Source organism: Lepidochelys olivacea, assembly GCF_965140295.1.
Source record: "Lepidochelys olivacea isolate rLepOli2 genome assembly, chromosome: 13".
NCBI classification, from domain to species: Eukaryota; Metazoa; Chordata; order Testudines; family Cheloniidae; genus Lepidochelys; species Lepidochelys olivacea.
In genome coordinates, this window is record NC_140423.1 from 22,988,336 (window position 1) to 23,132,514 (window position 144,179).

Consider the following 144,179-nt stretch of genomic DNA (forward strand, 5'->3'; position numbering starts at 1 on the left):
GTAGCCATGGAAAGGACCCTAGACTGACTATCCCATTCCCAAATCCCTACATGCACCAATGGTAGGTAAAGCTCATCACTGCCCTAGTGCAGCTCCTGGAGCATTCACTAGTTTCTGGCTCTTCTCCATTCTGAGATAAATTGGAGATAAATTACAAGTTATCACCAAGGTTATATTTACAGCCCCAGAGCCATAACAGCCACATTAAGCAGCTCTAAGGCCAATTTTATGGTTGCAATGTTACAGCAGTCCAATTAAGGGAATATTTGTGCAACCTAGAGCATGTAGCATCTCTTCCACATCCCCAATAGTAAAGCCATTGTTGCTTAGTTAGACATCACAACGTTAGCTGGAATAATGAAATCCTGGAGATTATGTTAATCAGAGATGTCATATTGATGCATCAGAGCTATTTGTCTACATTACGCTGGATTCACACTGCTTTAGTGTAGTAACTAACCACTGTCAACGAAAGCAAGCCCCAAACTATATAATTCCATCGCATTCAAGTGTCTGCTTTCTATTGGCTGGAATGAGATGTAAAGCCCAATACTCCTCTCACTTTCACCAGTGTAATCGGACTTCATTGGAGTCACTTCTGATTTATGGCTGGTGTGAGTGAGAAGGAACAGGCCATGACCTGATATCATCTATCACTGGGAATACAGGTCACAGCTGTTCAAAGCTTAGCATCAGCTGCAACTGATGTGCAGCAGCACCAGGATAATTCTGCTCCAGCAATTCTCATTCCTGTGGGGGTAATGGGAAAAGGACATTCCCTAGTAAAAGGGGAACATCTTCATTCCATGATATCGAGGCTAAAGTTGCTAAGACTGTCTCAGAAAACTTGATGTGTTCCATTCCCTGGAACTCTGGGTAACCATATGACACCACCAGACCTACATACACCCTCCAACCGAGTTAGCTGCACAGGACTCTTCAATTATCTGCTCAACTCCTTTAAGTTGGGAGAATAGGAGCTAAGCTCCCTGATGGCCCAATAAAAAACAAACAAACACCCTCTAAGGTTATCATACAAGTTCAAACAATGCATCAGTGGAATGCCAAGGCAGGCAGGGCATCAGGAAATGGAACAGGAATACCAGGTCAGCCCCTTGAAAATGGGGCAGGAGTGTCAGGCAGGATCCCTGGGATAATGCGGAGGAGTGACTAGGTATGTTATTAAATACATTAGGAAAAGATGCCTTCGCTGTAACAGACCTTCTGAAATCTGACCTGACTTTCTATCCCCTATGCCAAAATTCTCTTCATTTAGGGAGAAAATGGGAAGGAAGGATAAGTGGACTGTCAGAGTCCAAAAGACTAAAGCGTCAGCCTGAGAGGAAGCTCCAACACCTGCCAATACACCCTGGCACCTTCCTTGTGGTAACAGATGCCCATCTCCCCTGCCTGGGGGGTGCAGATACTATAATGTGCAATGTCCTGCCTTCTCCAGCAGAGGGCGAGATGGGCCCAAATCCCTATGCCACTGGATATGGCACTGCAGACACAGGCTCCATGCAAAAAAGTGCGACATCAAATTCAACTCTGAAGTAAACAAAGCAAGGAGTGTGTAAGCCCTCCAGACAACTTGATATGCTGCTTGTACCTAGTGGAGCTCCCTCTTGCTTCCTTTCCCTGATATAAGGATAGTGCAACTCTGGATCCCACCACTGTCAAAAAGCCCCTGTTCATTGTAACACCACACATGTCTCACTAACACACTGCTAATCTCCCTTGTAGAGATGGAACAATGTTTCTAGTTGTGGGATGGCTTCACTAACATGCTGCCTCATCTTTAGGCCAGTGTCTCCTGTTTTCCAAGCCATACACGGTTGAAAGGATAGGTGGGGAGGAGTCAGAGAAGAGAAAAGTACATTTAAAGTCCCTTACCAGAAGGGAATACAGTATTGCTCTCAAATAGCAGCTGAAAAGAGAGGAAGATGCATGGAAGTTCCATGGTCTATGGCAGATGCTTAGCTGGAGCACAGATACAGTGCTGTAAGCAGGATTCTACCCAGTGATGGCTCACGGTGGCAACAGGAACCCAAACAATCCTGCGTTTTTCAAGTTTGGGGCCTACGCTGCACCTATAAGACAAACATTCACAGATGCAGACTGTGTGCAATGGCCCCTTTGTGCAGACAAATATATTGTAGATGCAACTTAAAATATTTTGTGAAGATTTTGCCTGTTTATTCTGGACTGTCGTGTCCAATTCCCTAGAGCTGATGCTCTGCTGATAGGTGCTGTCTCCTTGCTCCTACCATTCAGGTGAGGGTTTTGCTCCCTGAAGGGCAATTGCAGAAAGTGGCCTGCCAATCGCACACCCCTTGTTACACCAAGCCACAGATTCCTCAAATGCAGCCTGGCACACAGTTAACACATGCTGCCGGCTTCCTATCCAACAGCACTTCACTAGACCACTCCAAACTTCATTGCTGCATGCTGGCTTTTGCTCAGTGAAGAAGCCACTTTCTCTCTCATACAAGATAGCTATTTCTGAGCCTTTTGCTGGCAGCTACCGTACTGCTGCTGGTGACCCCAGCATAGGGTCTGGAAAAACACTGGAATGCTGGGAAAAAATGTAAAAAAATTTCCATCCTACTGTGATGCTCAACAACCAAAAGCAACGATTTAGCATTGACACATTTAGATGCTCGAGCAGCTTAGCCCCAAGAACACAGGTTCACACACAAGAGTGTTAAAACCTAGTGAGGCTGGAAATATTTCCATGCCATTTTTACTGGAAGCAGGTATTTCTTTCCCCTTCCTTCCTAATTTAAACAGAGCCCTGCGGTTCTGGCAACCCAAATACAATAGCACTCTGCTAGTGCAGCAGAGACAGAAAGCAACAGAGACCATTCTAGTTTTTAAGCTGAGTGAAGCATAGAGAGTAAAAAGCAGCACCAACAGGGAAGGCGAGATTGTTAAAAATGAATGGATTTCACTAATCTAAGGGTCTTAGTAATACAAGTAATTTGTTCTTATCCCATTACTGACCCTGTCAGTCAGCATTTTATTGCCGGAGTTTATTCTACTGGATTTCCATCAGGAGTTCTGCTTCAAACCCAAATGGCGCTGCACAGCCCCTGCTTTCAATTACAGTAGCCCACAAACTGGTTTGCAGCTTTTGACAGTCGGCTGCCACAATGCAGGCATCACACAACTTCCCGAAGTACACGCACTGGGGATGTGCCCAGCTTCACCTTTGTGTAAGCAAACGAAATACACCGAAGTTTCAAAGTCTGCACTTGCAACTCCTGGGCTGTTTGCACAAAGGCAGGGGTCTGACCACACATTCTTGAGGGATACACCTATCACATCCACGAGTGAGAGGCAGGCCCAGTGTGTCGCATTCCAGAAGCTGGGTGGCTCCCAGCAGGAGGCTCAGAAAGGGAGGACTCTAATTCAGATGGTTTTGTCTTTCAAAGACCCTTCATGATTTAGAGTGGAGAGCCCCCCACTGTCCCTTTCATAACACTGCCGTGAGGCAGAGTGGGATAGCTTTTTTTTACTGCACGTGAGGACGTGTACTTCATTTCTCCACTATGGGCCTCACTCTGCCAGCCTTACTCATTTGATTGCAGTGGGGTTACTGGCCGGGTAAGGTACTATTCAAGATGAATGAGGCTGGCACCATCAGGTCCTATGTAACTAAACTGAGTTCTCCCCATGTGGAGATGGAAACAGCCCATCCACAATAATAAAGCTAACCTGGTCACCCACTTTTAGTCTTCTCTGAGGCGAGATATGGATGACACTAGGAAATCCTGCAGCACCCGTGCACTTTCTCCTCCATTTCATCCATGGGAGCTTTGAATTTCAAGAGAGGGGGATCGCCACTGGATGCTGTGTAATAAACCGATGTCCCATTGGAGCTGTAGGGAGAAGTCCTGGAATCAATCAGGTGCTCCTTGGCCTCGCCCCCATTCTCAACTACCCCACTCACGCTGGTGCCAAAGTGGGTGCTGAGGAAGGGGTGGTTAAGCAGCTTAGCTGCAGCCCGCTGCCGCTTCAGTTCAGAAAGTGTTTGATGACTGCGATCCTTGTAGCCACACCAGATTTGCTGAGAGTCGGGGACACCGGGGCTGCTGTAGGGCAGCGCTTGACTTGTATTACAGTCTGGAGCTGTGTGCATTTTCCAGATGTCCCCGTTGGAAACCGAGTACTGGTAACTACTGGCCGGTGTCCTGAGTCCATTCTGGAGGGAGGACTGAGGGTCACTCTGTGTGCTTTTGGTTGCTAACTCAGGAAGGAGCATAGACTTCTCCAGCTCTGAATTCTGTAATGAGAAAACATTAAAGAGAAGCAGCTCCCAGTGTACAAGCCATCCCTTCCACAGCTTTCGAGTCCAGGCTGGTCTCTTTTAATCCATTCCTGCAGCCAAAGAGTAGCAGCAAAGGGGTGAAATTACCTATCCCCCAGCCCTATTATTTCATTAATGTGTGAACTTCAAATCCTAACTGGGACCAGTTAAATATTAACATAGAAGGACAGTTCCACGTTGGCTTTCCTTTTAAAAAACAAGGCAATTAAATGCAAAAAAAACCAAAACCCCACCTTATGTTAGTTCAACATGATGGTAACTGAATTAAATAAAGATAACCAGAGAGTGCAAGATCAAGTTCTTCTAGAAACATTGGCCCATCCACATTGCAGCTACATAATGTCTATTAAATGCACATAAAAATACACACAATTATATGAGAACATGAGTTTTTGTAATTGCCTGTCTTTTTGGGTCAGATTCTGGCCTCATTTATTTTGTTGTGAATCCCACATCATTCCTTTCACTTCTAGAGCAGTACTCCTGATTTACACCAGTGTAGCTGGAACCAGAATCTGGCCTTATATTTAAATGTGTGCCCTTAACATTGTCTTTAAGATAATCTAGGTTCTCACACAACACCCATCACCATAGTGTCCAAGTACTGATAATCAACATGCCCATTCACATCTCTGGTTTCAGCCTCTTTATGAATTTTGATAGGAAAGTAAAACATGAGTTTGGTTCCTTACTGGATCTGTGTTCTCTTGGTCAGATCGAGCCTCCATGATTTCTCCAGCATAGCCTGAGTTTCTCTGTTCTTCCGTTGCTCCCATTTGCTGCCAGACAATGGCCTCCTTTTCATACTCCTTCCTGTAAAGGTTGGTTCGGTCCGAAAGACTTGCCCTCCTCACCACCTTCCTGAAGGAGAGAAGCAGGGAGCAGAGACTTTAGCAAGATGGGGCAGTGAGGGAGCTCCTTCATATCCTCCTTGCACTTTACAGCATCTTCCATCAGTGTCTAGGAGCACATTACAAACATGAATTAAGCCTCAGAGCACCCATGTAAGGTAGAAAAGGTCCCTAACTCTCACGTTACAGGGAGGAAAGGGAAGCATAGAAATGGTAAAGGAATTTTTCAAAGAGGATTTGGGCTCAGAAGATGAGATCTCACATACAGTTCTGCTAGTGGACAGCTTTCCACCCAGCCTCCCCTGGAGCTTTATCCGTTAGTTTTGTTCTAGGAGAGGACCTGTGGACTGGTCCAGTGGAGTTCTGCAGGCCATAGCTTGAGAACTGCTACTCTAAATTCATACAGAAAAAGAATATTCTAGATAGACTGTGTGTTCAGTCAATTTGCAGAAGAGTATCAGGGTTCTGTCCTTATGTTACCTATTGCTATACCTCCACTTTTCCCCACATCTCCAGTCATTAGAGCTATCATGCAAGAAAAGATCTTTTCAAAGCATTAATCAATGATGGAACAAATACCAGGAATTTAGGAGGTGGGAAACTCCCCTATCACCTGCTACGTTTTCCAGCAGTGTCTGATGCACTGCATCATGGAGCCTACTTTTCTAGAAGCAGCACAATCTCCAAAAAAAAGCTCACTGAACAATTGGCCCAGTTTCAGCCTTTTGGAGAGTCCACTGAACTTTAGAGCAGACAGCTTTGTATCTGATTACGCTGCATACTGGGTAGTCTGCTTTCAGGTTTGGGACTGCAAGGGTGCTCTCCAGTCTAGTGTGTGGCATGATCTGCGGGAAGATCAGTTTCGCACTCACCCTCGGCTTCCCGTGCTGGAGGTTCTCCTGCTGAGGGAGGACTTATGCCTCATCTGAGATTTCATGATCACATCATGCTTATGTTTCAGCTCCAACAGTAACACTTTGAACTCCTCTTCTTCACACAAGTCTAAGGCACACACAAACCAAACCAAGCCATGAGCAGGGCTGTACTAATGTAATACACTCAGCTGAATGGAACAGGGGGTATGGGGGCTAGAGGGAGCACGTATGAGAACTACCATAATTAGACTCTCCTGTGCCACCCACAAAGCTGTGCCTTCTTGGTCTTCACAGTTTGGTAGAGATAATGGAATAGAATTGAGAAGGAAAATTTAAGCAGAACAGGAAAGCCAATCCCTAAGGCAATTAGTGGAAGCAGCATTGTCTGGGGCACCTAAAACAGGACTGGAAAAAAGCGCTGGAGAATATTCTGTGGATTTTAGCTCTGCATTGGCCAGAGAGACTGACTCGATCCCTCTCTTCTGTGCAGTGCATCGTACCTCACATCACAAAGGGGAAGAGATGTTTTGACCATTGCTTTATATTTTGATATTCTAGAAATGTAGGATGACTCTTGGAATCAAATGGAGGTCTATGGGGAAGGGAAGAAGCCTTTTGAGAATTTCTGTATTTAACCAATTCCTGTTCCCGTGGACACACAATGACAGGAGGTCAGCAGCTGGGGATAGGACTCTTAGAAATGGAGATTGGAAATCGAGGTATCAGACTTCCCTATCTCCCCCCTTCCCACTCCACACCAAACTGGCTTGGAATCTGGCCACATCAAACCAGGGTAATAAAAACCACATTCTTTGGGCTGCACAGAGTAGATGCAGAAGACCTGAAAAGCAGCAAACCATTCACAGTTCTGCAGCGGACAGGTGGAGGGGGAGCTGGAGATGGGGAGGCTATGTGGGCAGGGGTGTATGGAGGAGAGGCGGATGCTTCAGGAGCAAAGGTAACATTTTCAAAAGCACTGAAGTGACTGAAAGGCACTTACACTCTTAAGTCCCATTGACTTTCAATGGGACGTATGCTTTTAAGTCACTTGAAAAAAAAATCACACTTTTAAAAATTTCAGCCCTGAACTCCAGCAGGCTCAGAGACTCCCTGGTTGCTTTGTGCTGTTTGGAGAAATCCCAGGGATTTAGCCAAGATTAGAAATACCCTTACAAAGGAGAGAATTTGAACTCACCTATTGGCATCTCATCAAAGGCCGTCCTGGCACTCAGGCTGGCCCCATGGGACACCAGCAACTCTGCCATCTGCATCTGCAGCAAGGGAAATAAAGCAATATTCACAGCCCTGGTTTAGGCAATCAGTAACTGCATGTGATCTAAGGGACCAAGCAAGCTATGGAACAGTGGCGTGCGTGATCCACTGACACCAGGATCTCCAGCTGTGCTGGTGGGTGTATGAGTGTTCTCCACGCAAGAGACTAAGCACAGTTCCTACCAGCTCAACCACTGGGAGATTTCCCACCAGCTCTCCCAGGGAAAGCTGCTCACTTAGAATCACCAGGGTCTTAGGGAGACTCTGAGCTTAGATACTTCCCCCACACCCGCCCAATGCATCCAGCCCATGGGCGGGGACCCCACAATTGGGAGTAAATCCACTCCATGTCTACTTGCCAGGATGGCAGTGTGTCCATCGGCAATGGTCTCTGGCACGCATACCCTAAGGAACGGTACTAGCAGATAGGGATCCATCAGATGTGGGAGTTGGAGGGGAAAATACTAGGAACAAATCAATTCCTTGTATGTACATGTACAGGCAAAGAACACACTCCAACCCTCCAACGCTGGCACAGTGAGATTCCCTGCTTATCAGTGGGACCTGCACTCATTTCTACCCTTGGGAGAGCCTGAGGTATCAGACTTTAAAGCCGTAACATGTGGATGTCTAAAAAGCTATTTTAGGTCTTTTTTAGGGCTTTCTGAGCCCTGCGCAGCTGGTAACTAGGACTCCGGCTTTACAGGTGGAGGGATACAAGAAACAGTGCCAAAGACATTTCATAGCATTCGAAAACCATCCTAAACAGTAGTTTTCCAATACATGCCCTATTCAAAATATTGGATGGTGTAAGTGTGTGGAGGGGAGGGGGAGCAAATCTTGGCATTATTAAGGCTTTATTGGCACTTGTTTGGACTTCTTGTGCCCACACCATACACTTGCTCTGCTTGTACCCACAGAGCACCTGGATTTTGCAGACAAAGGGAGCGTGCACTCTGGCCAGAGCACTTGTCCTCTGCTTTGAAATGCTGCCCCAGCCTTCTTCTGAGGTGAGCCAGTCGCACAAAATAGACTTTCAACAAAAATCTTTACCTGTCCCCAGAAGGCAGCAGCATGGAGAGGTTCCCATCCATCCCAGTCCTGGATGTCTAGCTGTGCTCCATGGTCGAGAAGCATCTCAGCTGCATGCAGGTAGCCATTAGCCCCAGCTATGTGCAGCTAAGAGACCAGGAACAGAGAGTATGAATTGCTGTTTAAGGCTCATGAACTTCCTTCTTCACCAAGTAACCCAGGTGATGCCACTGCAGTGTCTGAGTTTAGACCAAGAAAAAACAGCAGTGCTGTTCAGTGCCCATTGAAGTGAATGACAAGACACTGCACCAACTTCCAGGGGAGTCTGTTTGGACCCTGGAGTGTCATCAATGTGTTTAGGGAAATTTCTGCCACTGAAGGTCTTTGGGCTGATCTAAGAAATGTCCTCCAAGGGTTTTTAACATGTAAGTGCTTTTTCACACATGTCAAAACAAAATGACATCACCATCTGTAACTATTTATGGAGAGAGAAATGTAAGGTACTGTGATGCTAGGTGCAATGTGGCAGGTGTCTGTGGTCAGGAGTTAAACACCTCCCCCCCCAACATTTTGCATTTTTATCTCAAAAGGTTCCGCAGTGCTTCACAAACTATAAGCATGCAGCACCCCCACAATGCAGCCTGCTCTGGGATGGAGGATCACAGCTAAAGGGCACTCTGCACATTCCATGACAATGGGGGAAGAGGACATTCTTTTGAGATGCTTGGGAATGGATCTCTAGGACCAAGTTTTCAGCCTGGCCGTAGCCACGCTTCCATTTTTGTGGCCACAGTTTTGCACATGCTGTTACTTGCGCTCACAATTTAAGTGACTTAGACATCTAAATCCCTGACTGCTTGCAATTCAGGGAATCTGCATTTCAGATTTTGGACTCCAACGTCTGATACAAAGAGCACAAACTGCATCTGAATGTCCTTCAGATGCAACCTTAATCACAGGATCTTTCCTACTCCGTGAGGACATTTAGGTCTCTTTTGGGAGTTTTTCTTCATAGTGTCTGCTGCTGTATCCTTGATCAAAACATACCGTCTTCCTGCTCTGTGCTCTGTTTTGCAATTTACTGTATACAAGTCGGCAGCAGTCCTTCCCCCACAGAGATAATTCCATTTCAAGTGGTGTTGTACGGGGAAAGAGAACTTCTACTCCTTTCTGCACATTCCATAATGGAGAAGGAATGTGGATCATGCCACAGAAATGAAATTATACCAGCTGTCTTCTCTATAGACTTCTTTGTGTTCTCTTGTGTGTAATTTAAGGGACACTCTCAAAGCAGGGAGGTCTGACGCTCAATTTGCCCTTTTGATATCCTATCATCCATGTAAGAGTTATTTTTGTACTAAAATTGAATGCTTTTCTAAAAGAAATGCTAGTTGCCTGCACCACCCTACGAAAACGAGCCATTGTTGTCATGCATCCCAGACTAGAAGTTTGGGCTGTCAGGTAACAAAAGGCAGCTGCAATAGTGTTTCAAAGCTGGTGGTCATTAATATTGAGAGCAGGGCCCCATTGTGCTAGGCACTGTTCTAACACACAGGCAGACAGTCCCTGTCTCAGGGAGGTCACAGTCTAAAACAGCAACATACAAAGGTGGGGGTGAAAGGAATACACAATCGGATATACAAAAACATTTGCATGCCCTCACCCTATTATAAAATATATCGAGTGCCAAATCTCATCTTCCCTTCAAACCATCATGAGCTAGCTCATTTCTTATAGGCTTTGCATCAGTGGTCATATCTTCATGAGGCCAAAAAGGGGCTGCATGTGAGTGAGAAATTCTTGACTTTCACAAGGAATAGCCTGAAAGGTAAAAGCAGGCTTGATCCTCAGGGGGCAAGCTGTCAAAATTATAACAGTTCCACTGTGCTGGTATGATAAGACAGAGATTTTAGAATTGCCCAACAAGCCAGAGTTGGGTGATGCTAATGGAATAGTCAAACAGGATGTTCAAAGAATTGAAAATTAGTTAAAAGGAGAAACCTCAGAATGCCGTGAAAACGTAAGCCCCATGAAAGATTACTGCCACCAGAGTCTTATTTAGAGAGCCTGCCCTCCTCAGATTTTGTAACTAATGATACAGGAAAGATTTCTGAATCCCACTGACAATGTTTTAGAGTTGGAGACTTCATTACACTGCCATGGTTTGGCAACTTGTGTAATGACATCAGGTAACCTAGATACCCAGGCCTGCTGACGGAGAGGGCAGGGCAGGCAAAGGGGACAACTGCCCAGGGGCCTGGGCGATTTAAAAGGAACCGGAGGCCCCCAGCCGCTGCCACGATAATGGCAGACAGGATTCCCAGGGCCCTTTCAAATTGCCTGAGTGGGCCGCAGGGCTCCTAGGCGCGTGTGGGGCAGTACCAGTGGCGGCGAAGGCAGCCAGGTGGGCATGTGGAAGCCCTGGCAGTGCCAGAAGAGCACACCCAGTAGCGCAGCCAGCAGCTCGCTGGGCACCAGCCAGCACAGGTGCAGCACTGCCCAAATGTCAGGTGGACGGTGTCCGTGGCTTGTGCATGTGTGCACCAGCCCGCATGCGGTCCAGCTCTGCACTCACGTGGCAAAGCCAGGACAGGCCAGCAGCAGCGTGGGGCCCGGCTCCAGCCCGCCCTGCATAAATCAAACCTCAGCCATCACTTTCTAAGGGGTCCATTGACTGTTCTGTCCTAGGGCCCAGAATTGCTGTCGGTGGGCCAGTAGGTACCAAAGCCTTCTCAGATACCTCTGAACTCAAATGTCAAGTTACCAAAATCACAGCCACACAGGCTACAATACACTACACTTAAAAAACAATATTACTAGGGCACTCTAGTTTTTTTGGAAAGTTTAAGTGAGAGGCCAAACAGACTCCTTTGGGGCAACCAAAAAGATATGGGGTCAGATCCTTCAGTTGCACCTGATCCCACTAAAGTCAATGAGGATTTTTATTCTCACTTCAGTAGAAGTCAGATCAGATGCTAATGGGATTAGGAGTGATAATAGAACAACTGAATTGTTTTACTCAGCCTGCCCAAAGACTTTTCCAAAATTCATGCTTCCATTGAAGTGTACAGGACTTTCATTGTGGGACTTCTTTTGAAGCAGCTGGTACTGGACTGCTATCAGAGACAGAATACCGGACAAGGTAGGCTAGTGATCTGATCTCTTACGGCAATTCCTACAGATCAGTTGGCCATTAACTCCAGTGGGAGTGAGATCAGGCCCTGAATTGCAAAAAGTCTTTACTCATGGACACCGTTTGTTGCTCAAAGGAGCTGACCTAAAATAGAAACCACTAGCCTTCTACCTCCTCACACTGTACTTGTCTTTGGAGATTAACAAAGGACACAGACCACCGACAGCCTCCTAGAATTCACACAGATTGCAGGGACGGATGAGGGTGGATACTGTAGCAATTCTGCTCACCAATGTAGCACCTTGAATATCTGTCCTGTTCAGGTCTTGTCCTGCTGCAATCAGACCTCGGATGTCAGAGATCATGGCCTGCTCCGGGGCAGCCCGCATCTCATTGATTTTTTCCTGTGTGATGCCTGTAGTTAACAGGGAGAAAAGGAAATGGAAATGTTCTTTTCCTCTCCTGACCCAGTAAATAACAGCAATAATTAGGTTCAAATTCCTTGTCTGATCATTTCTGCATGCTGAACATCAGTCAGAACACTTGGCATACTCTATCCGTTCAGTACCTACAAAGCACAGCCAGGTTAATAGTGCTCCTAATGGCGTGAGAATGATATTCCACCAAAATCCTACCCTGGGGACAAGAGCCAGAGTCTTTAATGCCTGTGCAGAGAAAACAGGAGCTCAATTTTAAGCCCCCCGCACAGAAACTCAGCTTCTGTGCTTCAGAAAGATGAAAGGCTATCAAACCCTCGTGGCTCACAGGCAGCTAGCTGCACAGGTTGAGGACTGATGGTGTAACCACTGTTTCTTTAATCATTTGCATGCTAGAAGCAAGTTTGAGCTGAGGCACTTCTCCTTTCAGAGGTAGCCTCATTCCTGACCCACATTTCCAGCAAGCCTAATGGAAGGGACCATCTTGGCCATCTATACAGAAGGTAATTATGTGCTGCATGGTTGACAGGGGGACTCCCCTCTCTGTGCTCAGGAAGCAGGCCCCCATTCTCAGAGGGAACTTAAGGGCTATTTCATCCACCCTGCTATTTGCCATAGGACAATCACTGCTTATGTGTATGTTACACAGGGAAGGGACTTGGCAAGGGAGAAAAATTGCAGCTCTGGAAGGGTAAGAAATCATAGAAATGTAGGACTGGAAGGGGTCTTGATAGGTCGTCTAGTTCAGTCCCCTGCAGTGAGGCAGGACTAAGTATTATCTAGACCATCCCTAACAGGTGTACGTCTAACCCGTTCTTAAAATCCTTCAGTGATGGAGATTCCACAACTTCTCTCGGTTATTCGTTCCAGTGCTTAACTACCTTTACACTTAGGAATTTTTTCCTAATGTCTAAAATTGCAGCAAGAGAGATTTAGTTAAGCTCATTGCTTCTCATCCTGTCCTCAGTGGTTAAGGAGAACAATATATCACTCTCTTTATAACAACCTTTTATTACCTGAAGACTGTTATAATGTTTCCCCTCAGTCTTTTCTCCAGACTAAACAAATCTAATTTTTTCGATCTTTCCTCGTAGGTCACATTTTCTAGACCTTTAATAATTTTTGTTGCTCTCCTCTGGACTTTCTCCAGTTTCTCCACATCTTTCCCAAAGTGTGGTGCCCAGAACAAGGCACAGTACTTCAATTCAGGCCTTATCAGTGCTGAGTAGAGTGGAAGAACTAATTTTCATGTGTTGCTTACAAGTCTCCTGCTAATACATCCTAGAATGATGTTTGCTTTTATTTGCAACAGTATTACATTGTTGACTGATATTTAGTTTGTGATCCCTTTATAATCCCCCCAGATTCTCTTCTTAAGTACTCCTTCCTAGGCAGTCATGTCCCATTTTGTATTTGTGCAAGTGATTATTTCTTCCTAAGAGTAGTACTTTGCATTTGTCCTTAATGAATTTCATCCTCATTATTTCAGACCATTTCTCCAATTTGTCAAGATCATTTTGAATTCTCATCCTGTCCTCCAAAGCTTGCAATCACGGCCAGCTCAGTATCATGCACAAGCTTTATAATTGTACTGTCAATGCCAGACCCAGGACAGATCCCTGAGGGACCCCACTCAATACGTCCTTCCAGCATGACTGTGAACCATTGACAACTACTCTCTTGAGTACTGTTTTCCGACCAGTTGTGCACCCACCTGATAGTAGGTTTGTCTAGGCTATATATCCCTAGTTTGTTTATGAGAAGGTCACGTGAGATAGAAACAGAAACCTCACTAAAGTCGAGCTATATCACATCTGCTGCTTCCCCCCATCCACAAGGCTTGTTACCCTGTCAAAGAAGGATATTAGGTTGGTTTGACATGCTTTGTTCTTGACAAATCCATGTTGACTGTTACTTATTTATTTCATTTATTATCTTCTAGGTGCTTACAAATTAACTGTTTGATTATTTGTTCCATTATCTTTCTGGGTTCTGAAATTCAGCTGGGCAGTCTATAATTCCCTGGGCTATCCTTATTCCCCCTTTTATAGATAGGAAAATGAGGGAATACATAATCCGTACAGCATATACCCTTCTGACAGACAGGTGAGAACCCCAGCCCAGTTCTGCTCCCTTCAAACTCAGCAACCAGACTCCCACTGACTTCAATGGTAGCAACAGAGGGCTCTGTGTTTAAATGAGTAGGGAATACATGAACAGATGATGCTACAATCTGAGAACCAGCTTATGAAAACTGAAGGGGTAATAGCAGTGGCTCGAGCCAGGCATAGTGAGGACAGAATGCAAGTACTGTACTGAGAGATTCTATAGTGATGGGCGCCAAAACAGACCTTAGTAGATAGGCAGATGCCAAGCAAGTGTTCCTCACCCACAGCTTTAGCAACTAGGATAGGCCAATCATGGTTACCTGGTAAGCTATGCTTAAGACACTTAGTCCCTCTTGAATGCACCCCTCCGGTGACAGTGCACCGCACCTCTCGGGATGGAATCATGCAGCTCAGCATTCTTAGACTGCATCACTGGGCTGCAGCCTCCATTTCCCGAAACCATGATCACGAGTCAGGCCCAGCCATATCTGGCACCTGTAAGTCCTTTTCCACCAGGAGTCTGTGACGAGTAGCTGATTAAAGTGACCCACAGACAGCTTCTTCAAAAGAAAGCATTATTTATTCACCCAAAGGTACAGCGCAAAGGGATAAAACAAAACAAAAGGCCTGTGCACCTGGGTCTTGTCTAAACATTGTTCTCTCCTTGCAAGGTGTGAGTAAGTTCCACTCAATCCAGGCCTGACCCTGGCCTGGGAGAGACAGGCAGTCCCTTTAGTCTTCTCTCTGTCAGAGAGCCCTCTAGCCACTGCTGCTTGTTCATCTTCCTTCTTCTCTAGGCTGGGGTCTTTAATGGTTTAGTGCCCCTCTGAGCCTAAGCTCTGGCTGGGGAAAGGTAAACTAGCTAGCCTGTCCAGAGCGAAGAGCTAAACTCAGATCCAGGTTCAGATTTTAAACTCCCCCAAAGCAGCTCTCTCTCTCTCTCTCTCAAAATCTAAGGTTGTCTTTTCAGATGAGTCCCTTCACAGCATGGGTTCTATGATAATGATCCCCATTAAGGGGGGCTGTATGGATCAGAGGATTGGTAGCTGGATAGAGTCCTTTACCGTGGGTTACTATGCAGGACTTTATAGATTAGGCCCATGAAAGTCTGGCTTCCAACACCTGCCAAGAAGAAATGCAGTGCAGTGACTTCTACTTTCCTCAACAGGAGTACCAAGCGCCGAAGAACACAAAAACATGATTCAATACTTTATTAACCCACTTCCAATGTATTTTGAGTATTCCCACTCTTCCTTACCCTGGTATGCCATGCAGGTCTCAATGACATCGAGGGTCTGCTCATCTTCACAGAGATCATATGGCATATTTCCATCTGCATTTACTGCCAGCAAGTCTGCTCCACTACAAAGAGAAAGTCCATCATGAGGAAGTGGCACCAATATATATAGAAGGGAAGGGAAGCTCAGATGCTGCCCTATAACAGACAATATCCAACAGGTCATGGCAGCTGGGATGAGTCCTCTGAAGACCAAGCTGGGGTTTTAATAGTAATGTCTCATATTTGGTGCCCAAATACCTCCAGGATTGGACAGACACAAAGATATACAAGGCGGTGTCCATGGGACCTATGAAGGATTGACATGGGGAGGTACCTGTCCTGGAGTAGATGTATTCATAGCACACTGAGCCTCCTCTACGGGATTTGGGACTAGTGGATCTGGGCTGTGCATGTCCGCAGCAGCCTCTCCTGCGCTTTTAGGAAGGAACAGGCCAACGACCCATCGGTGCCAGAAGCAACATCTCACAATGAGCCACTGGCACCTCATTCTGGAACACCGCACCAAGCCATTAACAAATCCTTAGTCAGTGGACACTTGGCTGGCTGGTCCTCACTGAAAAGTTCTGAGTGCCAAGAGGGTTACTGGGAATGTAGGTGTGGACTAAACTAGTAAATTCCTCTCTGGGCAGATTTTTGTCTCTTGTCCATTACAGGGTTTCTTGCATCTTCCTCTGAATCTTATAGTGGTTGCTGTCGGAGGCTGAATACCCAAGGAAATGGAATACTATTCTGATCTAACAGGGTAATCCCTGTCGGTGTTCAACCTCTATGAAGTCTGGTTGTGTATTTTATATTATAACATAGCTAAGGCTTGATCTGTGATAGTTACAGCCTTTAAAAGAAGGCAGACAGCATCCACCAGCATTTTTATTCTTGTTCATTTTTCTTTCACATCAGCAGAGCAAATTACAATATAATTTACACTTGCAATGTATTAGAGTTAATTTAAGCAACTAACAAAGCATAGGACTTGACATCCTTTGGAAGCTGCTACCTTTGGTGGTCCCTGGGTTCTCTGTTCAGACACCAAAGCCTTGTGATGCAGTGTCGAAGCAAACCCTTTGATCTGAGACACCTGTTGCAGAAGCTTTCTTTGATCACAAAAACCCCACACTATGCCAACTGCAGAAAACCTGTCATCCCTCATCCTTAGAAAGATACAATTGACAACTCATCTTCTGAACATGGACCATGGTGCAGTGTTACTACGGTATTGGTTTGCCAGTGTCTGAGTCAACAGAGGGCACCCTGCACCCCCCGAATGGGATGGACCAGAACAGATGCTCCCACCTCCCCAGTCCGACCATGCTTGCTTGTTATCCCTCATGCTACATCCTTTCACAAGAAAGGATGTTGCAGGTCTCAGCCGGAGTGCAATATGCATTCCTACGTTTCATTTATTTCTGCACTCCATTTTTAACCTCCCTCCCCAAAACTTTCAGGTTCCCACCAATTTTATCCCTGGGCTTGTCCAAACCTTGAGGCTACATATATAGCTGCCCCAAACATTAGAGCTATGCCTGGCTGAATTCCATTTTAATTTTTTAATTATTTCAAAAGATAATGGGTTTTTTAAAGATTTTTTTTCTATTTTTATCAATTTACATTTTCACAGTTGCGGAAAATTGTGGGGGTCAGACAACAATTATTTAATGAAGCAGATGCTAAGATTCATAAAGTGACAGCTTTCTAACTATTAAAACACAAATTGTCAACAGCACATGTCAAAATACACAGAGTAAATATCCTTAAATCAAACTTTAATAACTTCTCAAGCAGCGTTTTCTCACTTTGCCTATCTATAAATTTCAGTTATTACTGATGGGAAACATCTTTTAGTCAGTGTGTGTGTATGGTGAAACTGACATTTACCAATAAAAATCTAATCTTTCCAAGCCTAATTATAGGCTAAGGAAACTGCAGGAAGCTCCCAGCAATGGATGGGTTTGTTCAAGGTCATGAAGCATTGCTTCATTATCTTCCTTACAGACAGAGTCCTCTGCCCAAGAAAGGGGCCAAAATTTGAACCCAAGTCTCCCACCTGGCAGTGCAGTAGTCTAGGACAACGGGGCCCCCTGGCTAAAACCCAGAGCCCGATTCCCGACGTCCCCTGAGGGGCTGAAGCCAGGAGCGCCAAGCCCTGTGTTCCCTGTGGGGCAGAAGCCCTGAGCCCATGGGCGGAGTTGGGGACATGGAGGGCATCGCCCCCCCTCCCCAACTGCAGCGCAAGAGCATGGCAGTCCCGGGGGTAGCTCCACACTTCCCCCCTGCAATCTCCTCTCCCTTCTCCCTGGCCAGGTTGGAGGTGGGAAGCTGGAGCCGGGCAGTGCAGGGCAGCTGCTGTTGTGGCTGGTGCCATGGAGCAGGCAGCAGCAGGGTTCCCTCATCTCCTGCTGGTGCCTGGGTTGAAGCTGCTCCTCAGCTCCCAGCCCCCTTTGCTCCCGCAGCAGCACAGAGGTAGCCAGTAAGAGCCGCCCAGGTGGGGAGTCATGGCTCCGTGACTGGCAGACCCCTGCGAGAACAGGGACCACAGGGGAGCTCTCTCAGCACACAGCCCCTAATAACTCTCTCCCTACACCCTGAGGCTATGCCCTCCCTGCACCCGGAGCTACCCCCTGCCTGCACACAGCCCCAGCTACTCCTCTCCCTGCAGCCTGAGCTACCCCGCCCCCCGTCTGCACACAGCCCCTAGTTACTCCCCTCCCTGCACCCTGAGCTACCCACCCGACTGCACATAGCCCCTAGTTTACCCCCGCCTGCACCTTGAGCTACCCCCTTGCCTGCACACAGCCCCTAGCTACCCGCCTCCCTGTACCGTCAGCTACCCCCCTGCCTGCACACACACCCCTCCCTGCACCCACAGCCACCCTCTGTGTGCACACAGCCCCAGCTACCCCCTCCCTGTACCCTGAGCTACCCCCCAGCCTGCACACAGCCCCTAGCTACCCCCCTCCCTGCACCCTCAGTTACCCCCATGCCTGCAGACACCCTTGTCCCTGCACCCACAGCCACTCCCTGTGTGCACACAGCCCCAGGTACCCCCTCTCTGCACCCTGAGCTACCCCCCTTCCCACACACAGCCCCTAGCTACCCCCTCCCTGCACCCTGAGCTATCCCCATGCCTGCACACAGTCCATAGCTAACCCTTCCCTGCACCCTGAGCTGTTTTCAAACTTTTTGAGCTAAGCCGCCCACCTTTGAGTTATAATTTTTGGTTGTTCCCCCCACACAACCCAGACAGGCTGGGTGGCCTGCTGAGGTGACTCAGGGGGTGGAGGGGTCACTCCCTCCCTGGACCCCACCATGTGGAAGTGGGTCGAGTCTCACTGGCCCTGGGCCCCCCAAAATAGAAGTTAAACTATGCCTATGACCAAGGCCCCTGCCTTAAGGCCATCCCCACCCCTGCTGGGCCCTGGAGTTTTTATAGTATGTCAAGGGGGGCCTCAGAGAGAAAAAGGTTGAGAACCCCTGGTCTCGGGCGTAGAGAAAGGGGAGACAGACACAGCTTGTGAAGGGCGGCATGTTAGCATACAGGGCTTCTTCTCAGCCTGCCCAACCGCCATCCGAGGCGAGAGACAGCTTTCAGTACAGAAAGTGCAAGGTATTCATGCTACAGACAGCACCTGGGGACACAACTGTATGGTTATTGACACCTCCTCGTTAGCCTCCCTTCAGATAAGTACAATTTAGCGTGATTACCCCTAGGCTGTACTACGCTCCACACTAACCCTGGGCCTCCTGCTCACCCAAGTGCAGAGAGCACGAGGGGCTTAAACATTAGGGCCCTCACCCAAGTGCTTGAGGCAGGGGTGGGTGGGAGGCCCAGTGTTAGTACCCTGTGTGATGCAGCTTGGCTCTCTATAGCATTTGTGCTACGTGAACACCTTGTACTTCCTCTGTCAGTGTTTCTAGCCTTGGCTGAAGGACTGGCATGGTGCGTAGGGCATTGTGGGGACCCTATGCACAGAGATGAGTTTTACCCTTTGTCATTTGTTTTTTCTGGCTATTCCTCTTACTGCTCCTTTGCTCCTGGTCCACCTACTGTGAGCAGAAGCCTGGAAGCATAGAGGAAAGGTGAACTGCACACATCCAGCCAACAGACAACAAGCCACATGTGACAGATTGAAATCCAAATCCAGAGGCTTTGGCCAGACAGGCGCCTGCCCCCTTCAAAGCAAACTGATCCAGGTCACCCTCTGTTTTACTGTTTTCTCCTTGTTTTTTCCTGTTCTTTCCCTACTCTTCCAACCCAAGCATCATTTCCTATCAACGTGCAGCCTTGACCTGGCCAACAAGCACCTTCAGCCTGATCCTTCAAGGTACCAAGTGATTTCAATTCCTACCAACAGCAGTGGAAATTGTGAGCACTCAGTAGCTCAGAGAGAAGCAATCAGCACCTCATGGATTCAGACCCACCGAGAGATACACAAAAAGGAAGCAGGGGCCACCTACTGCTGAATTAGGATCTTCACCAGGTTGATGTGACCACAGGTAGCTGCTGCATGCAGCGGAGTCCACAGCTCATTGTCCTTTGCATTGACATTAGCCCCGTGGTTGAGGAGAAGCTTGACTATCTCTTCGAAGTTGTCTATGCAGCACTGGTGAGGGACAGAAGCAGAGGAGATCATTTTTACTTGTAAGTGATCACAATACCACAAGCTGCATCCTCCATAAGAAACAATTGCTAATGGCACAGTAACTACACATGGCACAATATTTCAATTAGGATTCAAATAATGCCAGTAATGCCATGGTTCTTGCCTTAACCCCAAACTGTGCCCTGACAGTGACTGTCAAGTATCAGAGAGGTAGCCATGTTAGTCTAGATCTGTAAAAGCGGCAAAGAGTCCTGTGGCACCTTATAGACTAACAGACGTATTGGAGCATAAGCGTTCGTGGGTGAATACCCACTTCGTGCTCCAATACGTCTGTTAGTCCATAAGGTGCCACAGGACTCTTTGCCGCTCTAACAATGACTGATCCTTTCATGGGCTTGGTGGAGTTTTCCTGGCATGACTTCAGTTGCTGGCAGTGAAAGTACTGAAACCACCAGTGTCACAAGCAGAAAACATTCCCCTTTGTCTGAAGAACAATGACCCGGTGGAGAGACAGCTTTTCTTAAAGCAAACATCCCTCCAGCACCAAAGTCATTAGTAGACAAACCCCCGTTCCAGCCATAGAGTCAATGAGAGCATTTACAACATGGACTGGGAAAGGCTGAGCTCAGCTGCCCTACTGCTGTTCACTGTCCCCCCTCTCAGCAGCAAGCAGGAGGCTGCCTGCTGACACATCTAGTCACTGCAAATCCTGTGAGCCTAGGAGCAGTTTGATTCTTCTTTTGTTTCTGCGCTAGAGACCAGGACTTACTAGCTGGGGAGGGAATTAAAATCAGTTTGATTTAACAAATTGCAGTTTAGTTCAGCCTAGTCCCCTGTGTGGATGCTTGGAAAATTACTCTAATTGCCTGAGACCCAGTCGTGCCAGCTGGCAGAGGGCACAGGGGTGCTGCATAAGGGCTGTAGGGATACCCCAGGTCTGGGGTCTATATACTGGTATGCCAAAGACTGTCGTGTAAGGTCTCTAATGAAAGCCTGTGTCATGCTGGTCAACACAATCATTGTGAGCGGTATGTATAGAAAACATGGGAGTTTACATATGTATTCTAAAAATTGTGTTCCCTAGGTGTGAGAGATAGGCAGTCACTAAAAGGTGATCCACAGACTTCTGTTGGGCCAGGGGGAAGAGACGCTTCTCCCTCTGGCTGGTCATGTGCAAACTGAGTATTGTCTGGTTCACAATATACACCCATTGACAGTCTGAGCAGAATGCTAATCAATAGGTTGTGGGGGTTACAGAAAAAAACAAAAGCAGCAGGGGTTATCATGTTTAAGATTAAAGACAACAAACTTTTGGAAGTATATCTGGGGCATAGATGAACTCCCAGTTTTCCCTCACTGGGGAAGGCAAAACTGCCGGTGGGCTTGACCTCGTGAAAAAAAGGGTCACAGCCATCCGGTTGAAAAACACGGTGAGAAGGACTTTGGGGTAAGTGGTACCTTATTAGACAAAAGGGCATCTTGTTAGTTGACTTCAGACTCGAGAACGTGTGGTAGGATTTTGTTTAACATGTAACTCTGTGTTTGAATGTAGCCCTGTGTTCCCAATATTTCTGTTTGCCACTGCACGAATCTTAACTTTTTGTTCCATAAACTTTTATTTGTTTTCTCTATAAAAAAAGTGCTGTGTGCTAAGCAGATCGGTGACTACGGTGAACTCATAAGCTGTGCTGTACAGTTCCTTTTAGGGACAGCGAGCCTGGTGATTCTGTGATTGTCTGGTGGATAAGTGTCTGGACATGCCAGGGGATGCTCCAGGGCATCTGTTGCTTACCTGCAGAGGGACAGCAGAGCCCATGTGGGCTGAGAGGGGAGTGCTTGTGCTGCTTGGGGCCGAGGCTGTCAGGGAGCTGACCCAGGCAAGTATAGACAAGGACAAGGTACCTCACAATGCTGGGTACCTTTGAGGAGCATCACAGTGCCTTCAATCAATGTATGAGTCTCCACACAAGAAGGCTGCAGCAATTTACCTAAACAGCTAGTGCACTGATTGAACCAAACCCATTTCAAAACCAGGGAGTAGCTCAGCCTTGTGGGAGAGTCAAGTCAGCTTGCCTTTAAGAGCTGACAGCCTAGCCTCACGGGGAGCTGCAGAGGTGCTGCTTTTTGTATCTGGGCCTCAAGTCCCAAGTTTTGTGTGAGTTCCTCCCTAATGGAAGTTTGGGGCATAGGGAGAGGGGCTCTGAGCTCAGCTTAGCCCCAGAGGACAGGATGCTGCAACATGTGAAGACTTCAGGTGTTTTATGGGAAAACAAGCTAAATACATGTGGGAAGGGAACCCTCCCTTGTCTCTGTGAGGTGCACTCACAGATGGCCTTGCACAGAAACACTGGTACGCCCGCACCATGGAAGATGAACACATGGTAACAAGCAGCCTAGGATGGGGAGGGTAGCTCAAGGCCTCACCTGATGCAGGGCAGTGAGTCCATCTTCATTGCACAGGTCCGGGCTGATATTGTTCTTCAGCAAGTAACACACTGCAAGCGAGAACAACAGGAAGAAAGGAACTTCAGTTTACCAATCCTGGATACATAGTTCACCCTCAGCTCTAACCGACTCCTGGCCACAAAGAAACATGATTGTAGATTGAGACAAAGCCATGGCCACCTACCCATTCCAGGTTGTCACTATGCTGTGCTCTGGCAACTGGGAACATCATGGCAACAGTGGGGCTAGAACTCTGGTCCACGGGCTGCAAAAGCACATGCCCCTGGCACTTGAGCTAAAGGAGAGTTAATACAGCACATATAACATTGTGCTGCCTGATTCTAGCCAGTAGAGGGCACTCGTACACAGACAGTTTTTCACTAACTTTACTCTAAATGGAAGTTTTACGAACACCAACCATATGAACCACCATTATATGGATAATTTTTCCAGACAAAAATGAAATAAAATAATCACATAACAAAACTGATGTCAATGTCAACCCTTCACATGTTGATGCCTTCATTGCCTTGGAAATCTCTTTGCAGCAGTTTTAAGGACAAGACCGTGATGCAGAGCACCAAACTGCGACTTATGCCCCAGACCCACTGTAATTTTCTGATGTTCAGTTTTATGAATTCCTTGATCCAAACTGGTTCATAAAATAGGAGGTCTCCTGTACCTGGGATTGTAAACTGCACAGGTCTGCTTCAGAACAGTTTGGAACTCGCATTCTATTTCACTGCACCATACCTGAGTGCAGGTTTCACTGTGCACTAGGGCCGATTTTTTCCAAAAGATCATTTTTGCTCCCATCTTGATGCAAAAGAGCCTAACTTCCAGACAGTGTGAGCACCCACGCTCTGAAATTCAGGCCTCTGTCAGGAGTCACGGATTTGGGATACAAGAGCTGAGGCACCCAAAATCAATCATCGCTTTGGGAAGTCCTGGCAGGTCTGCAAGATGGAGGTATAGCTTTTGGTACTTCACACAGGTTTGTGTATGCCTGAAAGACATCACAGGATTTTAAGAGGACTACTGATGAGTTTGTTAAAATCCCACCTCTTTCTACAGGTATTGTCAGTTTTTTAAGCAAGGTTCCTTTTGCTAAAGGAAAGCTTCCAAAAATATTTGTAAACCATCTAACCAGGGCAAATTTGCAAAAGGAGAAAAATTTAGGAACTGACCTCACACATGGTAACTGCAGTGGCCACAAAATAAGTACAGAAGGGTCTCATCAAGTATCAGCTGATGGCCAGTATGGGGAACATTTCAAGTCATTTACACTGAAGTTGTGATGTCCTACGCTTGTTTGCTGTGGTTTAGGTTTTTAGCTTCTGTAGCCTTATGCTCTTCCCAGCCACATGTCACTGAGCTAGCAGGTTCATAACAACTTCCTCCCTAGGGGCAGAGTCGCACCAGCTACTTGTATCCCATCATGTTCCTCGGCAGAGGACATGATCATTAAGGGAAACCAGAGCTGTAAAATACAGAACACTCATGAGGCTAATAGGCCAATAACAATCTTTGACCCTGCAGAGAGGAGAGATTGCAACACTGGCTATTCCCAGAGCAACAGTACAAGCAGGAAGGTGCCCAGTTTGGACTAGTCACTTTCCTCCCTGCAACCCCTTTATCAAAAAGGGAGAGATTAGGGAAATAACCCTGCAATGTACACACATGAGCAACAGGACCTCTGTGCTCTGCTCAGAGAACAGCAATGCTTAACACTTCTGTTCAGAGCACTATGCAGACATTGTTTAGGGCTATGCCTACACTATGCACCTTTTAGCGACACATCTGTGCTGATACAGCTGTGCCACTAAAAGGGGCAGTGTAGCCATTCTTTGTCAGCAGGAGAGAGCTCTCCTGATGACAAAACACATCCACCCCCAATGAACGGCAGTAGCTTTGTTGACAGGAGAGCTCTCCCACTGACAAAGCGCTGTTCACACTGGCGAGTGATTTTTTCACACCCCTGAACGACAAACGTTTTACCGACAAAAGTCCAGTGTAGACAACAGCTAGTTCTCATAACTGAGCAGAGAGGCAGGGAATGCCAGGAGGTTCTTATCTTCATTTTAGAAAATACGCATGAAAGGTTCAGACCCCTACTAAAGCCCTCCAGCCTGAGAAGAGGATCACAACATAGTCAAAGTTTGTAGTATAGACAGGACCGTAGGCATGTTCTCTGACCTGCTACAACCTCGGCCATGGCCAAAGCCTTAGTCCAGTTATGTGACCCAGTTAGGTTTTCTCTACACTACAAATCTGAACCAAGGGATAATCAGGAACCTCAACCTGGCTGCTTTTGCGGTCTAGTATTTTTGCAGGGCCTTTCATCTCTCCAGGTCAGTTTCCCCATCTGTAAAATGGGGACAACAGTACCCACATCTCTCCAACTTCAGCCCTTTCTGTCCTCAGGAGTTTTGTAGTCAGGCACTTCAGTGCTTTGCCCAGAGACACAGAAGAAGATGGCATCAGGAGACTAGAACGCCAGAGTTCATTCTCATTCCTGTGGATTAGGCACTAGGCCACCCTCTCTTCCAACACAAATTATCATGATGTAACTGATCCAGTGTGACAACCTGGTGTTGAGATATGGCCTAAAGCTTTGCAGATTCCTCTTTATATTGAAACTCAATGTGATATTTTCTTAGAGTGCCAGTTTGCTACTGACACAGTCTGCCCTCGAGTCACACAAGCAGGTCTCACTGGGATGAAGGGAGATATAATCAGGTATTCAAGCCAGACTCCTGGGTTCTGTTCTATTCCCGATTTTGCCACTCACTGATATTGGCTAAATCTCTTAACTCTTCTGAGCCTCAGTTTCCCCATCAGAGATGGGAACAATGTTCCTTTTGGACCTCACAGAGGTGTTGGAGGATTCACTAATATCTGCAAAGCGCTTGGAGGTCCTGATGCTGTTGAGAGCTTGATGTTGGGAGCTGCACAGAGAAAGTTGTGTGCAGCACACACGTTTTCTTGGCCCTATACAAACCAGGAACCATGTTATATACTCTCGAGCACCACCAACTAGCACCTTATCTATTAACTATTGAGAGAGAGAAACAGAGCACTCCTGTCATATATTTATTCCTGGGAATTAAACACACACCACACAACACCAGGTTTAATGGCCAATCTAGGCAGCTCACACTTTATGCTCAGCACACGGACACCCCACAGTACTCACACACTTCCCAGTTCTGAAACCGTCTGCACCCCTGCCAATACATCTGATTTAATGACTATGCTTCTCCTATTACTGGCTAACCCCATCTTCCTGCTCTGCTAATAGGATTTGACTAATAGACCTGTCACTCACCGGTGGATCTGTTTTTTTGTTATTTACTTTGGATGCGATGCCATTAGGAGGCTTAATTCAATCTGGCTCATTTCAGAGCCATTGTGTACTAATGTCATGTGGCTCTATAATCATGTTTTCTCTGCTTACAATGATTTGGGCAAGTAAATGCTGGCAGATTAACCTTACAAGTGCTGTCCGTCCATGTGGGAGGAGCTGGGGCACTGATCTCAGCTCCGTCAGCATCAGTGGAACTCCAGGGTATATGCTGAAGAGTCCATATAGTCTCTGCTTGTGTGGGCAAAGTTCATAAGGCACTGAAAGGGTTAAGGATGGTTAGCAAAGAACTGACACGAAGCTCATGTATAGCCACGTGAGTTGACCCTTACTACAAGACGTATTATATTCTCCCCTTCCGCAGACTCAGCAAGGTATTATTCATGCTCATGAATGCAAAGAGAGAGACTGCACTGGCTTGTGCATCACATTCCCTCCAGGCCCAGCCCAGCCACTGCACCTTAGTCCTGACAGGAAATGCCTTGCGATGAACTTACTCATAGGCCGGGTGCACCAAAACCAGGGCAGACCTGACATCCAAGGACTCCTGACTTGGCCCCCCAGCTCTGCCACAGACATCGTGTGCCCTCTGTATGGCTCAGCCTCCCACCCCACCCCCCAGTCTGTAAAATGGGGACAGCGGTATTGACTTTCCTCACAGAAGGGGTAAAAGAGGTAGCTAATGCTGCACAGTGCTTTGAAGATAGTGTGCTATGCAAATTCTGAGAGCTAAAGTATGTGGTGACTGCCTAGAGCTTCATTTAATGTGTCAGGCAATGGGGCTGTTGTCATAACAGCACTGGGGCCATTCCATTCACTCAGCAACAGGGCCACTCTTCACCAGCATCCCTCAACCAGAAAGTTTCCGCACCTGGGGAAATACCCTTGGAAATACCCTTCCCTGCTATTTCAGTCCAGGGTTACTTTGGGCAGGGACAGCGGAAGTCTGGTCATGTGGTGGAGACCCTGGGCCTCGGTTCAATTCCCAGCTCAGCCCCGGACTAGATTTTCAGAAGTGCTCAGCGCCCGGAAGCTGCTACTGAACAATCTGAGCTTTTAAAGGCAGGCCTCTGTAGGGCCCGATTTTCCAAGGTGCTGGGCACCTGTCAGACTCAGTGGCTTTAACTAAAGTTATGTTACTCAGTCCCTTTGGTAAAATGAAACCAGCCCTTAATCTGCCATAGACTTTGCTGTGTGACATTGGCAAAGTCGCTTCCCCTCACTCTGCCTCAGTTTCCCATCTGCAAAATAGGAGTATAAAGCACTGAGATTCTTGGCACATATACTAACTTTCAGCCAAGTGTCATGATTTTGCCCCTTAGCTGGATGGGGGATAAGCGAGTCCTCCTGTGCAACATCCCCCTGACTCTGTTAGAGGATATTGAGGCTGGGAGCATCTTCAGGGCTCTATCCAGGACTTGGAGAACCTTCTGGGGACAAGACAGCCCAGAAAGAAGGAAGCAGGGAGTTAGGTAATGGTGAGCCCTGGCCTCCACCTCTGGAGTCTAGGTGCAAAAATTTACTTAGAGCATGATGAAAATGAGTTTGGTGATCTCTGCTTTGTTCTCAGGGATTGTCTGACTGGATTTCCAACCCCCCACTCCATATCTAGGAGCTTTTCCATAGCTCTGTCAAGGTATTTGTATGTCCCCCTCACCTTAGTATCTGGGCACTTCACAAATAATCAATATAGCTTCTCACTTTTGTGCGGTGTGGAAATAGCTCCATCCTACAGATGGGAAACTGAGGCACCACGAGAGAAGTGACTCGCCTAGTGTCCCACAGCAAGTCTATGGCGGAGTTTGGAACAGAACCCTGACTCCCAGGCCCCTGCTCCAGCACAGAGCCATCCCTCCTCTTTGGGCAAAGCAGGGCAAGCCCAGTCCCAGGGGTTCCACCACACTCAGCCACTGATCCCCAGAAGCCTAATTTGGAGGGGTGCCCTTGGGGAGTGAGTTCAGGCTCCATGGCCCTTTCATGGAGTGTGGTGTTCTCTGCCAGGAATGGCAAAGAGGGAACCCACTGTGACACAGACACCTGTCAATTAAGAACTGGGCTAAGAACACCCACCTCATTTCACACAGGCCATGGAACAGCGCTCGGGGCTTTCATTTACTCCCTGCTGGCTCCGTGCTCATTCACTGTTTGTTCCACCCATTGAAATCTTATCTTGCTTTTCTCTTTGGCACAAATCCCTCCATTATTTCCACCGTGTGCTGGGCCCGCGTCCTGCCTCTGCCCCTGTTACACCGGGAGCAAAGGAAGCAGGGTCATTACCCGCTGCGCTGCCTGCCTACAGAAGAACTGCAGAGCAGGTGGCAACACCAGGGATTTCTGCTTTGCTGTTGAGCACAGGGGCAACCTGAAAGAACTGCAAGAGGCACCATGCTGCCAGTTAATAGCGAACAGTGCTGGGGGGAGCCCAATTAAAGATGAACGGGAAAGCTTTAAGGCTGGGAATCTGAACCAGTAAATCCCAGCTGGGGGGCAAGGGAGTGGGAGTGATAGGTGTATGCCGTGGGTCCTTCCTGGGGGTGCACCGTAAGAGGGAGCTGTGCAGATGGGCAGAGGGCAGGAGGCCCGGGGCTTCCCCTACAAATAGCTCTGGCAGATCCCCTGAAATGTGTGAGCCGCCTGGGCCAAAGCTATTGCCACTTCCATGTAGGGAGCAGGAGCAGGCCACACCTTCTGATGGAAGACTTAGGATGAATACAAATGTGTTGACTTTCCCATGGGAAAGAAAGAGGCACTTAGAATATCTTGCAGGAAACCAGTATGCCTAACAATACCGAATAACATTTACTTGCTTAAAATGCTGTGGCATTAGCAATAGACCCACTTACCAGGGATGCATTCAGTCAGTTACACTCTAACTTTTGGAACACGGGATACTAGACTAGATGGACCACGGTACTGATCCAGTAAGGCAATTACTGTCTTTGACAGTGGTCAGCACCAGATGTTTCAGGGGAAGGTGCAAGAAAACCCACAGAGCATTAAACAAGATAAAATATATGTATACAATGTCACCTTCAGACTTTTAACAGAGCAAATGAGAAGTAAATAAGTGGACACCAACAGGTCAGGTTGAGTTCTGCATGAACAGCCTTTTAACACAACCCAGGACCAAACAAAACCTCTTACGATGTTGCAATGGAAACTAACACTTTGAAACAGATCAGTATTTCCCTGCAGCGTTTGCAACCCAGATGTTGCAGCACTGTGCTTGAAGAAGAATCTCAAACTTCCCGTAGTGGGTACCACACCTTAAGGGAGAGAGAATGTTCTCCTGGGCACTTCCTCTCTCACTTCCAGACGACCAGCAAGCCTACCATGGACCACAGTTACTGGGTGGCTGTGTTAGTGGTATGGGCCACTCTTTGCCCAGGGTTTCTCACAAGAACAGCCTTTGTATAGGTTCACTTACAATAAAAGTTTCAGCCTGCTGTTTGGAGCAAGGAACTAGGAGTACATTGTCCTCCACAGAGTAATGGGAAGGGCTACAGTGATGAGAGCTGTAAATCCGTGGATAAACAGAAACTGCTTTTACCATTTACTTAAAAATGAGCTTAGAGCACTCAGAACCACTATGGGTGTTTTCAAGAGAGTTCAGCATCCAGCAAGCAGCTCCCATTTTCACACAATTAATCCTTAAGAGAGCTCAGTGCCCAACGTGCTGAGCTCTGTTACAAAATTTGGCCATAATTATCTGTAATTGATAGACCCATTGATATGCTGTAGGCACCAAGCAGAAAGATGGTGAAAAACAGGGACGCCCTCTCAAATGGAATACAGCAGTCACAATAGGAGCCAGGTGAGCAAATCGTTGTGAATAATTCATTATGAATTCTATTCACAGAATAATAATTCAAATGCATTTTCCATTATTCTATCCACTTTAGCTATAATTAAACCTCTCATGCCTAGGAAGATTTGACATCAGTGCAGTTTCTGCATACATTTACTCATTCAAATCTACACTATATTAAATAAAAGCGCTCCCATGACAACTATGAAAATACATCTCTTAAAAATAAACAGATCCCAACAGCTATCCCCATCACACTAAACTGGAAGCTACATAAACAAAGCACTTACTGAACAACATCAAACCTCCACTTGAGTACCCCCAACCTCCTCCTGCCACATCCCAGCATGACCTATTTCCTCCCCAGACCATGGGAATTGGAGGGAAAGAGATAATAAAGCAGCCTATACTCCAAGAACAGTAACCGCCGTAAAAAAGACACACCAAAATGTAAGAAGCTCACTCACTTGAAGAGGCATTGTCAAGACTGCACTGTAGTTCCTTAGGCCTGAGATGTTAAGATAGGTATTCCACACAAGAAAAGTTTTGCCGGTATAGCTGAACTAGCAAACCTTCTAGTGTAGACACAGCTTATACCAGCAAAAAGAATGCTTTTACCTGTATAACTTGTACTGGTCCCCAGAGCTAAAATAAGATATACCAGAACACTGAGAGAGACAAGGTGGGTGAGCTCAAAACCTGGACTATCCCACCAACAGAAGTTGGTCCAATAAAAGATATTACCTCACCCACCTTCTCTCCTGGAACCAACATAACTCCAGTAACACTGCACACATAGACCAGCAAAAGCACTTGCGGCAATATCAATGCATCTACACTAAGGCTTTTGCCAGTGTAAAAAGTATATATAATAATAATAATCACACCTCGGACTGATGTTACCATCCTGGCAAAAGTTTCTGGTGTAGACCTGGCCACAGGCAACAATCCTGCAGACATATGCACTGGGTTAGCTTTAAGCACACAAGCTGTCCCATTTGAGCGAGCAGAATTAATTATTTATTATTTGTATTACTGGAGCACCTTGCAGCCCTAGTTATGGACAAGGATCCCATTGTGCTAGGTGCTGTACAAAGACAGAACAAGAAGACAGTTCCTACAATCAAAGTATAAGACAGGAGACAACGGATGGAAACAAACACGAAAGAACAAGGAAATAATGAGACAATACTTGTCTGTTGGAAGTTAAGTATATGAGTAAGGATTTGCAGAATCTGTTTTATTGTTAAAATGTAAGTTTTAAAAATCAGGTTTATCTTATGCCATTTGGACTTTATTCTTAGTTTGGATAGTGAAATTTAGACTAGTCAGTTTCACTAGCTGGTTCTCAAGCTCTTGCAAAAAGCCCTGTATGTAGAATAGATGTATTTTTAAAGCTGGTTCCATTGAATAAAACCTGGCAACATTTCTATTCCTCTTAAATTATGAAATTTTACATGATCTAAAATTAGGGAACTGAACTAGTTGGTAGCTTCCACTTAGATTTCTAAATGGAGCTGGTCAGAAAATGTTTCTCCCCCCCAGTTAAAACTTAGTTTTTGGACAACAAACTCTAAAGATTTGAAGGAAGCTGGCGCTTTGCATAAAAAAAATTAGTTTAGTCAAAGATTCAATTTTCTACTGGAAAAAAGTTGATGAAAGTTTTTTTGACCAGCACTATTTCTAATGTTCTAATTCAGTGGTTTTCAACCTTTTTTCATCTGCAGACCCCTACAAATTTTTGAATCGAGGTACAGACCCCTTTGGAAATCTTAGACATAGTCTGCGGACCTCCAGCAGTCCATGGACCACAGTCTGAAAACCACTGTTCTAATTAGCCAGAGTGCCTGGATTGCCATCTTCAGAACAAACTGATGCATTTCTCCCACTGCCTGCAACACACAACTAATTTCCCTTCCCCTACCCATTGATAATTCTGTAGTTATTGTGATGGGTTGGGTCACAGAGACCCGCTTGGCATTGCCACCTGATGTGTTGAGACTACCTCTGAGCCCGTTTTCCCTGGCAGCTTGGGACTTCGGTATACTGTTTTGTTGAGCCAGACACACTAGCCTGCTGCAAACACAGACCCAGGTCTGAACCACGTCCCCCAAAAGCTGCAGGCTTAACTGAAAACAGCTTAAGAAGTGTTCCTGTCTCTAGCACCCAGATACCCAGTTCCCAATGGGATCCAAACCCCAAATAAATCCATTTTACTCTGTATAAAGCTTATACAGGGTGAACTCATAAATTGTTCGCCCTCTATAACACTGATAAAGAAATATGCACAGATGTTTGCTCCCTCAGATATTAATTACTTGCTCTGGGTTAATTAATAAGTAAAAAATGATTTTATTAAATATAAAAAGTAGGATTTAAGTGGTTCCAAGTAATAACAGACAGAACAAAGTAAATTACCAAGCAAAATAAAACAAAAACACTTAAGTCAAAGCCTAATACAGTAGGAAACTAAATGCAAGTAAATCTCACCCTCAGAGATGTTCCAATAAGCTTTTTTCACAGACTAGACTCCTTCCTAGTCTGGGTACAGCAATCACTCACACCCCCGTAGTTACTGTCCTTTGTTCCAGTTTCTTTCAGGCATCTCTCTGGGGTGGAGAGGCTATCTTTTGAGCCAGCTGAAGACCAAATGGAGGGGTTTCCAGGGCCTTTTATACTCTCTCTCTTGTGGGCAGAAACCCCTTTGTTCTCCTGTGCAAAATCACAGTAACAAGATGGAGTCTGTAGCCACCTGGGCAAGTCCCATGTCTATGAATGATTCAGCTTTTTGCAGGCCGATGCCATTGTTTACATGTTAGTTTGAACATTCCCAGGAAAGCTCAGATGTGGTTTGGCATCTCCCAAAGTCCATTGCTAGTTAAGTACTCCCAATTACTTGAATAATCCCTTCACACTAGGTTGATCAAATTTTCCTTATGTGCTTCCTACAGCAAACACTTTAAATACAAGCATAGAGCCAAGGCTCATAACTTCAGATATAAAAATTATACATGCATACAAATAGGATGACTATATTCAGTAGATCATAACCTTTGCAAAGATATGTTACATGGCATATCTAGCATAAAACATATTCCAGTTATGTCATATTTACACTCATAAGCATATTTCTATAAAGCATTATGGGGTGCAACGTGACAGGCTATGTAAAGCCTTTTGCAAGAGAAGGAAGAGACAGCTTTAAACAGTTGCTGTAAAATGTTGACTCCAACATTTATGGCCCAGTTTATCTGCTGAGATAGGAATTCAGTGACCTGCCAAAAGACTGATCACCCCCAGCCTTCTCAAGAAAGCTCAACGCCTACTGAGATCCCTCCCATCTAACTTAGTCACACTATTTCCCTGCTAATATACTTGACACACAATAAAGGAAGTCTGTGAAAGGATTCAGGCCTGCAGGGCCCCATATGTTACTCACTGTACCCACACAGAGAAGAAAATTTCACACCACTGAAATAAGCTAGAAGTTCTCAACCTTTCCAGACTACCGTGACCCTTTCAGGAGTCTAATTTGTCTTGCGTATCCCTAAGTTTCACCTCACTTAAAAACTACTTGCTTGCAAAATCAGACATCAAAATACAAAAGTGTCACTGCCCACTATCACTGAAAAATTGCTCATTTTTACCATAGCATTATAAAATAAATCAAGTGGAATATAAATATTGCACATACATTTCAGTGTATAGTATATAGAGCAATATAAACAAGTAATTGTATGAAATTTTAGTTTGTACTGACTTCGCTAGTGCTTTCTATGCAGTCTGTTGTAAAACTAGCCTAAGGACGAGCCAAGAATGGGGCTCCATTGTCCTGGGTACTGTGCATTCAGTAGTAGATAGTCCCTGCCTCCAAGAGTTTACAATCTAAATGGGCAAGACTGACACAAGGCAGGGGGAAAGGAGTAGAACACGCACTGCACGCTGAGTGATCAATAATGACAGCAAACATTATGTTAGTTCCACAGTGTTTTGGGGAGAGGCTTAGTTAGAAGGGGGGATAAGCTAAATGGAAAGAAAAATGAAGGGAGAGGGGACATTGAAGGGAAAGAGGATGTGAGGGGCGCGGCAGGGTTAGATGAAGGGACAGAGGGGCAGATGTGGAGTGAAGCAGAGAAAGAGACTGAAGAAGGGGAAGGGAGAAGCTTGGAGCAAACAGCCAATCAGCACAAGGCAGAGGAAGTCCAGCCAAAACTGTAGGAAGCTCTGAAAGTCCAAAGATCCCTGCTGTAGCTGCTTCTGCATCTGTTCCCACCAGCCAGAGTCTCTGGCCGGTTCCTGTCTGCATTGTTGTCCAAGGCCACATAGAGAGAGGCACCTTCTCAGAATGGGAGAGTCTCCCCTGCATAGTTTTGTGTCTGGAGCGGTCCCAGCTGGCTCCCATTTTACCCAGTCCCTGCTCTGGCTACTTCTGCCTCTGCTCCTACCAGCACTAGCCCCAAAGAATCAGTTTCCCCAGACGGTAATCACTGCTGAACAAGGCTGTGTGCTCTGGGGTTTGGTCCATATGCAGGCTTTATGTGATTTTATTCTGCCACAAGCAGCTGATACTTGTTTGTTTAGTGACCAATGTGTAATGAGTCCAAGTCCTGCTCTTAGGGAGCAGGTCTCTGCATTACAAACTATCTTGGTTCTCACACCAATTCTTCAAAATCATCGTGGCATCGGAGCACCTCCTAGAACACAATTAGGAAACCGAACAAGGAGACTAATGCCAATCACCAACATTCTCTCCTTTGTGGAGGAGAGGCCACTACTGCTTCCCAGACTGCACTTGCGCTGTGTCTGCAAGACTTCAGTCTCCAGAGGCTGTCAATTTCACATTTTTCACCAGCACTAAGTTTGCTGTTGGGGCCTGAAGGATTCTTCCACTGTCCGGCGCTTCAAACCTTCCCCCTCCTTTGAGGTGGACACCACCCTGCTGGGGCAGATCAGGCTACAGCTATGCTGCAGCTGCAATTTGAGGAGACACACATGCGTTAGCTCTGCTTGAACTAGCGCAGTCAAAATAGCAGTGTGGCCACGGCAGAATCTAGCCGCCCTAGTACAGTCCTGCTTGACCTCCTGAGTACGTGGCTAGCCCGAGCCGCCGTGGCCACACTGCCTTTTTTAGTGCACTACTTGAGCTGGGAATTACACCTCTCAGCCTCAGAGGAGGAGCAGTTTGCAGGATCAGCCACCCCCATCTCAGTGAGCCGTGTTAAAGGGACAATCAACATGAAACCTAGTCAGTTTTTTAAAAAGTGAATTAAAAGGGTCAGATGCTGTATCTGCCAAACTCCCCTTGACGATTTGTAGCATTGTGATCACGTTTTTCTGTGTCTGGTTCCCTTTTTCGCTGTACAAAAGACCCACATGTCTGGGGAACTGCCTAGTCAACTATAGAGAGGAACGGTGAAACTGGACTACACACAAAGCACTATCAAAAGCACAAAGGAAAACGAAAGATACCGAGATTATTTTCACACAAATCTCCTGCTCAGTTCTTGTTACCTGTAACAACAGGCAAACAGGAGCATGATTTTTAAATCGATTGTGCCTCTTTAAGGGATGCATGTTGATTGCAAACTTTGGACCCTAATGACGTCAGTAGGATTTCTGTGGGGAGAGGGCTGGGAAGAACAGATCTACCTAAAGTACTGCAAGAGTAGAAATAGCCCCTGGAATTAAGGTTGCTATATAGTTTCCATGACAAGACTCTGTTTTAAGCCTGCTCATATAAAATATAAATTTGTTGTTATGGAACTGCAGGGTGAAGAACCAGAGTGACTGTTTCCAGGCTCACTTTAACAGATGCTTGGTTGGTGATGAAGCTATGAAAATGTGTGCAAATACATTCAAATGAAATGGTGGCAAACCCTTTGGAGTAGTACAATGGAGCCCACTTAAAAACCTGTTCAAGGAACACTTCCTATGCACTATACCAAAGCCTATCTAAGCAGACATGTAGCAATGTTCATCTAAAAGTCTACACAAAACTTGTTAGAAAATCAATCTCTCAGAGCACTGAAATAACAATATAGCAGGAAACGGACAAGACAAAAAACAGAATCAGTTCACAGACATATCTTGGCATGAGGGAGGAAGGAAATAGTAGTGTCGGGACAGTTATAAAATTTCAACTACCTTTTGAGTGCATGTTCTTCAGGGCAAGGCTTGCACCTTCTTTCATGTTAGTATAGCACCAAGCACATCGTGGATGCTATCAGAAACAACAGTGATGATCATGATGAGTGTTTGAGACTTGGGGAAGTGTAATGATACTCTCCCAAGCTCCATTCACAGCAGACCACGCATTTACCTATATCATGAAACAGTGAAAGTTGCCATTTTAAAATGGAACTAGGTTCCAGAGTTAACACTTCACTGAAATAAATGACGGGCAGGCCAGCCATCTCAGAGCTATTGTTTCAGGCATTCTGACTCGGGTAGTTATCACTGCACTGATGTGCACTTGGTTTAGGTTTTCTAAGATTCTCTACAATTGTAAGGTATCGATTTGGTTTTACAAGAAGATTCTAGTGTACAGGATGACAGGGCTGAGGGGAAAGTACATGCTTGCCATGCTGCCACAAGGCAGCCCATGTTGACCCCCTCATAGTGATCCAAACGACAGGAATAGTCACTTGAACTGGTAGCCAAAAGTGACTCCAACAGACGTGAATTGTTCAACTTACGGAGGATTGTTAGAGGCTCTTATTCTTTGGGGTGCCCCTCTATTCTTGTCCCTCCCTCCCTCAATTCCTACCTAACAGAGGTTCCATCTGCTCGGAGCTATACAGTCACTCCCCTACCCCTCAGCTGCATCTGGTCAACAAGTGGCTGCAGCGCTGTTGTTGTTCTGCACAGACTGCCAATTCTTACCAACTATTTGCCCTCCATTTGGCTCCAGAGAAGCAGAAGGGGGATGGGGAGCTTTAAGAAGCCAGGTGATCAGACAGCATATTTGGGATGAATTCTTCAAGGTTCTCAGCACTCTTAACTCACAGTGAAGTTGATGATACTTGTCCCCTCACATAATCAGGTCTTTAGAGCTATGTACTATGCCAAGATATGCTTTGTAACAGAGCCTCTGAAACTGTTAAGTGACACTGCAACAGCAGGGTTACTAGACCTGATAGAAAACTGTGACACTTAACAAACATGCAACATCATAATGCAGATGTGCCATGGAACACCCACCATGCACACAAAATTGCATCACACATGGGCTAATGCAATCCTGGGATGTATAAACAGGGGAATTTGAGAGCACTCCCTGTAGGAGTAGAGAGGTTATTTTACCTCTGTACTTGGCGCTGGTGTGACTGCTGCTGGAATATTATGTCCAGTGCTGGTGTCCATCGTTCAAGAAGGATGTTGATAACTTGGAGAAGGTTCAGAGAAGACCCCCGAGAATGATTAAAGGGTTAGAAAACATGCCTTGTAGCGATAGACTCATGGAGCTCAATCTATTTGGTTTAACAAAGAGAAGGTTGCGGGGTGACTTGAGTACAGTCTATAAGTTCCTACATGGGGAATAAATATTTGATAATGGGCTTTTCAATCTAGCAGGACAAGGTATAGCATGATCCAATGGCTGGAAGTTGAAACTAGACAGATTCAGACTGGAAAGAAGGCATACAATTTTTAACAGTGAGGATAACGGGAACAATTTACCCAGGGTCGTGGTGGATTCTCCATCGCTGACAATTTTCAAATCAAGATTGGACGTTTTTCTAAAAGCTCTGTTCTAGCAATATTTTGGGGAAGTTCTCTGGCCTGTGTTATACAAGAGGTCAGACTAGATGATCACAGTGGTCCTTATGACCTTGGAATCTGCAATGGGCTGCTGGGTGCACTCAAGTGGTAAAGAACAAGATCACCTGTTTAATGGGCTTGGTTTCTACTGTATCTGAGACACCAGAAGGAAACAAATCTGAAATAGGAAGTCTGTTGTAAGACGCGTTTGTGGTTCAACTTCCTTTTAAAAACAAACAATTGACAGAAAGGAAACTTTCGTGTGAGGTTATAAAAGGCCTGAAGTTTATCTGAGAAACAGCAATCAATCTTCAGGAGCCATTCTATTTTCATGACACACAAGTATTCTGTAGATAATATTAAGTGATTCACAGGTTGGAATAAGCTTCCAGAATACCCTGAATTTCTGTAGCACCTGTCATTTGAGGATGTCAGGAAGCTCCATTCCCATTAGTGAAGTAAGCTGCACTAAGCTAAGAATGGGTGTTGTGTCAGAGTGGGGAGCTGGAGCCCCAAGACAGAGGTGGGGGCCATGTTAAAGGCTTAGGGAAGAAAAGCAGGTAGCATTTGGTTGAGTCAGGATCGAATGCTATGATAGAAGATGTGTCCATTTGAGCCCCAAGAGTCAGCAATGAAGAGGAGCCTTCAAAAGCACAGTTGCTTAGCCACAAGACCCCCACAAGACAGGCTTCCCTGGTCTATGTCAGCAAGATAGATGCAAGAAATGCAAGAGAATTTTAGGTGCAGGCTAGAACCTCATTTTTTCCTGAAAGCTTCAAGTCACTTCCCCTTTCATCTGAACCTGCTCACCTGTCCCTCAAAGGTAACACACAGAGTGAGCAACTTAATATCCTTGCATCTGCCTACTACATCTCAATGGGCTTGATAAAGAAATGCATTTAGTCTGTTCTTCAGACCAAGAGCCTTTCACATGCCTGGAATTCAAAGAGAAACCCTGGGATCATCAGAAAGAAAGAACCCAGCATTTACAGTCTCCCTCCCTCCCAAGGTTTCCACTATCCCTCATGCAGCCTGGCTTCAGTAAATGACACAGTGGTAAAGGCAGCTGCAATGGAGCTACCAGATAACTATGCAAAGCTAGACAGTTAAAGGGAAAGCATCAATTAGAGTGTGACCCACTGTCAAAGTCAGGTTTTCAGATCTGTGCATGCAAATACAGTGTGCAGTAACTGTTAGTGTGATGAGCACGTGAGCACCAATAACAAGAAGAGTTCTTCCAGACACCTTTAAAGGGGGATCCTGGGTTTCGCAGTCCTACTGCTAGCAATCCTAAATACAAGCAAACTCAACATTGAAGTCAGATTGCCACAGGAGCTAACAAACTTTGCAGAACACAGACTCTGACAAGTGATTTGTAATAGAGAAGACAGGGCTGATGTACTGTATATAGCGGGGATTCATTAATAACACTGCTGGACTCAAACTGCCAGTGCGGTTCTCTCTAACTGTAATACTGAAACCAGACAGCCTGTGCACTTGGGACCAGGCCCTAGAGCCTGGTTGGATTCAACAAACAGAATGGACCAGCTGAGATATCTATAGCCCCTCTTTACAGCTCAGCTCACCATGCCCTGCAAATTAAAGCCAAACAACTAAGGAAAAACCCAGGATCTCAGAAACTGAAGGTACCTCCTTAGTTTTCTTACCTGAGAAACTATTATAATTTCATTCTCCACACTGAGTACATTTCCAAAGTCCCCATCTTGCTTCATTAACAAGCCCAACCAGCCCATGCCCTGACCAAGGCTCCAGACCTCAGCCCTGCTGAGCTTAGAATTTGCCCAGAGGTTAGATAAAAAGGGAAGCTTTCCAAATGCAGTCACATCATTAAGTATATCATCCAAGTGGACAGATGTCCAGAGCCTGCACTGGCCCATCTCCCGATTATTAAAGGTGCTGATGCATCTGAAGATGTGGGTTTTTTACCCCTGAAAGCTTATGCCCAAATAAATATGTTAGTCTTTAAGGTGCCACCGGACTCCTCATTGTTTTTGTGGATATAGACTAACACAGCTACCCCTCTGATACCTGATTATTAAAGCGCCCTGAGTACAGAATAATTTAATTTAATATTTGTTTCACCTGCCTGGAAATGCCAGGTTGACACCTCCCCAAAATTCATCAGATTGTCACAATTTTTATGAGTTGCGTCCTGCTTCCTGCAAGATTTGCAAGAGTCGTCTTTCTCAGTTGCTCTATATCAAGCGCAGGACAAGATCAGCAATGAGGATACTCGTAGTTACACCCACTAACAAACCCCTAATAGCGCGAGTTCACTTTCAGCAGCTTTCTTGGTATGGACATATTATTAGGATGGGAGACCAATACATTACAAAGCATGTTTACTATGGAATGCTGCCACAATGTGGTGACCATGTGATTGCCAAAAGTTTCGGTGACACGGTAAGATCACCAGTGATGGACACAGACTGAACATTCAGCTAGACCTAGCTAGAGATCAATCCACGTGGCCCTCCATCTGCAAGGAGGCTACCTTCATTGGGGGAGGAGGGTTTGCCTAATGATGATGAAACTTGGGTGTCATAATCAAGTTTCCTGGTATGATAGTACCACCACATGAAGTTGCAGTTTGACAACTTTGGGATTTTTTCTCAAAAAATATGAACACGCAACGCTCCCTCCCCCAACAGACAACCACCTCATGCATCAATAGACTATGAAGAGAAATGTGCCTACTAGCATGCCCATGCATTGACCATCCTACATGTTGATACAATGAAATGAAACTGAATCATGACATGGATGATGAGACACTGAAATTCAGGGTTGGCATGCACTGATGCAATATCATGTAACATTCACACAATATATGAAGGTTCAGTGTCATCATGTGATCTTCTGCCATCATATGTGGGAAACAGACCAAGAAGTAGCAGCGGAAAGTGTAGAGACAGATAGATGCTTTGTTTTCACTTTAGCCCTTGGAAGTGCTTCAGTCATAGGGTGGATGATATTTTCACTGGCCCATGCTTCAACTCAAGAGTCAGATCTCCCCCCATGCCTCCTCTAGCAATAGTACACAAACGGGGATTATTGTTTTCCTTTGTTTGCCAGTGAACGAACATTCTCATTTATCAAAACACTTTGCCTTTCCAAAGTACCGAGCTGAGAAATAAAGCAAATTTCCAAATCACTTAATGCAGGGTCATTAAGTCCTGCTGAAGCTCTGTCAGTGGCCTCGGAGCCAATTCTCTTCTCTACACTGGGAGAAGTCTAGAAGAACTCCATTGACTTCTATAGAGTTACACTGATTTGCGTGAGGGCAGAATACATGCAGTAATGCAAGGACATTACGACTAATTAATCAGTTTATTCTGCCCCATATGTTTAATTACTAGAAAATTAGACTGTAAGCTCTTTGGAGCAGGGACTTCTTTGTTGTGTGTTTTGTAAAGCACATAGCACAGTCGGGTACTGGCCCATAACTAGGGGCCCCAGTTGCTGCCACAAAACAAATAGTAAAGAAAATGTCAATCTTCTGTATTTTAATTACAGATTGTCCTGTGTTCATTCTGCTCCTAATATTTGAACATCAAATAAACAGGGACCATTTAAAATTGACAGTTTTAATAAGCATAACAGCCAGCATCAATTCTTTGTGATGGATGAGAAGAATCTGACATAAAGAAGATACCACATGATGAAGATTAAGATATAGCAAAAGTCAGGCCGGTGCCTTGCATCACCTGGCAGCACAATCTTTTGCATTCAAGATTTATAGTAATAACAAAATGCGTTAGTAGCAAAGCCCATCTTTGTAAGTTCATTAAAGTTAATTAATGCTTAAAATGGCTGCTTATACTGCTCCGCTGATGGGTGAGCTAATTACCTGCTACGGAGGTGGATCATGCCGACATTCTCGGGAGCTATGAGTCAGTTTTAATTAGGAGCTGAGGGCTCAAAGATTTGTGTTCTGCACTGAAACAATTTTATGTGCCATTTAGCAGTACTGTGCATGCTCTGCTGGTCCCCTGCTCCCTGTGTGCTGCCCGAATCAAATGAGGCAATATCTCCAGCTTCGTGTGTTACGAGCCAGGCTGCTAGTAGCTGGATGCAGTCAATGCAAACACTAATAATGTTTAGCGCTTGGGGCTTTCAATCAGGCCCTCTGATGCCAAATGGAATGTTTCCATTTATGTTAAATGGGCAGTGGATTAGACCCAGAGTGCTCTGTTCAGCACTCCTTGCACAGGCAAGTCTTCCATCAAAGTCAACGTGGGTTATGCTGGGCAAGTGCTGCTATGTATTAGGTGGGAGGGGCACAGCACACTTAGACTGCTGTCCCTTGGCCAGCTTTTGTATGTTGGGCATGACAAAGCGATATCCCCTTTCGAAATGCTGAGGGAAAGCCCCACTGATGAATGGGGCTGCAGCAGACCTCAGCAGAGCAAGGAGGCCTCCTTTTTATGCTCAAAGTGATTCTAAAACGTGAGATCATCTTCATAGGCTCCAAGGATCATCCCTATTTTACAGATTGGGAAGCAGGGAGAGTAAGGTTCCAGTTTTGCAATCTCTTAAGCATATGCATAACTTTCCCCACATGAGAAGTTCCACTAAGGTTCACGGGGCCACTCGTATGCGTAAAGTTATGCCCGTCTTTGTGTTAGGAGAAGCAGAGGCCATATGACTTGTCCCAGGCCACAGGAGTCAATGTTGGGCGAGAACTTTGGAGGTCCTGGCTATCAGTCCTGTGCTCAAGCCACTAACACTTCTCCTTGTGGAGGTTTTGACCTCAGCTTTGTCTTATATTTGATTTGCATAAAAAACAACCCCAGTGTCGCTCTTCTTAAACAAAAGATTCATTTTCAGGCAGCCAGTTATAATACAAAGTCGGGGCCGGAGGGAGACACACTTCAGACTTTTGCTGTTTTCAATGGAAAAGAGGCTTCCTGTGTTTCACATGGAGTTTGAAGTGAACCCGCTTCCACCTGCAGTGGACCCCGCAAGAGGGGAGGGTCCCAGAGCTCAGGCTCCCACCAGAGCCCAAATATCTGCACCACACTTTTACAGCCCCGCTGCCCAAGTTCAAGGAGCCTGAGTCAGCCGATGCAGGCCCACCATGGGTATTTAACTGCAGTGTAGACATACCCTGAGGTAGCACTCCAACAGATGACAGGCCCCTAATGAACTTGCATCCAGTCCTCATTGATCTAAGACAGAGGTGGGCAAACTACGGCCCGCGGGCCACATCCAGCGCATAGGACCGTTCTGCCCGGCCCCTGAGCTCCCGGCTGGGGAGTCTCACCCCCGGCCCCTCCCCTGCTGTCCCCTCTCACCTGCAGGTATGCCACCATGCGGGCAGTGCAGCTTGTGCCTGCCAACCTCCCAGGCTTCCCAATAAGCCTGTCCTGCTGCTCTGAGCGGCCTGGTAAGGGGGCGAGGGGTTGGATAAAGGGCAGGTGGTCCCGGAGGGCAGTCAGGGGACAGGGGGTGGTTGGATGGGGCGGAGGTTTGGGAGGGGGGGCCATCAGGAGACAGGGAGCAGGGGAGGTTGGATGGGGGTGGGGTCCCAGGGGGCCGGTTAGGGGGCGGGAGGTCCCAGGAGGGGGCAGTCAGGGAACAAGGAGTGGGAGGGGTTGGATGGGTCAGGAGTTCTGAGGGGGGCAGTCAGGGGGCGGAAAGTGGGAGGGGACGGATAGGAGGTGGAGGCTAGGCTGTTTGGGGAGGCAGAGCCTTCCCTACCAGGCCCTCCATACCGTTTCACAACCCCGATGTGGCCTTCGGGCCAAAAAGTTTGCCCACCCCTGATTTAAGAGCTACATACCACAGTACAGGGCGGGGAAAGGGGGGTTGTGTGTCAATTTTGGGGCTAACAGGGGGAGGTGCAGGAGAAGGATCACAGAGCTGTCATTAATGCAAACAGTTTCCTGATAAGACAAAATTAACCCCTTCATTGTTGAAATCTGTTGCAGCCCATTCATCAGTGGGGCTGTTCCTCAGTATCTCGAAAGGAAACATTGCCTTCACAGGCCCAACATACAAGAGCTGGTCCAGGGGACAGTAGTCCAGATATGTTGTGCCCTTCATACCAATACACAACAGCAGTGAAGATGTTAAAAAGGTGATTGCACACCCCATAGAGGGACAGAAATAAATGTACAGAACAGCCAGGAAATGTTCACTTAGCTCTAATACCACTGCAGGCCTAGAGCAGTAAATCACAGTAACCGTTATTTACATGACAGCCATTAGAAGCAAAAGCAGGGAAACTGATGCAAAGAGAGCCAGCATTCCCCCTCCCCCCCACCTCCTCACAGGGCCTGATTCCAAGCCTGTGGACTGCCAACATACCTGATCACAGCAGTTTAATTCAGCACTAACTACATTCATAACAATGGGGTTACATAGATACGAACAGCCATACTGGGTCTGACTAACAGTCCATCTTGTCTCTGACAGCGGCCAGTGCCAGATGCTTCTGGCAATTGGAGGTTTAGGGTCACCTGGAGTAGGCAGTTTTGTCCCTGACCATCCTGGCTAATAGCCATTGATGGACCTTAGAATCATAGAATCATAGAATATCAGGGTTGGAAGGGACCCCAGAAGGTCATCTAGTCCAACCCCCTGCTCAAAGCAGGACCAATTCCCAGTTAAATCATCCCAGCCAGGGCTTTGTCAAGCCTGACCTTAAAAACCTCTAAGGAAGGAGATTCTACCACCTCCCTAGGTAACGCATTCCAGTGTTTCACCACCCTCTTAGTGAAAAAGTTTTTCCTAATATCCAATCTAAACCTTCCCCACTGCAACTTGAGACCATTACTCCTCGTTCTGTCATCTGCTACCATTGAGAACAGTCTAGAGCCATCCTCTTTGGAACCCCCTTTCAGGTAGTTGAAAGCAGCTATCAAATCCCCCCTCATTCTTCTCTTCTGCAGGCTAAACAATCCCAGCTCCCTCAGCCTCTCCTCATAAGTCATGTGTTCCAGTCCCCTAATCATTTTTGTTGCCCTTCGCTGGACTCTCTCCAATTTATCCACATCCTTCTTGAAGTGTGGGGCCCAAAACTGGACACAGTACTCCAGATGAGGCCTCACCAATGTCGAATAGAGGGGAACGATCACGTCCCTCGATCTGCTCGCTATGCCCCTACTTATACATCCCAAAATGCCATTGGCCTTCTTGGCAACAAGGGCACACTGCTGACTCATATCCAGCTTCTCGTCCACTGTCACCCCTAGGTCCTTTTCCGCAGAACTGCTGCCTAGCCATTCGGTCCCTAGTCTGTAGCTGTGCATTGGGTTCTTCCGTCCTAAGTGCAGGACCCTGCACTTATCCTTATTGAACCTCATCAGATTTCTTTTGGCCCAATCCTCCAATTTGTCTAGGTCTTTCTGTATCCTATCCCTCCCCTCCAGCGTATCTACCACTCCTCCCAGTCCTTGCCTCCATGAACTTATCTAATTCTTTTTTGAACCCAGTTATACTTTTGGCCATCACAAGATCCCATGGCAACGAGTTCCACAGGTTGACTGTGTGTTGTGTGAAGAAGTACTTCCTTTTGTTTGCTTTAAACCAGCTTCCTATTCATTTCATTGGGTGACCCCTAGTTCGGTTGTTATATGAAAGAGCAAACAACACTTCTCCATTCACTTTCTCTGCACCATTCATGATTTTATACAACTCTATCACATGCCCCCCCACCCCCACCATTTCTTTTCTTAACTGAACAGTCCTAGTCTTTTTAATCCCTCCTGCTATGGAAGCTGCTCCGGACCCCTCATCATTTTCGTTGCACCTTTTCCTATTCTAATATACTTTTTTGACTCGGGGCGACCAGAACCACTCACAATATTCAAGGTGTGGGAGGACCATGGATTTATATAGTGACATTATGATATTTTCTTTTTATTACCTGTCCCTTTCCTCATGGTCCCTAACTTTCTGTTAGCTTTTTTGACTGCTGCTGCACACTGATGTTTTCCAAAAATTATTCACGACTTCAAGATCTCTTTCGGAAGTGATAACAGCTAATTTAGACCCCGTAATTTTATATGTATAATTAGGATTATTTTTTCCAATGTCCACTATTTTACACTTATCAACATTGAATTTCATCTGCCATTTTCTTGCCCAGTCACCCAGTTTCATGAGATCCCTTTGTAACTCTTCCCAGTAAGAGTATACATTTTGCCACCTCACTGTTCACCCCCTTTTCTAGGTCATTTATGAATATGTTGAACAGCAGTGGTCCAAGTACAGATCCTTGAGGGACCCAGCTATTTCCCTCTCTCCACTGTGAAAACTGACCATTTATTCCTACCCTTTGTTTCCTATCTTTTAACCAGTTGCTGAGCCGTGAGACGACCTTCCCTCTGATTTCATGACTGCTTACTTTGCTTAACAGCCTTTGGTGAGGGACCTTGTCAAAGGCTTTCTAAAAGTCCAAGTACACTATATCCACTGGCTTAAGCTTGTCCAAATGTTTGTTGACTCCCTCAAAGAATTCTAATAGCTGCATAGTTGATCTGGAGAGAGATCAGAACTAGACAGACAGAGATGACCTGAGATTTACCCTTCCCACTCTCCTCCATACTAAAAGCCAAGTAGCTTTGCCATCATGAGCACGACATTCTGAAACTGAGATTGCAAAAGAGCATATTCTGGAAAAGACTTTTTTAATACCAGTTTTAAAGATTTCCAGCCTATAGTCGCTGGTATTAAGATTTTACAATGCTTTGAACATCTCCCCACAATACTATAGTCAGCATCTGAAAGAAAGTCACTTAGAATACATCCTTGAGTTATAAAGGTCCCCAAAAATGCCTTGGCTGCAATTTCCTTCCTAGTGCTGCTCCTGCTTTCTGCCTGCATCCTTTGAACAGTCCAGAATAAGCAGATACTTGATAAAGAATATTCCTCAGGATTCAAGTGCCAAGGAAGGGGGGTTAAATTAGGCAGATACATTGATGAGTCATGTTATTAGATCTGCCCTAATTTTGTTAATTTCTCATACAGAATAATCCACCCTCACTCACAGATGACAGTCTCCTTTCACAAGAAAAACAGTATCTGATGAAAAAGTTGCTGACCTGTGATTTGCTTATCACAGGCTGCAGGAGAAAAATGAAAGCAATTTGGAGTCAGGAAGTGACTGCATACCCCTATCTTTGCAGGAGGCCCATTCCGGTTTATCTTTGTTCCCTCTTGGCCACTCAGAGAACATTATTGAGACAAGAAAATTGCAGCACAATAAAATATATTTTAGTCACTCCATACACTTAGAGTGAAGAACAAATCACTGAGGAATGTTCTTAAAGTGGGTCCAACTACTAAAAAATAATTCATGATCAAGAGGAAACGGGCTTCTTGCAATTGTTCTGTGAGCTGCAGTTCAAGAGAGGTTCTGTTATCCCTGAGAGGTTCTGTTATCTTCCAGAAATACTGCTGCCTTGCCTTGCAGAACACCAAACCTCAAGTTTCAGAACTGCACTTATTTAACAGCACACTTACTGCATGTGAGCAAAACCTGCAGCTGTGTGTGCAAGCCCAGTAACTGCACGGAGAAGTGATAGCTGGATTAGTAATTTGCATGTGCAGTAAATTTGCAGAGTCACGGTAACTTCATATATTTTGATGCCTACAGTTATGAAAAACAGGTGATTTTAAGGAGCAGGCTGTCACATATTTGAATGCTGAGCTGCTCTTCCGCCCCAGCTCTAATGCAAACTATGTCAGGCTAGTGCTTTTGCTGGAACTTTCACATTTAGAGATACTAAAACACTGACAAAACAAGCAGTCTGAAGAATGTATTGATTAATTTCTAATTCCAGAACTAGATTAATTAGCTCTATTTAGATCCAAGGGTATGTCTATGCTGCAGAAAATGCCCCTGTGGGCACGAGTCTCAGAGCATGGGTCAACTGGCTTGGGCTGGTGCTATGGGACTAAAAATATCTGTGTAGATGTTCCTGCTTGGGCTGGAGCTTGGGCTCTGAAACCCACAATGGGGGAGGATCTCAGAGCCTGGGCTCCAGCCCAGGTGGGAACATCCACACGGCTATTTTTAGCCCCACCATGCAAGTCCCACAAGCCCAGTGCTTACCTAAGATACAGAACAGCTAATCGGTGATGTTTTCCTCTGAACAGCTGCTATCTGGTGAGGAGTGTCTTCTAGACGTGAAATCTAGTGAGTTTGTTAGTTTAAAAAAAAAAAAGGAATCCGCTCAGCACTTAAAAAACAAAAAACTTGCAAAAACAGCCAATGAAAAACAATAGCTGCTGTTTATAAATGACTCCATACTGTTCTTTGCTGCAGAGTTAGAGAGCTCAGAGCTGGGCTGGCATCACAGAGGACAGCCATGAATGAGTTGCAGGATACAAGCAAGCCTCGTTCGGGGATTTTACCTTAAGGGGAGGAAGATCATATGTAGGACTGAAGGGACCTATTGAGGTCACTGGGGCAGAACCCAGTAAACCTAGACCATCCCTGACAGGTGTTTGTCCAACCTGTTCTTAGAAACCTCCAGTGAGGTTCTTCCTCAACCTCCCCTGGAAGCCTATTCCACATTTAACTATCCTTATAGTTAGAAAGCATTTTCTATCTAACCTAAATCTCCCTTGCCGCTATTTAAGCCATTTATTTCTTATCCTACCTTCAGTGGACATGGAGAACAACTGATCACCCTCCTCTTTATAACAGCCCTTAACATATCTGAAGACTGCTATCAGGTGCCCCCTCTGTCACCTTTTCTGTCACCTTCAGCCCCCAACTAAAACCTCTCCAGCGCATCTTCAAAGATCTACAGCCTATCCTGAAAAATGATCCCTCACTCTCACAGATCTTGGGAAACAGACCAGTCCTCGCTTACAGACAGCTCCCCAACCTAAAGCAACCACACATCACACAACAAAAACACTAACCCAGGAACCTACCCTTGCAACAAAGCCCAATGTCAACTCTGTCCACATATTTATTCTAGTGACACCATCAAAGGACCTAATTACATCAGCCACGCCATCAGGGGCTCGTTCACCTGCACATCTACCAATGTGATATATGCCATCATATGCCAGCAATGCCCCTCTGCCATGTACATTGGCCAAACTGGACAGTCTCTACGTAAAAGAATAAATGGACACAAATCTGACATCAGGAATCATAACATTCAAAAACCTGTAGGAGAACACTTCAACTTCTCTGGTCACTCAGTAACAGACTTAAAGGTAGCAATTTTGCAACAGAAAAGCTTCAAAAACAGACTCCAACAAGAAACTGCTGAGCTTGAATTAATATGCAAACTAGATACCTTTAACTTGGGTTTAAATAGAGACTGGGAGTGGCTGGGTCATTACACATATTGAATCTATTTCTGCATGTTAAGTATCCTCACACCACACCTTCTTGTCAACTGTCTAAATGGGCCATCTTGATTATCACTACAAAAGTTTTTTCTCCTGCTGATAACAGCTCATCTTAATTAATTAGCCTCTTACAGTTGGTATGGCTACTTCCACCTTTTCATGTTCTCCGTATGTGTGTATATACAGTTATCTTCTTACTATATGTTCCATTCTATGCAACCAATGAAGTGGACTGTAGCCCACGAAAGCTTATGCTCAAATAAATTTGTTAGTCTCTAAGGTTCCACAAGTACTCCTGGTTTTTTTTGCAGATACAGACTAACATGGCTGCTACTCTGAAAACTAAACGTGACCTGTTGTTTTAACCTTTCCTAACCGGTCAGGTTTTCTAAACCTTTGATCATTTTTGCAGCACTCCTCAATACTCAACACTAACTAGAAGAAACTTAAGCTGTTCAGGAGGGAAAGAAATACTGGTCCAGATTCGCTGGTATGCTGTGGCTGCGTTCTGCCACTCCGGCAATACAAAGGAGCTGTAGACCCAGGTTTATGGTTGATTTGCTTTACCAGAGCTGCAGAAAGCATCCACAACATACTGGTAAATCTGGCTCAGATTCAGAGTCTAAAAGGGCTTGTAGAAGAACCATGTTAATTAGAGCACCCCACCTCCATTGAGAGTTCACGTTCCCAGTTAAACTGCTCTCCAGAAAAGAGGCCACTAAAAAAGATCCTGAAAAAGCTTAATTAAATTAAATAGATTAAGTCATACTGTAGTTCAGCTTTATTATTTTTCCTTTTAACCTTCACTGGGCAGTTTCTATATTGAACAGAGATGGGCCCAAGTTGCATGAGAGACAAGGAGCCAACTCCGCAGCTGAGATTTGGCTCTGGATTGCCCTGTACTGCCCTTGGGAGTTCCAGAAGATGGTGCCCAGGCACCATCACCCTCACTGTGGAGGAGCAGCCCAAAGAGATTATACCACCCAACAGGTAAAACTGGGTCTGGATTAAGCTATGGTTAAAGCTTTACTTAGTTTGCGAAACTGCAGAAATTACAGATCCCACAATATTAGACTTCCACCGCAATTTTGATTTTAATTAGCTTACTTTGCACAGTTCACAATTTTGCATTCATTTTATGGTTTGCAACACACACTTTCCCCCCAATTAGTACAGTAGAACCCTATGTATCCAAGCTGACAGCAGCTGGGGCTCAGGCTGTCAGCCCCTTGCATGGCGGGGCTCCCACTCTCAGCCCCATGCATTAATCACTGTAATAGAGTTGTGGCACCTTAGAGACTAACAAATTTATTTATTATTCTGCCATGTACATTGGCCAAACCGGACAGTCTCTACGTAAAAGAATAAATGGACACAAATCAGACGTCAAGAATTATAACATTCAAAACATTCTCCAGTCGGAGAACTCTTCAGTCTCTCTGGTCACTCGATTACAGACCTAAAAGTCACAATTCTACAACAAAAAAACTTCAAAAACGGACTCCAACGAGAGACTGCTGAATTGGAATTAATTTGCAAACTGGACACCATTCATTAGGCTTGAATAAAGACTGGGAGTGGATGTGTCATTACACAAAGTAAAACTATTTCCCCATGTTTATTTTTCCCCCCATACTGTTCCTTACACGTTCTTGTCAACTGCTGGAAATGATCCACCTTGATTATCACTACAAAAGGATTTTTTTCTCTCCTGCTGGTAATAGCTCACCTTACCTGATCACTCTCATTACAGTGTGTATGGTAACACCCATTGTTTCATGTTCTCTGTGTATACAAAATCTCCCCACTGTATTTTCCACTGCATGCATCCGATGAAGTGAGCTGTAGCTCACGAAAGCTTATGCTCAAATAAATTTGTTAGTCTCTAAGGTGCCACAAGTCCTCCTTTTCTTTTTGCGGATACAGACTAACACGGCTGCTACTCTGAAACCTAGCAAAATGTCTGGCTATCAAAAAAATTAGCAGGCATAACATAATACTTGAGTGTTTATATTGCTCCAGCAAATTTTTCTTAAACAAATAGCTCTGGCTTTTCTAAATTACCTCAATTAGTAAAAGTCCATTATTACTTTTCCGTAATTTTTTGTGTCTTGTTCGCAACTCAGCCACAATTATTTGACAATCATCCCGCAATCCATCCCCATCCGCCCTGGGTCCTGGTAGGTTGAACTCTTCTGGGTTTGGGAGATTGCTTGGTTGCCTGCAAACAGCTAAACATCCTCCTTCCCACCCACCTAAAAACGGTCTCTTGGGAGAGTCAGCTGTTCCCTTCTGGGATTTAAGCGGGACAGAGTGACTGATATGTTCACAGTCCAGGACCTAGGTGATAGCTCCACAGTGGGGTAGGAAAGCCTGTTGCCAGCTGCAGAAGAAGCCTGAAAGAGACAGCCACTAACCCTTACATAGCACTTTTAATCTTCAAAGCACTGTATGATCATTAAGGCTATGATTTTGTCATGGATATTTTTAGTAAAAGTCAGGGACAGGTCACAGGCAATAATGAAAAATTCACGGAAGCCCGTGACCTGTCCCTGACTTTTACTAAAAATATCCATGACAAAATGAGGAGTCTGGGCACCTGCAGGTGGGCTGGGAGCTCCAGGGTCCCCCTCCACTGCCGGCTCTAAACTCCGGGGGTTCCCCCGGCCTCTACGGAGGCCAGGCCAGGAGCTCTGCAGGTCTCTCCTGCTGGAGAGCTGCGGGGGTCCCTCCTGCTGCCCGTGGAGGGAGAGAGCTGCAGGTGCCCCCCCTTGCCACCTGCAATGGTGGGGAGCAGCGGGGGTCCCCCTTGCCACCCGTGGTGGTGGAGAGCAGCAGGGGTCTGTCATGGAGTTCCCCGGGGCGATGCTCTGGGACTGCTCCCTACGAAGCCAGGCAGGACTCTGGTGAAGCCTCCTCTCTGTGAGCAGACTGTCTCCAGGGCAAACAGCTCACACAGCTACCAGCTTCCTGGGTCTGACCTCGGAGCATTCAGTATCCTCTGCCCCTCCGTGCGCTTCCCACAGCAAGTCTGCCCAGGCGGGGCTCCTGGGGAAGCCAGATGGTCCTGCACCCCAACTTCGCAGTCAGACGTGACTCTCAGCCAGCCAGTAAAACAGAAGGTTTATTAGACGTGGTCTAAAACAGAGCTTGGTCTAAAACACAGCTTGTTGGTACAGAGAACAGGACCCCTCAGCCGGGTCCATTTTGGGGGGCAGTGAGCCAGACAACCACGTCTGCACTTCACTCCATGTCCCCAGCCAGCCCCAAACTGACTCACTCTCCACCCCCTCCTCCTCTGGGCTTTGTCCCTTTCCCAGGCCAGGAGGTCACTTGATTCCTTTGTTCTCCAACCCTTAGCTATCACCTTGCAGGGTGGAAGGGCCCAGGCCATCAGTTGCCAGGAAACAGCGTGTCGGCCATTTATGTACACTGGCCCTTTGCTCCGCAACAATTACACTCTTATCCCACCACTTAGAGACTTAAGAAATGCATAGGGGAAACTGAGGCACCCCAACAGTATTCAGAGGAAACATTAAGAACAGTCCCACTTCTTCACAGGGTCCCCCTTCCCACCCATGGGGGCAGGGAGCTGTGAGGGTCCCCCCACCACCCGCGGTAGCTGGGAGCTCCGGGAGGTCTGCCTGCCGTCCTCAGCAGCAGGGGACCCTGCAGCTCCCAGCCGGGGCTGGCTGAAGTCACAGAGGTCTTTAGAAGTCACAGAATCTGTGACTTGCGTGACTAAATCGCAGCCTTAATGATCACTCATCCCTCCCAACATGACTCTGAGGTGGCCCCTCCACGAGTCCTGTGTACAGCCACTAACGAAACCCAAGAGCTGCATGAACTATAGCTCTTTGGTTTGAGAATGCCACGCGAACACAAAAAGACATGAAGATTTCACTAATCAGCAGCCCTCCTCCTGAAGACTCGCTGTAGCAGAAGTAAAGCAGGACAACGTTGCTAACAGGTGGTAATCCCAAAAAAACTCTGGCTAGTGTGGCGCAGGAATCCTGGAAGTAAATGCTGTGGAATATCCTCCTTCAGTCCTGGACTACTGAGCATCTCTCTCGCCTCTAATCCTCTGAGCAAGAGCCACCAACCACAGGTTGCAGGACAAGACATTCTCCCACAGTTCTAAGTCATTTTACTTGTGATACAAGGCAGGATTCAAACCTGTGTCTCACAGTACAACTTAACTTCGTCTCATGGGCCCAAGGCTTTGACAAATGGGTCTTACAAAGGATCTGCTACTGCTAGTAACATACAGAGATAACACAGCCAGAAAGCTGACAGCAAATGGATCCTCCTCTAGTAAATCCTCTCACTAGTGAGATTAGCTCATTGTTATGCACAGCAGTCAATGCCACTTACCAAGGGCTAATTTTAGTTAAAAGAGGCTGCTTAGCATAATGAAGGACTTTTATGGGCTCTTGGATTCCCACTCCATTGGTCAATCTTTAACAGCTACCGTAAAACCCTCTCCCCTCATTGCACCCATGGAGCTGATTATTAACATGATGGCCATCTGGTGACAGCGGACTTAGCGGCAAGGGAGGAATGGGTTGGAAGCTGGGGGATCAACCAGCCCTGCTGCTTTCAGAAGTCCTCAAAAACCTGTCCTTTCCAAACACCATGTTAATAATTCACTCCCAGCATTGGATGCAGGGTTTAAATTCAGCTGGAGCTGTCCGGAGTGGAGCTGGTAAATATTTTTAAACAAGCGGGGCAGAAATCCCGGCATGCTCCCTGGGCAGAAGCCCCAAGCCCTGGTGCCACCCACGGGGCTGAAGCCCTGAGCTCTGGTGCCTCCTGCAGGGCAAAAGCTCCAACGCCCCCAGCCAGGCTGAAGCCTCGAGCCCCAGCACCTCCCATGAGTGGCTCCAGGAAATACTCAATGAGAATTTAAGCCCTGATTGGATGAGTATGGTGCTTTCGCTGCAAGGGAGGCTGGCATTACTCACTGTGTAACGGGGTCTTTAATTAGTCACCATCTCACTTGGGCTTCTGCTAATTGCCTCAGTTTCCACAGAGTGGCATTCTTCTTTGGAGAGGGCTACGTCTTGTAGGAGCCCACTGACTGAGCACAGGGCCTGCACAATGAAGCAGGATGGCAGATCTCTGGTAGATTCAGTTCGTCACATCCCTACCCTCTAAGATGCTCAGATATCAGTGATAAGCACAGTAACCACCACAGGAACTGCCATACCAATCAGACCAGTGGCTCATCTAGTTCTTTATCCTGTCAGAGCAGACAGTACCAGATGCTTTAGAGCCGAGTGCAAGAAACCCTGTACAGACTGTTATGGACTAGACAGATTAACAGACACTGCAGAGCTGGGCCCCCTTTCTCTTCAGAGAGGGACTTTACATGTTCAGTTTCCTTTTGATCTTAGGTTCCCAGCCCTGGCAGGTGAGCCCTTCCCAATTAACAGCTCAGCCAGTGTTTTCTTAATGACCACTTAAATGTTGTCCCCCATAGGAATCTCATCTCTAGTTACTGTTTTGTTTCCTGCTGGTTTTCCCTAACAGCCCCTTTTGACTAAACTCCGTACAGTCAGACAAAACCGTCCCTTATAGCCATTGGACAAGTATAGCATACGAAGGATGCAACAATTAATAGAGCAGCCCCATATCTGCCACAGAGGAGACACATTCAGATGGAGGCTGCAGAGTCACTTTCGTTTCAGAGTGGGTCTTTCTGCTGGGAAGTGGATTCATTTCCGCTCAGCTAAGCAAAGAGTGGCAACTGTAAAGGAATTTAAACATATCAGGCTCCTAACAAAGTATAAAATATTCACTGCAAAAACAGCAAATGTTCGGGCTGAGGGGAAAATTCATCCCTCCTTTCCCAACCCACAAATCTGGAAGCAAGGCTATCGCCCCTTTTACATGTATATTTGCCTGTAACTTATCAAATTGCAGCTTCTGATGAAGTGGGAATTTTCCCTTGTTATGTTGTATGGGAGCCTATGAGAGTCTTACTGTTAAGACTATGTGAGTTTTACTGTTTTGCATGAATACTTTGTGTGCCTCAGTTTCCCTGTGTGCTGCACCAATGCCTTGGTGGTGGGAATAAGGGTGTGTGACTTTGGCTGAGACCCTCAGGGGCAGGTGAGGCTGCTCCAGCTGCCTGTACGTAAGCTATGGCCCATGCCCTTAATAACCTGAGACCCAAGAGGGGGATGCGACCAGGTGACATCTTTGGCCCAGGAAGCAGGACAAAGACCAGGAGAAGGAGCAATGGGAGTGTCTGAGGTCGGGTCGCTGGAATCTGGCAGTCTGCCTGGGGGGACTGAAGAGGGGGAGTTCAGGGCATCTGGCCCAGGACTCCCCAAGATGGACTTGGCTGAAAGTCACTGATTCCTGTGCTAACAAGTTCTATTCTACTCTGTGTTCCTGTCACCTAATAAACCTTCCGTTTTACGCTGACTGAGAGTCACTGCTGACCATGGAGTTGGGGTGCAAGGCCCTTTGGCTTCCCCAGCAGCCCCACCTGGGTGGACTTGCTGTGGGAAGCGCATAGTGAGGAAGGGGATGCTGAATGCATCAAGGTCAGACCCAGGAAGGTCGAAGCTGTGTAAGCTTCTTGCCCTGGCGACAGTATGCTCAGAGAGAGGAGGCTGCTACCCCAGAGTCCTGACTGGCCTCATATGGAGTAGTTCCAGAGCATTGGCCCGGTGTCTCCATGACACAGCTATATACAATAGCATCCCCCCTTTATCCAAATGGAGCTGCCATTATTTGGATATGGAGGTGTCCCTCGACTGTTTTTTTCTATTACAGATTCCGCTAGAGGTGAACACAGCAACAGTTATGTAGAATGCCATGGCTGTCATTATGCAGTACACCATTGCTACTCAGTTAGGCAATGAAAGAACCCAGATACAATGGCTCCAAAAGCACTTGAGCTGAAGAAGAGACTCCATTCGGCTATGATATGCAGTCAGATAGCTTCGATCCCATTCATGAAAGGGCAGTATTATATAAAACTAAACTATATATAACTAAACTATACATAAAACTATTAGCCAAGCTCATCACAATGCAGCAGTAAGGGAGAACTATGTTCCACCTAGTTCCCTATTCAGCAGAGAGTAACATGTAAAGACCAATACCCCATCCTAGGCTTTGCTAGCTCTGCTTACTCAGACATGAGCAACAAAGGCATTTGGCTAGTCTCACAGCCCGAGGGGCTGTTTTAGTTATGAAATGACAGGCTTTTTCTTCAATTGGCTGTTCAGCCAGCAGCTAAGGTGGCTCTCCAGCACCAATGTGTCGGCATACTTGAATATTATTGAAGCAGCTTCTAGTGGCCCCAGCCATGGCATTTCAGGACTGCTGGTCATGGTGCTGCAGACTTGGAAACTCTTCCCAGAATACCAAGTAGGCCCCTGATTGTGACTGGTGTCACAGCATGACAGAGTTTAACAATTAAGCCACTCTTGCTAGGAGATTTAACAAGCCTCTCCTACCTCTTTCCTGTCCCATGACTGGAAAGCCCAGAGTCACTTTCTGTTTAAGGGAAAGAGAAGGGTGTAGGCTTCATCCTGTCAGAATCAACTTCCAAAACAAGGTGACTGAAGCCAAATGGGAACTACCCCACCCCCACCATACCTCTGCTAATTGGTAAATCACTCCCACAGGAGCTGGAAACTTCCAGCACTAGCTGGGGTGCATCCAGAATCCCTTCCTGAGAGGCACAAAACTCCAGTTTGGGGTTGATTAGTACCGGGGCAAGGAGTGTTTCTATTGGCAGGCTTTGCACTAACATCTACTCGCAAGGAATAGGAGGCTCATTGACTCTGAGTAACTCATTCTTAAGGAGCCAAATGCCCAGGGGTGCCATTCATGGAGTTCTCACAGAAGTCACTAGGCCTTGTAGGTGCTCAGCACATCTTGGAATTTGGCCCAGTAAGAATAAACCTGCACTGTGCTTCAGGAAACCTGGCAAAACCCAGAGAGTGTGAAAGATTGCATCCAGCTGTGCCATCCAGTCACAGCTACTCTCACATCTCCTGCGTCCCTGCCCCAGCACATTGCTACAGGGAGTGAACTAGCTGACAATTCCCCCCAGCTCCAGCTGTAATTCAGGCTGTCAATCCTACTTAGTCTTAGGAAACTGTTTGGCAGGTGATGCCCCTTAACTGGAAAACAGGTCTCTGAATGCAAGTAAAAGAAATGTTTCATGCTCTCATTCACCATCATAATTTCAGTGTTCACTATCCAAGTATTAAAGGGCTTACTGAATAAGTCAAAAATCTTGGACCACTCAGTGGTCCAGTAAAATTGGTGTCAGAGGACATGATGATTTGAACCTTGACTCCACAATACAGGGTGAACTTGGAACTTCCCCCGTGTCTCAAGTGTATTGCTTTTAAAAGGGCTGCAATGTGGTAGAAGACAAGAATGGATTCTGGGATGGGGCACTGTCCCACAGCCTGTGCCTGATCAGTTTGCTGTTTGCGTGATGGTCCTACTATGCACCCTTTAGTGAGCATCATGTTTGTTGGTAACCCTACCAAGCCCAGTGACCATTTCACAATCACACCAACGTGGAAATAACTTTGTGAGCACGACTGTTACTGAAATAGACAGGGATTCTTTCTTTCCATGCTCTTTAGTGCTTAGATTCTACATTGATTGCTACAGTAGGTAAAAAACATAGATTATTCAACTCAGTGACCCATCGAGATCTACACTAACAAGTGCTATCTGACAGCGAGGCATTAGTATTATTACAAAACCAGGACACATTTGTTTGTTTTTTTTCTGACATCACTCAGCAATGAAGTTAGACTTGAGTCAGTGTTGCTGCCCACATCAAAGGAAGTTAGCATTAGACTCCGAGAAGAATGAATTTGATAGCTGCTTTCAACTACCTGAAAGGGGGTTCCAAAGAGGATGGATCTAGATTCTTCTCAGTGGTACCAGATGACAAAACAAGGAGTAATGGTCTCAAGTTGCAGTGGGGGAGGTTTAGGTTGGATATTAGGAAAAGCTTTTTCACTAGGAGCATGGTGAAACACTGGAATGGGTTACCTAGGGAGGTGGTGGAATCTCCTTCCTCAGAGGTTTTTAAGGTCAGGCTTGACAAAGCCCTGGCTGGGATGATTTAGTTGGGGATTGGTCCTGCTTTGAGCAGGGGGTTGGACTAGATGACCTCCTGAGGTCCCTTCCAACCCTGATATTCTATGATTCTGAGACCTGCATTGATACCTTGCTAGTGTCTATTTAAAAGCTTTCAAAACAGCTGCATGAGAGAGTTAGGAGACTGCCCCAGTCTATAGATTCCACTGGGATTGTCCTCCTTTGGTGGAACACTATCCCATTACTAATGAGGGCTATTTCAGGCAACCCAACCACATTTAATTAAAAAGAAGAGTGCATTTAGCTGCCCGAGGAGTTTTCCTGAGGTCTGACAGACTGTGCTCATTAAGAGAAACGTACACAGTTTAAAAAATCAGGTCTGAAAAGTTCTAAAAGTCACAGAAGGACTGTGAGCTCTTAAATAGGTTAAAACTTATTCTTTAAGTGTTTGACTGAAATCTCCTCCCCTGATACCCTCCCACACCATAAACTTGTTCTTTATTCTTTTCCTTCTTAAAGCGGATTCCTATTTCGATTATATGCCTCACATTTTGAGAACATGTGTTATCTTAAAGTGCTGCCTTCACCTCACAGGGATGTTTAAAGTGGAAACTCCTCAGGACACGGATCCTGTCTTCCTGTTTGTCTTTAAAGCACTCTGCACACTGACAAGATTCTAAACAGATGTTTAGCACACTCAGTTTTAGGTGTACTTCAGATCTGCAACAGTAAAAAAGCCGTCAATATTACTGTAACACAGAGGCCCATTGGTGGTTCACTATGTGTCCGCAATTCTTATTGGCCCTGACAAATTCACTACACCTAACACAGTACTGTCATAATATTTATCTATAGAGAGTGCCTTGTAAGGTACTGAATGAAAGCCCTTAACACACTGGTCATTAATATCATTGTGAAACGTATACAGTAACACTATATGAGGAATTATGGACACACATTGATATTATGCTTTAGAGTCTGTAACCAAAGGGAGAAACAGGTTTGCTTCCAGATAGGTAGTTATCTCCCTTGTCCCTAATGCAAATGGAGCACCGTGAAGCCAAACACAATCAGAGCAGTATTTGTGTGTATGTCAACAGGAGAAGCCAGGTTGACTGGGGGATGTGACATCGGCATGGGAAGACACCAGAGACTGAGGCCGTGTCTACACTGCCACTGTACAGCGCTGCAACTTTCTCGCTCGGGGTGTGAAAAAACGTAAGCGTAGACAGTGCACCAGTAGCTACTCCCCTCATGGGGGTGGGTTTTCTTCAGCGCTGGGACTACGCAGCGACTGGTGCCATGACTGCACAGCCGCGGCAGCTCTTTAACATTGCTAGTGAAGGCATACCCTAAAGCTACAAGGAGTTGTTTTGTCTCGGGGGGCAAAACAATGTGTTTGAGGGAAACATAAGGGGACGCAAAAAGACATTTTGTTATCCTCTTACAGAGGAGACTCCTGGGGGAGGACACGGGAGGGGGAAGAACCATGAAAATCTGGGCCCTGACTTGATTGAAAATCAGTACGGTTAAGATTCAGTCACAGATATTTTTAGTAAAAATCAGGGACAAGTCACGGGCACTAAACAAAAATTCAAGGAAGCCCGCGACCTGTCCCTTTTTTTTTTTTACTAAAAATACCCTGGGGGGACGGGGGACTAAGAGTTGGAGCACTGCCAGGGGATGACCTCCGGCAGCTGCTCCAGCCCTGCCGCTACTCCTGAGGCCAGGGCTGACCGCCGCTGCTCCAGCGGGGTTGACACAACCCCAGCCTCCTCTTCAGCCCTGGTGCTGCTGCTCGGGCGGCCCTGGGGCTGACAGCTGCTCCAGCCCTGCCACTGTGGAAGACATCATGGAGGTCCCGGAAAGTCCCGGAATCCATGATCTCTGTGACAGAATCATAAACTTATTAATCAGCAAATTCTGCAGAAAAACTTTGAGGGTGAGAAAATTGCTTTTAGCCTAAGGATTATAGCTTGCTAAAGTGATGATTAGTATCTTAAAAGTATGTTATAGTTTTATTTATAACCAATACTCTTTCCACTCTCTTTACTCAACATCACTTAAATCTCCATATTTGTTAATAAACTTCACTTTGTTTTTCTGTAATTAGATTCTCAGTACTGTAATATTAAATAATGTGAATTCTTACTTCAGCCAAACATGCTGTAGTGTACGCCGTCTCGCCAGAGATAGCAAACTTGGTAATTTCGGTAAATATCTACTGACACAGGCTAGATGCTCCAGGGGAGTGCTTTGCCAGGGAGCTCGGGAACTGGGGTGAACCAAGCATTACCCATAAGGCAAAGTAAAGAGCTGGCAGAGTCCTGAGAAGTTTGTCTACGGCAGGGGCAGGCAAACTTTTTGGCCTGAGGGCCGCATTGGGTTTCTGAAATTGTATGGAGGGCCAGTTAGGGAAGGCTGTGCCTCCCCAGACAGCCAGGCATGGCTCGCCCCCCACCCCCTATCCGAACCCCCCACTTCTCACCCCCTGACAGCCCCCCCCGGGACTCCTGCCCTATCCAACCCCCCTGTTCTCCGACAGCCCCCCAGGAACCCCTGCCCTCGGTCCCCTCTCTTTTCTGCAGCGAGTCACATTTTGGGACTGGGAAATGTCATTTTATTGAAATAACAAATTCCATGGTGGAAAATGGCTATGAAGAGATTTTCTGATCCAGAGAATTGGAAAGAAAATGGTTATTTTGACATATCAAATCTTGGGTCATTCAGCATCGAAATTTTACCATCTCAATATTTCCAATTGAAAACTTGGGAATTTTGTTTTGCAAAAAATTTTGCTAGGTTTTGTTCTAATTTGGAAGGGAGAGTCATTCTGAGATGCTGCATCTTCCCACAGAAGGAAATTTGTTATTCAAACAGCTCTAGTTGTATAACTAATTAGGACAAAGCAACAGCACTGTGAAGCTAGCAAGTCCCCGCTATGAACTAGGATTAAGGTAAAACATGGAGGAGCAAGGTGGTTCAGTGGGGTTGCTTTCAACTTTATTCCAATAGCCAGGCGGTCATTAGACCTGCTCTCCTCACTCCTCTCCTTAGAGACTGGGCAAGAGTCCTCCTTATTAAAAGGACCTATCCTCTTGCCCACCCAAAGCCCAGGCATACGCATCAGCATTAATATGATCTCTAGAAACATCCAGTTTCCTGTGGTGAATCAGATCTTTCATGCAGCCAGGCTGGCATCCTGCCTCAAGGAACAAACAGACTTTTTGACTCGGCCCAGGCAAGGTAAAAGGGGGGCATTCCCTTCCTGGGAGAACAGGTGGGTCAATAGCCCACTTGGAAAAACTAAAGGGACAGGTTTAACGTAAGATAATAAGACAAACTCTGGGACACTGTAAAATGTGGTATACAGTGTCTGCTGAGTGTAAGTGGGAAAATATTATAGCTGGATCCCATTTCACCTTCAGCTAGTGTTCAAAGTGAGGGCAAGTTTACACCAACCTGGGATTTTCTGGAGGGCAACTTCAGGGATAAGCAGTCACAAGCCCCACTTGACTTCAGTGCTTACTGCAGGCTGCATCTGATTTATTGTTTCCTAATTAAGGGCAGCGGTGCTGGGATAGTCAGCAATGTACTGGTTTTCCTCTGGCCCTAGAGATAACAGAGTTAAACTGGCAGCATGGCAGTGTTAAACTGTGGCTTGTTTGCTGGCGTATTTACTAGCCATGGAGTGATGGGGAATAAGGTAAGCCAGGCTCGGAACACTTTTAATGATCCTTCCAGAATCTGATTTTTTGCCATTTCATTCTTAAGAGGTGATAAGGTTTCCCAAACTCAGATTACTTACAGCTTGGGAAACACATGGCCAGGTTCCAGTGGAAAGCAAACACCAGAGAAACAGAAGCATTACAATAGGTCATCAGGAGCTACCTTGACAGCTGCCATAGCAACTGGTATTAAATAAGGAATTAGAGCATTCCTCAGGGAAGTGGGAGAACTGCAGCTTGTGGGATCCGAAGCAAAACAGAGGCGTGAGGAGAATGAATATAAGTGAGTGGCAGGGGGTACAGGGCCAGCATCATTTACACAAAACACATACATGCAGTTACTCAGCCATGCTATGGAGATATCTATAAATACACTAAGACACCTGATCACAACCTAAGCCCTAAGGAGCAGGTACTGCCACTGTAAACGTATACAGGCTGACCAGGGCCGGGTCTGGCTACGTCTACACTTAAAATGCTACGGCGCATCAGCGTAGAAACTCACTACAGCAATGGTATGGGAGGGGTTCTCCTGTCAGCGTAGTTAATCCACCTCCCTGAGAGGCAGTCACTAGCTCGACGGAAGAATTCTTCCATCGACCCAGCATCGTCTACATGAGGGGTTAGGCTGGCTTGACGACGTCACTCAGATGCGTGGATTTTTCACAACCCTGAGAGATGTAGCTGGGTCGACCTTCCTTTTTAGTGTATCCCAGGCCGCAGTCCCGAAGCCAGGACAAGGATTTAAGTCTGGAAAGGATAAAGCAGATTACCTCTAAATTTCTCCCTGGGCAGGAGAAAAGGCAAAAAGAAAAGCCTGCAGGCATGTTAAACTGCCGCACATAGTCCCTGGGCTGATTCTCTGCTCCCTGTGAACTGTCTACAAGCATGACTCCCCCGCTTCCCCCCACCCTCTTCAGGAAAGGCAGACATGTGAGGGCTCTCCGCACCGGCTTCTCCTTCTAAAGTCACCAATATTCATTTACAAACCCCTTGACCAATACAAAGTGTGGCATGTTTAGCTCTAGACCGCAATGCCTTTGTGCACTGCAACTTTAGATGTCCAAGACCACTATCCACGTAGAGACACGGCCGCTGTTTTGTTCTAGGTTCCTGCCACCACCTATTACACAGGAGATATCTTCCAATCACCCCAGGTGCCTTTATTTTTGCTCTCTTGTGGTTCTCTTTACTGAAGGAGCTGAAGAACGTAGGTGGTTGCTATTTGAGTGCGGGAAGTAACAGCACAGTGGGCCGGTGAGGAGGAGGAAGAGCTAAGTTTTGCTTACTGCAATAACTTCCATGCTGCCATCCCCATTTCAGCTAGCTGATATCTGTACTGTGATACCAGTTCCTCTTCAGTTACAGACCCTCCAGTTGGGCAGCCAGATCAAAAGACACTTTTCGGAGTCTGAGCTTATAGCTGGAGCAGGGACTGGAAACCAGCTGATTTGGGTTCCAGGCCCAGCTCTGCAAGTGACTCATTGACACCTTGGGCAAGTTACTTGAACGTCTGTGCCTCAGTTTCCCCATTTGTAAACGGGGTTAATAAAATCTCCCTCGGGGGAGTCGCAACATTTAAAGTGCTTTGAGGTAGTTGGCTAGAAGGTGTTGTGTACATGCAAACTATTATTGGTTTGAGTCTTGGAAATTATGACCTTTGATACATGGCAGTTGCAGGATATTAAAGCGTAAACAAGAATCTCAAAGGGGCTAGCTTGATGGCAGTTAGCATTACCTGCAGGGCATGTGCATTGCCACGTGCTTCCCAACAGCAGCCCTTCTTGAGGGCTGAGGAGGGTGTCCCTGCTAGTCCTTCGCAGTTGTAAGTACAGCAGCTGTGACAGGGGGCACTGACAGGTTAAACGGGAGAGATTTAGCACTTTGTTTTGGGCACAAACATCCCCCACCCACCCACTTGAGCCAAGGTAACAATAATCTGCCTTGAGCTGACAAAAGCCATGACATTTCCAGCTAAGGCTGCCATTGTGTCCTCTGCTTGGCTTGCTGAGATCTGGCAACGCAGTGTTTGTGGAGAAGATGGTGACCTTAACTGCCGTACCTCACAAGCACACTGAGGAGAACTTCAGACTTAACTCTGAACTGCCTCCGTTTTTCCCTCTTGGCAGGAAACCCTTCACATTACGTGGTGCAACTGCAGCAAGAGTCTCCCCCAAGTCCTGTCAAACCAGAGAAATGCTTTAACTTCAGTCAGCATCTAGGAATGATACAAACCTCAATGAAACTTACATTTCAGACCACAGATGACATGCTTCCTCTCAGTTAACATGTCTATTGGACAAAGGAACCAATCTCTACATTCCCACTGAAATAATGGGATTGTTAAAACAATATTAAATATTGTTTGCAGTGTTGCTGTAGCCGTGTTGGACCTAGGATATTAGAGAGACAAGAGGGGGTGAGGTAATATCTTTTGTTGGACCAGCTTCTGATCTGAATTGGAGCTCTGTGTAGCTCAAAAGCTTGTCTCTTTCATCAATAGAAGATGGTCCAATAAAAGATATTGCCCCACCCACCTTGTCTCTCTAACACAGTAAAAGCTTTGTTATCCGGCATGTTGGCGGTATGGGGAGTGCCGGTTAGTCAAAAATTCCGGTTAACTAAGAGTTGTACTTACCAATGGAATACCAATTGTCAAAGAATTAGACTACAATAAAATGAATAAAGTATAAAATAGTATACAGGTTGTCAAGGTTCCTTTCCCACTCTGAACTCTAGGGTACAGATGTGGGGACCTGCATGAAAACCTCCTAAGCTTACTTTTACCAGCTTAGGTTAAAACTTTCCCAAGGTACAAAATTATTTTACCCTTGGATTTCCACTGCCACCACCAAACTTTATCTGGGTTTAGTGGGAAACGTGGTTTGGACACATCTTTCCCCCCCAAATCCTCCCAACTCTTGCACCCCACTTCCTGGGGAAGGTTTAGTAAAAATCCTCACCAATTTGCATAGGTGACCACAGACCCAAACCCTTGGATCTTAGAACAATGAAAAAGCATTCAGTTTTCTTACAAGAAGACTTTTAATAGAAGTAAAGGAATCACCTCTGTAAAATCAGGATGGTAGATACCTTACAGGGTAATTAGATTCAAAACATAGAGAATCTCTCTAGGCAAAACCTGAAGTTACAAAAAAGACACACAGACAGGAATAGTCATTCTATTCAGCACAGCTCTTTTCTCAGCCATTTAAAGAAATCATAATCTAACACATACCTAGCTAGATTACTTACTAAAAGTTCTAAGACTCCATTCCTGTTCTGTCCCCGGCAAAAGCAGCATACAGATAGACACAGACCCTTTGTTTTTCTCCCTCCTCCCAGCTTTTGAAAGTATCTTGTCTTCTCACTGGTCATTTTGGTCAGGTGCCAGCGAGGTTACCTTTAGCTTCGTAACCCTTTACAAACAAGAGGATTTTTCCTCTGGCCAGGAGGGATTTTAAAGGGGTTTACCCTTCCCTTTATATTTATGACACAGGTACTCACCAATCCAGTAGCTGTACTGCACTGAAGAGTGGTTGGTTTCTTGAAGCACTTAGGTGTATACAGGTAAAGGTTTCTGTACAGTAGGTTCTCTTATGCCACTACATATCACTATGGGCAGCGCATGGTGTACACCCAGATCACCAAAAATATTCTTTGCACTAAAACTATACTGAACATAATTTAATCTTTCTTTGACGATTCAGAAGGCACTTCAGGATCTTGCAGTACCTCATGGTCATCATTATCAGCATCAACTGTCATTGTAGATGTAGAAGGTGCAGGAGATTGGGCTGAATCTGTAATGACCCTGTGACACACCCTGGAAGCTGCTTTTTTGAATAAATCCCTGATATCAGCTTGCTTACTTGTCTTCTGCCTCTTTTGCATAAAAGTAGAGTGCAGAATGTGCAATTGCATAACCGACTGCGCAGTACACTAGTTCCGGTTACTAGACTGAAGATGTGTATTGGGAGATATCAGAAATGCCGGTTAATAGAGCTTTCTGGTTGATCAAGTGCCAGATAACACAGCTTTTACTGTATTACATATGGTGATATGTAATAGCAGCCTCAAACACTGACCGTCCTAGTCCATCCCCACACTAACCAGGACAATACACTGTTTGACTGAGACAATATCATACCCGGACAATTCATCAGTGGGATTACCCATGCTAAAGGGGTCTGTTTAAACCAAGCCTATACAGACTAGAAGTGTGCAGCACACATGATCAACAGTAACTGCAGCTAATGGGAATTAATGGCTGTTCACAGCCAGACAACGCAGCTGTTTTAAGAGATGGTTCTTGTCTAAAAAGTACAAGAGTAAAGACTGAACCTGCCAAAGTGTGTCAGGTTTTAAAAGTGAAACCAGCGAGACAAAGCTGCTGAAACTAGCCTCCAAACCACATTCTTTCCAACACTTTAGAAGCAGCTTAACCAATTTAAGCTACTTTTGTTAAGAAACAAAATCCAGGAGTTGGCAAGAGCCATTGGCCAAGTCCAGATCGATTTTAAATGCTTGGATACAATTGAACATTCTTTGTTAAAGAGGGACAAGTAGTTTGAACCCAACATTTAGGGTCCACTGTATAGGAGTTTTAAAAAACCTATATGAAATATTTTCAGTGATTGAAGAGATCCATAAAAAAGTATTGTTTTCAATTTTGCCATTCAACAATATATTGGTAACCCAAGCACTGCATGACATATACTCTGCTAGGAATTGATAATGCATCCATAGCAATCAAGGTTTTACCCTGGACTCCTGTGGAAGTGGGATCAGATCTGTAGTTTGCAAAACAAAAAACAAACCAGAAAATGAGCTGAATATTAACAGAACATGAAATTCTAGCTTCACTGTGTAAAGTGAGAGAGCATGCTGGGACAGAGCATGCGCACAGCATAAACTGAGAAATTAGATTAACAATCTTGTTTTCATTTTATCAATCTCAGATTACAGTAACACAGGCAAGGATTTTTGTTTTTTAAATATTTGGGCCAATTTATAAAGGTTACAATTTTCAAACCAGGGTGTCTAAAGGGGCTGTGCACTTTTAGTTTCTACTGCAGTTAACAGGAGCTGCAAGTGTTCAGTACTTCTTTAAAAAAAAATCATTTTCCCCCCACCCCCCTTTTTTGTTGTTGTGGTGCTGTGTATGGCTTTAGGAGCTGAACGTTTGAGAATTTTGGCCTGGATTTTTAGTTTGACAGAGTATCTAGACATGGTGACAGGCGCATTAAACAGAGCCCGACCCCACTCTTTATGGTCTATTTGTCATTTCAGATGCCTTGAAACAGAAAAAGCACATGCCATAAAGGGCTTTCCTCAGTGGATAGTGTAAATGCTTTAAGTAGAGCTGGTTGGGAATTTTTCAATGAAATAGCTTTTTAGAAGGAAAATGCTGATGTCAAAACCAAGTGGAAAAGTTTTCATTTTAAAAGTTTCCCATTTTGAAAAAAAAATTAAGTTGTCAAAGTTTCCCATTTTGATGTTTTGGAAATGAAACATTTTATTTCAATTCAAAACTACTTTTAGTTTAAACATTTAAGGTAATTTATAGTAAAAAAGAAATTAAAGGTCAACATTTGAATGAAATGCTTTTATTGACCCAATCTGAAATTTTCCATTTGCAAAAAATTTCACAGGTTACTTTTCATCCCTATTCAAGACCAGGAAAGTTTCTGAAATCTCAAAAGTCTGACAAGACAGGAACAGAGTTTCCTGCCTAACTCTGACTTCAAGCAGCCAGGAAGAGTCATCCATTTGTTAGAACATCAGATGGACTCCCAGGTTCTGATGTCACTGACAACTGCTTAATTGCCATACATCAGCCTGCCTGGCTGTAGTCAGACCCAGATTGTATAAGCACGTAACTGAAGCACACACCTCCACTAATTTACCATTAGAATAATTTCACCTTTGCCAACAAGGCTGATATTGACGTTTCCCTTGTTGGTGCACTAGAAGGAATGGATTTTAGTGGCCAAGAAGCCCAAAAAATTATGTATTATTGAACAGAGACCTTGCACATTTAGGACTTGATTAATTTATTAAATATATGTCTTGATTCTGCTAGGGACAACTAATTTTTTTTTCAGGCCCTTTTACAGAAGCCAGCAGAAAAATCCCCCATCAAACAGGTAAATGCACCCACTGATAAAACACCTTCAAGCTTGACTGCATGCAGGAAAAGCTGAGAAAAAGGCTGCAGGAAACTAATCATGTGGGTGGAAAATTAAGGCACCTTATAAAAGGATTTTTAGTAACAAGGGAACAGACCACATAAACTTGGAAAGGCTAGGGAAAGCAATTTATAGACGCTAATTAGGGCCTCTTTTAAAATGCTTTTGTAATTGACAAGGTCAGTTTTATACTAAAATAGTGCAAAGAAAAGAAAACAACATGGACTGCACACTCCGAGCACAAGATTCTGCTGCAGCTTTCTGGAGGTTTTCAAGGGTCATCATAAGGGAAACGCCAGTGTTCTAACTAGGTAAATATTGATTTACTTGTTATGAATACAGGGCCCAATGCTGAAGCCCTACCCTGGCAAAGCTTCCCATAGACATGAACATCTGCATCAGGCCTCTGGTTTGGATCCATACGTGAGAAACTCCACAGCATTTAGAAAAGACTCATGCTTGGTTTCAGTGAATGCTGCCTCCATTATTGCTATCCCACATGTTCAAGTTGAGAGATTTTTTTTTTTAAATAAATGTGAAGGTTTCATTTGTCTTCTGTTTGCGACTCTTTAGGTTTGGGGTTTTCAGGCTTCCCCACAAAGAGAAAGACCAGAAAGTTATATATGAGAACCCCAACTTTTACTTTGAGAATAACCCTAAGTGGTGGGGCTTTAAGAAACAGCACCAAATTTCACGTCACGTGAGTTGGCAATACTGGACCTCCCGTACTTTCCAGCGGACACTCCAATCTTTTCAGTTTACCTCCTCAGCCAACCAAGACACTTAACAGAACAGAACCTCCTGAAGTTGCTACAAGGAAATCTCTTGCTTTGCTATGCATGCATGCAAGTGGGAACTGTAAGCGCAAATTGGTAGCAGTTGTGCAGTTACCCAATCTGCGAGCAAATGCAGCGTGTTTCAGGTATTGAGCACACATACCTTTTTCCAGGCACAGCCGCCCTGCATGCTTTCAGGAGAAGTTTGGCCTGAGTTTTCAGCGTCTCAGTGGTGGTTTCCTATTTGATGGCCAACTATTAGGTATTATTTTCATCGTTCAGTGTTCTAGAAAGTATTGATTGGGTCACAGCCCTGGAGACTGAAGTCTTCATTCACAAGTCTTCCATTCACAAACTAGATATAGCATTGGGGATGGCTGTCTAAGCTTCCACCACACTGTCCTGCCAGTGAGTTTAACCATGGATTTGGCAGAACTACCTCCAAAAGTGAGCAAGGAACTTGTCATGTCAGGTACTTCTACTCCAAATACAACTTGTGCATGAGTTAAATCAAATTCACTAAAGCCCAAGAAGTTGTCTCCATTGCCTACTTTAATCAGGTCCTATTTAGGATTTCTCCCTTGGAGAGAATGTACTTGTGTTCACCTTCCACCATGGAAGCCGGGCTGGCTACTCACCCTTTCACAAAGAGTGAAACCAGCTTGTATGGATTGTCATCCTGCAAGAATACTTTCCATTCCAAAGCTACTCACAGCAGCTTTCACAGTGAAACCAACAAAAGCATCATACCTGCTCTCCAGAGTGTATTTCTGAAGTTCCAGATGCTGGCCAGGAAGTTGTTAGGACTCTGCACAGCTGGACATCTGCTATGATATCAGTAGGAAGGAAAACCCTTCAGACAACACTGGGAAGGGTGGGTGGGTGGTTCTCAGTTAACCCACAGGGCAAGTAAATGAGTAGCAGGGAAAGCAGTGTACGGGGGCTATATATAGTTCCACAGAGGCCAATGATGTCAGCCTTGATTGTCTGTCCAGTTTCCCACCAAGCACTGCTGTGCTCTCCTACACTTCTCCTTATGCAAGGAAGAATCCCCTGTAAAAAGTCTGCAAGGCCACTACCTTATCTTGTAAATCTCAGCTGAAAAGCCACCTATGCCATGACACTCTGAATGAGGAAGCTGGTGTGCTGCACATTAGGCTGATCACATGTCTGCTGTTTTGTCTTAAACATTAATTGTAAGCCCTTTCTGGGCAGAAACTGGTTTTAGTTGATGTTTGTAAGAGTCTAGCACAATGGGGCCCTGGCCTCTAGACATGACTGCAGTGCAAACACTGGTGGTTATTTGTAAGAGGAAATGGTAAGGCTCAGCAGCATTTCTTGTTCTAACCCACGTATAACATTAACAAATACCTTTTGCGTTGATACTTATATTATGACAACTGAGCAAAACAGCTGCTGCTGCTTTTATTTATAGCAGTGTAAAAGTAAAAGAAGCCAGAAAAGGTAAAGACCTGTTAAATCACCCAATCTATCCCCTGAAGCACATGCAGGATTGTTCTCTAAAGGATACTTTATGGTTATTCATCCAGCCTAGTCTCATGCTACAAGGCTTCTACCACGTCCCTTGGGAGGTTATTCAACAGCTTAGTTGATCTCCCTGCTAACCTGATATTCAGTCTAAGTTTTCCCCTCCCTAATTTTCACTTTGTTATGCCTAGTAATACCCTTTTGTTCCGCTTTACAAATGTCAAATGTATAAACTGCAAGAAGAGGAATTTAGACCACTGTGTTTCCCAACCTAGTTACCTCTGAGCCAAAACATACACCTGGCTCTTCAGTTTTTTCCCCAACTAACTTCTCAGCCTCATTATCATATTTATTGCTCTTCCCTTGAACAGCAGGAGCTGCCATAAAAATAAGAACATCTGGCTGTGGCCCTAAAAGTCAGCTGAAAACTGATGAAGCAAAATTCTGCCTCCTAAAACGGGTGTAGGGCATTTGCTTAGGATCTGGCTCCGCTTGTTCTAAACTAGTTAAGAATTCCTCTGCCAGGGAATTCTATACTTGGCAGCTGCAGTTAGATTCCACCCACCCTTTGTACTGACTACTCAGGAAGGACAACAGGGACCAGAATAGGGACAAAACCTGGTCTGTAAACTATTTTTAGACTTGAAAAATGAACACAGTACAACCCCATTGAGTTGAAGTATTCCAGAGGCATCTGAAATATTCAGCTAAATGGGGAAGCAAATGTTGCATTGGGGATATGATCCCTCTGCATTCCCCCGCCCCCCCACTCAGCCTTCAGTTAGCTAAGGGATTCAGTACAATACGGTTTCTTTGATTTTTCCAGCTAGCACTGAAAGTGCCTTTTTCACATGTGGTCTGATTTGAATTAGCATGCTAGGACGTGACTAGTAAAAGGAACATCCTGCCACATGGGCCGAGCCAAAGGAAAGGGGTCAGAGTGGTAACACTACATTTAAAGAGATCAGATGTGGCGTTTCCCGTTAAATAGAAGAGCTTCAAGCCCCAAACTGCATGCCCACCTCCTGGTCCCCACACAACCCACGGGGTATGCCTGTGTGCAATGTGAAACTGCTTTCTAGAGGACCAATGAGTTTCAGGGTCAGAGTGATTAGCAGGTGTCCAGAAATGGTCTCTTCCCTGTAGACACCTCCATCAGCTACAGCCAGGAAGGGAATATTAAAGGGCCAGGCTATAAGCCAGTTCACTTCTGCAGAAAAGGACCTAGGGGTTACAGTGGACAAGAAGCTGGATATGAGGCAACAGTGTGCCGTTGTTGCCAAGAAGGCCACTGGCATTTTGGGCTGTATAAGTAGGGGCATTGCCAGCAGATCGAGGGACGTGATTGTTCCCATCTATTCAACATTGGTGAGGCCTCATCTGGAGTACTGTGTCCAGTTTTGGGCCCCACACTACAAGAAGGATTCGTGGAAAAATTGGAAAAGGTTCAGCGGAGGGCAACAAAAATGATTAGGGGACTGGAACACGTGACTTATGAGGAGAGACTGAGGGAACTGGGATTGTTTAGTCTGTGGAAGAGAAGAATGAGGGGGGATTTGCTCGCTGCTTTCAACTACCTGAAAGGGGGTTCCAAAGAGGATGGATCTAGACTGTTCTCAGTGGTACCAGATGACAGAACGAGGAGTAATGGTCTCAAGTTGCAGTGGGGTAGGTTTAGGTTGGATATTAGGAAAAACTTTTTCACTAGGAGGGTGGTGAAGCACTGGAATGCGTTACCTAGGGAGGTGGTAGAATCTCCTTCCTTTGAAGTTTTTAAGGTCAGGCTTGACAAAGCCCTGGCTGGGATGATTTAGTTGGGGATTGGTCCTGCTTTGAGCAACGGGTTGGACTACATGACCTCCTGAGGTCCCTTCCAACCCTGATATTCTATGATTCACCATGCATTTGACCCACTTCACTGCCCATGCACAACTGGGGACTTTTCCCAAGTAATATGGCCAACACTCTGGAGATCAAAAGCCTGCCAGCCAGGCTGGTGTGCTGCATTCAGATTCCTTTTCTAGCTGGAAGTGGCCTTGGCACTACAAGCTAAACTAAGACCAGATGCCAAGGTGACCAGGTATGCTTTGCAGAACAATTTCTCTCAATTTCAAAGCTCTTGACAGAGCTGGTCAGGAATTTTTCAATAAAATGTTTGTCGGACAATGCCTGTCTGTCAAAAACGGAACCTTCTGGCAGGAACGTATCAGCTTTAACTTTTGTCAGGAAAGGTTTCACTGCCCCAGGGCTGAAATTCAGGTCAGAATGCATATGTACGAGACATACCACCAGAAGAGCCAATAGCCCAGCGGTTACAGTACTCATGTCTGATTCAGAGCAAAGTCTTGAGGCCTGTGCCTTTCCACTCCGTAACCATCTGACATTCAGCTATTCGGGGGTGGGACACATTGGTTTTCATGAACAATTTTGAAAGTTCTCAGTTGCAGTGATACACAATGGGCATTTATTTTTTTTAATCACTACAATTTCCACCCAGCTCTACGCTTGTCTCAGTAGAGTAGAGGCTGTAGTAAAGTTTCAGAGCAGAAAACTACGTGGCCAGACTGGTTTGATCTTCCTCTATTTGAGCCAGTCACAATGTGTTTTCTATTGTGTGTGGGCACACTACAACTCTATCTGGGGTGGATTAGCCAATCTGCTCAAGAATTTGATAGTCACCCTCAACTCTTTGAAGGTTAGGGGGAAAAAAGTCTTGATTTCATGACATCTAATGGTGATTCTTTAGTTCATATGATGGGGTGGACCAAGTCTTTGGAACTCAAGGGCATAGGACATGTTTCATATTTGATACCACACGTGGATAGTTTAGATGGTGATCCATGATGTAGTTTTCAGTTATGGATTTGTTAAACTCACAGGTGCTGACTCATTAAGCTGCAGGTCTCTTTTCATGGGTATGGTGTTGCTCATACCCACTCTTTTCACTTGAGTACGTTCCCACAAGGAAAGACATTTTAGACAAGCCGTCTCTGAGACGGGCATAAGGAGTGAGTTCCTTCTCAGACCCAAACAACCCTCAAGTTCCCCCAAGGATCTGTACTTGGACCTGTGCTGTTCAACGTATCCATTAATGATCTGGAAAAGGGGGTGACCAGTGAAGTGGCAAAGCTTGAAGATGATACAGAATTATTCAAGATAGTGAAGCAAATCAGACTGTGAGGAACTACAGAGGGAGCTCACAAAACTGAGTGACTGGCCAACAAAATGGCAGATGAAATTCAATGTTGTTAAGTGCAAAGTAATGCACACTGGAAAAAATAATCCCAGCTATACATATACAATGATAGGCTCTAAATTACCTGTTACCACCCAAGAAAGATCTTGGAGTCACTGTGGATAGTTCTACAAAAACTTCCGCTCAATGCACAGCAGTGATCAAAAGACTAACAGGGTGTTAGGAACTATTAGGAAAGGGATTGAAAATAACAAATGCCATTATATAAATTCATTGTGTGCCCATCTCTCGAATACTGTGTCCAGTTCTGGTCACCCCATCTTAAAAAGGATATAGTGGAACAGGAAAAGGCTCAGAGAAGGGCAACAAAGATGATCAAGGGTATGGAACGACTTTCATACCAAGAAAGCCTAAAAAGATTAGGACTGTTCATCTTAGGAAAGAGACAACTAAGCGGGCAATATGATAGAGGTCTATAAAATCATGAATGGTGTAGAAAAGTGTTATTTACCCTCTCCCACAATACAAAAACCAGGGGTCATCCAATGAAATTAATAGGCAGCAAGTTGAACACAAACAAGAGTGAGTACTTTTTCACACAACACACAACTAACCTGTGGAATTCATTGCTATGGGATGTTGTAATGACCAAAAGGATAACTGGGTTCAAAAAAGAACTGGATAAGTTAATGGAGCATAGGTCCATCAATGGCTACTAGCCAAGATGGTCAGGGATGCAACCCCATGCTCAAGGTAACTTGAAACCTCAGCCTGTCAGAAGCTGGGAGTGGAAGACTGGGGAGATCACTCCACAATTGCCTTGTTCTGTACACTCACACTGAAGCAATGGTCAGAGACAAGATACTGGGCAAGACAACCATGGTCTGACCCAGTCTAGCAGTTCTTATGCTCTTAACCCCCAACCTCTATGATCCAAAGCCAGCAGATGCAGAGGTACTGAGATCTTTAACAATACTGCTGGCCTTTGACCTCTTATAGCCTTGAGACTCAGTAGGCAGAAGTCCAGACATTGTGTGAGAGAGCAACACTACCCTATTTAATGGAAGTATTTCATGTCACTCACAGCTGGGCCAACAGTTTAAAATATACAGAACATCATAAGTAGCTGCCACCTACCTGCCCCCACCAAAGGATGCCAGCCAGGCAGCAACTAACTTACCGCTTATGTCACATGTCATAAAATCTAATGACTGGCTTTCACAGTCCAAAACCGACACAATTATTCATAATTGGCCTCATAGTTCGCATTCTTCAAGAAGCCAATTATTCATGAAACAGAGTGAGGGTTCAGAAACTCTGGCTCAGCAGTGGGGGCAGCTGTAACCCAGTTAAACTCGCAGAGTGAAAATACGTATATGTAAGTCAGTCTCCAAAGGATTATTATAGGTCTGCCCAGACCCACCTGCCAAGAGTCAGACCAGGATTCCATGCACTAAAGCTGTGCAGTGTACACTGCTTTGCAAAATGCACTACAGAGATATGACAGACACAGCTCTACAGGAAATCCGATCTACCCCAGACTCAATCACTGTCACGCCCATTAGGTACAATATGTCTTTATGAGGGGCTAAAAGGAATACAAGAAGGTATCTCAGAGAGAACAGCCATGGGAGGACTTTGGGGGAAACTCCTTCCAGAACAGGCCAGGTTACCTCTTCCCCCCCTCCCCAACATACACACACCTTAAACCCTGTGCAGAAGCCAAAGGAGCCAACCTCAGTCCCTATCCATGCACACCGTAAGTGTGCGGCTACCACTACACTCCCCAAAGGGCGTGGGATGGGAAAAGGGAGGTCTATACCAGCTGGTAGAGCTGGGGGAGCACACGCTGCCACATGGAAGAGAGGAGAGGGCTCCTACTCAGTCTAGGCTAGAGATTAGAAGCCACAATATAAACCTGCACTGGCAGAGCGAAGATGAAACTCAGCAAGGTTCCAGGCATCTCCACATATCCACGTAAGTGCCAGTAAACCAGATACAGCTTCTACTACGATAGGACAGTACTCCCATCAGCAGCTGCTGAGGCTGTTCTCTTGCTCCTCAGCATGGGAATTTCAATTCTAGTTTTCAGTACAGTTAGTCAGAGAAATTGTTCAGACAGTTTCCTTGACCACAGACAGTGTAGTGGAGCTAGATTGAAGTCACATACATGGGAAGTGGCGATTGTAGTACTGGGTGACAGGTGAAGGCTGGAGGAAATACAACACATTGCTTTAGGGGAAGGCCAGGTCAGGGTATATTCTGCTACTGATAGGTATCCCCATGAATGGCAAGCATTGTAGTATCTTAGCTACTATGGCAGGGGATTGGGAGTCAAGCTGATCGGGGTTCTATTTCCAGCTCTGACACTGATTTGCTTTCGGACCTTGGGCAGGTCACTCCGCCACCCTGTGCCTCAATTCCTCCATCTCTGAAGTGGAAAGAGACACTGACACACCTCACGGGGTGCTGGGAGGCTTCTTTTATCCATGCGTACAGCACTTTAAGATCTTCCTGCAGAAGTGCAGAGTAATAGGAATTGGTAGCTCCCCTGCCATATGGGGCAGAAGTACCATAGGCCTGTCCCTGCATGGGAGGGTTGGACAGGTGAAAGGAACCTCCCCCCAAAAAGGATCTAGCCTGCACCCCCAGCATGTACCTGGGGCACCTTTTGACAGAAGTCTAAGGAAGTGTGACTTTCCACACTGACCGCACCACCTTAGCCTATCCATGCTGCCTGGTGCCTTCACTGCAGGAAATGCCAGCCCACAGGGGCAGTGCTTCTGTGCAGACACCACTGGAAGTGGCCCTGCACACCGCACGGAGGTACAACAGGTTCACCAGTAGCCAAGCCATAAGGACTTTGCCAGACAGAGGCGCCCCCAGCAAGTCCTACCTTCTTCCACATCATTTCTCAGTGACGCCTCCAGCAAAGCCACGCTGGCCTCAAAAGACACCTTCTTGTGGCTGACAGCGCTCCTCCGCTTCTCATGCTTCCGCTTCTTGTGCTGCATCTCCTTCTCGTACTGCGCCCACTTCTTCAGCTGCTGAGCCCTGCGCTTCTGGGCTGTCCGCAGCCGCTCCAACGTGGGCACCTTATCCAGCAGCTCGAGTTCTGTTAGGAGATCCACGTGGGCGTCCATTGGCTCTGCTGGGAGAGAAGGAGTGCCGGCCCAGGATGGCCCAGTTGGAGCGATATCCCACAGCAGGTGCTCTGCGCGTCAGCAGTCCAGCACTATACTAGTCTCCTGGGGCTGAGCTGTGAACGGTGCATCCTAATCTCAAAGGAGCACATGGTGGAACCCTGAGAAGAGAAGGAAGAAACAAGGCTAAGTCTCCAACAGCCCCATTCAGAGAAGTCACCATTCCCAGCCCAATGGAAAAAAACCTCCCCTGATAACAGCTACCATCTTAAAGAAGTGTCCATTTTGCTGACACCTGAACCCAGGCCTGCTTGGTGTGGTGCTCCATCCCCCTCTAGTGACACTGAGACCATCTGGAGATTAATGAGTCTGCTACAGCCTTAGCTAACAGACATGTGGCTTCAGGCTTACGCACTAAGGTTGAGAGGTCCCAGGTTCGATCCCATCCAACAACGACCGGGATCTGATGGCGTTACACCAGGTCAAGGCTTTTAACTACAAAACTTGGTGATGCATTGTACAGTTGTCACCTACCAGCTGGAAGGGACCTAGTGAAACCCACTTGGAGATGTCGCAGTTTTAGTTGAGGCGAACTGCACATTAGAGCACCAGGGAGCTCCCTGAGGCCATGACTCACCTATGGGCTCCTCTGGCGTAACACATAAAGTAACCACTTAAGAATCTGACGCTGGTCAGATCCCCAGCCTCATTCTCCTTGAGGCACCAGGGAAGTTAGTTTCACCTCTCACAGCAGCCCACTTGTTTATGACAGCTCTAGATTGCCTCCAGCCTGATGAGGCTATTGCCAGTTGCGTTACAGTCGTCTCTAGCAGCCCCATCGGTGATCTGAGCCCCATTGGGCTAGACACTCTACAGACACACAGCAAGAGTCCCTGTCCTGCAGAACTTACATCATCTGGTAGTAAGACAAAGAGCAGAAGATAACAGAGGCACAGAGCACGTCAGTGGCAGAGTCAGGAACAATATCTAGGTCTGAGACCCAGTCCAGTGCCCCGGCCACTAGGCAAAGCAGTCTCGAGTGTTAAAATAAAACAAAAGCTAGAGACCAGTGAAGTCACCCAGTTCATCCCCCAAGGCCGATGCAGGATGGACACACACACAGTGACAATCAAGGTGTCAATGTTACCTTGTGCTCTCCTCACCTCTGTTTGTTGTATCCACCAACGACTTCACCTTACTGCCACTGCACACTGAGGCAGGGTCTGTCTGCACTGTGTGTGCAGCACCCAGCACGGTTAGGCTCCAAATCCCAAACCGGGGCTTTAGAGGTGCTACCACAAAACCAAACACAGCTAAGTGTTTTGCTGCCAACAGACCTAATACATTGGGAAAATGTTTTTTAAGTGACAGGACGTTTATATCCTAACCACTTGCAGCCCAAAGGGGGGTGTGACAGAATGTGGGGATTTCAAACCTGAGCCTGCACTCTGACACCAACTAGCTCCCCCTGGAGACAGCTGACTGGGGTAATTGAAGATAATTAGCTAATCAGGCTGGGTGAGCTACCAAGCCAACTAGCCTATCAGCTTAAGGCTAATCAAGAGGCCCAGGAAGGCAATGACAGGAAGAGAGGAACAGCCATACTCAATATACTGCACATTCCACTACAGGAGATGAATTTGAGATACAGTTAATGAAGCACAAACAAGTTGCCTCAGTGATGAGCTAGTTTCCGCTAAATGTACAGGTACACAGAGTATAGGGTTGCAAAGTCCCAATGTAGATCCAAAGCCTGTCAAAATTTAGGTATATTTACAGGCCACTACGTTAAAGCCACATATTAAAAGAGCTGGTCAAGTTTCCGACCACCATCCTTCCCGCCAAACCTCTCCCAGGCAAGTCTGACCACGTCAGATACTGGGGGTTCGTTATGCAAAATTTGCAAATGCCTGAAAATTTGGAGGGTTATAATCAAATGGAGACGGAAGCTGGCAGGAATATTCCTCGCTCACCCGCCATTTCAAAACAGAGAAAGATCAGCATCGCTGCTAAGCAGAAGTGGTGCTAAAAGCCTCAAGGCCCTTTGGGACAGACAGTATTTGCAAAACACAGAGGCAGTCTGAAACAGATCGAGTAAGTCCTCAAGGCAGCTTAAATCATAGTCAAAGCAAATTATGTAAAGGCATGTGCCTCTGCTAGACCTCAGCCCTCTTTGGATAACACAAGGCAGTCCAGCCAAGCATGATTTATCCGTGGCCCACAAAGATGTTTCTGAAGAGTAAATTCTTTCCCTTTGGAATGCACCAGATTGTACGAAATGGTGGATAGTTTCACAAGGTTTATACGTGGAAGGATACCCCGAGGCCCCTTACAACAGCTCTTTCATCCCCATCCACCTTCCTGCAAATACCTCCAGAGGCCTTTGATAAAGGATTCAACCAGTGATGAGCAGCCAAAATCTTAACAACTGGTTCCCTATAAAAAGTTCTGATTTAAGGGATGTGCCTCTGTCCTGCCCCTCAGGCTCTGTCCTGACCCCTCCCACCCACCCCCCAGGATCTGTCCTGCCCCCCTGCCCTCCCCAGGCCCGTTCTCCATCCCAGGTGCCTGCTGGTGGGACAGGAGTCCTGCAGCCCTTGCATCAGTGGGGTCGCTCCCGGCATGTGGGACGGCGGCTCCCTGCAGGCAAAGGCTGCCGTCTGCCCGACTCCCCACCGCGGGATGTGAGTGCCCCCAAGCGGCGGAGGCCGGACAACCCCACAGCGCAGGAGCGGGAGAGACGGGAGGGGGGAGGCTCGCCCCAGCATGCCCAAGGCAGCCCCCAGCCACGGCACCAGCCGGCCCTGCCCGGCTCCTGGGGCAGAGGAGGCTGCTGCTGCCAGGGGCCTGGCTCCCCGGCCCTGTGCGGCGCCCAGTCACATGGTGCCTGATCTCCCTGCCCAGTGCAGCCGGTCACACTTCCTGGGCCAGGCAGGAAGCAGCATGGAGCTCGGCCGTGGCTGCTGAGCGAGGCGTCATCAGATCAGCCTCTGCCTGCGGGGCCCCGGAGCAGCTGCCTGGATGGCTGCACAGTGCAGGTACCAGCCGTAGCGCGGCCCCTGCCCCGAGACAGGACACAGGGCCCCGCAGCCCTTCCATAGCCCCGCGCCCCTCAAACGGTGCTGCTCCATGCAGCCCCCTCTAGCACTGAGCCCCTTCTCCAACCAGGGCCGGCTCTAGGATTTTTGCCACCCCAAGCAAAAAAAAAGTTTTGGCTGCCCCCGCTTTTTTTTCGTGCCCCCCCGTCCCCGGCTCCGCCCCTTCCCAACCCCTTCCCCAAATCCCCAGCCCCGCCTCCTCCCCCAGGCATGCCACATTTCCCCCCCCCCCGCATTGCTTCCTACGGCTTCCCCCCACAACCCCCTGCCCTAGCTCACCTCTGCTCTGCCTGCTCCCCTTAACACACCACCGCTCTGCTTCTCCCACCTCCCTCTCAGGCAGGGAGAGGCAGAGCGTTCAGGGGAGCACGCGGAGCAGAGGTGAGCGAGGGTCGGGGGGGGCACAAGAAGTAACGGGGGGGAGTAGAGGAACTGCTCCGCGCCCCAGCTCACCTCCGCTCCACCACCGCTGCCTCCCCGGAGCACACCGCCGCTCGGCTTCTCCTCCCTCCCTCCCAGGCTTGCCGCGCGAAACAGCTGTTTGGTGCGCCGCAAGCCTGGGAGTGGGGAGAAGCGGAGCAGCGGCAGCGTGCTCAGGGGAGCAGGCGGAGGTGAGCTAGGGTGGCGGGGGCACATTTCTGGGGCGGCATGGCCGGCGCCAAGCACCTGCTTGTTTTGCTGGTGCCTAGAGCCGGCCCGGTCTCCAACAGACCCCTTCTATAACACTGAGCCCTACACCATGCACCCTCCCTAGCGCTGCGAGTCGGGGCCCCTTTCCTGGGGGGCTGCCCCAGCCAAGCCCCAGCCTGGCTGGGACTTTCTGGGGCAGTGACTGCCTACCTAACCCCCCTATTCCCCGTCCCCTGACCGCCCCCACCAGAACCTCCGCCCCCTCCAACCGCTCCCTGCTCCTTATCCAACACCTCCTCCCAGCCCTGGCCCAGCCCCCTTACCATGCTGCTCAGGGCAGCGTGTATGGATGCCACGCAGCCCGCTGGAGCTTGCAGCCCCACCCCCTTACCATGCTGCTCAAAGCAGGAGCGGTCCAGAGCTGGTGCCGGCAGTGTGGCATGCCGAGGCTCTGCAAGAGGGGGAAAGGTGGGGAAGGGGCCGGGGGAGCCTCCCCGGCCAGGAGCTCAGGGAGCCCTAACAACCGGTTCTAAATTTGCTTCTAAATTTAACTGGTTCGCGCGAACCGGCTCCAGCTCACCACTGGATTCAGCCCCTTCTGTAAATACCTCCCAACCCCTTCAGTAAATACCTCCGCAGACTCTAAACAAGACATTCTGCTTCCTCTGCAAGTTACTCAGGCTGAAAGCTGGAACCCTGCGTTCCAATACAAATCTAACTTACAGAAGAGCCAAAGCATGCAGGTTGGTCCTGGGCTTTTCTTGTGGAAACCGTCATGTGCAGAGACACCAGAATAAAGCCTAAGTGCAGCTTCAGTGGCACTTGTGAGCCTGAGTGTGTGGGCTTCAGTCAGAGTGGAACACAAGGTCAAAGGCACCTGAGCGTAATACAGAATTCTACCCTTCTGAGAGCGTTCCTTGGAGGGAGTCTAGTCTAGCAATGTTTTAGCTAACCCTGAAGATTTGAAGCCCAATGTATTTAATAACTGGATGGTTTAAGAGGTAACAGTGAGGGCCGCTTCTTGACGTCCCCCGTTGCCAAACAGAAGCCACTTTTCACGATTGTTTAGTAAAAGTTGTGTCCGTCCCTACAAAAACAGCTCAAGCAGCAAAGGCCTGATTCCGCAGGTCTATTAAAGCAAGTGGAAGTGGAAGTCAGTGGGTCTGCTTGCCTGAGGCATAGCTACTCCCAGGAGGAAAGCTTGCAGGATTGTGCCCAAGAAGTGCCAGAGGAAACAGCACATTTAGAAGGCATGGGAGGGAGCCAAGGGGGTGGGAAGCTTGCTCTGCCATTGCCTGGCTTCACCTGCTCGCTGCATAAATTTTAGCCTCCTGTAGCTCTTACACTGACACAAGAACAAGAAACAAACAGAACTGAACAGAGAGACCTACAAGAGAAGAAAATGAGAGAAGACAAAGAGGCTGTGCTTTGCAACTCATGCCTCAACATGGCTTTAAAAAGCGGCAGCAGCCTGGAAGTTATTGTGAGGCAGCGGCCACTACCAGAAATACTAGATCCTCCTCGAGCACCAGAGAACTGCTATAGGTTTACAAGCATCGAAAGGTGGCAGAACTGGACCGATTTCCGTGCTACTCATTAGAGCACTGTAGTCCAGAAAGCCCCATGTGGATCTTGGCTCTGCAACTCAGGCTGCTTGTTTTCAAATGACCTAGTTTCTTTCACTGTGCAAAAATATATATATATATATTTTGCACGCGTTGATTTTTCTTTGCACAACCAGTCTAATTGTAGCACAGCCACGGCAAGACCTCAATGTTCATTTTACCTTTAAAGCAGCACAGGACCCAGCTGCGTGGGTGTCTGTGGCTTATAAAGCTTCACATCTTAGTTTCTCTGTCTCTCCTTTTTTCCCCCCTGCCTCTGACCCAGCTTTTTTTCCATGAGCTCAGCAGCTCAGTTTCTTGAGAGGTGCAGAACACATCCTGTGAGCTGCGAGCAAACCACAGCATCAGGACAGAGAGAATAATGATCTTACTGCAGGTGCCAGTCAGAAGGAGGGACGCTCACTATTTTATGCCACTCATGTGTGATCACTGTTTTCATGATAGTCCATCAAAAAGTAATCCAGCTGCTCAATGGGGGCCCTATGTCTACCTCCAAGTATCCTTACTAAGAGCAGGTAGGTGCTGGCACTTGTGATCATGTCCTTTCCCACAATGCAACCAAAGCCCACCTCTTGCAAACATGTGATTAGGTGAGTTCCATGAATCTACTTTTGTATCAAGTGACTCTCAGGCCTTGCAGGATCAGGGCATCTTCCTGTAAAGTGGGAACTCCCTGAGGCACAAGCAAGCAGCCCCCACTTTAACTTGTGACATCATTTAGCTGAACAAAGAGAAGGTGAAGGGGTGACTTGATGACAGTCTGTAAGGATCTACATGGGGAACAAATCTTTACTAATGGGCTCTTCAATCTAGCAGAGAAAGGTATAACGTGATCCAGTGGCTGGAAGTTGACGCTTGACCAATTTAGGCCTGGCCTACACTAAAAAATTAGGTCAACCCAGATATGTCAGGAAAAATCCACACCCCTGAGCAACATAAGTTGACCCAACCTCCAGTTTGCTCACAAACCCCTTGTGACAGGGTTGAGCCGGATGTCTACAGGAGAGTAATAGAAGGCAGATATATTAGCCCCAGGTTAAGTAGGTCCCTTTTCCCTGGGTAAGATAACAGGGAAGGTTCCAGAACAATCAGGAACCTTCTGGAGACAATTAAGACAGACAGGCTGATTAGAACACTTGCAGCCAATCAAGAAGCTGCTAGAATCAATTAAGGCAGGCTAATCAGGGCACCTGGGTTTAAAAAGGAGCTCACTTCAGTTTGTGGTGCATGTGTAAGGAGCTGGGAGCAAGAGGCGCTTGGAGCTGAGAGTGAGAATGTGGACTGTTGGAAGACTGAGGAGTACAAGCATTATCAGACACCAGGAGGAAGGTCCTATAGTGAGGATAAAGAAGGTGTTGGGAGGAGGCCATGGGGAAGTAGCCCAGGGAGTTGTAGCTGTCGCCCAGCTGTTCCAGGAGGCACTCTAGACAGCTGCATTCCACACGGCCCTGAGCTGGAACCCGGAGTAGAGGGCGGGCCTGGGTTCCCTCCAAACCTCCTGTGTCTGACCAGCAGTTGGGAAGAGTTGACCTGGACTGTGGGTTCACGAAAACGGCCAAACTGAGGGCTGCCATGAAGCTAGCAAATCTGCCAATAAGCGCAAGACCCACCAAGGTAGAGGAGGAACTTTGTCACACCCCAACACTAATAAAGCAAAAAGTAATCACCTATGATCCAGCCACATAAAAGGACAGTCAGTTTGATTTCTTTAAAAAATAAAAAAATACTGACTTTTCTATTTTTTTTAACTATTTATTTATTTACTTGGAGGGTTTAACAAGTTTACAAATCCTCACCATGTAAATATCAGAAACTAAACAATCGCTACAACAGTTAGCTTTTGTTTGCAGAGGCATTGCATAGGAGTACAGTCACCAGATTTAACACAGTGCTAACGATATTACAGAATGAGCATGATTACAGCACTTGTATGCCGTTGCTTGTGATTTTATTCAATTGCCATGAGATCTCTATAAACACATATTTAACAGACCAGGCATGTCTATCACGTGTTAACATTAGAGGGGGAAAAACGATTTGGGAACACTCAGTTTCTGACAGACCATCCTTTAAATAGGGTGGGCTGAGACTTAAGTATAAAATTCTTCAACTGCCCTGCTGTTTGTATTGGTCTAAGAAGCAAGAATGCAGCTAAGGACGCAGTCACTCAAACATGCACATGAGCAATTTCATTCGCAAGTTGTCTCCTTTGAAGTCAGTGGCATTATTTGTGGGCACAGGTGTCTGCAGGATTGATCCCAAAGCCCCAGACTGCTGCCAGGGCACAAAGAATAAGAGAACTCCCCACCTTCCCCTGCTGACTAACCCCACATGAATCTTCTCTCGGCTGGAATCAGAAGCCGAATGAAAGAATCTACAACAAGGACAACAGTTTTCAGTAAACGAGGCAGTCTGGTTTGTTTATTTCATTAGCATCCATTCCTAGCCCACTGCAAGGCCAGGATTTCTTCAGATCTGCCCCTCAGCAATTCACAACCAGTGTTCTCTATCCACGGCCTTTTCAGCACCATTCCTACTAGGATGACGAGCTAGTGGGATGGGGGTGGGGTGGGGTAATAGGTGCCTATATATGAAAAAGCCTCAAATATCAGGACTGTCCCTAGAAAATCAGGACATCTAGTCACCCTAATTCCTACCCACCACCCAATGCCAGCTGCAGAGACCAACTCTTCTGCTGTCCTTCTCCCACGGATGATTCCATCAAACATCCTGGCCGTGACTCCTTAGCTGGACTCTCAGTTCCTTGATCAGGCTTTGTTGCCACTAGTGCATCCATTCTCACTGAACCAAACTGGTTGGTGGTGCAAGTCCCGCACTGTGGTTTGGGCTGACAGACAGGGGAAGTTTGGGAACCACACAATCTGAGAAAGTGACTGTCAAGCAGCAGGAGTTCCTCACCTGCAGGGGGAGCAGCAGCTGCCACCTGAGGCTGGGAGAGGCAGGGGGTGCTAGACAGTCTTAGGGAGACCAAGGGACGGGTGGAGAGGGGCGGGAGCGATAGAGGAAGATGTGAGTAGAAATCAAATGGGCTCCAAACAAAAGCCAAGTAGGTGGGGGAACCCAAGATGGAAATGGGCCAGATGTGCAAGTACAACAGCACCAGCTGTATGCCAGCCAGGGCTGTAAGGCGCTTTGGAGCAGGTCTACTGCAGGCCCAAGGAGTCTGGAAGGACAATACCTCTGAAGTGCTGTACAGAAGGGCAGACGGACCAAAGTCTCTTCTGCCCCTCTCTGGTGGGAGCTAAAGCTGACATGGCGCTTTTCCAAGGAGTTTGGATCATGCCAGTGTCCTACCTAATGCTCTCTTCAGTCAAACAGGCGCTGTATACTTTCCTAAGACATGCACGAGTTCTTGCTGAGCACATAAGGGTGCAATGTTCGCCAGCAGTCACTGCAGGGCCAGGGGCTAATGCACTGTTTTCTGAAGCAGTTTGCGATACCATTAGGATAGGTGCTATGACACCAAAGTCTCTTCTATCTGGATGATGGAAACTGTGGCAGGAACCCTGTACTAGGTAATCAGCTTGCTCTCCCCGCATGTAAATCTGAGTATTGAGCATTCTTATTCACAGGAAATACAGTAAGTACTGGGGTTTCTTTTCTTATTCTTAAAATATCACTTTTCTAACAGTCTCTCCTACCTTCAGCCATCCAACATCTTGCTCCGCAACCTCTAGTCAGAGAAGGGTTACTGCCTCGCCAGCCAAACTAGACTAGCTTCCCCTGCCTGTGACAGCTAACCCAGCTGTGAGGCCTTTCAAACACAAGGGAGGCTGGATCAGCTGCCAATATGGACTGCATGGTACACACTCAAGTGTGCCCAGGAGAGTTGTCACACCAAAGCACCTGCTCTCCAGGGGTTCCTGTCACCATCTCCCACCCCTAATCTCAGGGGATCAGCTAGTCAGAGGACAAGTTCCCTCTCAGCAATGTGGTGTGGGAGCATACAGTGCCCACCAGTGGAAGGTTTCTAAGGTAACCAAGTAAAAAACTTAGTGTTTCCTAGCCCAGTGGAGGGTTTGCTTTGAAGTGAGCTGTAGCTCACGAAAGCTTATGCTCAAATAAATTGCAGAGTAACAGCCGTGTTAGTCTGTATTCACAAAAAGAAAAGGAGTACTTGTGGCACCTTAGAGACTAACCAATTTATCTGAGCATAAGCTTTCGTGAGCTACAGGTCACTTCATCGGATGCATCCGATGAAGTGAGCTGTAGCTCACGAAAGCTTATGCTCAAATAAATTGGTTAGTCTCAAATAAATTGGCTAATCTCTAAAGTGCCACTAGTACTCCTTTTCTTTTTGCGAATACAGACTAACACAGCTGCTACTCTGAAATCTGCTCCTCTGACCACGGTCACAAGCAGCCACTGGACAGATGCACCCCTGCTCGTATCTGAATCTCTGCCCCACAGAACCACTATGCATCGCAGCACCACTTAGCACCTACTTCACGAAGAACCAGCAGCAGAGCTTGGGAGGAAGTTTGCATACTGTAGCATATGCGATACTAAGCTCAGGGGAGTGCATGAAACAAAGACTTTGCATAAGTACATCAATTACACTGTCAAGGCACTGTAGAGATGACTAACCCTCAGACAACTACCAACGCTTCCGTTGTAAAGGATGGGGACGTGAAGGTCTTACAGGGGTGAGGCGACTTGCCTGAGACCAGACAGCAAATCAGTGATAGAACCAGGTCTAGAATTCCGGGGTTTTTAACTCTAGTCCTGTGCGCTAGCCACCAGGGAATGCTGAATATGGCCCCTGACTATCATGAGCTCTCAGCTCACCCTTAGGAGTAATTTCAGCAACTATTTCTGAGAGCAAAGTTTTATTGTGCTATGTTAGTGGGTACATTGGCACTGGCAGGTTAGCCATAGGTCGGAGTGATAATAAATTAAGTCACTGATGCAAATCAGCCGTTGTCAGCTGACTCGGACTCACAGGGCTGTTTAATTGTGATATAGACGTTCAGGCTTGGGCTGGAGCATGAGCTCGAGGACCCTGCAAGGTGGGAGGGTCCTAGAGACCCAACGTCTACACCGCAATTAAACAACCCCTTAGCCTCTGCCCGAGTCAGCGGGCAAGGGCCAGCCACAGGTGTCTAATTGCAGTGTAGATATAACCTCGGATGAATTCAGCACCTTTCATGCTCAGGACTCCCAAAGCCCTTTTGTAACTATATACATAAAGAATCATTAAATGCAGCCATCTCTGAGTGATGGGCAGTCGTCAAGTGGTATTAACATACTGCATAAAAATTGAGAGAAGAGGACATTTTCACCAAGGACCCTGGGATAAACCAGGATTCTTACAAAATGTGCCTTTGAATATTTAATGTTCATGTACAGCAGGGGACATTTAAGTCACGAAGGGCCTGTTGTTAAGGCATAGATTGGGGCTGAGAAGTTCTGGGTTTGATTCCCAGGCTTCTTGTGTGACCTTGGGCAAGTCACTTAGTCTGTGCCTCAGTTTCCATCTGTAAGATGGGGATATGACCTCACCACACTATAGAGAGGATACATTCATAACTACTTGAGATGCCATTGGTGGAGTTACATAAACTGGATCAAAGTTTACAAATTCTTTCCTTAGCTCAAGGGAAGCCTGAAGATTTTAACTGAACACTTCCCCAGAGACTCCATCCAGGCCAATAAGTTTGGGATGAAGCATTTTGGTTTGGCTGTTCTTCCCAAGGGTTCCAGATCCTCTCTCTTTCCACTGACCTTATTCCTAGCATTGGGAGCGAAATGCCAAGCTAGAAAAAAAGGTGTTAAACAGTGAGTCAGAAATGGTTTTAAAACTGACACTGTTAATAGAAAAGTTGAAGGGCCTTGTTTTTTTCCAACTGTTCCACTCTAAACAAGAGCTGGAGGAAGCCTCTTAACGTTTTCACCTCATGTTTCCTGTAACATTTAACACAGTAGGACATAAAACATTTTTCCACCCCATATTTCATCTTGGACTCACTTTCTCCATTTTCTTAAAGGGACCCTGTGCCCAATGTTCCTCCTCCAGATCAGCTTGTGTATTTGTAACATAACTGCTCTTTTGAGTGGTACATCCATGACGAGTAAAACAAATCTGATGGCAGCCTCCAGTCATCTGCACTAGCTCCGAGCCAACAAGTCTCCCAGAAGCACAATATGGACAGAATAATGAGGATTTTCTAATGGTAGCCTGAGGTTTGTATCTTTAGGGGCAAATCCTGTGTTCCCAGAACTCCCACCAAGGTCAACAGCTATGTGCTGAAGGAACGCACGATCAGGCCCTGAAGGTGGAATTTTCATAGATACATAGGTTTAGTCTGACCTCCTGTGCCACACAAGCGTATCACTCTAGAAACACTAGTGTGTTTAGCATGCAACTCTCATCAGCTTCCAACAGGGCACAAGTAACATTTAGAAGCCCAAGTCCCATTGTACATCAGGGAGAGTTAAGACACTTTAGAAAATCCCAGCCCTCACACTACGCTCTGTAGAGCAAAGACTCCTCTTCGCTCATATTTCACTCACTGCAGAGCTATGGCAATACTGGGCAAATGCTGCATGTGGCGGTCCTTAGACTAAGCAGAACTGATGCATTTCCACTGCACAGGAGAAGAATGGATCTGGAGAGCCTGTGTGGGGAATGGCACCTTGTGGCATGCACCAAGCCAACCAGGGTGGTCACTCACACATCCCCAGAATACTGGACATTCTGGTACTTCCAGGAACAGTGTGGGCCCACTCCTGCCTGTGTCCCCCGCACACACTGGTGTGACCTGGTGAGGTCACACCACATGGAAGATGCCATTTGGAAGAGCCTGCCGCCCCACCCCCACCAGTGTGACCTCACGCGCATGGTGAAACCGGACAAAACCACATCTGGGTTTGTTTCAGTACCAGACAGGGGACAAACCATTTTTAAAAAGGATTGTGTCTTAAGGCCAACAAATGGCCTGCCCAAACCCAGTGCAGGGTGCTCCGAGCATGCAGGGGAAGTTTGGAGTGAAGCAAAGGCAACAAGGAGACCAGCAAGGCCCACTGACACTGAGCAGAGCTGCAGGAACTTCAGTAGCTACCACAGCCTCTGGATTCCTTGCCCAGGCATCAGCAGAGCCCCAGTACACAGCCTGTCCACTCAGGCCTCAGGTTTGCCCCATTGGAGTAAGCCACCTCCTTTCCAGGTTGCTTTATTAATACACTTTTTTTAAAAAAACACCCAAAACTTAATTTAAATGCAATTTAGGGCTTTTCTGGTGGGTGGTAAGAGCTATGGGTAAAATTTTAAAGTTAGATTTCATATTGTTGGGTTTTTTTTATATATAGAAACTCATGTCTCTAAGGAGATAAGAGTTAATAATCCATTCCTCACCTGATCCCCTTTCTATCTGCATGTTCAGTGCAGGCTGGGTCATGATATTTCATTCAGGGATTTATTGTTAAGCAACATCTATGTGCACCCTAAGGGGTCTCTGGCAGCTGCAGAAACTGCTCCTTGGGCATTATGAAGGTGGAGGCTCAGCAGCCTTTTATTTGAAAGTTTGCTGTCAGCCAGCATTGGAAAGCCATTGGTTTCAGCTTGGCCAGGGGCACAGAGCCATCAGGAAACAGCTCAGGGGAGAGGGTCCTCAGACACGGGGCCAGGGACATTTGAAATGAAGAGTTACATTTGAAAACCCAACCTTAATTTTTATTTGGGTGGGGATTAGAAACTGGGTTTGGGATTAAATCAGGAAGAGACGACATTCTAACTCCGCCCCTTTCTATCCAGCTCAGAAGAGAAATCTCTTCTATTTACTGGCCTGTAGAGTGGCAGAGACGATAGCTAAAGTGCACGGAAGATGCATTCCTTTCCTGTATTAGGGCCATTTCTTTTTATGCTAATCCTATGCATGAAGACTCCCATTGATAGCAATTGTGCCAAGGTGATAGGCACCTTATAAATATCTACAATAGCTACACTGAGATGCATTATATATAATCACAGCTCGCGTATGACCTTGGGGATGGAGAGCATGTGAAGGGCACAAATAAGGACAACTCTGGCCTTTCCTTCCCCCGAAGGAACAAGGACACTTTCCTTTCCCTGAAGGTAAATTTCACCCCATCATTTCCCTGTTCCTATCCCAGAAGCAAAGTATCTGCTACCAAACTCTATCTCCAGTATCAGATAAGCAAAAGGACCCCATCCCAGAATTCAGAGTTTACTTGGGAGAAATGGAAAGACCAGAACTGCATTTCTGTGCAAACATGAACTGAATTTTAACTGCCACTTTGCAACAGGGCATCCTCCGGACCAGGCTGAACTGCAGTAATGAAACATTACAGGGAGGGACATATAGCAGCCCAGACTATGTAGAACGAAAAATAATTGAGGGCATAAGTCTCCAATTCGGTTTTTCCATTAATTTTTTTTTCTTTTTACAGCACATTAAATCTGAATGCAGGTTGCCAGGCCAGACCCCTGTAGGGGAAATGATCTGACCCATTTGTGACAACAACTTTATAATCACCTCGTATTTGTTTTTCTGTTTCCATTAGTTTTCCCCAGCACTGCAATGGATATGGGTGGGCTTGGTCCCAAAGCCCGGTTCCTTAGACCATATACCTGAAAATATTATGGTCTGAAGAAGGAGATTATCCAAAACAGCCCATAGAACAAGGAGACATGAAGCAGGCTACACCAGCCTTCCCAAACCATGGAGATGGTAGGAGACAATCCCCTTCCCTTCAGATAGGCATTAATCCCCTCTTAGACCAGTCTTCTTAATGGAAGCAGTCAAAGACCCAAGCCACTGGAAGTTATTTTGACAATGACATACTAGAATACACACAGGAAACAGTCCTATGTGGACACAGAAACAAGCTAAGGGAATTAACAGGTTTCCCTTTCTAAGTTCTGCAGTACCTCAGAGGCTGCCCAAGGTTGGAATTTCCTTCCTGAACCCCCCCACACCCACGTTTCCCCTGATGGGTGCTCACGGATGGTTAGAGGGGGGCATTTCAACATGCCCCAGTCATTACCAAAGCTTGGTCAGCAGCAGTCAAAGCACCTCGAGTTTCGTAGGCACAGGATGAATTCCGACTTGAGGCATCTACATGAAGCAAGGTCTGAAGGTCTCTGCCCATTTGCTCTCCACCTGCTAAGACAGTGGTCCCCAAACTTTGGGGCGCACACCTCTAGGGGGGCGCCAAGGAACATTCAGGGAGATGCACGGTGGGAGGGGGGGCACGGAGGAAGCACCTCCCAGCCCAGCTCCACCCCGAGCCGCAGCTCCACTCTGCCCCCTGCTCTGCACCCACGCCAGCTCTGCCTCTAGCCCCAGCTTCTCCCCACACCAAGGTCACCCGCTGAGCCAACTATGCTGCAATGGCGGGGAGGAGCACAGACAGATTCCATTACTGGTAGCGCCGGGAAAGCACGACAGGAAAAGTTTGGGCACCGCTGCACAAAACTACCACCACCAGTGCGATCAGCTGAGCAGTGACTGCTTGAGGCCCAGATGTGCAGAGTCTCCTATAGTCATTCCTTTGTTTGACCTAAAATCTTAGCCCTGCACAGGACAGCAGAGGCAATTCTTGGGGGATTTCAACAAATATTTCACTACCAATACGAGGCCAAGTATATCCTCGGTGTAACTCCGTTGATGGGATGGATTTGGCCTGGGAGTTACTCCCAGTGTAACAGAGACTTTAGCGCCATCCAACGCCTCCCACACCTGATAGTGCTGTGATTTGGAGTGGGGCTTGTGATCCTCAGCTACAGCAGCACAGGAATTTTGCCTGAGCCACATGCCGTTTCTGGCTTTGGCTTGTAGAGGTCGCGGTGCAGCAGGTGGCAGCTGTAACCACTGCCTGCAGCACCGGGGCACCATACTGAGTGGGGCAGAACCCTGGAGCTAGGGTGACCAGATGTCCTGATTTTATAGGGACAGTCCCAATTTGGGGGTCTTTTTCTTATGTAGGCTCCTATTACCCCCCACCCCCATCCCGATTTTTCACATTTGCTGTCTGGTCACCCTACCTGGAGCAGGCCCACCTCCGAGGCGCACTCTTCCCGAGCTTGGCACCACGGCCACCCCGCCCTCTCTCTCTCCTCCTCTCTCTCTCTCGTTAAAGGTAGGAACCCAAGGCACATCCATCTGCAGGCTGGAAACAGAAACCTACCCAGGGAGTGAGTCATTGAACAGGACCACAGGGGAGGGCTCTGGATAGTGTGGGGGAGAGAGAGGAAAGTGGGAGCTGATGCCTGCCTACGTGCGTGGATTTAAAGTTGTGTTTTCAACCTGTGATTGTCACACAAGGGGATAAGCAGGGAGAGATCAAAAGCCGTGATTCATTCAGACCAAAAATAACAGAGTCAGAACCCAAAGAACTGTATTTTGCGAATACAGACTAACACGGCTGTTACTCTGAAACCAAAGAATCATGAGATGTTAAAATAAAAACTGCTTATTTGTATGACTGTACAGTGTTTTTCCCTAGTTCAGGAGACACCATGCAAACACTTTTGCTTCTCCCCAGCAAGAGTGAACCAAGTGTGTAGCATGACAGTTAATTACAAATAATTCACACTTGCCACCAACATACAGCTCAGGGTATCCATTATCACAAACTCAGCTTGTTACATCTGATGCTATGTTCTGACTCGGATCCACCCTGAATCTCTGGAAAGAGGAGATGCTGTGCTATAGCCTAGCCTAGCAAGAGATTTTGGTTCAATTTTTATTAGGCCATCTGGGGAACACAAACACAAGACCCACTGAGCGACTGCTGTTTGTTTGTGTGCTTCCAACATGCTGTAAGATCTGGGAGTTAGTGGACTGATCTTGAATGCTACGTTTACTATCCAAAATTCAGCCTAAGCCACTGGAATGAGAGGTGCAGTCCCATTGATGTAGGACCACTGCAGTTTTTAGCAGTGACAAATTCAAAGTAAGGATGAAAGCTAATTTCAACAGGCACAAACTGCATTATGCCCACAGAAAGGATGGTCAGTTTCAACTGTACAAGCAGCATGGAGGTAATGTGGACAGGCCATCAGAAGACTAGATCTCTGTTCCTGCCACTGTCCTGCTGTATGATCTTGGGTACAACACCTCCCTCTCTATCCTGTGCCACAGGGCTTGTCTACATGGGGAAGTTATTTTGGAATAAGGTAAGGTGTGAATTTAAAGTGCTGTAGCTATTCTGGAATGACTCCCCATGAGGATACTTTTTAAATAAGAGTGCCTTTGTCCAGGTTAATCCACTTCCAAAGTAGACTAAGGTAAAACAAAAAATGAAAGTTGTATTTTGAATAAGTGTGCACATGGGAGCTCTGCAGAATAGCTATTCCTGTCCTATTTTACATGTACAAGCCCTCTGTCTCCCTATCACCCCACTCCCATCCATTAAAGGAAGAGAATGATGGTATGAAAACTGCTTTTGGGACTATGGAGCAAAATGGTAAGGAAGAACCCAGTACTATTAAACTTAAGATCTTTACTTTATACTGAAGCAAAAGCCTCCCTCTGAAAATTATTTTCCTGTTTGAAGCTTATCTGGTAACTTGCTATTTAACAAATTCTTATTTAGCTTCCTTAATTCAGATCCTATCAAGTTGTTGTAAGTGTGAATAGAGAAAAAAAAAAGCCATTCAGTTAACTTCCGTAATTCCAACAGAAGGGGGAAAAAAACAGGAAGTCCACAGAGCAGTAGCACCTACCCACCTTCCCAGTGCATGTAACAATTCCCATGAGCATAGCTTCAGTTTAGCTGCTTTGAAAACCATGAGATTTGATCCTTCCCAGTTAAAGATACAGACTAAATGTTCCAACAAACAAACAACTGAGAGTAATGTAAAAGACTGAGTATATTCCACTGAGAATGCAGCAGAAGAGGTATTGGATGGTCTCAGGAGGCCTATGTTGTACCCTGGGCTTTCACTAACATAACCTAGATAGTCATGTCAATTCTGCCTCAGTTTCCCCTTCTGTAAAATGAGGATGCTGCCCACTTGCCTTTGCAGTTAAACCATTATTTTAATTGCTAACAAGAACAGGACTTCTGGGTTCATTCTCATGTCTGCCACTGGCTGTTGGACCCTGAGCATGTCATTTAACCCATGCCTCAGTTCACCCAATTGTGAAATGATGTACTTCATTTGCCTTATTGGGGTATTGAGGTTTAATGTTTGTAAAACCTCTCCATCTCGTCTAGTACTTACATGGCCCTGGTCACTATGGTATCAGGGTACCTTTACAAGACCCTCAGATGAAAGATGCTGTAAGAACAAACTATGTATTATTAAAAATCTCAGCTCAGCTCTGATCAGCTCAGCTGCTGACTGATGATTTTGAGCTGCCATTCAAGACTACACAGGTTCACTTATATCAGCTCAGATTGTCTGGTCACAGGCAGGCAGGTGACAATAAGCATTGTTGTCTTTGCTACCAGCAGATAGAGAAACTTCAAAATTTTGCACTGTCTGGACAGTATATTCTGTATTAACCATGAAACATTTGGGACCTTCCACCCCTCCAGGTGGGAAAACTGTAATAAGAAACATTTTGTACTATTGATCCAAGTGTCAGAGTGCTTTAAACAATTCAGCCTCCCGTGTGAAGTAGAAGAATCCCTATTTTATACAGGGAAACAGAGGCATGGAACCAGTGATGATACATACACAGCCTATTGCTGGTCCTGACTGTAGGTCCCAAACACAAGACAAGCTGGGCTTATGCTTTACGAATGTGGATGTTAAAGCCATGTATATACAAAAGCAGAACCTACAGCAAGAGGGCTTTTTGGTTAATTGCTCAGGGATGAAGAGATTGATTTTCAAATCAAACATAATGGGTCTCACCTGGATAGTCAACAGAAGATTCATTTTTTTAAGGCTTGTTAAGCATATGGCTTAGAAGTAGTTCAGAAGTGTCACTTTAAAGAAAAATATTAAGGAAAAAAATGTATGTTGCACAGCAAAAAGTGACAATCTACAAATGAATGTGCCATGATTGGGAGGAACACTTCACTGAGCAGCACAGCTGGTATGGATAGATAACTGTGCACATGTAGCAATGGCTCTGTCTGTATGAATGAGCGAGCAAGCACATGGAAGGGAGATGGAGAGGCAAGCAGACTAATAGAGGAAGACAGACTTCTAGAAAGATTGCAATAAGCCTCTTTAAACTTCCCTAAAGGGAGAGCCAGCTGGCAAACCATTCCCATGATAAGGTGTTATTTGACCCAGGAGCCTTGCAAAAAATAAACAGCTGACCCCTTTCACACACCCCAGTTCACCCCTTCAGCTCTTTTAACAGGGGTGAGGGCTAGATATGCACTACCCCATGGTCTAAATAAGCATTTACTTGCTGTCAACAATTGTTGGCACAGAAGAAAGCCAGCTGAGCTGTTTTCAGCTGGAAAATAAACACTGAATTCAGACTGACCATTAGCATCTTCAGAACAACCAATCTACTGTTACTCACCCACTGACCTAATCCAGCTACTTTAGTCCAGAAGAAAACAGCACATTCTAAATGCATAGAAAATTCTTCCACAACATTAGCATCCCTGGGCCCCAACCCTGCAATGAGCAACATGCAGGCAGACTCCCGAATTTGTACAGAGCCTCTGAAGTCAAAACCAGTTCTGTGGGGGAAGAGGTATCTGCCCACATGTTGCTCATTGCAAGATTGGGGTCTTAGTGTCCACAAATACATCTATGGAAAATGTTATTGACTTGGGTCCGGCTTCCCCTCACCCACAAGAGTTCTTTACTTCAAAAATAAGAAGTACGTAATTATACTCGCTTTTTTAAGTGACATTCAAAACAAGGTTTTCATTCTGCCTAAATGGAGGTGGGGGGAAAGAGGAGGAGGAGAACTGTCAGCCAGGTTTATAAACACCCACTGTGCCAATATTTTTAAAAAGCCTGCAAAAGAGACAGAAAGAATCAAATGTGGCAGTTTGCAAAAGGAATTTCCAAGAGATCAACAGGATGATAGGATTAGTGGGTATGATTAATGGAAGAATTCAGCCCAAAGACAAGATGACAAAGTGAAGCTCTGATAAATATCCAGAAGTAATTTAGCAATAGTGACAAAGGTGAAGAATTATCCAAAGTAGTTACAGGGGTTTTAAATAAGTTACAGATTTCAGTGAAAGTTGAATATTAGGTAGGATTTCTTTCCTGAATGGCTAGGTCAATTAGCCAGTGATCTAATTTGCCAAGTGAGGACATTTAATCATCATTTATCTAATCTCATTTTGAACCACCTAAACTATGGACCAAGTTTTGCCCTCCAGCTGAATGAGCAATTCTAAGGTCTCGTCTACACTAGAAAATTAGGTCGGTTTAACTACGTTGATCAGAGGTGTGAAAAATCCACACCCATGAGTGGCATAGTTAAACCGACCAAGTCCCTGTGTAAAATTCTTCTGTCAACCTAGCTACTGCTTCTCGGGGAGGTGGATTACCTGTGCAGACAGGAGAATCCCTCCTGTTGGTGTAGTGTAGTGTAGTGTCTACACTGAAACGCTACAAGGGGTCCCTTCCAGCCATAAATGCTGATTCTGGGAATGGTGGGCCTGATTCTTTTCTCACTTAAACTTGTTTGATACCAATTTAATTCCAGAGTTGCCTAACTGAATTTAGATTTAGACGGGTAAGCAAGAGGAGAATCAGGCTCACTAGAGTTACACTAGCTTAAGTGATTTCATAGGTAAATTCTGCAGTTTGTTTGAAGAGAGTGGGTTCCTTTTGTTGGGATGCGAAATGGAAGAGAGCATGAGCTAGTAACCTAGCATCCCTAGAAATCTTTTAGAACAAAGCCTATGTTTTCACTAGTGCAGTGGTTCTCAACCAGAGGTCCGGGCCCCCTAGGGGGCCTTGAGCAGGTTTCAGGGGGGCCTCCAAGCAGCGCCAGCATTAGACTTGCTGGGGCCCAGAGCAGAAAGCCGAAGTCCCACCACATGGGGCTGAAGCCCAGGTCCCTGAGCCACAACTTCCAGGGCTGAAGGTGAAGCCTGAGCAATGTAGCTTCATGGGGGACCCCTGTGGCATGGGACTCAAAGCAATTGCTCTGCTTGCTACCCCCTAAAGCCAGGCCTAGCTTTTCTATGCAGAAAACCAGTTATTGTGGCACAGGTGGGCCATGGAGTATTTATAGCGTGTTGGGGAGAGAGGGGGGCTGAGAAACAAAAAGGTTGAGAACCTCTGCACTAGTGTACATCAGGGTAAAATGAAACATTCCCTGGTCAGCAAGAAAGCTATGGGCTTTTTCTGATTTGTTAACCCAAACATCTAAGACTGGGTAACCACCACCAACAGCATTGCAGGAAACACTGGTTGATATTTGGCTTTTACTGAATGAAATATACCCAGAGGCAACAGGCATTTTATAAATGATGGAAGTCAAAACAAAACATGGCTGAGTTTTCCCACAGCAGAATTGCTGCAGAGATGATACAGTGCAACCCAGACACCAAGAAGACGCTGGTACCAAGAAAATCCATGCAGGGACAAGTTCTCACCAAAGAAAGATTCAACAACAAAACCTTGTTAGAGACAAGCTGCCTGGACATGCAGTCTTAAGGGGAGAGAGAAACAGTAGCATCTTTATGTCTAAATGATATCACATGCATCATATACATTGGAACTGGAACACTTTTAATCTTTCATTTACTATGAAATCTTCAGTCATTTCCCCTTCCCTCCAGTCAGAAGGCAAGCAGCTCAATTTTTAGAAATCCTGGGGCTAATACAAAGCCTATGGAAATAAAGGAAGCCTTTCAATTAGCTTTAATAGCTTTGGATCCAGGCCATCAATATAGAGATTAAATGAGTAAGGGAAAAATGTTATCAGAGTTGTTATTTGTATAGCAATTACAACACAATCTGATGTGCTTTCCAGTGAAACCAATCCAGGTGTGGACTAGCACCCCACGATTAAAGTACATTCCAAGACAATAAATAAATAATATTAGTTCTGAATATTAATAAGGATACTTGGCCCTTCCCTGTGCAATTTAATAGTAATAATCTAAGGCTCAAAACAGCTCTGTTGAGGAAGGTAAGGTAATAGATGGGCTCAGAAGTTAGGACTCTCGACTCACTCTGTCTGAAAATGCTTTATACACTTGTTACAAATACCTAAGATGACTCCAGTTGAAACACTGGAGATTCCCCCCCCTGCCCCCCGTATTTGTTTGCTTTGTGCATTCCAAAAGTCAGTTTCACTATTTCCCTTATGTAGTTAGAGTGTCCCCTGGTTTGTGTGGGTTCTTCACAGCAGAGGAAATAAACATTTTTAAAGATAAGAAAGTGATAATAAAAACAAAGACTGGCAGGCAAGTTGCAGGCTGACAGAGCCCCTTCAAAATGACTGAACTGCACACAGGAGCCTCAGGGCAGGGTTAGCACCTGAAATGACTAGATTTGAGGTTGGTTGACAGTCTCTGGGACACACTTTCACTGGATCACACAGGAAGACGGCCAGGCTGGCCACTGAACTCCCTGAAGCCCCATCTTGTACTTTAACCATCAATTCGTTTCTAAATACAGAGGCATATGTTTAGCTGAACTATTTTAACATGTCTAACTCCTGCCAAAGGAAGAGAACCTCCAAATGAAGCAAACAAAATCCACTCCTACGTGGGGACAAGAAACTGAGGCCCTGAATTCTCCAGTTTCCTGTGATCACCTAATTTCCATAATGGGTAAAGTGTTTTCAACCCTGAAGCCAATCTGGCAATGGAATGAACTGCCCTAGAAAGGTAATTATGTCCTGTCATTAGATGTGTTCAGGATAAGGTTAGACAAAGTATAGTGGGATTAACAGTGTTTTATCCTGCTTGATGTAGAGGGCTGACTAGATTATTTAAGTGGTTCTTTTCAAGCTTGCCTAGGATTGCACAATGCTGGAGGTCACTTCCTGATTTGACACTGCAAAGTAATTTTGTCAGCACTGCTCAATAACAGATTACCACCACCCCCCTCTGACTGTTCAGCTATGGAGACTTAGGTTTGCATCCCTTACACCTAGTCAGACATGAAAGCTCGTTTGGTGGTCTCAAGTCACTAGTGGGTCATTTTGTCCACCCCGTGAAGCCACCACGCATCACTGACAATACCAGAACTGGAATAGCAGGGAGTGTTGTAGGTCAAGCAGGCAGGCATTGGCACAGCAGTGTGAAGATCTGGGCCTGAAATAACAGGGATACTGCAGGTCAGGACTGAGGGGCACCCCTATGCGAAGACCCCATACTGCAAGACAAGGGTGGGGGGGCTGCACAACAGAAACAAGGTGTCAGGTGCACTGGCAGAGCTATGGGAACAAGAACTGGAATAGTAGGACATATCGTAGGCCAGACCTGCGATGCACTGGGAGAATTGTATAACGGGATTGGGAGTGGAATTCCCCAGGGGCAGGGGTGCTAGGGCAGGACTGATGTAGATAGGAAGAGCCATGCAGGCGATCAGTACTGGAAGAGCAGGTGGGTAGGTCAGGAGCTAGGCACATTCTCACTGCCCAGTGCCCATAGCACTGCTACTGCCTCCTCCCCCACGAGCAAAAACAACCGCCCAAAAATCACAGCGAAGAAGGTTTGAGAACATAAGAGCCCTCAATAGTGCAAACTACCCAGAGCAGTGCATCGCACCCCTAGATACCCAGAGCTGCTGCTTTCTCTTTTACACCTCTGCCCCCGCCCCATGCAAACCCAGCCCTCCCCTTCCCGCAAAATCTTCACCCTACCAGAGCACAACATAGTCCTGCTGCCTCGGGCACAGGAATTCAAGACCCAAGTACCCGGGGGAGCCAAAGTCCCGACGCTGTGGGCAGGGGCAAAGAGCGGGCGGGCTCCCCCTGGCTGCAGAGCCCAGACAAACAGAAGGGAGGCGACACAGCCTGAGCTGGAAAGTTCCTACATAATTAAAGCCGGAGAACCGCCGTAGTTGGCTGGAGATGGGGGGGGTCGGGGGGGCCAGATCTCCGGCTCCTTCACCCCGCTCACCCCGCCGCCCTCGCTGGCTCATGCATGTTCTCCTCTGGATGCACCTGACCCTGATGGGGCGGCGGCGGGGGGGGGAAAGATGTGAGGCGCCCCCCATCTCCCAGCGCCCCTTCGGGCTGCAGCTGCTCTGTCACTCACCCGCCGCAGGAGCCAGCCCCGACCGGGCTGCGGCAGCAGCCGCCCAGGCCGGCGAGAGGCGAGCACCGCCGGCGGAGGGCCCCCCACCAGGCGCAGGGCTGCAGCCAGGCTCGGGAGCGCCCTGCAGCTGCCCAGCTCCGGAGCGGCCCCTTGCCTCCGCAGGCGGCAGGGACCAGAGGGAAGAAGCCGGCGCTGATAGGAGTGCAGCCGCCTCTGGTCCTGCGCTCACTCCCGCCCGGCTCCTCCTCGAAGGTGTGGCCAGGGCGAGAGGAGGGGGCTGAGGACCGGAGCCGGGCGATGCTCTGCGCTCCCCTGCCCGAGCGATGGGGAGGGATCCTGCGCGGGGACGTGCAGAGAGGGGCTGGGGAGCGGCCGGGCGCACAGGTATTTTCAGAGGGGCTAGAGAGGCAGCAAGGAGCAGGGCGCAGCGCATGGCAGAGTCCCGTGCTTCCTCCAGCCGGGCGGGTGGTAGCGGGAACCAGGCCAAGCAAAGCAGTGGGGGAAGGGTTGCTGTGCAGGGAGGGGTCCCCAGCGGGACAGTATTGACTGAAGAGCGTCTCAGAACGATTCAGAACTGAAATTCCATTTTATATCCCCCCCCCCCCAATATATATGCTGCAGATCCTGGCATAGATGCTGGAACTAGGGCTGCTGCCGCACCCCCTGGCTGGAAGTGGTTTTCATCATATACAGGGTTTACAGCTTTGTTCAATGGCTCTCAGCACCCCCCATCATACAAATTGTTCTAGTCCCCCTGGATACTTGGTAAACCACCATCACTGTTTTCTGGCCTGCTCCCAATCAAGGTGCCAAAGTGATATACTACAGGCCCGCCAAACCGTTTGGAAGGCATTCGAGTGAAGTGGGGATGGGACCATATAAACATCTTGATCTAGATCAGCGGTTCTCAAATGGGATCTGCAGACCCCTAGGGGTCCATGAAGGTACTCTAGGGAATCATGTCCGGGGCCACCCACCGCACTGATCAACTCCTCACCCTCCCTCCCAGTGCCTCCCTGCACACCACAGAACAGCTGTTCAGCAGCATGCAGGAGGTGGTGGGAGGGAGGGGGAGGAGCTGGGACAAGACACACTTGGAGGAGGGGGCAGAAAGAGGTGGGGAAGAAGAGGGGCAGGGGTGGAGCAGGGGTTGGAAGAGGTGGGGTGGGTCAGGGCAGGAGCCTTGGGGGAAGGGGTGGAGTGGGGGCAGGGCCTGGGGCTGAGCAGGGGTTGAGCACCCCCTGAGAAAATTAAAAGCCAGGTTGCGGCTCAGCAAAAAATTGTAGATCAAAATGGGGGTCCTCGGGTTGCTAAAGTTTGAGAACTGCTGATCTAGATTAAAACAGGAGACGAGTCCTTTGGACACAACAGGAGAAAAGGGGAAATCCCTGTATTCAAGCACAGATTTTATTAAGGGATCCGACTCAGAGAAACAAAGCTAAATCCTTTCTACAGCTAAAAAGCAGTTAGGGGCCTTTCGTGCTATACACCCACTTGTGAAAGGAAGACAAATGAGGAAAGTGGAAAGGAAGTAGTGAAAAAAGGAAATGTCTGTTTTTTTAAGATAGTAGCAAGCTTAGTTCAGCCCCTGACCCCCTCCCATCAACTGGGCTTCTTTTATTGGTTCCGATCACTTGATGTAAGTTAGCATAGCACCACTAACTGGTATGGAATCACTGATTTACGCTGCTAAGGATGTGACCCTCTCTGTATAAGCCCTTCCCTGAAAGATGCATACAATCTCTGGACTTGGCTGATGTCAGATAAATGACAACGTTTAGAAAACAGAAGAAGGGAAATTGGGAAAAGAAAAAAACAAAAACCCCACACCTCCTCCAAAATATTCTTTTGGAATCAAAAGGTAATGGGTGTGTGTGAGTGCCTATGAAACAATGAGTGCCTTTGATTGCTCAGGTTTTTTTAAAAAGGTCTCAGGTTCTAGTGTTGGGGTGGGCAGAAGATTCCAGGTATATTTGGGTCCTCCTAAAATAGCCTACTATGGATCTAAATAAGATTTGCATTTTAATTCAGAGTGAGCACACCTGGAACACTGCTGGCTTTATTGAAATTATTAAATTGCTGTTGTTATAGGAGGCCATCCAGATTTTAAAAATATCTAAAGTTTTTAGTAGATAAAACAAACGAGACGGATAGCAAGTTCCTGTTTGACATTAAATGAATTTACTCTGGAAGGGAGAGGTTTCAGGCTTTATATAAGGAAAGTGTTAAAAACAAAAGCCACGTAAACAATATTTTGTACTTCTATAAGGTGTTCATTTAAGCCTGTCAAAGAACTCTGCATATGTTAATGAATCAAGGCAACACCCTGATTATGTAATTTTCATGTCCATTTTGTAGACAAGTAAACTGAGGTATAGAGAAAGTCACTTGCCCATGGTCACAGTAAGTCAGTAGCAGAGTCCTGGCTCTGAATCTGCTTTAACCACTGTACCCTCTCCATGTGGCATAACAGACTGTACATGCACAAATTCCCAAGTGCACCCTACAGTGCTTTGTCACTTGTTTTGTCCCCCCATTACAAATACAGTATAATGCCAGTTATCCGAACTCCCTTTATCTAAAAATCCTAGTTATTTAAATCTACCCTGTGTCCCCCATGTAGCCCTGTCAGCTAATCATTTCTGTTTATCCAAACACCTGGTTATCCAAAACATTCAGGTGTCCCCCAGGTTGTTTAGCTAAACCGGAATGTACTGTACTACAATAATGAAGTCTTGATGTGAAGTGCTTTGTCTAGTAGAGTTATTTATGGCCTGGTCTACACCAGGGGGGAAATCGATCTAAGTTGTGAACAACATAGCTGAAGTCGAGGTACTTAGAGCCACTTACCGCGGCATCTTCACTGTGGTAAGTTGACTGCTGCCGCTCCCCCGTCAATTCCACCTGCGCCTTGGTGGAGTACTGGAGTTGACGGGAGAGCGCTCAGCAGGTGACTAGACATGATAAATAGACTCCCACTGGATCGATCGCTGCCCGCCGATCCGGCGGCCAGTATAGACATACCCTAAGAGGTCCACTGACTACAGCAATCTACTTTCTGTATACAAAAGGCCTCCAGGCTTTAAGGCAGTGCTTAATATGTAATGAAAGAGGTACGGAGACTCAAGCAATTAGGTGCCAGATCTCAAGTAATTTTTTTTTTTTTACATTCATAACTGATGCAGCAAGTCCAGAGGTGCCAGGGCTATGAACTGCCAAGCCTACAGGTGCCAGGGCTCAGCCTTGGCTAGCCCTGGCACAAATTAAACCCTGCTTTAAGGGCTTGATACTAAAGGAATTCAGTGCCTTTCATTCAGATCAGTGAGGGGGCTCAACACAACAGCATTTAGATTAGATATCAAGCTGAAGGGTGCATTATACATACCAGACAGAGATAAGAGCTTAGCAGCTTTGTGCCCCAGGTGGAGAAAACAATTCCCTGGATGTGACCTACAAGTGACCAAGGAGAAAGTGCCGTGCTACTGACTAGAAGGAAGCACAAATATGTGACAGTGGCTTAGCTACTCTACCATCAGGATGCAGGTACTGCTTCAACCACCCTCAGATATAGCACCTCTGGCCAAATCAAAGAGAGTCTTCCCCTTCCACAAGGGGAAACCCAGCTCAGCTGCTCTCTGTAAACCCAGTACTCCTTTTTCCACAGCCTGCCCTTGATAGTGGAGAGGGCTTCCTCCCACACTTCCCAGAACTAGGCTTCATGAGTCTAGGGCCCTCAAACAAACAACAGATACAAACACTGGGCTTCTAGTCCACACCCATGCCATATTCTCCCAGGCCATATCCCTGCTACGTTCCACTCCTCCCTGGGATTTTTCCTATATCCTGCCACCTCTCAGGCCTTTCCTACACCCACTTCCAAAGAGAGGGTTTCTTCTACTTTTTGTCAACAGCCCATCTGGTCTCTCCTTAGCCCACTGCAGAAAGGCTCCCAAGCACTTCCTACTTCCCTAAGCCTCACTACTGATCTCCCCCCACAGCAGCAAATTTTATAGTTCAGCCATCACATGATCCTCAGTCACCTGACCTCTCCCGGTCAATGGTTAAAGGAGCCCAGACTGAGCAGGGCTGTACTGGCTCTGGCTCACATATACTCTGCCTTCAGGAAATACTGGTGCCCATTATCCCATTCTAGGGAATTGTTCCAGCCTACCAAGTCATTTTATAATTTGAAATATGGACTTTCCCTTTGAATAGCAAGCTTCTTAATTTGTAGAGGTCAGCAGTGTTTGTAATGAACCTGGAGCCTTCCAGGTATATAACAGCACAGCAAAAGTGTTGTATTGGGCAGGGAGCATCAGCATGTGTGAAGCTTTCGTCTGGTCATATCCCAAGAGTTAGTTCTACCCCGAATTAATTTATTATCTGTGCAGATCCAGAGAACCAGGCCTCCACTGTGATTAACCCTATTGTTTAAAGACAGATTCCACCAGGGAAAGCCTGCTACAACAATGGATTTATTCAAAAATAACCTGGTGCTGTGACAGATTAGAAGAGGGGAACAGAGTCTATCATGCTCTGCTCTGTATGTCATCTCCTGGCCCAGTGAGGAATATCATAGATACACTTGGGTGGAGGACAGCATCCACTGTTCCACAAGCCAATCCTGTTCAAAGTATATTTGTTTGTGATCTTCACTACTTGCAAAGACTGGGGAAACAAGGCTGATGAGAGGAAGACAGAACTGTTCATCTCCAGCAGGGATCCAGAAAATCACAACAGCTTATCTGAAGAAGGCATGTAGACACCACACTGTAGAAAGGGTGAAGCAGTTGCCAGTTAGAAGTGTCTGGGTAACTGAACTAAACTCAGGTGGAAGTTATCTAGGAAATCTATGCCACTAGCTGACGTTTGCCTCATAATCACTGAGACTAGGGAGGCAGCGTGGTCCAGAACTAGATTTGAAGTCAATAGCAGAGCTGGGACTACAGCCCAGGTCCTCCTGATTTAAAGTCTTTGACAACCGTAGGCTTAGCATGACCCCATGTGAAATAACATTTGTAGGGACCCATCCAGCTCTCTCATATGTAACCCAATCCTTCTAAGGAAGGATGGTCCTGGGGTTAGGGTTCTAGTCTGGGACTTGGGAGGCCCAGGTTAAATTCCCTGCTTTGGCACAGACTTTCTGTGTGACCTTGGGCAAACTACTAAGTCCCTCTGTGTGCCTGTAAAACAGGGATAATAGCACTTCTCGACCTCACAGAGGTGCTGAGAGGATAAATATGTCTAAGATTGCGAGATGCTCAGATAATATGTAATGGGGCTGTATCAGTAGATAATCTGCCTCTTTTCCAGTTTGATCACCCCCTACGGAGCTGAAGTGCATTTTACCAGTCAAGGCAGGAAGGGAGTTTGGTCTCTCAGAAACCAATGAGATGTGGCAGAGTCAAACAGAGTTGCAAAAGGGGAAGCAAAGATTGCATTCCAGTTGGCAGGTCAAGGGCGTGCATGTGATGTAGGGCAGGTGGACTCACAAGGGGCAAGGCGATTCCACAGTTCATGTAGCTGTGAAGATGCTAGATGGAAGCCAAGGAGCAAGAGCTGTGATCTGCACCATGCTCCACTCTGCAGAAGCAAACCAGGATCTTGGAAGCAGCTAGGGTGGCAGGATGGGGTGGAGGGGGGCCCTTGACTTCTCTTCAGAGAGCACTGGTGAAGCAGAGACCCAAAGTCACCGGCAGTCAGAGAACTGCCAAGGACATCACTTGGGTGTAATTTTAATGCCTTATTCCCAGAGAGACCAAGGGCCACCCTGAGTATTGGTGTAAGCAGGCATAACTCTGGAGTTGCCCCTACCCCTTACCTGAGGGCTGAACTTTAGGCTTTTCTGATCCCAGGTAGAAACCTAGAAGCAGCAGACAGAGAATAAGACCAACTAGGTGCTAACATCCCGTGATCTCATTACTATAAAAATGTAGGCTCTGTGTCCTGGGAAGGTTTTTACCTCCTGCGCTTGTATTCTAGAAGCGCATTGGTCAGAGGCCGACTAGATGCCAGCAGCCAGTTGAGTCTATCTGGGGGCCAGGGGAGAAAGAAACAGAAAGATTGAAGATTAGAAATGGTGCCTTGTGATTGGGAAGAAACTAGTCGAAGGAGAGGGGCTAGCACAACAGAAGGGGCTAAGCAGGAAGTGAGAGAGACACACAGAGGGAGCTACAAAGTGAAAGGATAGGGAGGATTTAGAGAGGGAATAGCAGGGAAGAACAGATGTAATTTGGGGGGGAGATTACTTGGGCCCGACTGGTGAGGAGAAGCATAGTGGAGTGAAAATCAATGAAGTGATTCAAGGAGAGTTGTGCTGAGGTCAAAGCAGTGGGAAAAGATCATTTTAGTGGTGGTGGTTTGGGTAGGCTGGGAAAGGAGGCCATTACAGAAATCAAGGCAAGAGGCATGGGAGCAAGAAAGAGGGGTGCAGAGCAGAGGATGGAATTTGGGGATATTATGTAACAAAGTATAAATTCAGAGGTTTGGAAAGGGGTTGAAGAAGGTGGGGAGGAACAATGTGGAAATAAAGATTTTAAGGCTGTGAATCTGGTAGAAGAAGAATATAGTGGAGTTGTCAAAGGTGGAGTGGGAGGAAGAAATCCAGTATTGAGGACTTGGCAGCAGGAGATGCAGGACTGGATAAAGGGGGAGAGGAGTAGACTTAGGAGTTTTCCACATAGAAGTGGCAGTACAAACCATGGGAGCAGAAGTCTCCAAGAGACTAGAAGAGGAATAAACCTTGGACAACTCTGAGGGACACCAACAGAGAGGGAAGAGCTGACACCCCAGGAGATACTAAAAGGTGGCATAGTAGGAGGAGAACCAGGAAAGCACAGAGTAAAGGAAACCTGCAGTGGAGGGGAATAAGAAGAGGCGACTGATAAATGGAACTACAGGAGGCCAACAGATCAAGAACAGAACAGAAGATAGCCCTTCAATTCAGATGGGAGGAAGTGATGAGTGACCTTGGTGATGACGGTTTCAGCAGAGCTAAGAAAATAGAAGCCAAATTGCTATGTCACAGCATAGAGCATTAAACTGGCATATGAACTCCTAAGAGATGCCAATAAATGATTCAAGTGCCCACTGCAAAATTAAAACCCAGTGCAGAGCCAGTGGATTTAGAATCTTAGTGAATAAATTTAAAGCTGCAAAGGGAAGACTATTTAATCAACCCCACAGGATTAGCAAGAGATTAATCCTTATCAGGGTCTAGCATTTATTTTCTCTATTTTGGTATTCCCATAAGTTCATGGGGCCAAGCTCTGCCATCTTTACCAGTGAAAACTCTCATGGTAAGAGTCAAAACACATTTTGTACGGGGGATGGGCTCCAGATGCAACAGTCAGATCTGGCTCTTGACCACCACAGCATGTGGGGGTGTTTGGATCCAGGACTTGGATTAGGCTTTTTATTGAAAGGGACCATTTGTGGAACTGGAAACCAGATCTAGGTTTGCATTTCAAACACCCCCACTTGTCTGGACCAATCACAACCCTGGACTGGTCTCTGTAAAGACTACAGGATTTGGCTCCTGGATATTGTAAGGCCAGGAAAACCATGCTGCAGGTTGATTGAGGGAAGATTCTATATTGGTGCAGGCACTAACTGAAATCTTTGTGGCTTGTAGCTGGCCATCTGCCCAGCTTCGTGTGAGAAACCATACACCCATTATCATAAGCCAACCCTCCACTTACCTGCCTGTTCGTTTCACATACCTGTTACATCTCATCTTAAACTGAGATTCTAAACTCTCTAGGGCAGGGACTCTTCTTATTGCTCTGCAGTGGCTAGCAGTGGAGACCTGGCTTGATTGGACCTTCTAATAGGATCTAAGGAGGCTCCAGCACATTGGGAAATGGGGCTGTTTTGTGAAAATTGCTACAGTAATAAGGATAAAAACCACACCTCTAGGTTGTGATTCTCTACCACCTTAGTTAGCTGTTTACAGCTGTGCCAAGTGAAATGTTCACACCTGTGAGTGGAGGCTTCTGATAGGGAAGAGCCTGCCAGCCTGTTTGTACAGGTGTAAGTGATTACAGAACATGGTGGTGGTTGGGGAGACCTGAGCTCCTTGAGCAATAGGGACAAGAAAAATTTTCCTAGGAATGGGGTATCTTCCTTCAGACTTTGTACAGATTTAGCACTGATAGCTGAGATTATACTTGCACTGTCCTGGAGCCTTGCCCACCAGAAGCAGCAGAACTTCAGCTAATGGGGTCTGTAATCTCAAGGTTAATTCCTGCTTGAAATGCCCCTGCTCTGGCGTCTGTCATGCTACTGTGAAACAGACATGTTTGCCTTGCACAGAACGCATGTATGGCAGGCACTGTTTACAGTCCTGCCTACACAGATTCTTTACAGAGCAGAAAAGAAACTCAACACCTAGATGATGCGTCATTTATTTCTGTCTATTGTTTAGTTTTGGTTGTAAAGTCCATTGTGTGGCACTTAACCTGTGCACTTTGTTTCTCTAATCTGAACAAACACATTTTTATCTACCACATCAGGGGGTAATTATAGAAATGGATTCAAGATGCAAAGTTTGTCTCTGGTGTGAGATTTCAGAGACCAGAGTTTGGGGTTACTTTAGTTTAGCCCAATCTATCCCATTGTCTGTGAGGTGCTGTGAAGCAATAATGCACTTTTATAAAAGCTGTGTATTATGATTTTATATATGAGAGAGCCAGGGTATGAAAGAAATGGCATTAGGCTTAGCCTTTTTGTAAAATGTGCTGGAAGTTTATTACATGAACATGTTAGACTCCCCTAATTAGAGCATCTATTGTAAAATGACAGAAGCCCAGTAGAATGTGAGCTGTGTCACAAGGATACTTCTATGCCACAAGTCTTATTTCAGCCACATTTACTCCCATTGCTTTGATTGAAATAAGTGATCATCATCCACACCTCTCCAACAGGGTCACAGAAACAGAATTGTAGAAGGATGTGTTTTACTAATCAGAGAGGCAGGAGACTGGGCAAAACATGAACTTCAGGATCTGTGGAAAGAATCCAGAGCCCAAGACATGAGGAAACATAAACAGATCCCCATAAGCCTGGGAGAGGAGCTGTTGTGTCCTGTGATGAATACGATGAAGTAACTGAAAGAGACATTGTCTTTAGAAGCAAACTCCATTTCCAGGATGGAAGGAATATTGTGCTGTTTGCAGATAAGGTCAGAGCATTATCCTAGAATACGAAATAACGTAACAGGTGTAACTCTGGCTACAATGTATTCATCTTACTGACGATCATTCTCCTTTGCCTATAACACTTGCATACTAGCAAAAGGTTAATAGTTCCTGTGCTTTGATCTGAAATTCATTAATGTCACTGCAGTGTAGGAGCCTTTCCCTGATTTAAGTAAATAAGTCAGCCAGCCACCTTCAGAAGCTCCTTTCCACCCTTTCATTGCTATGGGATTCATACTCTCTGCCTTCTTCAAAACATCAAACAGCTGTCTTTTGCAGCAACACAAAATTCAGATTTTCAGAGTATTTTCTAGATTAATATTTTCTCTGTACTTTGTTTTTAGTGTTGGGACAAAATGTATGCCAGGTTTCATTTCTGGAATGGGCAAGGCAGCCTTGAGGTCTTGGACCTGCTGGAAAGACATTTCAGACTTGTTGCTGCAGGTGTTTTCAACAATATCCATTTCCAACCCAAAGCAAATGTCTCAATGTAGACAGTGACCTAGAATCTGGAATGTGTGTCAATTCCCAAGATAAAAAGTTGCTTGTATAATTCATAATTGTCTCCTTTGCAGTGTTGCCCCTTTGGGGGTGTATCTATAGTAGAAGAAAAGTCCCCTTAATGCAGCAAGCAGTTGCATCTATGCTATTCTGTTAGTAGAGTTGTGCAAATAACTGAATTTATTTTTTGGTTGGCCAGCCTGAAAAATTAAAAAAAAAATCATTTTGGGTCAGACAAAACATCTTGTTTCATGGGAAATGTTTGGACTTTGTGCTTTTACTTTTTAAAATTAAACAGATTGAAATTTCAAAACAAAGTAATTTTGAATAAAAGAGTCAAAACATTTTGTTTCAAAAACGTCAGACATTTCAATTCTTTCTGATGTTTTTGACAAACAATTCAATTAATTCAACATGAGTCTGTGAAATGTTTTGGTTGACCCCAATCTCCATTTTTTTGGTGAAAAAACTTTGCCCAGTGTTTTTAATGGAGACAGGTCTCAGATATCTGAGTAGTGTCTAGAACACATGGTGGTGAAATGTCTGTGCCTTGTCTTACTGTCTAGAGCACATGGTGGTGAAATGTCTGTGCATTTGCTACTGTTGCTGCTGGAGTTGCTGGAACAAATGTACTAATTTTTCCAGTGTAGACAAGGCTTTGGAGTTGGTGTTGAGCTGCCAACCCTGTGACTCAAGTTGGCTGTTCGGTGTTCAAGCATAAAAGGAGAGATCCAACCTAATGCAACATTCAGGCTTTATTTCTTCCTTCACATTTTATTCTCTCATCAAGCACTTCCTGATAACAGTGTACTAAATTCCTCTACATAATCACGCTATAACACCCCCTATTGGAAAGCCATTTTTCATAACAAATGGTGGTGGTGGTCTTTCCTTGTTAATGGAATTAGTGTAGCACCAGCCAGTCTTAATTTGATTAGATTAAGTGGACATTTAAAAATGTATCCTTTGGCAATTTCGAAGTGTGGCACTAACACTAAAAACCATAGGAGGCAGTGGGTACTTTGAAGCCCCAGGTTCTATTCCCACCTTCACCTCTCTCCATGTATCATCTTCAGTAAATTGCTTAACAGATGGGAAAGGTGAGGCACTCGGGTTAACAGGCCATACCAATGCCTACCTCTCAGGCACGTTAAGCCTCAGTCATTTCCAGACAAATACTTGGTTATGATTGTTAAGACTGTAAATTGCTAAACACTTCGAAAAGCTTTAGCTATTGCATTTCCTTACCATGCAAATGCATGTGTCTAGCATGAACATTAACACCTTCATTTCAGAAGCTGCAACATCAAAGTCTATAAGTCATTAGGTTTCCAATTCCCAGTTTTTATTCTGCCCTTCAACCCTCCCTTCTTAGAAGGGAAATTCCACTAGTTAACCTGAGCACCTCTTCCCTCTAGCTTTCGTTTGCATTATGCTTTCAAGCCCCAAGGGAGACTGAGGCTCGCGGTGAGGATGTTGGATGAACTCTGCATAAGACAGTCCCTAGCCTGAACACTTTAGAATTCAAATAGACAAGGCAGACAAAGGGTGGGAAAAAAGGAACATTACTGCCATCTGAGACTGGGAACTGAGGCACAGAAAGTAAGTGATTTGCTGCAGAGCACCTAGGTCTCCTGTGATCCAGCCCCGTGCCCTAACCACAAGATCCTCTTTCTTGTCATTATGAATATGAATTGAAATAGCATGGTCTTTTGGTGTTCAGGGATACCTGCATCCTCCCAGACAATGAGGATCTCAGATCCATTTTGAGGGTGGGCAGATTAGTTGAAGCTGTGGCCTCCAATGTTCAAGAAGGACATTGGAAGATGGGGATGGCGGGGGGGGGGGGAAATTGATATCCAGTCTGTGTCTGGTAACTGGGTCTCTGACAAGTATGGAGGGCAACTGACGTAGAGCATACCACCCAATCAAGAGTAGGTGGTAAATGACGGCTAAGGCTGCATGAACCACATGGGGATGTTAAAACATCAAGTGTTAGTGTTTAGTCTGATCTCAAGCTTTTAATGAGGAGGAGGTTTGCACAGGTCAGTAAGCCAGAATTTCCTTTGGGTTACCAGGACGGAGTCTGTATTTGAAAGTTAAAAGGGCCTGGGGGTAAGGAGCAGGGAAGTGGGGTGGGAAAGAGCTAATGTTGGTGTTGGAAATTAAACAGTAGTTCTGGGCTGATGTAGTTCGTCAACAGCCTTCAGGCCAGCCACTGGCTTGCTGGTTGACCGTGGGCAAGTCACTTCCCCTCTGTGCCTCAATTTCTCCATCTGTAAAATGGGAATAATGATACTGACCTCTGTTGTAAAGCATGTTGAGAGCTACTAATGAAAAACACTGTATAAGAGCTCAGTTTCATTATTTCCTGATGTTCAAACTTTTATTGATTTACAAACTACAATAATGTTGGTTTAATCCAACATCTGTTTACAGCCTTCACTCACTCAAAGTTTTCAGTCTGGAAATTTCTTCCTCTTTCCAAGGAAATCCCCACTGTTCCTACCTCTTATTTTAAAGTGAATTTTTTTCCTCATAGGAATTGTTCAAGAGAAAAAAAAAAGTGCCTCTCAGAATACTTGCATATAAAACAACCACCACAAATTGCCAATTTAAAAATGACTTGGGTTTATACACAAGTATATAGGGGAGCGGTGAGGCCGGAGAGTAACAAGAACTACTTGTCAAGAAAATTCAATCCCTCGACGATGTCCGGAAACTTAGATGCTCCGCTAGGTGGAAGCTCAGGAGCAGCATGCCCAGGACTTCAGTCACAGCTCCACAGAATTCCCAGCCTTGCTAGACCCCAATCTTATGGAGTTTAAGCGGCACAAAAATTCTAGCCAGGGAAGCCCTAGAGACCTTGGCAAAACCTGTGATGTTTGTAGCTAATAAACCTGATTTGCTACCGTGGTACTCCAGCTTTATGCTGGTGTAATTATGGAAATCAGGAGAATCTAACCGGATAGCTAAAATGAACAACACCCCTCACAAATGCACTTCTCAAAGGCAGCAGTCTTCACTGAATGCAAATGAAGAAAACAAATATGGAATCTCTAGGACTCAGCCGTTTGAGATACAACACCCATGAAAAGTTACATTGCTTGGAAAATGAAACACTCATTCCCTTCCCTCCCACGTCCCTCTTACCTTTCTGAAATACCTTGTCCAGCAAGCATCATTCTTACTCAAACATCACACCAAAAAATCACCCACTGACCAAAGGCCAGACCTGAGTTTTCAAGAAGTGAAGGTTTGTTGTGATCAGACAGGTGTAGAGGAAAGCTAGTTATAACCTCAGCTGTATGGAATCACTACCATGTCTCCATTACATTGTGGAGGGCTTAAAGATCCTCCACTTAAGAAGTGCTATAGCTATTGTGTCGTAAAAGTGTAATGCTATTACTGTTGTACTTTGCAAACCAGACTGGAGGTGATTAGTAGCTCATGCTGTATCTGCCTAATAGCAGTTTATTATGCAAATTTCAAAAGCAAATTCAGGGGAAAAATGGCCTTAAGGCATCAAGTGCCAAAACTGACCTAATCCCTTGGAATCTCGAAGACCCAAGCACAACTGCAAATTTCCACGTCTATCTATAGGACCAAACAGCATTCCAGTCTCAAACAATACATTAGAACATGGATCCTTTTACCTTCCGGGCACTTTTTAAAACCTGTGCTGCAAAAAAAAACAAAAGGTTTTGTAATCATGTTTCTAAAGTCAGATTAATGAGAGCCAGCAGGTGAAAAATGTTCTCATGCTGTATTGCAATTTGCCTCTTTGGCAAGCTAAAAAAGCATCGTCCAGAACATTCTACTGTTCTTTTTCCTTTGTAACACTGAAAGCTTGAAACTGTTTCCCCTGCTCCTCTCCCTGGTATTGCTTTTAACCTTTTCTACTTGGTAAACATTAATTTTCTTTTGCCCCGTTGGCGCTGAATTGAACATATCTGTTTATTTCCTCATCATTACTTCCTGGTACACTTAATTGACTATTATCGCTGATAATGTCAGCAGAGTTCTGGGAATGCTTACTGATGCTGGAGTACTACTGAGCCAGCTAAGGGAGCACATAAAGGCAAAAATAGTGGTACTGGTTTCTTTTTCCCTTTAGCTTTCTGTAACATACTTGATCATGTAACAACTCCTCCTCCCTCACCAGATATTTAACCAAATAAGAGGTCAGATCCCAGGGTGAAAACTACTCCTATTCCTTCCTTATGATTCCCAGTTCAAATGTTTCATCCACAGGAATAAAATATGAAACATCGTAGTAATAGTGCACCTTTCCTCCAGAGCAGTTCATAACTCTATATGGACACCTGCTGTCCGAGCTGGAAGCGGTTGCACAAGAGACAGCAGAGGGCAGGGTATCGCACAGGATAAGGAAAAGGGGAAATTTGGGCCAAGGACACTGAAGCAAGCCAGCAATCTATGAATTACACCATGGGATATTTAGGGTATGGGTTTCAACAGTGCACAACGGAAGCATAACTCTGCTCCCATTGGAGTCAAAGGGCTTGTCTACATTACCCGATGGATCGACGGGCAGCGATCGATCCAGCGGGGGTCGATTTATCACAACATGACAGCACTCTCCCGTCGACTCTGGTACTCTACCGGAGCGAGAGGCGCAGGCGGAGTCGATGGGGGAGCATCAGCTGTCAATTTACCACAGTGAAGACACCGCGGTAAGTAGATCTAAGTACGTCGACTTCAGCTACATTATTCACGTAGCTGAAGTTGCGTAACTTAGATCGGAACACTCCCCCCGTGTAGACCAGGCCAAAGACCGTAAAGAACATGGCACTCAGAAGGAAGAAGGGATGAATTAACATTACTGGGCTTTTCATAGATTCCAAGGCTAGGAGGAGGGCAGGGGGAGAGGGAAGTTCGTGGAGTCATAGATTCCAAGGCCAGAAGGGACCATTATGACCATCAAGTCTGACCTCCTGTGTAACACAGGCCAGAGAACACCCCCAAATAATTTTTAAAGCATGTTTTAAAAATTGTCAGTGATAGGGAATATACTATGACCTTTGGTAAATTGTTCCAATGGTTAATTGTTCTCCCTGTTAAAAATGTATATCTTATTTCCAGTCTGGATTTGTCTAGCTTCAACATCCTGCCACTGGATTGAGTTATACCTTTCTCTGCTAGATTGAAAAGTCCATTATTAAATATTTGTTCCTCATGTAGAGGCTTATAAACTGTCACCAAGTCACTCCTTCACCTTCTCTTTGTTAAGCTAAACCAATTGAGCTCTTCGAGTCCATCACTGTAAGGCAGGTTCTCTAATCCTTTAATCATTTTGTGGCTCTTCTCTGAGCCCTCTTCAATTTATCAACATCTTTCTTGAACTGTGGGCACCAGAAGTTGACACAACGTTCCAGCAGTGGTCGCACCAGTGCAAAATACAGCAGTAAAATAACCTCTCCGCTCCTACTTGAGATTCCCGTTTACGCATCCCAGGAACACATTAGCTCTTTTGGTGACAGAATCACACTGGGAGCTCATATTCAGCAGGATTTTTGAATGAATAGCTAAAAGATCCCTCATGCACGACAAACCTTGCCTGACTGGGGATGACAGGACTGTCTCGCAAGGAGCTTTTGTGCCCTAAATGGGGCTTTGGAAAATAAATCCACTTATTGTTCCTCTAAGATTCCACAAGAGTGAAATCCCCCACTCCTTTATCTCATTAAAAATGAAAGAATGCCAGGTATGTGGTAAGAATCTGGGGTGAGGAGAGCGTGTGTCTGGTGGGGGGATGTTTTAGCCAAGCTTTAACACAGAACTTGGAAAGGAACATGGTGGCAAGCATGTTTCCCAGTGGAGAGACTGTTGGAAATGCTGTTCTGATACAAACCCCTAGTGCAAGGGAGATGAAACGAGGTTTTAAAAACAACTTGCTGTGTTCAGAAAGCAAAGCCGTTTACCCTGCAACTGGACAAGTTACCACAGCTCTTATGCAAGATGCTTTTAATTAATAGCCCAAACCTCTGTGTTAACAGATTGCATCTACCCTGTAATAACTTTCCTAAAGCAGGTAAATCAGTGGTGGAAGCACGCTAATGTGACTGCATCCGAGAAAACAGTTCTTTGCTATGGGAGGCTGTTTATGGACTGTTTGATGAGGAGCTCATTGTAGCCTTATAACATAGGTAAATATGATGGGTCAAGTGTTTCAACTACTGCCTTTGAAAGTAGCCTGTGACACTGAGGAGACCTCCCTGCTCAGCTGCCTTATGGGGATAAAGGTGATTTGCAAAGGGAAAAAAACACACCTGAATTTATGCCCTTTTTTGCTTCTACATGATGGATAAAAGCAGCTTGAGAATTCCTTTGAGGGGGGAAAAACGCTCTTCAGATGAGGAATGTAGGTGTTGTTTACTCTGGATAGCTCTGTGAATGACTGGAGAACTGGTAGGATTAATATTACAAATACCAAGGAAGTAAAACCTCTAAAGGCTGATCTACATACTGTTTTTGTACCCATGTAACTAATCCTTTTAGACATGGGTAGATGTACAGCTATAGGCTATACATGTATAACTCAGTCAGCATTAGGTCATTGCTCTGATTTAACTGTATCTCATTCGAAGGGGAGAGCTGAAGTCCTGAAAACAGTGTGTAGAGAAGCACTTGCTTTTTGACTGTACAGACTTAACTCAAATGCCCTGCAACCAACTAGAAGAAAATGTTAGTCAAGGTCCCTTCCCTTTTCAATTAAAGGCTGCTGTTGCTCCAATACACATTGGAGAGCCCCTAACAATCTCCCAGCAAAAGCAGAGAAGACCAGCCGTGATGTTCATAATTTTTTTTTTAATGTAAAAAACAAGCACCAAGAAAACCACCAGGACTGAGGCTGCCATTACCATTATGAATCACGAAGTAACAAAATAAACCCCAGACCCTACCTCTTCCTCCTTTATTGCAGGTCCCCTTTAACAGCCACGGGGAAAACACACTCAAGAACTGAGTCTCTGTACATTAAAAGCTTTGGTGGGAATCCGAGGTTGTCCTTAGGTCCCACAGCTATGCTTTTCTAGTTGTCCTGTGCTTGCTGCCTCCCACCAAACCCTGGGGTATTCAGGTAGAGAATCCTCAGCCTTCCAGGCCATTAAGAGAAAAATCGATGCCTGGTTGTTCATTTAGCAGTTTGGATTGGAAGAGGCAACAGGGAGAGACACAGGATAAACATGGAGAGGTGGGTAGCCTGGAGAGCAGGGGGAGGAGGAAAAGAACCAGAAGCCCTCTGCCGAGGTGAAAAGCTTCCCTAGAAGTCCAGAGGAGCCCTGGTGTCTTGCCAAGCCAAGTTTCTCTCATGACACCAATGCTCTCTAGGATGCACTGACTCACGCATCTGTTTCCAAGTCCTGTGGAAGGTCTTTATTTCGAACAATAAAGCCCATGCATGGTTAGAGCTCTGGTTATATTACAGGCTGCCTGTCTCCCTGTACGTCATCTAGCCGATGCACACTAGCTAACTGCATTTGAACACCGGGAGCCTGGGTGTGCTCGAGAGAGAACTCTCCTCCATTGAATTCACCATGACAGAGCTAAGTGCTGTACAAACACAGAGCAAAAAACACCATTCCCTGCCCCCAAAGAACTTACAATATAAGAAATTAGTTCTCTTTTTTTGTTTTCAGATGGGGAAACTGGGGCACAGAAGAGTGCAGTGACTTGCTCAAGGTCCCAAAGCAAATAGCTTCTCATCTATCATCATGTATATAACAAGACAGAGACAGGAACAGAATTCAGATCTCCTGACTTTCAGTCTAGTGCCCTGCTCATTGAACCACACAGAGCGCTGAAAGGGAAACCACCCCCTAATACCAGTGTTCAAGAAAAACAAGAAAACAAGACCGTAAAAAAGAACATTTACCATAAAAATAACTTAATACAATGCTGCCTAAGAGAGCTAGTGCTGGGCATGTGAAGGAGGAGAGCTGAATATGTGTACCAGCTAAATACAGGTAGCCAAGCACCTGAAAACAGAGCAAGAGCCAGTCTGCAGAATACCTGCTGTGCTAGGGAAGGAGGGATTCGAGCATTTTACGTCTCTGAAAGGAAACTCTTCTTGAAGCTGAACTTTTAGGGTCTCAACTATTATTTCACACCCAAAATAAAAGAGAAGAGAGGTGGCACATGAGAATGAAGGGCAAGACCCAGGATAGTAGGTCTCTCAGGTTGTCATGGATAGAACCCATGGGAAGATACATGCTAGGGGTTTAGAGATAGTAATATTACAGGGGCAAATCCATTGCACCATTTGCCTTCCCAACTTTTCATGCACTTCTCCTTCAGCCCCATTTTTGACTCTCTGCCTTCACACGGGTTGTCACAGGATCATTGTAACCTCTCTCTGGGAGGGAGACTCCTGCATTCCAACCTTGAGGGCAGTAATAATTCATGGGTGTCCTTCCATTTCTCTGGACAACTTGCTTATACAGCACCTTACACGTTTCACAGATTGTTAATTGGAGCAAAAAGTTCTGATCTTGGGCTGCTTTGGTGGAGAATGAGTCACAGCACTGGAGTTATGTTGGGACAGGGAGCGTAAGAAGCCGCAAACACTAGAAACAAACCTGCCTGCACCTCAGACTGAAACCTGGAACATTTAAACAAGTGGCTCATGTTCTCAGTCTCCAGGGCTTCCCAGTGATGTGTGGTTTCCACTCAGAACAAATCTAAGCAACTCTGTGAAAGGTGGAACCCAGTTGAAGATTGCTTCTTTCAGATTAAACAGCAGACTGAGTTTACCTAGCTTGTCACAAAGTGGTAATTTGTGTCTTTGTGTTCTTTTACCTGAAAGAGGTGATAACACACCATTAATTTAACGGAGTTGTATGTTGCTGTGAATTCACATGTTAAAGGCAACTGTGCCTCAATTCCCCTTCTGTCAAACAGGGATAAAATAGTGCTTCCCTAGCTTACAGGGAGGTTGTGAGGATAAGCACATTAAAGAGTGTAAGACACTTGCTATACAGTTATGGGCACTTGTGAGAAATCCCCTGTGGAAGGCTGCCTTGAACATCACTTTGTACTCGCTACACGCAGGAGATGCAGGTGGATTTTTTTGCAATTAAGACACAGGACTTTTTACTGGTTCGAAGTCACTCTTACAGGGGCTCTGGAACAATTTGTATAGTGGGGGTGCTGACAGCTATTGAACCAAACTGTAAACCCTGTATATGGTGGAAACCACTTCAAACCAGAGGCTGCGGCAGCACCCACAACACCAATGCATTCTTACTACCTATTACACAACCCAAAACCAAGCTAAAAAACCTTCACCTGTGGGCCTGATCCCTCCACAGTTTGCATCTTCTAGTCCCACCTGGCACAAAGCCCAGTTACAGGCTTAAATTTTCCAAGAGCCCTAGGGGATTTGTATGCCTAATTCCCATTATAATTAATGAAGGCCTTCAAAATCTTTCAGAGACTTTGAAAATCTCACCCGTAAAACATCCATAGGTTGGAATGCATTTTTAGCAGCCAATGATTGCATTCCATCCCTCTGAGTTCTCATGGGATACTACAGCTAGTGATGATGTAAAGTGACAAATCGATAGTTGCTATTTTGGGGCATTATACAATTTTACTCTTTGAGCAGCTGATCTGGCATCTCTGGTTCCATCACACTAATTGTGTTGCTCAAATTAAGCAACAGACAATAGCTGGGACATTCAGCATAGCTAGTCTTTTATTACGTCAGTCTTGAGGAGCCTAAATGAATTCTCACTATTATTAAAGTATGTCAGAGAAGAGCCGTGCTGCCCCCATAGCTAGGGGACTGTCAAAAATGAATGAACTGCTAAGGGATGCTCCGCCTTTCACCTCTACTTCATCACAGTGGGAGAGTAGCATCGCTACAGGTAAGGCTGATACTAGTTTGCTGTTTAACAGCTGACTTTTCTAAATTCTCTGAAATCTACACGCTGCCTGATTGTTTTGAAAACTGATGTGCCTTCTTAGGGACCCAGATCAATGGTCCAAATGTGATTTCACTTGAACAAAGGGTTCCTAAGATATACCCCCATCCCCACATTTCCCAAACAAGCAAGACATTAAAATTTTACAGGTTTTTTCCCTTTAACAAAACAAAAAAACCCCAACATATCCTGGAGCTCAAACTATGGTCCTGATCCTCCCCAAACCGTTATCACCTGCTTGGGATTGATCTCAGCGAGTTTTTGGCACCCACTGTCCTTTGGGCAAGCAATACTCCACAGTTAGGCAGGGGGTAAAATGGGGTTCAAGCCAAGCCGACAAGCCAGAGGAAGTAATTTGCACTTGTGCAGCAGGACTGGGGCTCTGTTGCAAGACAGTTTACAGGCAGCCTGACAGTAAGTGGGTGGCTCAAGGTGCTGCACCGTTGTTGCTCAACCTGGTGAGCAGCACCCACATACCGAGTCTGAGTCCTGTGTGTGGCAGTTTTCTTAGAACCTGTGTTGTGTGCACTAGTTTCTCTCTGCCTGCATTCTGCAGAGGCTTCTTCTGGAAATTCTGCCCAAAGGACAAAGCTTCTGAGTTAAGAGCTGATATTCCAAAGTGCTCTAAAAAGACACATGCATGCTCATTCGTTACTTCAGAAGCATGGTCAAGGAAAACAGTAAAGAGAAGGAAGACTCTAAAACGCAGCAACATTAGGGTAATGCAGGCTCCTCACCCTTATCAATGGGATTATGTGAACAAAAGAGCAAGGGGCTGTGCCTCTCAATGCCAGCATCATCAAAATAGGTTCTGAGCATCAAGAAAAGCACCCTCATAGAAAGTTTTCTATTCTAAGGATTGGTTTCAGGTCACTATTGGCTAACATGGCAGGAGGATACTGTTAGTCAAGACATCAATTTGTATAGCTGAAATTTGTCAAGCTATCTACACATACCAAAGGTCACACCATTCAGCCCCCTATGTGCTCTACTTCTTGTGAAAAGGGGGGTCTGAAGGAAATGTCAGACACTAGAAATTTTTTAGTCACATCCCCTCTTTAAAGCAGTCACAGCAAACCCCGATTGCTATTTCCTCCCACAGATGGCTGTAGGGGAAGAAAACCAAACCAAACCCCAAGCCGTGCACAAACTACAATAAACTTTAAGTGATCTATGTTACGCAAGACAATTTTGGCCAATCTTTTCCTCCCCATTACAGTGGAAATCCTGGTTTAACCTTAACTATGGTGGCACTACCATACCACCACGATACTGCTGTGCCACATTAGGACTGTGGTAGAATTCATGGTGCAAGTTGGGGTTGTTTGGTCCAGGGCTTCCTCAGATACAGGCCTCCCCTCCCCAGTGAACTGCTGACTTCAGATCTACATGCGCAGAAGACTATTGGGCCAGAAAAAGGGCTGGGGTAGAGCTTATGGTGCAAAGGTGGGGTCATTTGATCAAGGGGTTCACAATGTCAAAATCAATATATTAGGAGCTCTTAACTTTCAGATTGCTCTAAAACCCATAGGCACAGCAAAATGGTCTTAAACTGGTATTCCACAACAGGGGCAGACTCTGGGAGAGGAGGGGAGGAGAACCAATCAGGTCATATCTCTCAGGCCTATTGTCTCAAAACTATCGGTCGGTCAAGGGACCATTCTGACCTGCACCTCTCCCCCGCCGGATCCTAGGTATAGTTAAGGATCTGGCAAGCCCATCAGATTGTAAGGTCTTTAGGCCAGGAGATCTCTTCATACTTCAACTGCAATTAGCACAAGTGGCCCCACTCCTAAAGGGGACAGTGATTAAAACAAATGATTAATAAAAGCCAATTACAGCTACCAGTTCAAAATGTTACTTATTTGGAGGGTGGGAGGAGGAAACAAGAATCGACGGTCAAACCAACAAGGATTAAAGCCACTGCATCAGCCCAGCTTTCTGTTCTCTAATACCAATAAAGTGTGCAGGTTTTCTTACAAACCACTCATACTATAATGGGCAAGAGAGACCCCTGCTGGACTGCTACATTATAAATCTTGCTTATAGAACAAGTCATTTAATAAAACAGCACCATAAAAAAGTAAAAAAAATCATCTTTTATTTGAAGAATTCTATAAAACATATTCTATAATACAACTCTCAAATTCCAAGAGGTTGATCATGTTTTTCATCTGAAATAGTTATCTTCTGTATTCATCCTCTTGCTCGATTCCTCATCGAATGGATGCATAGTCCCATATTCCGTGCAGGCAACATCAGATACGGAGCTGCCGAAAGCTTCCATGTTACAGTGCTATGACAAGGCCAGCTGCTGCACTAGAGACAAAGAACAGCTCCCCCTCCTGATTGTTCAAGAGAAACTTGCTACCCAAGGTGTTAAATGCTCTGTGCTAGGCTCCAGCCTGCAGTCCATTGTAGCAACTATTCCCTTGCTTGGCATGCAATCACTTTAACCCTGGGTGTGTGGTCAAATTCTCTCTGCTATGCCAGGTCACAAGGATTGCCTACACTAGCCGCCAGTACTTTGGTGGGTGCTAGAGCTTCAGTTGTCCGTGGAGCCTGTTTTGGAAGACGAATGGGGACACAGACATTTGAAGCACAGTGCTCCTTGAGGTATTCGCCCCCTTTTTCTTCATAATCTTTTCTGGTTATCCAGCCTTCTTCATGGTTCACATATTCCAGTGCCCAATCCCTAGCTCCATACCAAGCATCCAGAATGGGATTGGAAGCAAGGTGAACCTAGAAAGCACAAAGAAGAGGTCTGTCAATGAAGGTGAGCCCCGAAAACAAGAGAGACTCCGGGAGAGAGTAGCCCCTTAACTTACTTCACAAAATTGAGTCTACATACTGCAATATTCCATACATTACGTTTAAGAGTTTGAGCCAATCCCACTTAATGCCCTGGAAGTCATAGGGGTCAAAGTATTGTTCTTTGGCTCTTGAAGACAAACCCCCAGTGGGTTTAGTGGACCTCTGTATTATGTACATCAAAAATCCCACCAGAGGATTCAGAACAAGAGGAAGCCCAAGGTCAGAACAATAGTGGTGGGGCAGCACAAGTTAAGAGCACTGGCAGAACCGTCTGGCAACCTAGAACTAGAATAGCAGAGAAGAACTGCAGATGAAGAGTAAGGAGTGCTGTACTGGGGAAGCTTGCACTGTATCATCTTCCACTGACATTGCCCTTTTCTCAGAGATTCCCAGCACCACCACTGATTCAAGAGAGATCAATGTTAAAATGAAGAATTTACAGCAGGGGCTTCTACAGCATGGACCACATCTTACTGGGAAGATCATTGTGTTGACACCTCCCTTTCCATATGTGACCACATAACATCCGTGCAGCAACTACAGTAATTGCTTAATAAGGAAAAGTAAAGAAGTACTTATAGGGTGCTTAGTGTTTTGCTTGGTGTTTTTTGGTTTTTTTTTTTTGAATCAGCAGCAGGAAACCAGAAAACCCAGCACAATGCAACCAATCAGCTTTCCAGAACACAGTTTAAGAACTGCCAGCTTATTCTACCTGACTTATTGGCTACCGTGATCCTGCATTTAATATGATCAAATAGCTGGGAACCTACTTGATTGTGTTCCAAGCACTTAACTCTCACTCCTTGAAAGCCAACATCCAGCTGTGTGGGGCTACAGTGCAGCTGGGAATAGCAATGCAAGCATGTTGGATGTAGTGTACTAACAGGGAGTGTCACCTCATGGGTGGCAGGGCAGGCCAGATGGGAAGGCAGGGGCAAGAGAGGTTGCTGGGTAGAAAAAAAGAGGAAGGAAGAGACTATGTCAAGAGATCAAAGAGTAAAGTAGGAGGAACACCAAAAGCTGGCACTATGTTGCTGTGAGGAAGCTGGTAGCCCCAAATTCACCTTCAGCTATGTACAGCAGAACTACACAGAGCGCAGCAGCAAATAAGGGGATTACGTGATTAGGAGAAAGCCACCCAAAGGTGGTTAATATACAGAAAGATAGTGAGTGGCATTCAATAGTAACCCTTATTACAACTGCCAAAAACATGGCTGCATCCATGTTTCTGCGCTGGTCAGTCATATGAAGGCCAGTGCTATGTAGAGTCATCAAATTGCAAAGCAACAGATATTAAACGAATAGACTATGATTACATCAGTCATTTTATACTGTCTATAGACCAGTCTGCTATTTAAAAAGAAATGGCAGGCTGTGGGAAAAGCTGTGCAAGTTGTTTTGAGATGGGTAGGAAGGACCTTGCAAGTGTCATTACAAAACCATACAAGAGACTTGGATTTCGCCTCACTTCTCTTATGCATGTCTTGCTTTTTTTTAAACAGAATAAACTATGAGCTTGTGCATTTTCACAGCCAATACCACACCTGAAAAGATGACTGGAATGGCCTCATTTCAAGTAGCTCCTTCTGGATTCTGGCTTTCAGTCCAGGGTACATTGTATTTCCGCCAGTGAGGAAGACATTCTGGACAAGTAAAGCCTGTTGCTCCTTTGGATACCTGCCGGAAGAAAACCAATGCTTCAACTTTGGGAGCATCTCACTGCAACAAGCGAATAGCTATGGAGAAGAATACTGCCACCTCAATGTCAAGTGAGATTTCTTTGGACATAAGCAGACAGTCCTTGCTTCATGAATACCACATATGATGCTCATATTTGTTTTCCTGTAGACAGCCAGAAGTTTGCTGAGGTAGCAGACAAAGTCATTAAAACAGTTCCTCTGCTGGTTCCCACATTAAAATCAGAATCCTACATCACCAGAATTCTGTTTATAGTGATTTCAATCCACAGTCCTTTATGTAGGGCTAGAACTTTTCTCATATTAGATTATTTTTCTGGTCCTACATTTGTGGGGTGACTCAATGCTGATAAAAATAAATGAATTAGGGCTCTGGGTCGGGCTGAGCATCTACTTAGTGTCCCTCTACACTGATTTGCAAGCCCCTGGACTATCCTAATCCTGAACGACTCCAGGTCGTAATGTCATGATTCAGATTCCTACAAGGGGCTATTGTTGGCATCTGTATCTACTTAGGCTAGCACAGGACTGTTACTCGGTCACTGACGATTCAATCCAGAACACAAAGACCACATAATTGATCCACAATGGTCCAAGGCCAGCAAAAGAAAAGAGGATTTGAATACCTGTGCTGTCAAGCAAGCAGCTGTTTTGACCCAAACTGTGAAAGCTGAAATTCAAAACTAAGATGAGGATTTTCAGAGGAGCTTAAGGGAGTTAAATGCCCAGATCAAAATGAATTTTAGTGGGATTGGGCCCTTAATCTGTTTTCAGTTTAGCCTAAAGGAGTTAATTCCATTTCCGCAAAGCAAAGCGCAAGCAGTTTTGCTAACTCACCTGTCCAGGACGTATTGCATGGTTTCTGCGATGCCCGCCTGCTCTTCTCCTATCAGAGAGGGTTGGAAGAGAATTTCTGGAACCCTGATTCTCTCTGTACCAAGAAAAAGCTGGTGGTACTCTGCCAGGTTAAACACGGGCTGTAAATATAAAACATTAAATATTAACTCTCTTTTCCCACTACGTTTTCCCCTCCCTGAAAGTATGCCTCCTTAACTACTATGTTGCGGGATCTGATTCCAATACACCAGAGCCCTGACAGTTCACACACAGTTTGACTTGGCAGCATAGATAGGACTAACTCATGTTTTACCTGTGTTCCTACAGTGCAATAGGGCTTGAGCCTTGCAGGTCTGTAGAACATAGTCAATACGGTTGAATCATGGTTCCGTTCTATCGACATTGTAAGCCCAAAGTGTGTTTTAATCATGTTGGGGGACTACAGTGTCAGAGTCATAGAATTTAAGCCCAGAAGGGACAACCAGATGATTTATTCTGATCTCCAACTGAAATTAGACCAAGGTATTACAGCCCTCAGAAGACTAAACTATTATGTGCCACAGGGCAAGAATAGGATGTACTGAGGTGCACCAAATTTGAGGTTTCTGCAGTGGCAGGGAATTAAGTGAGGTATACTCCAATTATCCTGGCAAGAGACCTGCATCCCAGGCTGAAGACAGCAACCCCACCTCGCCTCCCCCTACCCCACATCAGGTCATGTATAGTAATCAGTTAGACCTGGAGCACATGAACAAGAACTAGCTAGCCAAGCACCCGAGAAAGAGAATGCTCAGTACCACCTGAGAGCACTGGTCGTCCCCATCCAGTGCCCCAGCTCTGGCCATCTCTGATGCTTCAGAAGAAAGAGACAAAAAGAACACAGATTACGGGGGAGGAAATCCCTTCCTGATCCTTGAGGAAGCCCTGAGATTTTAGGGACAGACAAACCAGAAAGGACCCTCAGGCAACATCAATGTTGTAATCCATAAATCACTATATGCTTCATTTCCCTTTCTGTTTCCTATTTTCCCAGCAGATTGCTGCTTAACTGGATTACAAAGGCACCAGCTACACAGGGCAGAGGTTGACAACCACGCTTTCAGTACAGTTCTGGGCAAGCCAGGTTGTAATATGGTTTGGCCAGACAGTGTGGGCAGGGCCAAATCATGTTATAAAACCAGGCTTCAGCCCAAACAGGCTGCATCTATACTAACCTTTTCCTTACTGTTACAATTTGAGCTCCAAGGCATTAATGGTTGCCCCTACTTTTAAGCCACCGTGTCACATAGGCCTGCCCTAAGCAAGGTTAGAAGTCACGTTACTTTGTTAAAATCTCCACTGGGGCCTTGTCTATACTAGTGCTCTCACTGTTGCTACCATCAGTGGCAGGAACAGTCAAATATAAAAAAAACAAGGCTAATGCAGACAAGTGCATAATAGAGACATAGGCTGGAGCTGCGGTCTAGCCTGTTGTGACTGGGTTTATCCCCATCCATGCCACCGAGCCAGATTCTGCTGTTGAAGTCAGCTAAGCAAGGTTGTTTGCCCTTTTTAGATATGGCTAAAGTCACTGGTAACAGAGCCGTGTTCGTAGAGCTTTAGCGCTGTTTGCCTCACCACTGTCAACGGGGACGTTTTTCTGACGAAGCTGCCAGCAGAACTGTGCTATAGACCAACACCTGACGTAGGCTAACAGCCTGTTAGCCTCATTTTATATTAAAATTTCTCAGGAAAAAAAAAAAAATCCCTCCCTATGTTGTTGAAGGAAACAATGCCAGAATCCTGCTAGCAAAAGCTACATTGACATACTGCCGTAGCTAACAGGTTTGTGTTTCTAATGTGGACAGGGTTAAACTGGTAGCAAGAAGCCCAGTCAGCTGCAATACCAGCAGCCAAGTCTCACTTGCTTGAAGGACATCTTCATGGAGAATGAAATTAAAGCATCTGTGCAACGTACCAAGCTGACCGCAAGAGGACAACCATCAATTCTATTTTTCAAACATTTAATATTTCTTTCTAACGAGCCATTGTTTATAAGGGCCTCTTACAAGATGTAAAACATTACTCCATTAAAAAAGATAAACCTTAGTGACGAGAAAAAAAGATCAGAGTCTTTTCATTTAGTTTCTTGGCTGTACACCAGTCTCAAATCAGTCAGCTGAAACATGCAAAGTTCTAGTACGCCTCTATTATTTAATTGTGGCTGCAGAGGCAAACAGTAAGTTTCAAAGTATGATCACACTTTTTGAATAAGTATGAGCAGCTACATTAGGTAGGACAAAAAAAGCGCAAGGGCCATCAATCCTCATGCACCAGAATATAACTGATCAACTGTGGTTGCGAAGAAGTTTCCTCCATAGTAGAACGTTCCAGGGGATGAGAAACCTTTCTCCAATGCATCCAGCATTGGCTGCTATTGAGCTAGGATAGTAGACCCACTGGACCATTAGTCTCGAGTGGTAGGGCAATCCCTATGAAGCAAGGAAAGATTATAAAGAGTCAAACCTCCACGGTGGTAACTGGCTTCTCAACTTCAGGCTGTTCCTCAGCAAACAAAGGCTCAAACTCATGAATGCTTTCCACATCCTCCAGGGACTGTTCACTGCCCAAAGGGTCGAGGTCCAGGGTCTGGAAAAAGAAACCAAGAGGATCAGTTATTTCAGTGACCTTAGCTCCGATGTGCCAAGTCTATAACTGGCTGGGATTCTGATGAAACAATGGCCTGTTAGCCTGATCCTGCCCTGCTGCCTGAAACCTCATCTCTGCAATATACTTACACAAGCATTAAAAATTCTCAGGCACTGAAGAGAAACCAAAACCAGGGAACAATATTATATTATTTTATATATATATATATATATATATACACACACACACGGAATAAATTCCATAAAGCCCTTTAACTCCTGATCAGGATGCCAACTCACACATTAAGCCTCCTATTCAACAGACTGACCACCCATCCCCCTGAATTAGCCTTGTTAGAAGAAAGGGTCTCTGCTATCCAAAGTCTACATTAAATCTTATTTAAATAGGTTTTTAAGATCAGTTAGAAGAACTGGAAATGCACCAGATTTTAACTGTTCTATAATTACCACAATTCCTCACCTTGTTTGTGTGGGTCTGGAAAATAAACACTTACTGGCTACACAGCTGCCACATGAGTCTTGGAGTTGCCTAGTTTCAGACAAGCATGGTCTGTGTGTGTTGTGCCAGAAAGGCCACAAGGACATTCTGTCAGACATAGGGATGGTCATATCTCCAAAGCTCTTCGCTGAGCAATGATACCTTTAGCCATGAGCCTACTCTTGAGAACTGGGCAAGATTTTTAGGGTAATTTTTTAAATTACCTCATTTACTTCTACAACAAACAGTAATTTGGGTTTGGGGTTTGTTGCAGAGGTCTTGGCTTTGCCCCTTGTACACCAAACAGGCTATTTTGAAACACTGAGCAAACAAAGGGAAAAAAGTTAAGTTTTAAATGGTCTGAGTATGTTAACAAATCCCCTCATTCCCTTTTTAAAATGGGAAGAGAGGAATCTTAAATAGAAAAACCTCTTGCTCAAAAGTCTTAAATGACATCCCATGTTTTTGGGAAGAGTTAATTTTAGATGGATGCTGTTAGCTGAAGGTCTGTTAAATGTTTAGGCTTCTTTTAAAAGACAAAATAAGACAAATACCCAAGAGGGAAGAAAGTAGCAAGAGATAGGAAAATGTGCCCACAGGCACAGCACATGGTACACAGTGTAATTAACCACCCCTAAATCCTGGCTTTTATTCCCTTAGGGTAGACAGGCTCTCCTCTCCAATCTTTCTGAGCAGATTTTGGGGGCAATTGGGCCCCGCCCCCCAGGCCTTCTCAAACAGGGTATCACAGGAGTCTATTTTATCATCCTTCCTGTTCAACGAGCATCACCGTTGGCAGGTTTAATGAAGAAACATGGACTGAAGTGTTCAGTATGGCAATGACACCCAGCTCTACATCTCTGTCATGTCTGACCTGTGTGGTGTAGTGAAGAAATAATCAACTCTCTCGAATTTGGAGCTCAGAGGAGGGCTAGCTGGTTGAGACTCAGTCTGGACAAGACTGAGAATATTAGTGGGTTAGGAAAAAAGTCAGCCAGAGGAATCAGTAAAGCTCCTATCAGCACCCCTAACTGAGGAGGTGCAGCCACTACCCGTGCCATCTTTATATTATAGATCCTGGGTTGGTCTTGGGTGGGCAGGTAGCAGTGACAGTCAAGATCACTTTTTCACCTGTACATGGTGAGAAGGGTGAGATTCTTCTCTCTGATGCAGGGACTGTGCCACAAATTTTCCATGCCTTGATCACCTCAACATCTGTTTGCTGCAACATGCTCTAATTGGGACTTCATCCTGAAACCACTCCCAAATTAAAGCTAGTGTAGAAGGTGGCAGGCTAATTACTTGGAGTAGTTTCAACCTGTACAGTCCTAAATGGTTTGGTCACTTGGGTCTACTTCTGTGCCTGTGCCATGCTGCTGCAGTAGAAATCAGTGAAGGTACTTGAGCTGGAGCACCCTCAGTACCATTAAGGAGTTAGAACAAGGTGCTCTCCGTAACCACGCCTCAACTTTTGGAACTTGGTCCACCCTTTGTTCCAAAATAACCCAGATTTGTTAACCTTCCAGGCACAGTGTAAGACCCAACACTTTAGGTCTGGTTGGAGGGGTCTGATTCTTATTATGTCTGTTGATATGCATTTATTTGAGAGTGGGATGAGCAGTCCATGTTGATATTACTGTGGAAATTAATTATGGTACCACAGAAGGTCCCGAGAATATGGGATGGACACTTTTACTTACATTTCAAAAATTGAATAGTACATTGTTCTTAAATTTTTTATGGGTAGAGTTTGGCCGAGTCCTGTGCCTGGAGTACAAAGTAGGAGGGGAGAAGGTGGTGCTATGGGGGTACATTGTATAACGATACTAAGTTATAGGTGCTGCTTAGAGCATGCGTTAAAAAGAAGGAAAGGAAAACATTCAGCCCCTCCGACTGTTCTTGCCCCAATCCCAATGAAGGTACTTTCTCCTTCCCCCACCCTCCTAATCGGCTCTGGGGGGAACCAGGGAAGCCTGTTCATCCCAGATAATTGTACAGTTTAACTAAGTGTCAGGATGGCTGATCTGACTTTTGTATTGGAGTATAAATCTAAACAGACATCCAAGAGATGCGTGAGGATACTGAGTGCTGAACGTAGCAAGAGTTGTAAATTTCAGACAAAACCACAAAGCCAGCTCCAGACGTACCCATAGCCAGGTGGGAAGAGGGGTCGCAGTGGGGCAGGGCAGCAGTAGTCAAATCAATAGGGAGTTGGAGGTTGCTAAAGGGAAGAGCCGTTCAGTCACAAGAATAGTCTAGGGAACGGAGACACTCTCAGGATATGTAATTTTGAGTGCATTACATGTAGTAACAGAAGTAACCTGGCTTCAGTGTCGTACCTCTGGTTTGCTATCCACAACATCCACTTCAATGCTGACTTCTGCCTGTAGGATCTTCTGTTTGGTTTGTTCAATGGCCAGACTCAGCTTGTGGATGTATGACTGCAGTTCCTCGGCAGAGTCCATGTTCAGTTCAACCAAAGCTTTGTGAAACTGATCCATCTGACCATCTTCTAGCAGTTCCTGTAGAGAGTTCCCACCATTAAGTAGGTAATGGTTGCCAATGGTCCTATTGAAAATTCCAGGGGAAAGGCACTGGACATTTCCCCTTGGCTGCTGTAACACAACTCCATCTGCTGTGATGCAGACTTGCTGCCTTAACGGGGTAACTGCTAAGTCTTCAATGTGCTGTATGTGAAACAGTGCCATTCTGGAGACATTCCCAGGTCATTAGGGCTCTGAGAGCAGGACCCTCCACCCCCAAACACACAGCAAACTCATCTTCTATAACTACCTGCACGTAGAGCAACCTGTCCAGCCTCTCTTGGTCAAGCTGCAGTTTCTCCTCCCGCCGGCGTGCATTAAGCTCTTGGAGCCTACGTAGCTGCTGCTGCCGCCTCTCCTGCTTCTCCTCTGATGTCAGCGTGCTACCGAGGAGTTTGCTGGAGAAGGGCAGCTGCATCTTGTGCACGTTGCTCTCGTAGTATTCAGGCGACCTCCACTTCTGCAGCTCTGTGGGAATATTTTGAACACAAATAATCTATTTGCCAGGCTGACACTTTACCCTGTCCATACCCCGTTCTGGAAGTTCTCACATTAAAGAACATGGTAAGAAGCAGCAATCTAGTTTGGGACCCTTTCCTACTGCCTAGCCAACCATTGTTCCCTGTTAGCTGTCCCCTCGAAGTAGCACCTACTGAATGTGAGAGCATTAGATTGCATACTCAGATCAAGAGTCTTCCAGTCTGTCTCGCTGCACTCTGATCTCTAGAATGCAAAAAGCATGAAATAGAGGAGTGGTGAACAGGGCCCTAACTCATTCTTAAAGTCCTTCTGCCCAGGTTGCATGTCTCCCCGTATTTCCACAGGCCCTTGCAGACTCTTTTACTGTGCAGGATTTTTTCATGAAGTAGTACTTTTTAAACACAAAAATATATAAATAAAATTCTTCTAGAAAGTACCCATCCTTTGAATGTATCCTTCTTTGCAAGATGCCTAGAGTGATTCCTAGCTTAGCCACTACATTTTAGGGCCCCTTTGGAAGATTTTGTGTATCAGTCTATCAGATGCATTCTCTGAAATGCTAGTAGCCCTAACATGATAGAAATGTATTATGGATACATGAGAAGCAGAGAATGAACCAGATCAGAAACAGAAGTGAAGCTCCCCGGTCTATTTTCATCCAATGCTAGCAATAAAGAAATGATAAAAAGGAAAATTTGATTTTAAAATATGTACCCATTTGAAATAATCCCAGTTATCAGTAACAGAAGGATTTTATACTAACAAAAATGTTTTTAAAATAGCACGAGTTTTATCTTTATAAACATTACTTTAAATTTTCTCTATTTTATGGACTGCTATGAAACTGTTGTCCCATATGTGCTACAAGCTGGACTAATGAAGGCCATGAAGGCTTAACTGCTTTATGTATGAAGACTGTCAGAATCTCAGTAAAAGGAGAATCCTGTCGACCTGACAATGAGGTAGAGGACAGGATCAAGCTTGAATTAAAATTGCGTGGTTTTGATTTACACCCAGCCTTACCTTCTAGATAATCCTCTGCAATATAGCTGTGTTCATGCAGTATTTCCTCCATGCGGCTGAGAGTGATGGCAGCAAAATGCCCAGGGTATTTCAGCTGCAGAAGGCGCTGAAGATACACAGCTGCCTGGCATCCGCCAAGATTGATACGTTTGCAGTTTTTAGCATCCAATCTAACGCAATACAAAAAAGGCAGACAAAGGAAACTAGAGAAGTCCAGAACTTCACAGAATAAAACATCTCTTTTAAATCGCAAGGGAAATAATATTGATTATAAATAAGTAGGCAAATACATAGCAGATCCAACACCTTTGTTACCCCCAACACCATCAACTGTAGGCACTATTCAAAAAGCTTTGTAAGTTTCATTTTTTGTTTGCAAAAAGCCCCTACTGTCAGGTCGTTTTGGTTTGCTGGGTTTTTGGGAGGTCGGGGGGCGGGGGGACAGAACAGGCGTAGAACTGGCTTTACAGAAGGGAAAATATCAAAGATAACTGGACACAAAAAATGTTTGTGCCCACTGAGACCTGGAAATCCCATAGGATCACAACACTTCTAAAGCAATGGAACTCAAAACAGGTACAGTCACATTAGTTTCAGCTCCTTTAAAAAAAAGGCAAGGGGAAATACTGGAAAGGGGAAAAGTTGATTAAGAAATGCTTGAATATAAGAGTAGCAGGAGATTATCAACAGAGCATATAACACACAATTAACACCAAAAAGAAATACTTGGTCACAGTGGATTAATCTTCCCCCACTGTACAATCAGCTTGCAGAATCCATGGCCAGAGGTTCAGAGTCACCTCGACTAGATCAGTGGCTCTCAACCTTTCCAGACTACTGTACCCCTTTCAGGAGTCTGATTTGTCTTGTGTACCCCAAGTTTCACCTCCCTTAAAAACTACTTCCTTACAAAAATCAGACAAAAATACAAAAATGTCTCAGCACACTATTACTGAAAAATTGCTTACTTTCTCATTTGTACCATATAATTATAAAAGAAATTGATTACAATATTTATATTCCACTTACATTTCAGTGCGATACTTGAGCCTGTTTTTCACTTATGAGCCATCCTGAAGATGGAGCCCTGCCACCCGGAACTGAAGCAGGTAACTTAGTTTTGCGGGGGCCCCTGTTACGTGGCACCCCAGACAACTGCCCTGCTTGCCATCCCCTAGGGCTGGCCGTACGCTTGCGACCCTCTAAGTCCGTCCTGTGATCCCCCTGGGGGGTTGCAACCCTCAGGTTGAGAAACACTGATCTAAAGGAGTTGCTACCCCCCTAGAAGACCTTTGCATACCCCCAGTGGTATGTGTACTCCTGGTTGAGAAACACTGAACTAGACTATTTTGTGAAAAACAGTATGTCTAGCTATGCCAGCTCATAGAAGCACAAATTTTCCTACTTCATGGAGTAATCTGACTGCTAGAGAAAGCTCCCTACCCTGTACAGCATTGCACAACTGGCCATGTGCATCATGTGAAGAAAGTCTGCCTTTCCCTGAAGCATCAAGTATAGGCTACAGGACCACTTACTGCAGGAAGAATACTGGAATGCATGGATCAATGGTCTGATCAGTTTGGCAGAGCCCAGGTGAGGGCTTCACACGTCTGACCCAGCCTTTTAGACTGTCTAAACAATCACATTAAACACAATGTATGTACCTTTTCTACTGTGTCTGGTATTTTACTAGTAGAAAGATTATCTTACCCCTTTATTTTAGAAACATGGATTTATGCACTGTAACAATAAAGAAATGCATTGTGTGTATTCCACAAAGAGTACACTTCACCCCAGCATTCAAGTATATTAGCCCAAATCTTGCTATTGGGAGGTTGACCGCACCCATCCTTTCTTGTCTTTAATATACATTTGAGCCTGCAAAGAGTTCAGGTCCCAGCATCTGTTTGGAGCAAAACACACACTGAGGGAACCTGTTGTATCTGCTGCCTGCAAGTCTGTATTCAAAATAAGAGCCACTTTGTGGAAACCTGTGCTAGAGCGTCACTCACCTGCCCTCTAAGACTGGCAAAACGTGCGTGCACTGATAACCAGAAGACACTATCAGACTGTTGCAAGGCCAGTCCTGCCTTCTGTTGTGGTGGAAGCTGTACATGCTGTCCACTCCATATGAAACCTTTGGGACCTGGTAACATTCAAACAGGAGCTCTGACATCATTTGCCTCGAATACAGAGGATTGCACACTGCTTCTGTTAAAACGATTGGATGGTCAACACAACCCTACAGCAGAACAATGGGACAGAGATGATAAGAGAATTATGATGTTCATGTGATCAACACATACTGAACAGACAGATCTTTTCTCATTTCTAGTTATTTTGCATATAGAGATTAAAAGATATATGCAGATAAAGAGTGAAAGTACATTTCATTTGTTAGTCTCCCTCAGCCCTACTTAAGGAGCATAATGCAAATACTTTTGGGTACCAGCGATAGCTCGGAGCAATGATTGGTATACATTGTTTTATAGACTACTATAAAAGTCAGGATTAAGTGACAAAGTAATAAAAATACCTGAACCCTGTCTACCCTATAAATTCCACCATTACTTCAACTAGTAGAGAATAATGGGCTGGGTCCTAATTTTAGGAAGAAAAGGGAGCTTTTTAATGCATCTCAGTGACTTAGGATCCCAACTCCCATTTCCAAAATGGATTCAGGCAGTTAGGAATCTAATTGTGAGTGGGATATAGGCTCCTTTGAAAGCTTTACCCAAGGCTTAAAAGGGCTGGATTTTTTTTTTTTTTACACACAATATGGTAAAGGGCTGTACAAACAAAATACAGTCTGATATAGAAGACAGACAACTAGGTAAGGAGGGATGGTCACTCAGCTAAACCCCCAAATCTCTTTGCTAAAGGCTGGCTCTAAACAACTTGTTCTCAACCAAGGTCCTGCAACAAAAACTCTGCAGAGCCTCCCAGAAGTCAACGCCCCACTCCCGGTGCAGTTCTCCGTGCAGGACGGACTGGACAGCTTCGTTTTACAACCCAGAACCCAAGACACTGGGCACAATCAGAACACAGCCCCCTAAAGAGAAAACTAGAAGCGCCTTTGGGATTTCCTACCGTAGCACATACTCTGTTCTGTACCTCGGCCGTCTCACCCCACCAGTAGCTTTACCTGAGAACGCCCCCATTTCCCTCCGTTATTGCTCAGCCACAAACTCTGTCCCACCCCAAGCTCTTCACCCTTCCCACCCCGACCCCCCAGTCAACACCCAGTGTCGGTCTACCTCCCCCGCCCGCCTTCCCAAACAGTGTGACCAGAAACCTTTCTCCACTTCTGCTCCTCCTGGATCCTCCTTCCCACAACCGTCCCCAGCCATGCCCCTCACCCCTCTGCTCAGACTCCACCCCCCATTCCCCGCTGGGTTTCACCTGGTCCTTCCCCGGGGCTAGCGCCCCCCGTCCCTGCTCTTCCCCGCGGCCCAGGTTCCAGATCCCTCCTCGGTCCCCCCGGTCCCGACCCTGCCCCCGGGCGGCACCTGCGAGGAGACGCCCAGGCGCTGGAAGATGTGGTCGAACAGCAGCTCCTGCAGCTCCAGCTGCACGGGCACGTTGCGGTCGAAGGGCGAGCGGAGGAGCCAGCGCAGCGGCTCGGGGCTGCCCAGGTCGTTGCCCACCTGGGTCTCGGCGCCAGCCCCGCCCCGGGCCCCCCGGCTCCGGGCCGCTAGCGAGCGGAATCGGAGCAGCGGCTCCCCGGGCACCTCGGGGTCCGGACAGGCCCAGCCCGCCCGCGCCTGGAACGAGCCGTTATCGATCACTAGCGGCACGGGCTGCGGCGTGCGCACGGCCGGGCGGGGCCCCAGCACCGGGTCCGGCAGCCAGCGGGCATCGCGGAACGGGAACACCAGGCCCGCGGCCGCCATCCTGGGGCCGCCGCGCGCGCGCGCTCGCTCCGCTCCGCTCCGGCCGGGAACAGGAGCCCGCCACCAGCGTTCCGGGCCGGGCGGAGCTCAGGGTGCAGCGCGGCGGGTGAAACGGGCCTCGGCGTGGGCAGCTGCTGTCTGCGGACAGCCTCCGCGAAGGCTTCCCTGCTTTGCCTGTGGCCGCCTCTGCATTCGTCCAGCTTGCAGCGCATGCGGGACAACCGGCTGCTAGCCCTCCCGAAGCGAGAGTCCATCAAACAGAGAGAACTTAAAGGAACGTTTGTCCAGATAAAAACCATCCTGCTGTTTTTAAAAAACGTCTTGATTGTGTTAGTGTAAAATCCCCCTGTTACTAATAACGGATTATTTCCGATGCATAGGTTTCAGAGTAGCAGCCCTGTTAGTCTGTAGTCGCGAAAAGAAAAGGAGGACTTGTGGCCCCCTTAGAGACTAACTAATTTATTGGAGCATAAGCTTTTGTGAGCTACAGTCTCTAAGGGGCCACAAGTCCTCCTTTTCTTTTTCCGATGCATAAAGTTTTAAAATCAAATTTGACTTTTTATCATTTCTGTATTGCTAGCACTAGGTGAAAACAGACGCGTCAGTTTCACTTCTGTTTGATCTGGTTCTTTCTTGCTTCTCAGGTGAACCTCACGTGGTTCTATCCTTTCAGGGTAGCAGCCCTGTTAGTCTGTATCGACAGAAAGAACAGGAGTACTTAGCTCAGTGGTTTGAGCATTGACCTGTTAAATCCAGGGTTGTGAGTTCAATCCTTGAGGGGGCCATTTGCGGATCTGGGGCAAAAATTGCAGATTGGTCCTGCTTTGAGCAGGGGGTTGGACTAGATGACCTCCTGAGGTCCCTTCCAACCCTGATATTCTATGATTCTACTTGTGGCACTTTAGAGACTAACAAATTATTTGAGCATAAGCTTTCCTGGGCTACAGCCCACTTCATCAGATGCCTAGAATGGAACATTTAGTAAGAAGATATATAGATATACACAGAAAACATGAAAAGGTGGAGTAAGAGGCTAATTAATTAAGATGAGCTATTATCAGCAGGAGAAAAAACTCTTGTAGTGATAATCAAGATGGCCCCATTTAGAAAGTTGACAAGAAGGTGTGAGGATACTTAACATGGGGAAATAGATTCAATATCTGTGATGACCCAGCCACTCCCAATCTCTATTCAAAACTCCCCAGGTTAATGGTATCTACTTTGCATATTAATTCAAGCTCAGCAGTTTCTCATTGGAATCTATTTTTGAAGCTTTTCTGTTGCAAAATTGCCACCTTTAAATCTGTTACTGAGTGGCCAAAGGGGGTTGAAGTGTTCTCCTACTGGTTTTTGAATGTTATAATCCCTGATGTCATGTTAGGGCGTCTAGCACTTCAGAGAATAAATGTGACAAACTGGAAGATTTTGCGTATCAAAGGGATCTAAAATGTAGTGGCTAAACTATAAGTCACTTTAGGCAGCTTTCCAAGAAGGTTAATGCTAAGGATGAGTACTTTCTTGAAGAATTATATAAAGAAAGAGCTTCTGCAAGAAGCAGCGATTCAGCAAAAAAACCCCACACCTGGTAAAACTGGTTTATAAGCCAAGCTTTGCCACCCCTCAGTTTCGCAACTCATGATGCTTAGGAGCAGAGCGGAGACTTTTCCAACTATGCTTTCCCCTTAAAGCCTTCCAACTAAAAATTATGGCAGTTAAACCTTTTAAATACTTTATCTCAAAGCCTTAATTGTACAATTTTCCTTTAGAAATATTTAACTAAATTTTTAGTATACCTGTGACTAAGAGAAGCATTGTCTAGTTAGAGCAAGAGACCTGAGTCAGTAGTGTTGGGTTTTGTTCCCCCTCTACCGCTGACTGGCTATCTAGCCTTAGGCAACTCACTAAGAGCCTGATTTTCAGAAATGCTGAGTCCCTACAATTCCCATGAAAGTCAATGGAAGCTGCAGATACTCAGCCTCTTTGAAACACCGCCCACTGATTTCTTTGTTTACCCAGGCTACAAAGTAGGAATAACAAGACTTCCCTTGCTCACATGTGTGCTGTCAGGGTTAATTAATTAGAATTTACAAAGCACCTGGAGAACCTGGGATAAAAAATTCAAAAGGTTTTGAATATTATAGAAAACAAATGTATACACAAACAAGAAAATTAAAAGCATGCAAACATTAGTAATGTGCACTTATATACCCCCCTTCATCTGACATTTTTTCCCAAGTGCTATACAAACAATTAAGCAACACAAACTCCCTGAGATGAGTGGTTAGTAATGGTTTTATCTGACTGATGGAGAAACACACAGAGTGATTTTTCCACAGTTGCACCATAGGTCAATGAGAGAGCGCGGACTTTTTCCTAGTGTTCCTGCTCTAATCACTGCCAAACTCCCTTGTGATGAGAAATAAGTTAAAACCCACAATTCCTATAAAAAGGAATATTTTACCTTTCTTAAAAGGAAAAAAAGGGAAAAAAAGAATAGATAATGAGTTACTAATATACTTGTCAAGGAAAGAAAAGAATCACAAAGGGATTCAAACATACTGAGATGGTTATACTATCTATCTATCTATCATTTCTCTGAAAATTGCTTATTGCTCATCTCAATTGTGAGAGCCTGACATAAGAACTTTTCACTAAATATAAGTTTCTTCTTTAACCATCTCTGTAGGTTTGATCCTGATTGCAGTCAATTCTTTCCTTGGAAGGTGTGCTAGTCACCTTGTTTTTGACAAATATTAAAGTGCCTTGTCATCTATTTTTTTACAGTAGGCATGGAAGTACTGTTTATTATATTTTTATAGGCTTTGGAGGGCTCATAATTTATGGCTATCTTCTAATTGCAAATATAAGGAGGGGCAATTAAACTAGATTCTTTCCAGTTTATTTTTTTCATCCTGCCCTTAATCCTTTTTGTTTCCTTCCTCAGTGGGCTACGGGTTGTCCTTCATACTAGCTAAGCTGAGAATGACAGCATAGTCTTTTTGTGACACACACTGTGATGCTACCAAAAGGTAGCTACTGAAGCAGAGTAAGCAACCAGTTTAGTCTTAGCTTGCCCTGAAACTAGCTATGAGGTATCCTCTGGTTCCTTTGGTGAACGATTTGACCTTTCCTCTTCTCTTTTTTTGGTTTTGTTTGCCATTTGGGTTGTTGTTGATCCTACTGATTATCTGGCTTCACCTTTTACTCAATGAAGGTAAGTTTTACTATCAGATAGATCAATGTTTTTGTACAAAGGCTTTAAGTATTAGCTTTCCTTTTACAGCACTCTGCTAGCTATTTTTAGGCTAATGCAGCTTGCCTCCTAAAGAAACTAAAGGCTTTCTCAGTGCAGCAGGTTGTATGTGGAAAATCAAGCTCAATATATGATGTTTAATCAGTTAAGAATGTCTAGCTAGAAGGACCTGTTATTAATGGTGGATTCTCTTTGTTAATCGTTCTTTGAAAAGCAACCATTTAACTTAAGAGAGTTGTGGAAGAATGTTTTGTGAATTTTAAATAAAGCTCCCCCCCCCCTTTTTTTTTTGTGGTGAAACCTCAAATATTATTGAGTTATCTCGTAAGTGGGTATTTGCTCTTCTCCTCAGTCACTTATGATATTGTTTCTGAGTGGCAGCACTGACGCCTTGTCAAATAGTACAGGGACTGAAAGGAAGCTTTTGCAAGGGAGAAACGTGTTTGTTTTCATTTATTGATGTGTTTTCGTTCTCTTTGTGATTCCCCCCTTGGCATTTCTCCGCCTTCTCATACATCAGCAGCTAACAACAGGCTTGCTGATGTCCCTGAAGGGATGAGGCATTGTTAGTTCTAACCTTGCAGTGTAATTGACTGGCTTAGAGCACAGGAATCAATTCTAGGCTCAGGAACAGTGTTTCTCCTTTGAAGGCACTGCCTTCAAAGAGAATAAAGTCTAATGTAAAACATGTCTTCAGCTCAAATTGATGCAATTTGCTTTTCTTTCAATTCTGTAAGGCCCAGTCCTGTAGTGGGTTCCGCGGGAGTAGTGAGAATGGACTTTACTGAACTGTGTGGCAGCAGCAGAATGACAAGTACCGGTAGCTAAGCAGGATGATAGTCCCCAACCATCCTTTATCCTCTCCTATGCATGCACAGACACCCACATGTTACATTTTGACTTGGAGTCCCCCTCTGCAGAAACTAAGATTCACCACTTTATTGTCCTGTAGATACAGATTTGCTGAGGGAGGAACATGGGGACTTTTGGATCCCATTGCTAGATTGCTCTGGGACAAAGACTACAACTGGTATTGTCTTGATCAAACGAGGGCAGGTGACAACCATATGTCAGTGCCCACTGGTTACCACGTACGTAAAGTACCTACTACATGTGCCCTGAAGTTTATTGTTATGGATAATATAACTGAACTGTGGGGGTGATTGAAAGGTTCAGGGCTTAGGGGTGATGGTAGCACAAAGTTACCTGAGTGGAATGGAAATGTTTCTGAGGGCCTGGCCTACCTGTGTGCATATATGTGTATTTATATAATGATCTGGATATGGCTGTACATACATATTTAGTTCATTGCCATTTCAAATTATTCTGTGTGGAGGTGTGGGTATGCATAAGCTGTCCCAGGGCAAGTGACAGTTTACACTGGTACAATGCATCCAGTGGGGTGCACTGGTATAGCTACATTGGTGAAGCTACTCCAGTAGTATAAATCTCAGGGCAGGTCTACACCACAGCCGGGATCGACGCTCTGAGATCGATCCACTGGTAGTCGATTTAGCGGGTCTAGTGAAGATCCGCCAATCAATAGCAGACCGCTCTCCAGTCGACCCCTGTACTCTACCCCCGGATGAGAAGAGTAAAGTAAGTCGATGGGCTATGTAAAATGACCCTGCTTAGTCCCTACCTGGTCTATTCAGTCATATCAGCTTAACTAGCATCGTGTGAAATATTTCGTATTATTTTACGGCAGTTAACTTTGGAGCCAGCACAACTGCGGGGGAGTGAGATGGATTCTACTCCTACCTCAAGAGATTTGCTCACTAAACTCTAGTGGGTTACATTTGTTCAGTCTCATAGTAATATACAAGTGTATGAGAGCCTCAGTTGGCTTCCAAAACCTCAACTATGGGTGGTGATATGCTAGAGGTAAGGAACCACACTTGACTCTCAGACCCCAAGTTGAGCTTATAGGACTAGCAGGTAGAGAGGGAAAACAAATCTCTAACTTGGAACCTGAACACATTTGAAATAGAAATCACTATGACACAATACAGGTGGAATACCACAATGCAACTTTCTAGAGTAATTTTTCACAGTAGAGCCATACTTTAAATGCAGCTGCTATACCCTAATACTTAACACTTCTGTTCTCCTTTTTCCCTAATCCCAACCCCATACAGTTACTTTACATTTAACTTAAAAAAATTATTTTCAGCCCAATTGCCCCGTGCCAAAGAAATAAAGAAGCCATCTTCTGATCAGTCTGATGACAATGCAGACCCTAAATCTGAGAATGAGTCCTCAGGGAATAAAAGCTGGAGTGAGATGCCTGCTATGGAGTTCCAAAAGGAGGTGTGGATGAAGGCCCCTAAGGGGCCCAAGCCGGCTTATCTGAGTTCAAAACCAAGAGTCCAAACAAAAGGTCTCTTTACTGCAATCTCGGACAGTCTGTCATGGGCTCAGGGAACAAGGCTATGCCGCTTTGAGAAGAATGCCCTGTATAATATCATAATGGTGAGTGGACCGGCCATACCAGCTCTTTATGTGAGGGCTGTTTATGTGTGTGTGTGTCTCATGCCTGTCTCTTTCTCCCCACCACCTCAACCAAACTCAGATTCTGATTGTTTAATCAGCAGGGCAGAAAAAAACAAATTTATTTGTGTCTGTCCCATACTAAACTCTATTCCATTTCAATGGTTCCTGTTCTGGGTAGTAGTTAAAGGTGCTATGTAAGGACACACGAGTGCCTTTATATATTAAAAAAAATCCTAACCATTGCAAAGCTACTCTAGTTCAAAAGGCAGACACAGCACCTCAACAGTAGCTTTCATTTTCTCAATGATCTGATTCAGCTAAAAGGCTGCACTCTACTGTGTATACAAACTCCCTTTGATATAACATGTCAGCATGTAACTTTTGAATGTATTGATAATATAATTTTTAAAGCTGTTCTAGACTCCAAATAATGGAATATGTGTAAGACTAAAAACTACAGATACAGGCTCTTCCTTCAAAAATTATTTTGCCCTCTTCACTTACTTGACCAGACCTGAATTCTGGATTCTCAAATTTCCTTGCTGATATTGAAGTCCCAAGCATCTAACTTAGAGCACAGAATGCAGTGCTACTTGTTCTCTAAGTATTTATGACACCATCCACTGCTGTGGGGTCTTGGCATGTCACTAAAGTAGGAAATATCTTTCAAATGCTATAAAAGCCTGTTATAAAGTACACACGGAATATAAATCTTCTGTTGATCTCGCCTTTTGTGTGTTGATCCTGGAGTTAGATATCCAGTGACTTCAGTGGGGCTCTGCAGGGGAGAGTAGCTGTCCATGCGGAGTAGCTTGGGGACTGGGGATTTAGACCAGTTCCTTTTTATGTGATTTAGAGCAGTTCCTTGCTGTGTGCCAGGTGAGCTGGGGAAACGTGGGGGGAGAACCAGATGCTCATTGTGGTCTTACACCTGAAATGCCATCAGTTTAAAGATTATCTTCACCAAGAAAAATCTCTTTCCCCCTTTTTCCTGTTAGCTACTGTGCACCCTGCTTCTCTCTCTCATCTGGAACTTTGGCTGCCAATTGCTTGAGATCTCCAATGTCGTGATGATTCAGCTGCTGCCATCATCTCTGGTTATCTGCACAGCTCAGCTTTTCACCCTACTGAGAGGAAAGGTTGTGAAAATCTTGGACTCCCTGAGACTAGAAATCAGAGGGCTGTCTGCTTCATTTATTGGGAGGAGATATGAGAAAACTGAAGTAAAGTGATGCAGCAATATGCATGGTGGTTCCAAACTGGAGAACTACATTGGTGTGCAAATAAAACAAGTGGGGATGTTGCCACTAGCAGTAACCTATTCAATGTCCTTGAGAGCAGTTAGTGTGGAACAGAGGCATAGAAATTCTCTAATCTTGACTATGTGTTCCTTTGTTTTTTTTCTTTTAATCTAGATTCTAGTGGATTAGCATACACACACACACCCCCACCCCACAACTGGCTTCCATGTGGATAATATCAATAGACCAAGTACTGTTAGTTGAGCTGACAGCTTTTGCCAGGACCAACCTCTCATTTCAAACACTTAAGGCAATGAATGTCCGTTGATTGTTCAAGCACCATTACGCTCCAATGACATAGAAAATAACGGGTCATATTTCAATCAGCCCATTGTTTTTCTGGTCTCTAACTTGTAAGACCCCAAATGTTGGAGATGAGCAGATTTTTCAGTTCTCAGCTTCTGAGAAATGGAACAAACCTACCTTAGATTGCTAATGGGTTCATTGCTGCACAATATATAGAGACACTGGGCACAAGACTTCTCCATTCGTGCCCAGTGTTCCTGGTGCATTCTTTTTAAGCACTTAGCATCTTGTGCATATGATATCAGGTTGTGCCCCAAAAGGGTACATTTGTGCTCAGAAATTTAAATTGCCTCTACTAGGGCTGATGAAAATGGGGGGAGCCACTAATTTGTGTCCTAAGGGAATACCTGATAGACACATTATAAGCAGAAGGGACACGGACTATTGCATTGAGCTCAGTAAGTTCTTGACAAATCTTTAAAAGGGCAGCAGATCACAACCACACACAAGCTGTATCATTGTTCAGCAATCAAAGCATTCACAGAGTTTGAAAGAACCTTGGTTTTTCCTAGAGAAGTTCTGTAAATAAGTTGCCCTGCATAGAAGTACATGAAAGGACTGCATAATTATTGTATTAACCTATGCTATTGATGCAGCATGTCTTGTGTATGTTGTCTTCTCTTAAGACATTTATAAAAAACAGCTATTACATTTCCTGGGACGTCTCTGGTTGCTAAATTCTAAATAAAACATGTGGCAAATTGCACAAGATTGAATAAATGGTTTATTTAAGAAGAGTTTAGTTGTCATTCCTCAGCTGGCTGGGGCTAATTAAAGTATCCATGCCTGGAAGGTGCATATAGGGCTGGGATGGTTCTCCTTTTAGAACACTCCTATGAGGATGAGTAAAAGATTTTGCCTCACAGTCTGACCATGCTAAATCAGTGCACTCACAGTTGGAAAGTGACTGGAAGGTGGTCTGTTCTCTCTCCCCAGTTCACAGTGGTGTGTATGTACCAATCACTGGCTTGGCAGGTGTCTGACACCACAGTCTCAGGAAGATGGGCCAGC

The 144,179-nt window shown here is 45.7% G+C and overlaps 3 protein-coding genes across 3 annotated transcripts; 1 reads left to right on the plus strand and 2 right to left on the minus strand.

Moving 5' to 3' along the window:
* Window positions 1–2,916: 2,916 nt before the first annotated feature.
* PPP1R16B (protein phosphatase 1 regulatory subunit 16B) lies at window positions 2,917–99,823 on the minus strand. The gene is made up of 11 exons (XM_084646349.1): window positions 99,761–99,823; window positions 76,020–76,427; window positions 22,361–22,431; window positions 19,791–19,936; window positions 15,297–15,400; window positions 11,784–11,908; window positions 8,382–8,507; window positions 7,252–7,327; window positions 6,054–6,183; window positions 5,023–5,191; window positions 2,917–4,285 (listed from the first exon to the last, which is right to left on the minus strand). The coding sequence occupies exons 2-11, from the start codon at window positions 76,264–76,266 to the stop codon at window positions 3,764–3,766; spliced, it is 1,716 nt and encodes a 571-aa protein (XP_084502475.1). The 5' UTR covers window positions 76,267–76,427; window positions 99,761–99,823; the 3' UTR covers window positions 2,917–3,763.
* Window positions 99,824–121,486: 21,663 nt separating this feature from the next.
* ACTR5 (actin related protein 5) lies at window positions 121,487–136,005 on the minus strand. Its single transcript, XM_084645909.1, has 9 exons — window positions 135,432–136,005; window positions 133,935–134,164; window positions 131,923–132,092; window positions 130,670–130,887; window positions 130,216–130,398; window positions 127,256–127,378; window positions 124,751–124,890; window positions 123,761–123,893; window positions 121,487–122,144 (listed from the first exon to the last, which is right to left on the minus strand). The coding sequence occupies exons 1-9, from the start codon at window positions 135,813–135,815 to the stop codon at window positions 121,887–121,889; spliced, it is 1,839 nt and encodes a 612-aa protein (XP_084502035.1). The 5' UTR covers window positions 135,816–136,005; the 3' UTR covers window positions 121,487–121,886.
* Window positions 136,006–138,674: 2,669 nt separating this feature from the next.
* Window positions 138,675–143,807, plus strand: ADIG (adipogenin). The gene is made up of 3 exons (XM_084646261.1): window positions 138,675–139,029; window positions 141,242–141,540; window positions 142,560–143,807. The coding sequence occupies exons 1-3, from the start codon at window positions 138,903–138,905 to the stop codon at window positions 142,791–142,793; spliced, it is 660 nt and encodes a 219-aa protein (XP_084502387.1). The 5' UTR covers window positions 138,675–138,902; the 3' UTR covers window positions 142,794–143,807.
* Window positions 143,808–144,179: the final 372 nt, after the last annotated feature.

Coding starts and splice junctions, on each gene's coding strand:
- ACTR5 (XM_084645909.1), bottom strand. CDS start 135,815: ATGGCGGCCGCGGGCCTGGTGTTCCCGTTCCGCGATGCCCGCTGGCTG. Junction 130,888..131,922: donor TGCAGAGGATTATCTAGAAG/GTAAGGCTGGGT, acceptor ATATTCCCACAG/AGCTGCAGAAGTGGAGGTCG. Junction 122,145..123,760: donor CATTCCAGTCATCTTTTCAG/GTGTGGTATTGG, acceptor TGTGCTTTCTAG/GTTCACCTTGCTTCCAATCC.
- ADIG (XM_084646261.1), top strand. CDS start 138,903: ATGAGGTATCCTCTGGTTCCTTTGGTGAACGATTTGACCTTTCCTCTT. Junction 139,030..141,241: donor TCACCTTTTACTCAATGAAG/GTAAGTTTTACT, acceptor AATTATTTTCAG/CCCAATTGCCCCGTGCCAAA. Junction 141,541..142,559: donor CCCTGTATAATATCATAATG/GTGAGTGGACCG, acceptor TTTTCCTGTTAG/CTACTGTGCACCCTGCTTCT.
- PPP1R16B (XM_084646349.1), bottom strand. CDS start 76,266: ATGGACGCCCACGTGGATCTCCTAACAGAACTCGAGCTGCTGGATAAG. Junction 22,432..76,019: donor GAGAAATGATGTGGAAGAAG/GTAGGACTTGCT, acceptor TCTCGCTTGCAG/TGTGTTACTTGCTGAAGAAC. Junction 5,192..6,053: donor TCCAGCACGGGAAGCCGAGG/GTGAGTGCGAAA, acceptor TCTCTCCTTCAG/GAAGGTGGTGAGGAGGGCAA.